Raw genomic sequence first — 144,179 nt, 5'->3', positions numbered from 1 at the left:
GTACTGTAAAATATGTAATACGTAGCTAAGAAAACACATGTATTACATAATTGCATTACTATAGACAAAACACAAAGACACAAGAACACATACCAATCTGGGTATATACAGGGAAAGTGAAGTTAGCAAAAAAGCACAAGTAGTGGCAGAAACAATTCATAACTTAACTGATTATTTTCATGCAAATAAATGATTGCTCTGTTTCAAAGCTGCTATTTACCCTAGGTATATGTATCACTTGATGTGATTGGACCCTAAGGAAAGTAGTGTGAGTACAATGTATACAAATATGACCATATACAGGGAAAGTACAGTCATAAAAAAAATCAACAGAACTATCAGAAAGTGCTCATAAGTCTATTGATTATCTTTATACACAAAAAGGATTGCTGTCTTTCAAGCTTGTGTCTTCCCGTATGTATATGTTTCATATGATGTGACTGGACTCTAAGGGAATTACTGTAAGAACCTACTTGAAGGATACGTCTACAAATAAAATAACATTTTTAGTTTCTAACTGTTACTGAAGAAAACCATGTGGCCTAGATATGTCAGCAAAAGAAAAAAAAGTGAGCCAGACATGTGATGTCATCAGTGATGTCATCAATGACATTTGTGATGTCATCTTTGATGTCCTGGGTGTTAGTCTTAGCAGTGCAAGGTGGTGGCGCGAGTTATGGTTGCTTAGCTTACCATAACTGGCGAATTTCAAGGGTTTTTCGGTTTTACTTGGAACCATAACGTCCCTTTGACAAAGTTTTTTCACTGAATTTCATAGGTTTTTAGTAGCACAACTTAACCATAACGTCCCTTTAACAAAGTTTTTTTACTGAATTTCATAGGTTTTTATTAGCGCAACTTAACCATAACGTCCCTTTAACAAAGTTTTTTTACTGAATTTCATAGTTTTTAGTAGCACAACTTAACAATAATAACTTTGACTTTATGTACATATAATATGGAACATACTGAACCCTTTCTACTGAATTTGACTGTCCGCAAACATGTTTGGACAACAGTACCACCACCTAAAAACTCTGGGGAGGTATGTGTAATAGTTATATCATAACATAGGAACATTTAACAAATTCACAAAGCAGCACACATACAAAGTATATGTAGTAATACTTAAAAAATGCTACCCATATATGTAACACACTAACCATTCATGTAAATACAATATGTTTTAAAATGGAATATACCAAAAGAAGATAAAGTGGCTTCCACCATAATTACCTCACAGACGCTCCACAACCAACAGCAAGACCAGACGTATACACTACTGATTACATATCTCACCAGACATATCAAGTGCACTTCTTTTTACTCATATATTTATAAACTTTCTATATTAGAAAAAAAAAAACATATTACTTTTTTGTTTTCTCACAGAAATGTGTAGTACTCTCGACTGGCTAGAGGAGCATTTCTCACGAGAGGAAATGTTAGAAAATAGTCCACCTAATGGTACACACTTTACTATATAAACCAATTAATAAATATTATTTTGTATACATTTAACATATACATTTTTTTTAATTACAGACCATATAAAAATTCCAAGCATCTCACAACAACAATCAGAGGATATCACTCTACAGCAGATTAATCAAAAAATGGACGACCTTATGCAAAATTTTATGGATTTGAAAAACTTTGTGGAAAATTATGTGAAACCCCCAACAGCACACCATTGTCCAACCTGCACTTGTCCACCCTCACCCTATCCCACACAGTTAACCCCAAACCCTGTCTATGGACGAAACCGTTTCGATGAGATTTCCTTCCCTTCTTCACCTGATCCCAGTTAACTAGAAATCCCTAATTCTCCTGTTTTTGTTTCCGTTTCTGCCCCACCTTCCCAGTCATAATTGTATATATATATGAAATAAAGTTACTTTTCTTATATTGTGTTGTAATTACTTTCAGTTCCTTGTGATAAAACCAATTTAGGTGTCCACGGACACCGCGGTTGTTCGGAAATGTTCGTAAAGAAACAAAAATGTAACTGTCCTGAGGACACTACAGCTGTCCGTAATGTTCTCATGCAAGTTCAAAATGTTCTAAGAACACTCGTAGTGTCCTGAAATGTTCGTAAAGAAACAAAAATTAAAGTGTTCTAAAGAACACTATATCTGTCCGTAATGTTCGCTATCAACTTAAAACTGTCCCAAGAACACAATTGGTGTCCTGAAATGTTCGTAAATAAACGAAAATGATGTGTCCTGAACAACAGTACAACTGTTCGTAGTGTTCGCTACCCAATTGAAAGTGTTCTAAGAACACAATTGGTGTCCTGAAATGTTCGTACATAAACTAAATTACACGTGTCCTGAAGAACACTATATCTGTCCTTACTGTTCTCTACCAAGTTTAAACTGTTCTAAGAACACACGCGGTGTCCTGAAATGTTTGTTTCACGTGTGACGCACTTTTAATTACTTCAGAACCCGAACAGTGTCCGTAGGACATCAATGCGCATGCGCTAACCAATCTCCGTGCACTTGGTGTCCTGCGGACAGGCGCTTCCTTCGCAGACTAGTTCGCAAACAGATCATATGACCGCGCCCACGCTCATCGTGTGTCCTGAAATGCGGACACTGTTCGTGTCCCCGAACAATTTAAAAGTACATTTTCAGTTAATCCATGATATTTTTCAATAAAATCTCACCATGCCACAAGTCCCACATAGCAATCTTGAGTTTCTATATACCTTTTGAAACTTTCCGATCCTTTTTTTGTGTTGGATCTGTCCGCGCACAGTGCGCATGTCCGCGGACCGCGCACAAGCACCCCTATAAAAGACCACGCCCAAGAGCTTATTCCCATTGTGTTTCTGGCTATTCTTCAGAACACAGTGATTTTTGCTGCCACCTGCAGACTACACCATCATCGACATGGCATCCTTGGCTGCTAAACTGCCACTTGGTGCTGCACCTGCTTCAGCACCACCACCACCCCCTCCACCACCACAACCTCCCCAAGGGCCTGAAGAGGGGAACAGGACTGAGGATGTGGAGGAGGAAGAAGAGGATGATGAGAATGAGGTAGAGGAAATCCCTACTACCCGCACTAGGCGTGAGTTTTGGGTGTGGCGGTTATTTACCATTCATGGGAATGGTCCTAAGGCTTGTGCGAACCATGTTACCTGCAATGAGTGCAAAATGATACTCAGTCGCGGGAAGCACGGTAACTACAGCTTTGGGACCACTACTATGAAGCGACACCTGAGGTCATTTCACTCTGGGGCTATTCGCAGGGTTGTACCTTGCGAAGAACGTAGCAGGTTGATTTCCTCTACTTCATCCTCTGTTTCTGATCCTGTCACCACAAGGACCACCTCTGTGGGACAGCGTCTTTCTCAAGCTGCCTCACAGGCCACACAGAATGCTGATGACCCTTACCTTTCGAGGGTCACAGTTGTATGTATGTACTGTGACACAGTACTCTGCAGGGGGGAGCGACTTCGGAGTGCTTTTGAGACTATTGTCTCAGAGCACGAGAAGACCTGCTCACTACCCAAATAAAACCCACTCTACATCTTCCTCTCTCAGCTCGCCCTTTCTTATCCCTGTGGTTGGTGTCCCCCCTTTACCCTCCTTTACCCTCCTCTCCTAGTGTGTCGTGTCTGAAAAACCAAAAAAAATACAAAATTACAAAAATCAAAAAAAAATAAGGCTCTTTTCAGAGCCGCCTTTCCCAGTTAAAAAATAGAAGTGAAAATAAATGAAGCAGGGCTCTTTGTATTTTTTAGAAGTCCGCGGACAGTTCGCGAACATTAAAAAAATTGGGTTGCTACTCCATCACAAACATTGTAATTTTCTCTGGAAAGAAGTGGTGGCTCTGAAAAGAGCCTTTGGGTGGTGTTTGTAAGTCAAAAATTGTAAATGCTTAACATCTACTTCAAAATCGTTGTTGTAATTCCAAAAAAGGTCGCAATGCATTTTGTACATTTCTCAGAAAAATCTGATTGCCAGCATAAGTAAGATGGACTCCATATCTGCGAAAAATGTATGTACTACAAAACATAATATTTTCATTGTGAAAAGAAGACATGCCAAAATCTCTTAGAAAGCCACAAACAGCCTTATTAACATTACGCCTTGCTTTTTCCATTTGTCGACCAAATGAAGAAGAACAAAGCCACATTTGTCTCTGCGCAATCCGTGAAAATATCACTTGAGAATTAGGAAACATGTCCATAACCTTCCTCAATCCTTCTTTCATAGCAAATTGCAAAAAAATTCCAGTCACATGTCCTAAACTGTTCCCTCCACAATGAATTACAATTATGTCTGGATGTTGCTCTGTCTCCAAAGTAGCACAGAGAGGTAGCAAGTCCAACCACTTCATTCCACGTACTCCATGCCAGTGTACTTCCACATGTGGGAATCCAAGATCTACAGCTACTCCACAGCTTTCTGCATGCACCTTCAACCAATGTATCCACGAATCTCCTAAAATCCAAACAATCTGTTTTCTGAAACACACAGCCATAGCTATCTTTTGTTCTCTCAGCAAAAAGAGTATCTGAGAAAATCTCTCCTGGCACAACACACCCACCAAACTTTCCTGACCAATCCCTTTCAGTGCTTATTCTCATTTGCATGACTTCTGAACCCAAAAATCCCCAGATGTAACTCCCGATGTCCGGGAACTACCGCCATGTCCGCGGACATATCGTAACATGAACAGCCCTTCTACCATTTCCACTACACTCTCTCTGCCATTCCCTCATTGGATGTACCTCAAAAATCACATGACCATGCACCAATCACATTCAAGACCTCTACATCTAACTGCATCATCATAGATCAGCACTGAAAATGTACTCTGAATCTCTCTGAGTACAAGTGTCATATCATTGGCATGCAGCATCTACCAGAAATACTGTACAAGTCTTCAAGATTTCTACTTGCAGCTCCATGCATATCCATATGCATGAACACAAACTTCAGGTATGCATATTTTCTGTATAGTAGATGACATAGCTCTCAACCATTTTTGTTTTACAGGCGGGTGAAATCACCCGATTTTGTTTTTGGCGGGCGAGACGCCCATTGGAATGAATGGGCGTGCAGGAGGCTTGGCGGGTGAGTCTGCCCTTTACAAGGCGTGTGACACCCGCCAAAAGCGTGTGAGTTGAGAGCTATGGTAGATGAACACATTTTCAAACATACTTTTACCTTGTAAAATCTGTAAAATGAATTTACTGTACTTTTTTCAATTTCCTAAAATCAACTATCACTTATACACCTTTATACTTTTTACTTTCTTTATACACACACACTCAAATCATGTTAAACTAACATTTTTTAAATGAAATATATAGACTACATATATTCAAACAAAATTGAATGCAAACACAATCTATGTTTAAACCTTTATAAAAATACTTATACAATTTCATATTTTTTGTTTTTATTTATTTATTTACTTAATTACTTTACATTAGATATGGCATTGTGGCGCTATTACCTAGAACAGTTTACTTACAGAAATAGTGGTATTCACTAATATATTATAAATTTCACAAGACATAGTAAAGATATTTTATTTTTGCTACAGTTAGTCATTCAATACAATTTGTTCATTAAGAACATATCATATGTACTGAACTGATGCAATGTATCTTATGTAAATAAATTAGTTTAATGGCTTTACAGAAGGCACTGAGGATTTCAATTAAAAAAATCAATATCTAAATTAAAAACAGTGCTCTATACAAACAAAGTTACTAATTTGAAGCTTTTACAGTTGCAGTGAAGACCAGTTTCCTGAAAAGAAGCAGCCGAATTTGAAGGAGAAAGAAAAACTAAGAAGTTACCTGTTAATTTAAAAAAAAAAGTAAGTACAATATCACCATAATATTTATATTATTAATCAAATATACTATAACATTAATACGAGCTATTTTGGTTTCTTAAAATAGAGATTTTGTACCATTTTGTCCAAAAATGTCCATGGGCCTCATTACGACCCTGGCGGAAATCGCGGTGCTAAATGCACCGCGGAGCACGGCGGAAAGCTGCCGATAGCGCCATGGGGGTTGGCGGATTTTCCGCCCCATGCCGACCTTGGCGGGGCGGTAAATCCCCATTCCCCATTTTACCCTTCCCCATTCCCATTTTTGCCCCATAGGGTATAATGGGAGTGGGGAAGGCGTTAATTGCGCCACCGTAAAATACGGTGGCGTAATTAACAACAAGGTCCCGTAGCGCCATGGATTTCTCCGCCCGGAAAAACCAGGCGGAAAACGGCTCCATGGCGCTACGGGAACTCGTAGTAGGGCGGACGGGTCCGCCGCGAATAACGCTGGCGTAAACCCACTCCGCCAGGGTCGTAATGAGGCCCCATGTCTTAAACAGCGATTTACAACCAGAATGGCCCACAATTTTCTATTTTTGGACACACAAATTAGCCAACTGAACCACTACAATTTTCATATTATAGAACAAACAACTGTTTTAATTGTATACATTAGATTTACTATTTGTACTTTTCCACACCACTAGCTTACTTTTTTTTTGTCATCTGAACCCCAGTTTAGTAACACATAAATTCAAGAATACCTATCCCTACTAGTTTTAGTTCCCAATGCACAATCACACACCATTACATACATCTTTATCATCTTAGTCAAACACTCATGCACACAGCACACATACATTCCAGAACACCCCAACCCATATATTCTTTATTTTTTTCAACAGACCCTAAAGAATGCCTACCAAAAGACAACTCCGTAGAAAGCAACGCAGAATTAGAGCAAATTAAAATAGAGGTGTCCAACATAAGCATTCATCTCTAGCAGAATTTGTAAAAAAAAGTTGAAACAAAACAGCTAATACAATCATTTAGTGAAACACAAGAAGTTTCAAGTACAACAACTTCGCTTCCTCTATCAAAATGTAAAACAAACCAAAAAACAATTAACAGAAAATCAGCTATCAGTACAGATAAAACTACTTCTTCAAAATTTAATATAGTGCAAAGTAAGCATACCAAGAAAAGTATTTTATCCAAAATATACCGTCACAAAGTCCTTCAAAATCTTATAAAAACAGGAGAGAAATCAGGTTCAAAGCTTAAAACCTATCGTAGGAAATTAATCTTAGAAGCATTGATGGACAGTGCAATTCTTCTCAAAAGAAATTGTCGGGGGGAAATTCTGCCGGGGTCGGCCGGGCCGTCCGCAGACCTCCGGGCAGTGAGGCCCCAACTCCTCCCGTATATCCCAAAAGAGATAGAGTATGAGACACACGCAAGAAGCAAGGTGACTCTGCTGTTTATTAGACAAAACGGCAGGGATGGGTCAAGGAGCGTACGCGTCCGTCCTGACACACACACAATCGTGGGGCTCGCAGGCCCTTTTTACCTTAGTATGACGCGCTACTTGCGTCACTTGGAAAGTTTAGCAAAAAACCTATCTCCACTCTGGATTGGTTACTCGAGTGGTAGGGTTAGTATAGCGCACATATAGAGAACGGTGTTAGTGGTTGAGGGTTAGTCAGGTGGTATACCTGGGCTGTCCCTTCAATTTGATACATGAAAATTGTTACATGAAGACCTCTGAGGATTGGTCAATGTTAATGGCGTCAGTGATAAGAGCCCCATGTTCTGATTGGTCCGCTCGCGAGCCTCCCAGTCTGGGACTATCGCTGTTCCCAGCTCGCGGTGCACCTGTAATTTGCAACAATGTTTTAATATGGGTAGGTGTAAACAATGTGAGGATTTATTCATATGTTGGGAGGTCGACTACTCCCACTGCTGCAGATGTCCAATGAGTCTTTTAATTGTATCTGCCTGTGTCTTGAAAACGTGGGATTCAGGCGTCTCCTTCCTCCTGGGCTTGGCATCTTGTCAGGTTTGGCTTTGTCACGTGAGGTGGGACTGTGTTTGAGGCAAAATTCAACATAATTAATATTGTTTTTCCTACTGTGTGCCTGGTTTATCTTGCAGGTGCGACCTTGGCTTTGGCTTGCAGCGTGCGAGATTGCAACATCGTGCCCTTGGCGGTGTGCTTTCGCCGGGCTCATTCTGCAGGGTCAGCAACCCAGTTTTTGCTCATTCAATGTTCATGGAAGCTTTTGCTTGCGGCCTACTTGGGCCTGATGCATAGGTGGAACCGTTTGATGCAGAGCGCTTTAGGTTACGATATCATATTGCTCTATCCTCAGTATCGTGTCTCCGTTATATTCTTCATTATGGTACATGGTTCTTAGAAGAAGCGTGAGCAAGCCTTTTTAGATAAGTTCATGATGCGTCTTGCGTTTCTGCATTTTGAGAGCCTATGTGGAAAATAATAAAGATGCACGTCCGTGAGTATGTCTGTCGCCTACGTCATAGCACTGAGTATATTCTTCGTGTGGATTGGTGTGGGAGTGTCCGGTGTGTGTATTTGCACAGGTGTGCTGACCGTTGGCTAGGTCGTCATGGCATCTCTAACGACGTGTAGGTTTAGTCGAGTTGATCCGTGCCGCAGGTGTCGGCATGGACAGGGCGGGCTGCTGGGCCGGTAGATGGGCACATCCGTATGTTCCTGTACCAGGGTATTTGGTCGTCTGGTAGATAGGCAAACTCCTCTCGTGGCGGGTGTCTAGGCCGTGGTCCTCTAGGCCAAGCGCGAGAGGGGAAGGGCGGGAGCCTGGTCTTCCATTCTCCTACTTCAGTCCCCCTCTGGTCGACTTGTCGACCACAAACATATCCTTTTCTTTATCTCCTCTTACTCTCCATATTTTAGTTATTCCTCCCAAATGTCCATAGTGGTTAACATGGTCTTCAAATGACCAATACATATATTCACAGGTTCCTCCAGGAGTGCAGTATACCCATTTCCCTATGTAGCTCCTTGGGTTTCTTGGGTTTTCGAGCTTCACAGATGGTGGGTCCAGGTGGTTGGTGATGATCTGGTTGCGCAACTTCTCTCTCTCTTTTATGATTGTGCCTGTGTGTTGGCCGTCATCTGTTGGCATCAAGAGGTGTATACCAACCATTTCGATCATCTCGTCTGTGGTGCGTGCCTTCCGGGCTTTCCAAAATCTTATTATGATCAGTGTAGCTCCAGCCAAAATAGTACATCCAACTATAATCTTCAGTCCATCTGACAGCCAAGATGGCATCCATGACCATAATATTGAAAACCAGCTCTCATCCTTTTTCACACCTTTACTTTCATCCATCATTTTTGAGTGCATCTGGGCCAATTGTGATAAAGCTTCCGTGAGTGTACCATTGTCAGCATCATTAGCAGGAATGAATGTGCAGCATGATTGTCCTATCTTTGCGCAAACTCCTCCTTCCATTGCTGTGAGGAGGTCCAGTACATATCTGTTCTGTAGTGCAACCATTCTTACTGCTCGCAATTCCTCTTTTATTGCGTTGAATCCATTTACTGTAGAGTTAATTGTCATCATTAGTTCCCACCTAGTTATCTGGAGCCATTTTACGTTTGCGTAAGCCTGCAGTCCAGGATGTATTATTGAGGGGAAGAACATAGCTGCTCTGCTGAATAGTCTGTGTTCCGGCGGAATTGAGGTCAGTGCTGTTTCCGACCTTCCCCACAGGTAATTTCCTGTCAGAGGTTCTCCTTGTCTTTTCCTTCTGTTGAGGACAGTGTTGTTGCCGTTGCGTCTGTTCTCTGGCCCTTTCCGAGGCTGTGCAGATCTCTTCTTCCTTTTGTTCCCTTCATCCATCTTGGGGAAATTCGCCATATTCACATGCTTCTGGGGTACCACTAGTGATGGTACATTAACGTGTACTATAGTGCATACACCATTCCACAAAGGGGGCAGTGTGTGATACGCCTTGTCTCCACAGGCCCAGTAATGGTCCATTACTACTGCTGTTCCTGCTCCCCCCTCAGGTAACTCCATCACGCTTTCACAGTTGGTGTTGTATCCTACATCCACCTCTCCTTTATGTTGGTAGCATACCTTAGGCGCAGTTAGCGGCAATATTGTTATTGGGTCTTCATCCTTCTCCATCCACGTGAGCATGGGTACGTACTTGATCCAAGTCATCCAACATCTATGGTTATGTCCATCAATAGTTGAAATATTTTCTCTTGTTACCGTGTTGCTGCCAACCCCTCCTATGTCCCATTTGTTATCCATGTACACCTTCCCTGTTATTATCATCAGTGGTCTTTCCCAACATCCGTTTTTACCAGGGACTTCAGTGGCGTACCAATCACATGGTAGGCACTGCAGTGTTACTTTCTTTGTTTCTCCTTTTTCAGGACCACTTGTTATGTATTTGAATCCTTCAGCATCTAAACTGCTCTTGTGGTAACTCAAATAAGTCTTGAGGAAGTTGTTTTCATATGGATATGTATCTCGTGTTTTCCACACCAGATGCACCACTGTCCCTTGAAATCTTCCTTTCGTCTGGAACAGTGCCAGGTATATTATACATCGTGCTATTTTTCCATCTATCTCCGTAGCAACAAATGTTCGAGAAGCGCTCATGGCGTATGGGATCAATGAGCAAACGTAGCAGCTGTCTTCTGTTGTCTGCTTACCTATGTGGGTCATGTGTTGATACCATATGTTGTTTGAGATGTGTGCTGAATCTTGTACATAGTTGTCAATGCCTTTATTATCTGAGTATGTGCTGCGTTTAACTCTATTTTCCTTATGTGGGATTTTACTAGTACCACCTGACATAACACCTGTTGCAGCTGGGGGTGGGGGTGTATTAGGTTTGGGTACAGCAATAACATTGATAGCATAGCTGTACTGCCATACAGAGGCAGCCAAGAACCCGGTGATCATTAAAATCCCTATCAATTTTATTACAAATGCTAATTTCACCGGCATTTTGCTCTTACCTTGCTGCAGTCCGGCAGCTTATTCTTGCGACGTTACAGTTGCCCGCCTGAAAATTCTTAATATGCTTGTTATTGGTGTTAGTTGTCGTTTTTTAAGCTCTCCCTATCAGGTAGTCATTCAGTGCCCAGGCGAAGAGCTGTTCCCACGCCAATCTAAGCGATCTATCTCTTAGGGCAGGCAAGTCTGGTTGGAGGTGGGGCATTGCATGTTCTATGGCCAAGAGGAATGCTGTGTAGTAGACACGTACCCTCCTTCTTTTCAGGTACGTTGGCCTTTTTACTTCATATACAAATCGGTGTGACAATTCTTCCAGGTAATTATCGTCTGAGGGTACCATCTACTCCTGGGCAGTGAATTGGTTAGTTATCTACTTTCTTAACAGTACAATAATACGCTGTACCTGCATGTGCGAGAGAAAAGAAAGAGAACATTCAGGTGTTTACATGTGTATATGTGCAAAACAATGTCCTTCAGTTCAGTTGTTACTAAAGTGGGTAGGGGGTCAATGGGCAGAGGGTTTGGGGCTCAACTGGCGGAAGTCTCTTTACCCTTTGATCGTGTAACCATGGGGTGAGCGGTATGGGGATCACCCCTTTCTTTTCTAATAGTTGTCTCTGGGGAATCTGGGGGGTGGCAGGGTATGGGGACACTTAGGCCGTTAGTTGTGGTAGAAGTCTCTTCCTCCGTTGGTGACGCTGTTGTTGTTCTTCCAGTGGCCCTGTCGGTGGCGCTGGGGCGGGTCTGGAGTTTGTAGATCTTTACGTCGTGTAGGTGGTTCCAGGCACGTTTGTCCTGTAGCTTTACTGCTCTCATTGATACCTCCTCTACCAGATGGGGGCCAGTGAATCGTGGACTGTTCCACTTTCTGTTGAAATTGCGAAGTAGTACGTGGTCACCTTTAGCAACTTTGCACAGTCTTTCCTTTTCCAATTCTTTATCCACGTCTTCTTGTTGATCGCTGTTAGACCCGCCCCGCGTGCGCTCGAGCTGTTGAGACACAAACACTACACTAGTAATCAAAGAAGACACATATTGGTACATTTCATCACCAAGGACACTCGCAGTACTCTCGTGGTCGGTAAATGCTCTTGATGTTGGCGTTAGGGGAAGGCGCATTTGACGTCCGGTAACCACCTCGTGAGGGGTGCGGTGGTGGTCGGAACCTGGTCTATTCCTTAGCTCAAATAGGGCTAATGGAAGGCAATACAACCAACTCTTCTTTGTTGTTTGTTGTATTTTTGCAATTGCCTCCTTTAATAGGCCATTCAGGCGTTCACATACACCGTTGGCCTGTGGGTGGTATGCACATGCAAATTTATGCTTGATGTTCAGCAAGGATGTGATGTGCTGGAACATTTCGTTTGCGAAATGTGGGCCATTGTCTGACCTCAGTACCTCGCACACTCCCCACCTGGGGAAGACCTCCCTCACTAGGAATTTAGCTGCTCTAAATGCATCTGGGTGTGAACAGGGCCCTGCTTCAATCCACCTCGAGAATGGGCATACTACTACAATCATATACCTATTTCCTTGACATACGTTGATCATATCAACATAGTCAATATGGAGATGCCGGAAAAGGTCCCTCTGGCCGGGGTATAGTACCTCTTATCACCTTCAGAGTGTGACCGGCCGTAAACTGTTGACATGTGAGACAATTGCTGATTAAATTTGACACATGAGAATTTAAATCGGGGCAGAACCAGTCTTCCCTAATTCGTGCTGCAATTACTGCCTTGCCTGTGTGGGCTGGGTAATGTAGCTGGCTCAGGGCGGTGTTCAATAGTGCCAGTGGTATTACAATCTTTCCAGTGTCACCCTGGCGCCATAGTGCGTCGGTTGGTGACATTGTGCATCCTCTTTTTAGCCATATTTCTTTTTCGGCCATTGGTGCAGCCGCTTGTAGCTCCATAATCTGTGTGGCTGGGAGATGGGTGTACCCTTCTCTTATCAACATCTCCTTAGCCATTCCCCTCCCTCTCCCTCTCTGTGACTCTGGGGGGTTCCATATCTCACCAAAGTATGCAGCATACTTCGCATGTGCGTCTGCTGCTGCATTCCCTTTTGAGATGTGGTCTTCACCATTGGTGTGTGCGGTGCATTTGACCAAAGCTAATTCTTGGGGGTCATTTATTGCTTCAATTAGTTCAGCCAATAGGAGGGCATGTTGCACTGGAGTGCCATCAGCTCTCCTAAACCCTCTTCTTCTCCATTTCGACAGCCCTGAGTGGACAGTGGATGTAACATATGCGCTGTCAGAATATATGGTCACTCGTTTGTCAAAGCTTTCCTTCAACGCCAAGATCAGTGCAACTAATTCTGCTGCTTGAGCGGAATAATGCTGTGGTAGTTGTACACATCTCATTGCCACACACACCGGTACCTCCATCATTTTTACCACTGCTGCCCCAGTCCTCCTTATACCATCCCTTTGGTCGATAGTTGATGACCCATCAATGAACAGGAGCTCACCTCCCTCTAGTGCGTTTTCTTCAACCTTTCTAGTACATGAGTACATTTCAGTTATTTGCGTACAGTCGTGGGCATAATCTCCCTCCTCAATTACTTCTGCTAGGAACCTTGCAGGGTTGACCGTGCTACATCTAACAATTGATAGTTCAGCTCTGGATAAAATGATCTCATAACCTGATGCCCTTTGCGTGGTTAGGGTGGACTTAGGTTTATTCAATATCGCAAATAGTGCATGTTCCACAAACAGTGTAGTTGGGCACCCCATGGTGATTGCTGATGCTTTCTCTACCGCAAAAGCAGCTGCGGCGAGACCTTGTTCGCAAGGGAAGTGACCTAACATCACAGGATCTAAGTGGCCGCTGTAAAATGCTACTGGTTTGTAGCCCATGCTTGTTTTTTGAGCCAACACTGCTTTCATTACTGCTGAGTCGCAATGTGAAAATATAAAAAATTGTCGCTCATAGTCTGGGGATGCCAGTACCGGAGCAGTTGATATCGCATCTTTCAATTCATCAAAAGCCTCTTTCATTTCCATTGTCCACCCCAACTTTTTCTCCCCTTTATTAGCTTCCTTTAACGCCTCAAGCAGGGGTCCTATGTATGAACTGTAATCAAATACCCATGCTCTACAGTAGTTGCACAGACCCAGGAACTGCTGCAGTTCCCTCACTGTTTGTGGCACTGGTGTGTTTGAAATGGCCTCTGCTCTTTGTGGTGCAATCTTTCTTCCATGTTGGGATATGAGCTGACCAATGTAAAGTACCTGTTCTTGACAGTACTGTAACTTTTCCATGTCTACCTTGTAACCTTTTTCAGCCAATATTGTCAACATCTTTAATGAGTCCTCTCTGCATGTTCTTTCGTTTGTACTGCAAATTATTATGTCATCAACATACTGCAACACTGTGCTTTCCACTTCAATGTTACCCAAATCCATCTGTATTACTCTGTTGAAAATTGAGGGTGATTCGCAATACCCTTGTGGTAATCTGGTGTGTTTCCACTTTGTGTTTCTGTAAGTGAAGCTTGTCAGATCTTGTGAGTCTGGGTGCAATGGTATTGAGAAGAATGCAGTTTTAAGGTCGATCACTGTAAATCCTGATGCTTCTGCTGGAATGCCACACAATATTGTGGCCGGGTTTGCGGCTATGGGGTATTCTGCTTCTACTATGTTGTTCAAGGCCCTGAGATCCTGTATGAAGCGCCAAGACCCCCTTTAGCCTTGCGCACTGGGTATACAGCCGTGTTACATGGTGATTCTGAGGGGACCAATATGGCATTATTTATAAGGGCCGTTATGGTTTCATATATGCCCTCATCTGCCTCTTTTGATAGTGGGTACTGTTTCACTCTGGGGAGTATTGCACCTTTTTTCAATTTTATCCTTACTCCCCCTATACTTTTTATGCACCCCACGTCATAGGGGCTAGTAGTCCACAATGATGTGGGTACCTTTGTCATATCCTCCTTAAAGAAGGGAACTGGGGTGGATGTGGGTGCCTCAAGTGCCATTGCAATTTTCTGTGCTACTTGTTTGTACGCCACTCTTAGCCATATTTCCACACTCATCATAAACACCATTTCACCTTCCTCCTTTTCTTCTGAGAACAGCTCCTCATCTGACACCTGGGTGAGTCTACATCCTTCTGCTAGTGCTATCACTGCCCTCCATGCTCTTCCTTCTCTGTCTTGGGCATGTACAGCAATGTAATCAGCTGTTGCTATAATGCTCTCAATGTCCACTGGAACCACCTTTCCTTCTGGTTCATTGACTGGTGTTTCTGGTCTGAACAAATAGGCTGCTGGCCTCCTCCAGATCTTTCCCTCTATTCCTGGCATCCATGCAAATGCCATGTCTGTCCCGTACTGGAAGAGTTCGCCATCTACTGGCTCCGCCCTAATCGCTGTCTGTCCGCAGTATGCTTGCATAATCTGTCGTGCTGTGAGCATGTTAATCCCTGGAGTAGGGCAAATTATGCCGTCCTCAGTAAAGGAGATCGTCATATTCAACCTGTTCATTATGTCTCTCCCCAGTATATTTACTGGTGAGGCACTATAATATAAAAGTGGAGCTGACATGTCATGATCTCCTATAGATAAGGGAATGTTATCAGTAAAAGGAACCAACCCTCTAGCCCCAGAGAATCCTTGGGTGTTCATGGCTTCGCCTGACATCTTAAATTTACCCTCCCTTATGCAAGACCGGGTCGCCCCGGTGTCAACAAGGAAGGATAACTTTTTGTCACCTATCGTTACCTCTATGCGTGGTTCCTCCGCACTATTGGGTGTTACTGACAGGATGGGACACACCAAGGCCGTCTGTGGGCTGTCCTATTGAGGGTACAACGATTGACCATTTCCTGTGTAAGGGTTGTGTCCCAGGACCGTCACCCTACCCAGTTGTGTTTGTTGTACTTGGGGTTGTTGTGTTATCGCTACCTGTTGTTGTGGCAGTGAATGTGTCTGTGGCTGTTGTTGTGTTATTAGTTGTTGCTGTTCATTTCCCTGTTGCAACGTCTGCTGTTGCTGTATGCCCTGCTCTTCCTGTGTGGGCCTTGGTTGTCCCTGTTCACTCCATGATGGTGTTCCTGGTCTTACTCTACACGTGCGTGACATGTGCCTTAATAATCCACAACTCCAACACACTGGTGGTTCCCTACTCTGCCATGGAAAGCTCCCTGTGTTGTCCTGGTATACTGGTTGCCCTGTGGGGTAGGAATTTCTAAGTCCTCCCACCTGTTGTTGTGTGTTATATCCGTATCCTCTCCCTCTCATAATTCCTCCTCTTCCCCTGTTGTAATTATAATACCCAGCTCCTGGCATTGAGTATCCTCCTCCCATGTTGGTCGTGTATGGTTGGAGTGGCGGCTCTGTGTTGTGTTATAGTCTGTGAGGGTGGTATTTGGGAGGGATCTTGTGCAGCCACTACTTGTGTGGGGCTTTGGGTCATTGTTGTAGGCGTAGTTATTAGTGCCCCTTCCATTGTGTATTTAGTAAGTTTTTTCTGTACTAGTTTAGCCTCTTCCGTTTTCCTGTCCTCTTCCTTTTGTTTCATTTTTCCTTGCCATGTCCTGCAATGATGCACTATTGTCAGTTGTATTTCTGGCCTTGCTTTTGCTTCCATTCCCACTACTTTCTTCAGTTGTTTCTGAACTCCTTCTGGGAGCCCTTGTACTAGTATATGATAAAATATTGCTGGTGTTTTGTCCCATTGTTCTCTAGTTTCCATGCGCCACTTCTCTTGGATTTCCTGGATATAATCAACAGGATCTTCGTTCTCACGCATCTTGCGTGAGGTAATTGCTCCTATGTCTGATGTGTCTGGGTACTGTACCCTCAGTGCCTGCCACAGTGCATGTCTGCAGTTTGCGAATGGTGCCCCATCGTGCGATGTGTTTACTATTGTTACCCCAGGGAATCCCGCTCTCTTCCAAATGTCATCCGCTGCATCCCCTAATATCGATATTAGAAGGCCCTTTACATCTCCCACTGCCAGTTTCTGTCCTGCGGTGTGTTTTTCCATTTCATATATCCATTTACCCGCACCTCCACTTAATGATGGGAGCCTGCACTTTATATTTTCTTTGTCTGTATGCTTCCAAGGGACATACTGTGGTCTAACCCCTCCCCTCTCCAGAAGTGGCATTAAGTTATGTCTCGTTTTACCCTTTGTGTTCCATAAAATCGAGTCCTCACACCCTTCCTCTTCTTCCCTCTCTTCTACATCGTCAATTTCGTCCGTATTTCCCCTGCTCGTAACTCTTTCTTCTCCATCTTTTCCCCTTCTTCCATCATTTCCTGTATTTAATGTGGGCATGTGTATTCGTCCTTCCTGCCTGCGTCTAGGGAGGTCTCTAAGCCGACATGCATAGGGTGTCAGTTCGTCTGTGAAGGGCGCAAGTTTTATTGTACGTAATGAGCGTGAGGTGGTTGAGCATGTAGGGTGGGATGGGAGAGGGCGTGATGGGGACGGTGCGGCCTCATGTGTCTGTCTTTCCGCTATTCCTTGCTCTTCCTCCTCACTTCTCTCCAGTTCATCCTTTCTCCTACGGATCCATGGTGAGTCTGTGTTGGTCCGGGTGATGTATAGTTTATCTAGGCTTTCCCTTTCACTGTTTCTTCCTTCCTTCTCCACTCCTCCTTCTTCCTCACTACAAAAGTCAGTCATAAACGGCACCCCCCCACTCGGTCTTTTTCCCCTTGATCGTTACTGTTTTTAAGTCTATTAGGTCCAGTTCTCCCTTTTCTCCTTTATCAACCGCTCCCCTTTGCGCTGATGTTGTTGCTACTTCTGTGTCTCTATATACATCCCCCCATACTTCACTCTCCCTTCTCCTATCTTCTCTTTCTCCTTCATTTCTCTCCTCCATCTCCCTACCATTTTCCTCCCTTTTCCTTTTTAATTCCTCCATTATTTCACTACTCACCTGTTCCAATATCCTTTCATCCTCTTTCTTCCTTTCCCATCTCACCCTCTCCCTTTCTAATATACTCTCTATCACCCTCCCTTCTTCGTATTTCTTGGTCGTTTCTGATAGTAATCTCCTCTTCCACATTGCCATTTCTCTTTCTTTCTCTTCTTCTTCCCTTTTCTTTTCTCGCAGCACTGCTCTTGATACTCTTTCTGCTGCTGCTTTTACCCTTTCAGCTTCTCTCCTTTGCTCCCCAGTTCGTTCCCTTATTTTTTCCAATTCATTCTTACCTTCTTTCCTTTTCCTCGCTCTCTCTCTTTCCTCCCTCTCGAGCTGTTTGATCAGTTCATTCTGCTCATCCCTTAACTCTGCTAGTCGTTCCTCCAAAATCTCTTCCTTTTGTCGTAACAGCTCTTCCCCTCTCATTCCACTCTCCCTGGTATTATCCTCGTCTGTTTTCCTTATTACCTCCTTCTCTTCTCCTGTTAATGAACCTCGTAATTTTAATAGTATCTGTGCAGCTACCCACTCATCATTTCCTATTTCCACAGTTTGTTCTTCTCCAGTCCTCCCCTCCCCTCCTGGCATCTTCCTATGAGCCACATATGGTGGAGGGCTGTATGCCGGGTTCGAGTACCCCTCGGCCGCCCTTAACTGACCTCTTTCTATTTCTCCTAATTCTCTTAAAGGGTACAACCCCCCTCCCTCTGTTTTCACTCCCTTTGCTAGGGGTATATCGTTGCTCGGTTCCTGTTTTATTTCATTTGATTTATTATTCTTTTCTCCTCCCTCTTGTCCGTTCCCCGTGTTCTTTGGGTCTTCACTCCCCTTTTTCCCATCCTCTCCTTCCTCCTTAATCTCTTTTTCTTCCGGTATTTCCCCCACAGTGAACATTCCATTTGGTCCTGGTCGGGACCCTTGGAACATCCTCCATAAGTTAAACACCTCCACGTGGTTTGCCAACTTCTTCCCTTTGTATGTATTATGCAGATGGTTTAATAGTGAATGTTGGGCATATGGATCGAAGCTACCATTAGGCGGCCATGGTGTTATCATTTTGTTGTCCGTCCCCTGTGTCCATTCTATGCTATACTTAATCAGTTTCTCCCTATGGGGTGACAGTGTGGTACATATGTGTTGTAGTGGGGTAGTGAGGGTGTTCCCCCACCCTCCCGATCCTGTCCCGTGTGACATAGTAGCGCTGCACTTGTTACCCTTCCCCTATTTGGTAGCGGTTATCTCACTAGCAGTTTACAATATACAGCCTTATATCGTTACCTGGCCCCGTAAGTTTGGGGACTTGCGATAGTCCGCTAAGGAAAATATTAAAATATAGTATTTACATTTGTATATTTTCTTCTTTCTTTCTTCCTTTACACAACACCCGTACGGCCCCCTGCGGCCAAGGCGCACGTAGCCCCCTGCGGCTGCGTACCCCTTATGACGTTCTTATACAGTCGTCCTATTTTCACTTGCTCCTCCTCCTTCTTCTACACTTGCCGTGGCCGGCGTTCTCCGTGCGCCGCCACGTCCCCCGTTTCGCCTTTCCTTGATCAATTCATTACCGTTTATCTCCGTTTCCACTCCCTTACCACAGTTCTCTTCCCCACCACTCTCAGAAGGAAAGATGCCTTGTGCTCGGGATATCCTATGAAAGCCCTATTGGTGACGTCACCGATCTCTTCGAGCTACTGGTAAGTTCTTCATATATTCTTTAAGTTCAAAATACACTTGCAATCTACCCCCGTTAACCTCACAGCTGTCTTCCTGTCACTCCTGGAACAAGGTAATCAATAATATAATCGGACTGCGCACGCTGCGTCGCCTCGCGTGTGATACGCCCCTCGACAGGAGGGCTTAACCAGCCAATTATCTTCCGTATTGGGCAACTGACTAGCTACCGCCTACAGGGAAACGTCATCTACCTATCAAGTTTCTTGCTCGTACAATAGGGATCCTCATCTACTCATTGATCAATAAATGCCAAATCGTAGGAAACCACACACACACACACACCCTTACACGTAGTCGCGACCTAGGCCAATCAGTGTCTACGAGCGGCCGCACGTGATGTTTTCATGCTCCGCCCCCCTCTCTCGCGTAACGTAACCGACTGCTCTCGCACTCGTTCCGCTACCACTCATTTCATTGCCAACACTAAATTGTCAAACCTTCGCCGCGCACCTGTGCAACACCTCCCGCCTCCCGTATTTAATTCCTCCCCCCTCCCTCCCAATTTCACATTGCTTGTTGTGCGTGGCATGCTCACCAAGTTCTCTTGATGCGGGGCCGCTCGACTGCGTGCACCCCTCCAAGCGGCTCGCCACCTCCCCTCGTCTGGACCACGTCTGGACACTCGCCAACCGCGGGCGGGATACTTCTCAACCGGCTCCCGAAGGCCAATATCCGGATTGCGCTGTCCGGTCTTCTCGCAGTTCCGCGATGGTCCTGTAGTCCTCAGAAGGGGGCAACGGCAGAGGGGGCCGCGCCGCCGGGCCTCCTCGCAACGGGAGTACCTGGAAAAAATTAAAAATAAAAAAGCAGATCTTAAACAGATCTCAGCAGTGCCTCCAACTTGTCGGGGGGAAATTCTGCCGGGGTCGGCCGGGCCGTCCGCAGACCTCCGGGCAGGGAGGCCCCAACTCCTCCCGTATATCACAAAAGAGATAGAGTATGAGACACACGCAAGAAGCAAGGTGACTCTGCTGTTTATTAGACAAAACGGCAGGGATGGGTCAAGGAGCGTACGCGTCCGTCCTGACACACACACAATCGTGGGGCTCGCAGGCCCTTTTTACCTACTTGCGTCACTTGGAAAGTTTAGCAAAAAACCTATCTCCACTCTGGATTGGTTACTCGAGTGGTAGGGTTAGTATAGCGCACATATAGAGAACGGTGTTAGTGGTTGAGGGTTAGTCAGTTGGTATACCTGGGCTGTCCCTTCAATTTGATACATGAAAATTGTTACATGAAGACCTCTGAGGATTGGTCAATGTTAATGGCGTCAGTGATAAGAGCCCCATGTTCTGATTGGTCCGCTCGCGAGCCTCCCACTCTGGGACTATCGCTGTTCCCAGCTCGCGGTGCACCTGTAATTTGCAACAATGTTTTAATATGGGTAGGTGTAAACAATGTGAGGATTTATTCATATGTTGGGAGGTCGACTACTCCCACTGCTGCAGATGTCCAATGAGTCTTTTAATTGTATCTGCCTGTGTCTTGAAAACGTGGGATTCAGGCGTCTCCTTCCTCCTGGGCTTGGCATCTTGTCAGGTTTGGCTTTGTCACGTGAGGTGGGACCGTGTTTGAGGCAAAATTCAACATAATTAATATTGTTTTTCCTACTGTGTGCCTGGTTTATCTTGCAGGTGCGACCTTGGCGTTGGCTTGCAGCGTGCGAGATTGCAACATCGTGCCCTTGGCGGTGTGCTTTCGCCGGGCTCATTCTGCAGGGTCAGAAACCCAGTTTTTGCTCATTCAATGTTCATGGAAGCTTTTGCTTGCGGCCTACTTGGGCCTGGTGCATAGGTGGAACCGTTTGATGCAGAGCGCTTTAGGTTACGATATCATATTGCTCTATCCTCAGTATCGTGTCTCCGTTATATTCTTCATTATGGTACATGGTTCTTAGAAGAAGCGTGAGCAAGCCTTTTTAGATAAATTCATGATGCGTCTTGCGTTTCTGCATTTTGAGAGCCTATGTGGAAAATAATACAGATGCACGTCCGTGAGTATGTCTGTCGCCTACGTCATAGCACTGAGTATATTCTTCGTGTGGATTGGTGTGGGAGTGTCCGGTGTGTATATTTGCACAGGTGTGCTGACCGTTGGCTAGGTCGTCATGGCATCTCTAACGACGTGTAGGTTTAGTCGAGTTGATCCGTGCCGCAGGTGTCGGCATGGACAGGGTGGGCTGCTGGGCAGGTAGATGGGCACATCCGTATGTTCCTGTACCAGGGTATTTGGTTGTCTGGTAGATAGGCAAACTCCTCTCGTGGCGGGTGTCTAGGCCGTGATCCTCTAGGCCAAGCGCGAGAGGGGAAGGGCGGGAGCCTGGTCTTCCATTCTCCCACTTCAAAATGTTTACTGTTAAACAAAATGAAACCACTAACAAAACTAATAACTAAGAGGCCGATTAATGGAATAATTAGCGCGGCGCAAGTGGGCAAAAACGTGCGAATCGCAGTGGAATAGCGAAAATCACAGTGCAAGTTCGAAAATCGCACGAAAAGCAGCGCACATCGATTCATGGAAGTCCGTGCGCGAGAAAACCAGCGGATGTGCGATAAAAAAGTGCGCGGTGCACGTTGGCGCACAGGCCATCTAACAGCGTGCGCCAGGTCACAGCGAAAATCGCACAGCCACAGTGAAATTCGCACATAGCGCGGCGCATGCAACAAAAGTAGGCGGAACACGGGCGTAACACTCGGAATGGGGAACAACTTGCCAAAACGTGGGCGTCACGGGGGAAGTACAGGGCACAAGTGCGCGGAACGCCCACACGCTCGCCTACAACACGTATTCATGGAATAGAATAGGGCAAAAAAGCGCACGCTCAAACCAGCGCACAGGCACAAACACGACCGCCACAAGAAAGCAGGCGGTAGCGTCTCTGCGGCTGTAAGAAATGTGCGCCAAAAGGTGCGCCAACAAATAGCACCTATATACTGCCATGGTGAATGTCCTATACTGTGGCCCTCCAGGACAAATGAGGTGCAAAGGGGTACCCACAAACACGGACACCCGCTGACAAAAAATACGTGTGCGTGTATACCGGGGTGCGCGGGAAGTCTCACACGCGATTTGGCCGGGTACGTGGATTTCAGGGGTGCGCGAGAAGTTCCACACGCGATTTCAGCAGGGTACGTGTATTTCAGGGGTGCCCGGGAAGTTCCACACGCGATTTCATCAGGGTACGTGTATTTCAGGGGTGCGCGGGAATTTCCACACGCGATTTCAGCAGGGTACGTGTATTTCAGGGGTGCGCGGGAAGTTCCACACGCGATTGGCCCAGTGCGAGCAGGGTACGTGTATTTCAGGGGTGTGCGGGAATTTCCACACGCGATTTCAGCAAGGTATGTGTATTTCAGGGGTGCGCGGGAAGTTCCACACGCGATTGGCCCAGTGCGAGCAGGGTACGTGTATTTCAGGGGTGCGCGGGAATTTCCACACGCGATTTCAGCAAGGTATGTGTATTTCAGGGGTGCGCGGGAAGTTCCACACGCGATTTCATCAGGGTACGTGTATTGCAGGGGTGCGCGGGAAGTTCCACACGCGATTGACCCAGTGCGAGCAGGGTACGTGTATTTCAGGGGTGAGCGGGAAGTTCCACACGCGATTTCAGCAAGGTATGTGTATTTCAGGGGTGCGCGGGAAGTTCCACACGCGATTTCAGCAGGGTACGTGTATTTCAGGGGTGCGCGGGAAGTTCCACAGGCGATTGGCCCAGTGCGAGCAAGGTATGTGTATTTCAGGGTTACGCGGGAAGTTCCACACGCGATTTCAGCAGGGTACGTGTATTTCAGGGGTGCGCGGGAAGTTCCACACGCGATTGGCCCAGTGCGAGCAGGGTACGTGTATTTCAGGGGTGCGCGGGAATTTCCACACGCGATTTCAGCAAGGTATGTGTATTTCAGGGGTGCGCGGGAAGTTCCACACACGATTTCAGCAGGGTATGTGTATTTCAGGGGTTCTGGGGAGTACCACACGTGAATTGGCCGTGTGGGCCCTCCCAGGTGTACGCTCCACAACCTCCACGGACCCTGCAGGCAGCCCACACCACGGGGGACTACCCTGCACCCATGCTCATGTCCCGCAGGCAGCCCATCCACCATGGGCATGCCCCCCAGCCAACCCACATGTCACCTTGCACTACTGATCAACAATGCATGTCTACCACCACCCCCACCCCCCTGCCACCATGGGCATCCTCCACCAGGCCCCCACTCATGTCTCCCACCACCCCCACCCCCCTGCCACCATGGGCAGCCTCCACCAGGCCCCCACTCATGTCTCCCACCACCCCCACCCCCCTGCCACCATGGGCAGCCTCCACCAGGCCCCCACTTATGTCTCCCACCACCCCCACCCCCCAGCCACCAGGGGCAGCCTCCACCAGGCCCCCACTCATGTCTCCCACCACCCCCACCCCCCAGCAGTGCAGGGGCAGCCTCCACCAGGCCCCCACTCATGTCTACCACCACCCCCACCCCCCTGCCACCATGGCCACCCTCCACCAGGCCCCCACTCATGTCCCCCTGCACCCCCACCCCCCAGCATCCAGGGTCACCCTCCACCAGGCCCCCACTCATGTCTCCCACCACCCCCACCCCCCAGCCACCAGGGGCAGCCTCCACCAGGACCCCACTCATGTCTCCCACCACCCCCACCCCCCAGCAGTGCAGGGGCAGACTCCACCAGGCCCCCACTCATGTCTACCACCACCCCCACCCCCCTACCACCATGGGCAGCCTCCACCAGGCCCCCACTCATGTCTCCCACCACCCCCAGCCACCAGGGGCAGCCCCCACCAGGCCCCCACCCATGTCTCCCACCACCCCCACCCCCCAGCAGTGCAGGGGCAGCCTCCACCAGGCCCCCACTCATGTCTCCCACCACCCCCACCCCCCTGCCACCATGGGCAGCCTCCACCAGGCCCCCACTCATGTCTCCCACCACCCCCACCCCCCTGCCACCATGGGCAGCCCCCACCAGGCCCCCACTCATGTATCCCACCACCCCCACCCCCCAGCCACCAGGGGCAGCCTCCACCAGGCCCCCACTCATGTCTCCCACCACCCCCACCCCCCAGCAGTGCAGGGGCAGCCTCCACCAGGCCCCCACTCATGTCTCCCACCACCCCCACCCCCCTGCCACAATGGGCAGCCTCCACCAGGCCCCCACTCATGTCTCCCACCACCCCCACCCCCCAGCCACCAGGGGCAGCCCCCACCAGGCCCCCACCCATGTCTCCCACCACCCCCACCCCCCAGCCACCAGGGGCAGCCTCCACCAGGCCCCCACTCATGTCTCCCACCACCCCCACCCCCTGCCACCATGGGCAGCCCCCACCAGGCCCCCACTCATGTCTCCCACCACCCCAACCCCCCAGCCACCAGGGGCAGCCTCCACCAGGCCCCCACCCATGTCTCCCACCACCCCCACCCCCCAGCAGTGCAGGGGCAGCCTCCACCAGGCCCCCACTCATGTCTCCCACCACCCCCACCCCCCAGCAGTGCAGGGGCAGCCTCCACCAGGCCCCCACTCATGCCTCCCACCACCCCCACCCCCCAGCAGTGCAGGGACAGCCTCCACCAGGCCCCCACTCATGTCTACCACCACCCCCACCCCCCTGTCACCATGGCCACCCTCCACCAGGCCCCCACTCATGTCCCCCTGCACCCCCACCCCCCAGCATCCAGGGTCACCCTCCACCAGGCCCCCACTCATGTCTCCCACCACCCCCACCCCCCAACCACCAGGGGCAGCCTCCACCAGGCCCCCACTCATGTCTCCCACCACCCCCACCCCCCAGCAGTGCAGGGGCAGCCTCCACCAGGCCCCCACTCATGTCTACCACCACCCCCACCCCCTGCCACCATGGGCAGCCTCCACCAGGCCCCCACTCATGTCTCCCACCACCCCCACCCCCCAGCCACCAGGGGCAGCCCCCACCAGGCCCCCACCCATGTCTCCCACCACCCCCACCCCCCAGCAGTGCAGGGGCAGCCTCCACCAGGCCCCCACTCATGTCTCCCACCACCCCCACCCCCTGCCACCATGGGCAGCCTCCACCAGGCCCCCACTCATGTCTCCCACCACCCCCACCCCCTTGCCACCATGGGCAGCCCCCACCAGGCCCCCACTCATGTCTCCCACCACCCCCACCCCCCAGCCACCAGGGGCAGCCTCCAGCAGGCCTCCACTCATGTCCCCCTGCACCCCCACCCCCCTGCCACCATGGGCATCCTCCACCAGGCCCCCACTCATGTCTCCCACCACCCCCACCCCCCAGCCACCAGGGGCAGCCTCCACCAGTCCCCCACTCATGTCTCCCACCACCCCCACCCCCCAGCAGTGCAGGGGCAGCCTCCACCAGGCCCCCACTCATGTCTACCACCACCCCCACCCCCCAGCATCCAGGGTCACCCTCCACCAGGCCCCCACTCATGTCTCCCACCACCCCCACCCCCCTGCCACCATGGCCACCCTCCACCAGGCCCCCACTCATGTCCCCCTGCACCCCCACCCCCCAGCATCCAGGGTCACCCTCCACCAGGCCCCCACTCATGTCTCCCACCACCCCCACCCCCCAGCCACCAGGGGCAGCCTCCACCAGGCCCCCACCCATGTCTCCCACCACCCCCACCCCCCTGCCACCATGGGCAGCCTCCAGCAGGCCCCCACTCATGTCTCCCACCACCCCCACGGCCCTGCCACCATGGGCAGCCCCCACCAGGTTCTCACAATCCCCAATCATGTGCGTAATGGACAGCCTCCACAGCCAAAAAGCCCTACCAAGTAACCCATTCACCCACATGGAAATGGACATCACATGTTACACCCCCAATGTTCATGAAGCTAATGAACCCATGTCCGTCACACACAATGGTTGCAATTGAATGGGAAAACACACAACATGACATGCATGAAACCAATGAGATGATACCACACAGTGAAGTATGGAAACAAAATTGTATTGAAAAAAATAAAGAATGCTAAAGAAAGAAAACAAACTACAATGTGAATGAGAAAAAAAAAGCTGCATGTCCGTATAAAAACACAAAACTGCAAATCAGAATCCAAAAAATATTTGGCCAAAGTCAAAAGTAAACAAATCTCCATGCAATAAAGAACTATGTAAAAAACTACCAAGGGTCCATGAGCCCAACTGAACAAAGGAAACCTACTAAAAAACCTACCTAAAAATCAACTATATACAAAAAGTGGAGCAGTGTCCGTCGACTCCAAATCATAATAAGAAAGAAAGGAAACCTAAAACTAAAGAACTATATACAAAGGCGGCGGGCAAGTCCAGCGGCTCACTCCGTGGTGTCCTGGGCCAGGGCATCATCGAACTCCTGTTCGATGTCCCGGAGGCGGTCCAGTTCCATGGCCCCGAGGGTCCGCAGGGACGACGCCGTGTCCTCCTCCTACCCCCTGTGGATTGCCTGGAGGCACTCGGCCCGCCTCAGGGCCCTCCGCATGGAATTCTCTGCCCTGACCATTGTGAGCCGCGCCTCTTCCGCCCGCCGCCGCTCCGCACCTATGGCGTGGCCCAACCGCTGCCACACGGAAGACACTCTCTGTCCTGGGTCCCCCTGCCCTCCGGCCGATGCCTGCCCCTCCGATGTCGAAAGCCCCGAGCCTTCATGTCTCCCACCATGTTGCTGCTGCTGCTGCTCTGCCTCTGCCCGTGCACTGCCTCCTGCTGCCTGCACATCCTCCGCCGGCTGGGGTGCAGTTGTTGATGTGGCCACCCCTGCTGGACCTCTGACTCCCGACTGTGGCAGGGATGCCTCCTCCACCAGCCTGGCCGCACCGTCAGAGGCAGCTCCACAGGGCACCCAGGTGACTGATGGGTGGGAAGTTGGCACAGAGGACGACTGGCGCGTAGGGGGTCCAGTTGAGGAGGGGGTCGGAGCAAGCCCCATCAGACGGAGGAATCCGGCCTGGGTGACCTGTTCCAGCAGGCTGACGTGGTCAACGAGCCATTCGAGATGACGTGCAGTCTCTCCATGAAAAGACTGCAGGTCACCTCGCATGGCCCGTTGACGCAACGCCACACCAGCCAGGACAGGCTCAACCCGGACCTGGATGGCCACGTCCGCAGGCAGAGGAAGGCCAGTTGACGTCAGCTCATCCCCTGCCTGAAAACGGGTCTGGACGTAGGCATCCCTGCTGGTGCAAGATGATGCAGGGACAGGATCGGGGACAGGATTGCACACAGGCACCTCCGCGGCCGCCTGTGCTGCCTCCTGTCCCTGGTCCTGCACTGCACCACTAGCACCAGTGGGATCCCCACCTCCAGACCCCATCTCTGGTGCTTGCACGGCCCCCTCCTCCACCAAACCCCCCACCAACCTGGATGACTCCGTGCCATCTTCCCCTGTTGGGCCCTGTGGGGTCCCAGCTGCCCCTTCTGCTGCCGAGGAGTCCAACTGCAACCTCCGCCTCTTGGACCTCCTCCCGGCAGCTGCGGCCTGGGACGCGGCACCGGACTCCTCACTCCCCGACGAGATGACAACACGGGAGGGGAGCCGGGCCTTGCGTCTCCGGCTGGCGGTCGGATCCCCGCCGCTGTGCTCCACAGCACCTTCTCCGCCCTCTTCATCAGTTGACGCTGCAGACAGGGAGAAACAAAACACAGGCATCAGGGCACTGTACAATGGACACATACACGCATGACAGTTGCACATGAGTGGCATTGGCAAACCTCAGACATGTCATCACAATCCCCAACACACATGTCATTGCAACTCGCACACATGAGCCATACCACAGCCATATCCCAACTGCCACCACCATCCCTACACATACAACAGCATCAGCAGCCAAAGGGGAGCCAGACATCACATGCAACACAGGAAGTGCACCACACATGTACACACACCACCACACTTGCATGCATGTCTATACCTCTGCCAAGTGTCGCACTGTTCAGACGGGCATCCATGTCACATCTGCCAATCAGGCTTCCACATACCGCTGTTGCATGCATCCATGTTGCATCACTGTTGCACCCTTGACAAATACACACACATGCACATGTACACAGTGCGAAACAAAACACAGGCATCAGGGCACTGTACAATGGACACATACACGCATGACAGTTGCACATGAGTGGCATCCATGTTGCATCACTGTTGCACCCTTGACAAATACACACACATGCACATGTACACAGTGCTCATACATGCAGCCGAAAACAACATACATGCCTGACATCACGGACATGTCTACTTACATACACATTCATCCAAACATGTGTGCACGCACAACTGCATTTGCCATGCAAGCCCACACACACAAGCACCATCCATGTCTCACACATTACAGCCCTCGCATGTGTCAGACCCACGGCCCTGTACACCCCCACCCATACTCGACCCCATACAAACAGATGTGCAACCGGCACAATACCGAATAATCACCACACGCACTGCTCACAATCAGGATGCATGTACACTCAGCGCTCGACTCCAGACGGGTCTGCTTATCTAGGACCTGGACGTGGAGCGCTGGGGATATGCGTTCCAGGACCCCCATCTGTACTTCCGACAAGTGGCCCCGGCGCCCCTTGGCATCCGCTGCCTTCAAGAGGCGCCGGGCCTTGTTCAGGGTCCTGAGTGGGGGCCTGGTGGAGGGTGGCCATGGTGGCAGGGGGGTGGGGGTGGTGGGAGACATGAGTGGGGGCCTGGTGGAGGGTGACCCTGGATGCTGGGGGGTGGGGGTGGTGGGAGACATGAGTGGGTGCCTGGTGGAGGCTGCCCCTGCACTGCTGGGGGGTGGGGGTGGTGGGAGACATGAGTGTGGGCCTGGTGGAGGCTGCCCCTGCACTGCTGGGGGGTGGGGGTGGTGGGAGACATGGGTGGGGGCCTGGTGGGGGCTGCCCCTGGTGGCTGGGGGGTGGGGGTGGTGGGAGACATGAGTGGGGGCCTGGTGGAGGCTGCCCCTGCACTGCTGGGGGGTGGGGGTGGTGGGAGACATGGGTGGGGGCCTGGTCGAGGCTGCCCCTGGTGGCTGGGGGGGTGGGGGTGGTGGGAGACATGAGTGGGTGCCTGGTGGAGGGTGACCCTGGATGCTGGGGGGTGGGGGTGGTGGGAGACATGAGTGGGGGCCTGGTGGAAGCTGCCCCTGCACTGCTGGGGGGTGGGGGTGGGGGGAGACATGGGCGGGGGCCTGGTGGGGGCTGCCCCTGGTGGCTGGGGGGTGGGGGTGGTGGGAGACATGAGTGGGGGCCTGGTGGAGGATGCCCATGGTGGCTGGGGGGTGGGGGTGCAGGGGGACATGAGTGGGGGCCTGCTGGAGGCTGCCCCTGGTGGCTGGGGGGTGGGGGTGGTGGGAGACATGAGTGGGGGCCTGGTGGAGTCTGCCCATGGTGGCAGGGGGCTGGGGGTGATGGGAGACATGAGTGGGGGCCTGGTGGAGGCTGCCCCTGCACTGCTGGGGGGTGGGGGTGGTGGGAGACATGGGTGGGGGCCTGGTGGAGGCTGCCCCTGGTGGCTGGGGGGTGGGGGTGGTGGGAGACATTAGTGGGTGCCTGGTGGAGGGTGACCCTGGATGCTGGGGGGTGGGGGTGGTGGGAGACATGAGTGGGGGCCTGGTGGAGGCTGCCCCTGCACTGCTGGGGGGTGGGGGTGGTGGGAGACATGAGTGGGGGCCTGGTCGGGGCTGCCCATGGTGGCAGGGGGGTGGGGGTGGTGGGAGACATGAGTGGGGGCCTGCTGGAGGGTGCCCCTGCACTGCTGGGGGGTGGGGGTGGTGGGAGACATGAGTGGGGGCCTGGTGGAGGCTGCCCCTGGTGGCTGGGGGGTGGGGGTGGTGGGAGACATGGGTTTGGGCCTGCTGGCAGGTGCCCCACAGTGCTGGGGGGTGGGGGTGGTGGGAGACATGCATTGTTGATCAGTAGTGCAAGGTGACATGTGGGTTGGGTGGGGGGCATGCCCATGGTGGATTGGCTGCCTGCGGGACATGAGCAGGGGTGCAGGGTAGTCCCCCGTGGTGTGGGCTGCCTGCAGGGGCCGTGGAGGTTGTGGAGCGTACACCTGGGAGGACCCACACGGCCAATTCACGTGTAGTACTCCCCAGAACTCCTGAAATACACATTCCCTGCTGGTATCGCGTGTGCAACTTCCCGCGCACCCCTGAAATACACGTACCCTGCTCGCACTGGGACAATCGCGTGTGGAACTTCCCGCGCACCCCTGAAATACACGTACCCTGCTCGCACTGGGACTATCGCGTGTGGAACTTCCCGCGCACCCCTGAAATACACGTACCCTGCTCGCACTGGGCCAATCGCGTGTGGAACTTCCCGCGCACCCCTGAAATACACGTACCCTGATGAAATCGCGTGTGGAACTTCCCGCGCACCCATGGAATACACGTACCCTGCTCGCACTGGCCCATTCGCGTGTGTAACTTCCCTCGCACCCCTGAAATACACGTACCCTGATGGAATCGCGTGTGGAACTTCCCGCGCACCCATGTAATACACGTACCCTGCTCGCACTGGCCCATTCGCGTGTGGAACTTCCCGCGCACCCCTGAAATGCACGTACCCTGCAGAAATCGCGTGTGGAACTTGCCGCGCACCCCTGAAATACACGTACCCTGCTGAAATCGCGTGTGCAACTTCCCGCGCACCCCTGAATTTCACGTACCCTGCTTGCACGGGGCCAGTCGCGTGTGGAACTTCCCGCGCACCCCTGCAATACACGTTCCCCGCTTGGCGTTTGCTGTTTGCCAGCCCGGTGAACTGGTCCAGGGTTAGCGCAGCCCTTTGCGATGATTTAGCGATTTTGATGGCTTTTCCTTGCGCGAGGGCGTTCTTGGGGGCGTTACTGGCGCTGCTGCAGGGTCGCTGCGATTCTCTGCGCCACGGCTGGTTTGGAAGCCTGAAATCCATGAATACGCTGTGCGCGGAAATCGGTTTTAGCGCACGTGCCTGGCGCAGTCAATCGCACGCGGACACTCTGCGCCAGCCGCTTGTGACACTTTTCTGCGAAATTCTATGAATTACCCTGTAAATTACAAAAAAGACTTCTCAATAAGCAAAATGTCAACAGAAAGAACTTCTTAAGTATCTGCGGAGGTGAATGGAATCACACTACAAGCACAGAACCATATTTTAATGAAGAAGCGTACAAACAAAAGCAAACAAATACAATTGCCATAAATAGCAGTGTTCGAGGTTATGAAAAAGTGAATAATACCATAATGGAACAAGAAGTACTCCTTACAAAAATATGCCCTGAAAACTTAGAATTACCCCTCCATTCAACTGAATCAGAACGTCCAGTGTACAAATGGCCATGCACGTCAATGTGTAACATTCCCAAACAATGTTTCAAATCTTTACACCAATTCCTCAATAAATATGTAAAAAGCAAATACAAAATCAAAATTAAATTACTGCAAAATATAGATACCTGTCCAGTGCGCAAGTACACAGGACTACAAGGACATTCATTGACCTGCATTACAGGACCTACTTGTAAAACCACTTTCCATGATATCAAAAGGATATCAACACATCATTCAACTATAAGAAATCTAGTCTATAAACTGCACTATGCTAAAAGTCCTGCTTTAGCACTAGCAAAGTTAAATAACATCCTTCTACATGGTACAGCAAAAGACCTACTTGAAGAAATTCACTATATCCAGAAAAAATATTTTGGAAGTGAAAGCCATTTACAGAATGAAATAGCTTTAAACCAATTAAGCAACAATTCTACATATGGCAACCTTTTGCTAAACACATACAAAAAAGAAATACTAAAATTTAAAAGTACATCAGCTGAAGTACCAAACCATGTGTGTGTATGTTGCCGTAGAATTTTTTATAAAAGTAACACAAAAACTGTGGACCTATCATACAAAATAGAAGACAATGAAGATTCTAAATGGTTTGAATTAGCTCTCTACCTTGTAGCAGAAAACAAATACTAAATAACTGAGCCCTTAATACTTTGCAGTTATTGTACTACAAAACTTGACAACAACCAAACTCCTTCACGTTCTATCACAAATAATTTGGAATTATACCCAGTACCAAAACATCTACAACAACTTAATTTATATGAGAGCATCATAATTCAAACAGTACACCCATTTCAAGCAATAACACGCCTTCAACCAAAAACAGCAAAATTACCTCCCTCTGAATTGGTAAAAGGCATTTGTGGAAAAGTAGTTTATTTACCACTAGATCTAAAAGAAAATGTGCATACTCTAGGAGTACAACATCCAATACAGCAATCTTTAATTATATTAGTAAATGGAGTACCTACAAAAGACAAAAAAATATGGCAACAGCTGGTAGATTTATATAAAGTTAGACAAGCCTTCCAATATCTTAAAGAGAATAATGAATATTGCAAAGAAATTAATATTGAAGAAAACTTGAAAGATACAACTGAAATAATTCAAGAAACACAAGAAGCTGGTCAATTTGAGCTACTAGATCCTGCTACAATATCAAATACTTTAGACCATTATACAATTCATCCTTTGCACTGTAATGACACCGTACAAGATGTACTACAAACTTACCAAATGCGTCAAACAAAAGGATCGCCAATCAGTATATGGGAAAAAAGTATAGAAGCACGTGCTTTTCCTCTACTCTTTCCTACTGGCAAAGGAGGAAGGTATGATGATAGACCTATTCAAATATCAGCTTCAGAATACTGCTCATTACGGATGTATTCTGAAGATCCCAGATTTAGACAAAATGTGGAATACATATTCCACCTACTCTTTGAAAGTGAACTAGCAACTTTATGTTACGGAGTTGCACACATATTAAAATCAGGATCACACTTTCAAAATATGACAGCTACACAATTATTAGAGAAAGTGCAACAAAAGGATGAGGTTTTACAATCAAATATTACAAATCTATTAGCAAATATGTGTGGTACTAAAGAGTACTGGTTTCGACGTAGTGGAGATGTACGTTGTATGATCAGAAACCTTGGCCCACCCACTTGGTTTGTTACATTAAGTTGTGCAGAATATGCATGGGAAGATTTACATGATTTCCTACACATATCAAATAAAAACAAAACAAACATAGATATTCTAACACCTGGAGAACTTTGTTCTTTGGATCCTGTTAATGTTTCAAGATATTTTCACCATCGCTTCATTGCTATGCTACATTTTATTTGTAATAAAACTGTTCCTCCCCTTGGAGAAGTGCAACACTTCTTTTGGAGAAAAGAATACCAAGCCAGAGGAGCACCACATATCCACATGCTTTTATGGATTAAAGATGCTCCTAAATTTGGTCAAGACAGTGATGCCACTGTTTTACAGTTTATTGAAAAATATGTCACTTGTGAAATTCCATCAGAAGCCACAAATAGTGATCTTCGTGCACAAATTTTACAATTTCAAAGACACAAATGTGGAAAATATTGTCGTTGCAAATACAAAAACAAAGGCAAATACTACACCAAATGCCGATTTGGTTTCCCTAGACCAGTTACAAATACAGGTCAAGTAAACAACCTCATGTCTTCAGTTAGACATAGTGTTAAAGGTAAGTCACCTAAAAATACATATTACATAAAAAGAAAAGAAGAAGACAAATATATCAATGATGATAATGCAATCATTGCCCACTTATGGAATGCAAACATAGATGTGCAGTACATTGCAGACAATTCTACTGCAGTTGCACGATATGTCACAGCATACTTAACTAAAGCAGAAAAGACAGAGCTCCAAGACCTCTGGAATGACCTGTCATCAGATAAAACAGTATCTCAGAAATTATACAGCTTGGGCATAAAAATGCTCACCCATAGAGAATGTGGATCTTATGAAGCAGCTGATCGTTTAACTGGTACTTCATTGTATGGTAAATCTGAAAATATAGTATGGCTAAGTCTTGGTCCAGCTAAATCTAGAAAAAGAGTTCTAAAATCATATGAAGATATAGAAACAATAGCCAAACATGATCCCAACAGCCAAGACATTTTAAAAAACAATGTATTGGACACATACTACCCAAACAGAAGTAATACTTTGGAAAACATGTGTCTATATCCCATAGCCCAAAACTACACATACAAAAATAATATGAAACCTGATGAAAAAAAAGGTAAATATAGAGTGACAGACTGTGAAAGCAGCTTAGTTAAACTCACTAAACCAAATTTAATTAATCATATCAAATTGTCATTGAAGACTCCTCAACATAAAGAAGTATATTACATGTCCCTGCTACAACTCTTCAAACCATGGAGAAAAGAAGAACAATTACTAGATGACTATGACTCATATGAGGATGCTTTCAAAGCAAATGAAAGCACTAAACTGATGTAAACTTTACACAGTACAAAACAATGTTGCACAATGAACAGCAACATGAAGAAGAACTCCAAGCCCAACTAGATAAGGATTCTCCTGACAGTAGTCAACCTTCTGTAACAGGAAGCCAAGAACCACTGGGAGAACCACTAATAACAAATGAGGCAGAATTAGCTATGATAGAAGTAGAAAACACCATGTGTCAGTATGAAGATAAGGAAGACTTAACTATACTACAATCAAAACTAAACAATGAGCAAAGTAGCATTTTTCAAGAAGTAACAAAACAAATTGCACATGGTGTAAAACATGAAAATATAGAATGTTCCTGCCATAATTATAAACCTATACTACTGTACGTCAGTGGTGAAGCTGGTTCTGGCAAAACATTCCTAATCAAAATCATTAGTAAGTTCCTTCAACAATTGACAAACAACAAACTGTCAGCTGTTGTCACTGCCCCCACAGGTTTAGCTGCCTACAACATAGGTGGTGTTACATTACACCGATTACTACTATTACCAGTAGAACACCAAAACAAATTAGACTATTACAAACTTTCTGCAGAAGCTGCAATGGAATTACGCAGAGTATTGAAACAAATGAAAATACTACTAATAGATGAAGTGAGCATGGTCTCCAACCTGATGTTAGCTTTGATTCACCTCAGATTACAAGAAGTACTCAAAACAGACTATGAAGAGCTCTTTGCAGGAAGACACATTATTGTTTTTGGAGATCTGCTTCAATTAACACCAGTAAAAGGTGAACCTATTTTTAAAACATTAGGGCACAAACTCTGCCGTAAAACTGTTGGCAGCATTGGAAATGTCAACCTTTGGCAACATTTCCAATACAGAGAATTAACAGAAAACATGCGCCAATCTGCAGATCTAACTTATGTCAACATTTTAAAAAGTTTGAGAGTTGGTATACTTTCTAAAGAAGCAGAAGCAACATTGAAAACCGGCACATTAATGCACTTTATGGCGATAATGCATGTGCTACAGATGTTATGGAACAATTAGCCCACAAAAATGTCAATTGTATGGCCTTAATGCCAACTCTTGCAAGCTGTTTCAAATTCAATGAAATCATGCTAAGTAAAGAAATGCAACCAATAATGGAAATTAGCGCCACAGACAAACTAGGTGTACATGGTATGACACTACCCATGTGTGACCAAGCCACAACAAGACTAAATAATTTAGAAAAATCAATCTCAAACACAGCAGGCTTAGAAAAGATGTTAAAATTATCCTTAAATTGCAGAGTAATGCTTAGACGTAACCTTGACGTGGACCAAGGACTAGTTAATGGAGCACTGGGTACAGTTGTTGGCTTTCAAACATACCCACGTGACAACAAAATTCAGTTTGTCAATATACTCTTTGACAAACTTTCACAAGTAAAACGGATAGGACGCTCAACAGCTAGATTCCTTCTCTTCAAATATATGTATGTACGCAGAGAACAATTTTCTCTAACTCTTGCATACGCAGTCACGATTCATAAATCACAAGGTCTTACCCTAGACAAAGCAATGATAGATATTGCTAACACAGTCTTTAAAGAAGGCATGAGCTACGTAGCACTATCACGCTTACGTACACTTGACGGTCTATTTCAAATCAACTTTGATGCAAGTAAAGTAAACGCTGATATTCCTTGCATTTTAGAATATAATAGACTTCGCTCACTATACACTCCCCATCTAAACACGTATTCTGTTCCACAAAAACTAAAACGTTGTAAAAGAAAACTAAATCAAACAGAAATGCAACAGGACGTCACTGCAAATCCTCCAAAGAGAGTAAAAGAAATTAATACTTCATCAAGTACCACAAACAAAAAAGAATCAATTAGAGAAAGTAAACCAGGTACTTCTTTAAAGAAGGAAGACAAACTCCAAAAAAAGCAGTTAGATGCAGAACTACCTGGACCATTTAAATTCTCAAATATAGTTGGTGTAAGTTGCCATGCAAATGTAGCAATGAATATTCTATTTCAATTACCACCAATTGTTGACAACATTTACTCACACAGTACAGACCCATTGTGTTTGCAAATGTTAGTACTTCACAGAAATGCAGCAAACAATCCTGACAACACATAGAGTGTTTTTGGAATAAGACGACAATTGGACTACTGTGCTGGAATGGTGAAATTCACTATACACTCACAGGAAGATCCACAAGAATTTCTAATGTACTTACTACAAGTACTGGAAAACAAAAACATACCTATAAATGAAATCTTTCAGATTTCATACATGTGGAAACATACATGCACTCTCTGCAACAATGTGACACAAGAAGAAATCCCCAATGAACGCTTCATATATATATCAATACCAAATTGTGAATCAATTCCATTTCAGCAACTTGTACAAAATGCAAACCATGGTAGATTATGCTCTACCTGCAATTCAGATAATCGCTCCACGTTAGTAATACAAACACATAGTAAATACGTAATACTAATGCTTCTACGTTACAATGCAGATGGTACTTAAACCAACTGCAAGCTGACTGGATTCACACATGGTCAAATATCACTTGGTAAGAAAACCTTCACACCAATAGGTATAATCTACCACGCAGGAGCCACAACCAATTCAGGGCACTACACTGCATATATAAAAAAGAAATGTGGATGGTTTGAATGTAATCATAGTACCATTACTCTAAAGCAGAGATTACCAGCAAATCTTACAAACGCTTATTTGATGTTCTTAAAACCAAAATTTGATAAATAAACTGTATTTAAACCTTTAAGTAAATTTGTGTTACAAAAATATAAACTGTTAGAATACTCCAAAAACTATCTAACTGCTCAAAGATTCTACAACAACTAATCAGATAAATGAATATCACTAAATTAGACCAAAAAATACACAGTTAGAATACGCCAATTGGTATTTAACTGTCCCAAAATTATAAATTTGTGTTAAAATAATATAAACTGTTAGAATACTCCAAAAGCTATCTAACAGCTCAAAGATTCTACAACAACTAATCAGATAAATGAATACCACTAAATTAGGCCAAAAAATACACAGTTAGAATACGCCAATTGGTATCTAACTGTCCCAAAATTTAACAATATCCAAATAGATAAATCAAAACCACTAAAATATATTAAAAAAATAGACAGTTAGAATACGCCAATTGGTATCTAACTGCTCCAAAATTTTATAATATCAAAACAAATTTAGAATCTGTTACTGCTCCAAAATAAATACAACAAAGCAAAGTAAAAAGCATTAGCCAGAAACAACAAGTGAACACTGAAAACAAACAAACAAACAAATAAACTGTAGCATAACAGAAAAAGGTTTTTTTTTTTAATCCAACATGGATTTTTTTTTCTCCCACAGACCCAATGATTTTAGCAACAAATACAGAAACTGAGCAAATTGCACAGTACTCTGATTTGTACTCTACTAAATATGAGGGTCGAAAAAAAATAAAAGTATATTGCTTATACAATGTAATAAGTCATTACAAAATACTAATACTAACATGCTATTTTCTTTTATCACAGAAATGAAGAAGAAAAACATGGACTCCCATTACTAGACCAAACAATAAGTATACAATAATAAGGACAACCATAGCAGCATATCACATCCATAGTATCTAATACCTTTGTTCCTTATACATTTGTTTTTCACCCAAAGTTATAAGCAAATATGAATGTGATATGCTGCGGTGGTTGTTGCCAAGGCATACAATCTTGGGTGCATGGCCAAATGGCCATGCACCCAAGACTCTATGCCCTGGCAACAACCACTGCAGCATATCACATCAATAGAGTCAAACATTTCAACTATGATCTATGGGAAACTTTTAATGTCCGCGAACAATGTGAGTGTTCTTAGAACACTTTGAACTTGCCAGCGAACAATACGGACACCGTTTTCAGGACACCCCCTACGAACATTTCAGAACAACGCGATAGTTCTTAGAACACTTTCAACTTAACAACGAACGATACGGACAGCGTCCTAAGGACACCCCCTACGAACATTCCAGGACACCGGGAGTGTTCTTAGAAGCGTCTTCAGAACACCACCATCTTGTTTATTTGCGAACATTTCAGGACACTGCGAGTGTTCTTAGGACACATTCAACTTGACAAAGAACAATACGGACAGCGTCCTCAGGACACCCCCTACGAACACTCCCCGGACACCGGGAGTATTCTTAGAAGCGTCTTCAGAACACCACCATCTTGTTTATTTGCGAACATTTCAGGACACCGCGAGTGTTCTTAGGACACATTCAACTTGACAAAGAACAATACGGACAGCGTCCTCAGGACACCCCCTACGAACACTCCCCGGACACCGCGAGTGTTCTTAGAAGCGTCTTCAGAACACCCCCCTTTTGTTTATTTGCGAACATTTCAGGACACCGCGAGTGTTCTTAGGACACATTCAACTTGACAGAGAACAATACAGACAGCGTCCTCAGGACACCCCCTACGAACACTCCCCGGACACCGCAAGTGTTCTTAGAAGCCTCTTCAGAACACCACCATCTTGTTTATTTGCGAACATTTCAGTACACCGCGAGTGTTCTTAGGACACATTCAACTTGACAGAGAACAATACGGACAGTGTCCTCAGGACACCCCCTAAGAACACTCCCCGGACACCGCAAGTGTTCTTAGAAGCGTCTTCAGAACACCCCCATTTTGTTTATTTGCGAACATTTCAGGACACCGCGAGTGTTCTTAGGACACATTCAACTTGACAGAGAACAATACGGACAGCGTCCTCAGGACACCCCCTACGAACACTCCCCGGACACCGCAAGTGTTCTTAGAAGCGTCTTCAGAACACCCCCATTTTGTTTATTTGCGAACATTTCAGGACACCGCGAGTGTTCTTAGAACACATTCAACTTGACAGAGAACAATACGGACAGCGTCCTCAGAACACCCCCTAAAAACATTTCAGGACACCGGGAGTGTTCTCAAAAACGTCTTCAGAACACCCCCATTTTGTTTATTTGCAAACATTTCAGGACACCGCGCGTGTTCTTAGAACACATTCAACTTCACAGAGAACAATACGGACAGCGTCCTCAGGACACCACCTACGAACACTCCCCGGACACCACGAGTGTTCTTAGAACAGTTTTACTTTGCTTGCGAACAAAACGGACACAAATTGACTCCTTAGAACACCCCCAGTCAGTTTATTTAGAACATTTCAGAACACCCGTGATGGCCGCAAACAAATCGAACACAAAAAGAACGTCTAACACATAAAAACACAACTTTCATCCTATTTCATACACTCCCACCCTCCCCAAACACTCCTACACACCAACACACTCTACAAAATACACATTTTGAACAAAGTTCCACCGCGCTGTCCGGGGACGTCCGCGAATCCAAGATGGCGGGCGCTACCGAAAAATCTGACGCACTTCACGCTCCACGCCGTCCAATCAGCGAACACTTTGTATGTCCGTGAACATCACGCAAGACGATTGGCCAATCAGGACACTTTCCGCGGAGCAAACAGGGAAGTGTATCCGCAAACCGAACACAGATATCCGCTGCTCCTGGTCCAAATTTGGTGGAAATCCGTCCAGCGGTTTGGGCTGTAGGCACGAGCAAAATTTTTTTCCATTCACTCTATGGAGAGTGAGTATAATGTATGCAAATATGAGCATATAGAGGGAAGGTAGAGTAATAAAAATAAAACTATGAGAAAGTGCTGATAACCATAATGATTATCTTCATGCACAGAAAGGATTGCTCTCTTTCAAGCCTGTATCTTCCGCTATTTATATGTTTCATATGATGTGACTGGACCCTAAGTCTACAAATATAGTACCTTTTCAATTTTTACTTCCTGACTGTTACTGAAGAAAACTATGTGGCTTCGATATGTCAGTAAAGGATAAAAAGGGAGAGCCAGCCATGTGATGTCATCAGTGATGTGATCAATGATATTTGTGATGTCATCTTTGATGTCCTGGGTGTTAGTGTTAGCAGAGCACGGTGGCGCGAGTAATGGTTGCTTATGTTACCATAACTGGTGAATTTCAGGAGGTTTTTGGTTTTACTTTGAGCCATAACGTCCCTTTTTTCACTGAATTTTATAGGTTTTTAGTAGCGCAACTTAACCATAACATCCCTTTAACAAAGTTTTTTCACTGAATTTCATAGGTTTTTAGTAGCACAACTTAACCATAATATCCCTGACTTCATATACATGTAACATAGAACATGCTAACCCCCTCGTAGTGATTTTCATGTCCGCGGACTACCGCCATGTCCGCGGACACATCGAAAATCTGAGCGTGGTGAATGTAAATTTAAATAGTATGCCCCATTTCCCCTTTGAAGTTGGCTCTGAAAAGAGCCGTGTTTTTTTTTTTTTTACAGATGCTTGACAGACACCAGTTATTTTGTATTTTTTTTCTTGTTTTTTTTTCTTACTTTACTCCTAAAATCTTCACATAACCTTCTCCAAAGCAACCCTTACATTCCAAAATAGAAAGGCATTTCCCGTAAAAGATAAAGAAATGCCATCTTCTTTATAATTAACAGCATTACTGGCATCAATATTCTCATTGTTACAGAAGAAAATACCAGCTCTGAGCATGAAGGCACACATGCCTCGGTTGATGACATACCTAGCAATATTTTGCTGAGGACAAAAAACTGAACTATTGTCCCATATTGCCCTAGGTAGTAATCCAGAAAAAAATACTTTTGCATTTGGAAGGATCTTCATTACTGCTTGAACCAAGCGTTCCAAATCAGCCAACAAAGTAGGGGCACTGACGTTGCCCAAATGGAAAGCACCATAGTGCAAAATTACCACATGCGGACTGTTAATCGTGGCCATATCCTCCCAAACTTGTACAATTCCCTGTACATTGCAATCAGGCACACTGCTCCACACCACCTCCACTCCTTTCACATCAAAGTTCTTTGCAACATGCCTGCATTCAGCGTACTGCTGTAAACCATGCACAAACATATCTCCGAGCACCAACATCCTGACTTTCTCCACTTCTGCCATCTTCACCACACACAGTCTCTTTCAACACAAATCCACAACCTCGACATCTGATTGGCTGATCCGTACAGTCTTCTTTCCATGTTGGATTTCTTGGAAAAACCTGGATGTAGCACGCCCTGTCCACGAACAGCCGCGGTGTCCGTGAACGGTGTCCACTTTACTCTCTGTGCCATTCCCTCATTGCATACAGCTAAGCAATCACACAATACGAATAACGTCCTCAGAACAACCCCATTTTGTGATTTTTCGAACATTTCAGGACAATTATTATTTCATTATTCAACATATTAACATTACACATATTATACTTTCATCTTGTACTCTGCACACAATGCTATGTTTCTCCATTAGTAGCTCAGTATACTAGATAGAATCCCATAATACAATGCTATTTATATCAATGCATCGTTCAAAGCACTAATAACGGTATGATATTTATTGCAATATCCTTGATACTTTTTTCGAAACATTATAATAAAAATCCCTAGTACACAAATTCCATGAAAAGTACATACACACGTGATGTCATCAGTGATTTCATCAATGACATTTGTGATGTCATCTTTGATGTCCTGGGTGTTAGTCTTAGCAGTGCACGGTGGTGGCACCAGTTATTTTTCAAAGCTTACCATAACTTGCGATTTTCAGGGGTCTTTCGGCTGTACTTAGAACCATAACGTCCTTTAAACAAACTTTTTTTAATATCACGCAAACAATATACAAACATGGCGTACATAAACCAACTTCTACAGATGGCTTTACACAGAATGTTGCAAAGTAAGACTTTATGCTCGTTCACATTGAAGGTCAGCTGCTTCCATTTTTTTCTCGGGCCCCGGAGAGGCTCACGAAGCGGACTATAAGGTTGTATTGTGTTTTGACCTTGACAGACAGAGATTGTGATGAAAGACTTCTCTTGAAGGAGTGTTGCTAAAACGTAAGAGAAGATAAAGATGAAATTTCTGAAACGAAACCACTTTTATATATTATTTCACTACGCGAAAGATCGTTGGCACACGCAGAGTCGTATTTTGGGACTGCACCACTCGTAGACAATGGAAATTGCAATTGTACTGTAAGTAACCCTTTAGATTACTTTATACCAAATATAATTACAATAGCGTAGCATTATAGACCGCTCAAGTTGAACTTGTTCGTTGAAAGTGGCATAATGTTTTCTACCGCGCATTATCACCGCCGAATTGATCCCCTGTCGTTTATAGGGCTCTGAAAAAGGTAGACGACACAGGGTGTGTTAATAGAAATAATGTAACCGGTCTATAGGCGGTCAAGCGCTCTACTCGCTGTGCCACTTCACTGTAGCCTGTCAAGTGGCACAGCGAGTACAGCGCTCGCTTTGACATCCGTGCACAGCTTGCTAACGTAAGTTTGAATCCCGGCAAGGCCAAACTCAGCCTTTCATCCTTCCGTGGTCGATAAATGAGCACCACACACCGTGGTTAATAATAAGCACCGCTTAGATACCTCACGGTTCTTAGCGCTATATGAATGGGAAAATATTATTATTTTATTATTAACATACTCTGTTGCACTATCTTCGATAGCAAATAGATTTTAGATCGGCTGGTGAGACTAATTTATGTTTTTTAAAACAGGTATGTGGCTCCATTTTGCCTATGTCACGATTTACAGACTCCAGCGGATGGGGTCTTCAACTGCCAGGTGCAGGTCCAAATATGCAACTTCATGACTCTCACCATTTTATGGGACAATCGCCAAGGACCAATATGCCCTTACGCAGTACTAGCGGCTACAAACAACATACCAACCAATAGGGTGGTCTAATGGCTCGTTTTTGGAGCAACCTTCCGATTATCAGAGCGACCATTTACTGCTTTTATCATAAACCAACAGCCTATCTACCGCAAAGGAACAACGCGTGGCTCCAAATAAACTTTTGCTGATCGACAACAGAGACAATAGCAAATCGCTGAATATTCACTAAACATTTCATGTGAAATAAATGTACTTTACCAAATGTACAATCCTGCTGTTTACTTTTAAACCACAGTTTCATATTCCGAATTGTGGCGCACTGAGTTGTAAGCTGATCTAACACTCTCTGTACCGCAAAGGAACATCGCGTGTCTCAACATGAACTTTTGCGGATCGACAACAAAGACAAATGCAAATTGCTGAATATTCTCTAAACATTTGATGTCAAATAAATGTACTTTACAACATTTACAATCTTGCTCTTTGCTTTTAAGTCACAGTTTCATATTCCGAATTGTGGCGCGCTGTGTTGTGACATAATGTGTGTTGTCTTCCGGGTTCTGTGTAAAGTTGCGTAGTACTGGAGACGACTGGGCGCGTTTCATTACGCACCCTGTAACGTCACGGAGAGAGGCGGGGAATATGAATGCTTTGATAATATCAGGCTTAGGGGCGGGAGATATGATTTAGTGTCGCAAAAGCAAGTCAGCCAGGTCAATAGCGCCAGTCATAGGATTATCACATAATGTCGGCGCACACCAGCCGGATTTATCGTTTCTTTAGTGGACAAAAAGTCAATTGATGCCCCTAGGAAATTGTACTATTAGCGAACAAAAGGAGTGCTCTTAAAACACTTTCACCCTGACAACGAACAATACAAACAACGTTCTCAGAACACCCCCATTTTGTGTAATTGCAACCATTTCGGGACACTGCGAGTGTTCTTAGAACACATTCAACTAGACAGATTACAATACGGACAGCGTCCTGAGAACACCCCCAGTTTGTGTATTTACGAACAATTAAGTACACCGCAAGTGTTCATAGCTCATTTTTACCTTCCTTGCAAACAAAAATGACACATACTCCGTCCTCTAAACACCCCACCATTTAGTTTATTTACAAAATGTCAGAACAGCCTTGTTCTCCGCGGACAAATCGAACGCAACAAAAACGTCCAGCACATAAAAAAACAAAACATTGAACCTATCTCGTACTCCCCCACCCTCCCCAAACACTCTTACACACCAACACACGGCACTAAATACAATTTTTTATCCATGTTTCACTGCGCTGTACGCGGTCAACTGCGAATACAAGATGGCGGGCGCCACAGAAAATCTGACGCGCTCCACGCCCCTCGCCGTCTAATCAGCGAACACGTTGCATGTCCGCGGACATGACGCAAGGCCATGGGCCAATCGGGGTGCTGTCCGCGGAGCGAACAGGGAAGTCCGTCCGCGAAGCGAACGCAGATATCACTAATTTTTTTGCCTTACATTTTGGTCATTTTTAAAAAAACTACTGGACAGATTTACACCAAATTTACAAAAGCACGCTTTTGGGACCAGGCCGCCGCTCCTGCCGCAAATTTGGTGTAAATCCGTCCAGCGGTTCGGGCTGTAGCCGAAAAAAAAAAGTTTTGGGACCCCCCCCTATAACTTTTCCCCCCCTGGACGAATCCTCACCAAACTTTGCAATAAGATTCAGAGTGACCGAACTACTTTTTTTGTAAAGTTTGGTGAGGATCCGTCCAGGGAGAGCGACGTTATAAGCCGCCCAAAAAGTGCTCTTCCTATGGAAACAGCAACTTAACCATAACTACATGGCCACTATCGTGGCCATGTAATATATATATATATATATATATATATGTGTGTGTATATAATAGGGCAGCGGTCACCACCCTATAGTTAAGGTGAATTGGTCTCCCATAGGAACCCCTTAAAAATTCAACAATTAAAGGGGTAGTTCGCTCAGAAATGTTGTTTTCCCAATCGAGTGGGCATGTATTTTTGAACATACATCGATCCATCTTAAAAAAAAAAAAATCCATTGCATCTTATCTTAGTTTTCCTCACTTTTAAATGCCTGCCTGGTCTGTGCCATCTTGAGGAAATCTTATCCGTTGATCCATTGCCCTAAATTAAAGTGCCCTTGCAGCACTTAATTGTATCACACGCTCCTCAAGCTGACATCACTTATCATAAATATATGCTCCACCTATTTTAATGAAGTTGGTGGGCAGCCTGCCCTGGTGCTCCTTGTTACGGCAATGACGAAAGGACAGATTGGTGTCTGCCGATCGTCCCAGACTATGGTTATTACTGAGATGCATTGTTCACTAGTATTATCCAATTTCTTTTGAAGAAGCCGTCTACAGGAAGCATCACCCCATGACAAGCACACATTGGTACTATGTAACTGTAAAATAGAGAATAGAAAACATATTTAAGAACAAACTATTTAATATAATGTACACACTTAATAGATATATTCACTATAATCCCAAGTTATAATTAACATGTACGATGTTGATTCTTTGTAAACATTCATCCTTTACATCGTTAATCATATAGCATACAGCACACTTTCCATCCTCACTTGTATAAATATAAATTACAACTTTGCTTACATTGTGCATTGAGTCTCCATTCTCTTTCTCACAGGAGACCAACTGCTTCAAAAGACAGATTTCGGTAATTGAAATCTACCTTTGCCGTGTCTGCTTTCAATATGGGGAATCTTATCAATTCTTTGTGAATATTTGCAACATTGGGTCCTTCAAGTTGTTAGTGTGGTGGATTGAAGGCCAAATAATAATGGGACCCATTATCCGGTGTTCACAGCGAGTTTAGTTTCTGAGGATGCACATCCAAGTGCAGTGAAACATGAAGAATTATTTAAAGTATTCTGCATAGAACAATATTTACTCCTATTCCAACAGCATCAATGCGGTTGGTGACACATTTATGGATTCTTTCACAGATGCGCCTAATGTGCAGGTGTAGAAAGGCTCCGCAATAGGTCAATGGTCGAATTGTTTTATACAAATAATACTGTGGGGCATTTTTCTGTGTTTAATTGTGGAAACTTGTATGGCAAAAAATGGAATTTCCTTTACTATAATTAACGCATGTCTATTGTGTATTCAGTTTTGAAAGGTTTATCTTTCTCAACAGTATTTGCGACACAATCTATTTCTGCGCTCATGTTCACGGCCTAGGACTGGGGTGCTGTCTGCCACACCACGTTTAAGCTGCGTGCTACAATATGGATGCGAATATATAAGATGGCTGCTATTGCTTGCATGCATGCTACACCTACAAAATGCACAATAATGTAATTGTGTTAATGCTGATAAGAGCACCCCCTGCCCCCTGGTCTCTCACACTACTAATAATGGCCTCTGCCTTATTCTAAAGAACTCAGGGGTGTGGGAAAAATATGTCCCCTTCCCAGCATTATGCAGTTGTAGTCCTACTATTTATTTAGTTAGTGGGCAGTTGTAAGACACTTATACAACTTGATTAGTAATTAGAGGAGCTACAAGTCGAGAAGGCAAGGGTGCAAGTGGACAATCAGGACAATGCAGGAAAATGACAATAGATAAAAAAGACATCGGTCCTGCAAGTCCTTGTGACATTCGGAACGTGCAAGTGCTGAGAGGGAGGGAAAAGAAAAGGGGGGTGGGAATTGCTAGGGAACTCCCAGGGGGAAGTGCATGGAGCCTGTTTAGGAGACAACAGGTAAGTGCCAAGGCTGTGACAGCCCAGGGAGGGGATGTCAGCAGCCAAAGCAGTAAGTGCAAACCAGACCTGATACAGCTACACATGCAGGAGAGGGCCCAGAGGCAAGTGCAAGGGTGTTGGATGCTGGAGGTGATTGGGCAGAAGCCCGTGACCTGGTAGGACTCCTAAGGTACCTGGCTGCCAATCTCAGCGATTGAGTAGAGTTAGAACGTAAGGTAGAGAGGGAAGGAAGAGGATAAGAGGAGAGTCTTGAGAAGCTTGCAGACCTTTTGGAGATCCAGATGAAGAGGGTGAGGGAGGCTGTTTCAAAGGATGGAGACAGCTGAGGAACGAAATCTGACAACAGCTCTCTGCTTGGAGAAGCGTTTGACCAGCAGAGTTGGAGCAGACGATCAAAGGGTTCTAGAAGGAGAGTATTTAGTAAGAGCATGTTGATCCTTGCAGCAACCATAAGCCAGTGGAGAGACTTCAGGGCTGCAGAGATACGGTCCCTGTACTTAAAGGCTAAGGATAAATCACACAGCCCTATTCTGGATTAGTTGGAGGGGGGAAAGAGTAGAGGTTGGCAGATTGAGAAAGAGGCTATTGCAGTAGGCCAGCCTTGAGAGGACCATAGCTCTAGAGACATTGAGCTTCTGTGGGAAGGTGAGGAAAGGGAGAATCCCTCTAAGGAGGTGAAGGTGAAAGTGGGCTTTCTTGGCAAGTTCCAAGATATGAGGCGTGAATGAAAGAGAAGAATTGAACAATACCCCAAGATATCTGGCTTCTGAGGAAGGAGAAGGAGAATAACCCATTGAGAGTGACCTGAGCGCAGGGGGGATTCAGGGGACCAGCGTCCCAATCGGAATGATCTCATTCTTGTTAGCATTGATACAGAGATCATTAGAGGTGCACCATTACTGGATCTTGTTGTATACGGACGTTCAAGTGCAATTAGGAGTAGTGCAGGAGGATGGAGATCGAAGGAGGAGAAGAGTAGGGGACCAGTGCTGGAGGAGGGCCCATGAGAGAGGGGCTAATGGGAGCCAAGGTGGAATACCTCATTCTAAGTGGAAGTACAGGAGACTCACAAGGGTGGTATGTGGAGCCAGCAAGCAAGGGCCCGCAGGGCAGTGCAGTGAGGGTTAGGGGGTGCTTGAATTGACTGGGCAGAAGGGACTGTGATCATGTAACATTCCCTAGGGTGAGGCCATTGGTCACATCAGCAGTGTGGCAATTAGCAGGGAAGTGAAAGAGAGAGAGCAGTGGTGAAGAGCAGATTTATGACCAGTGTACGGAATTTCCTGATGCCCTGCACAAGTCTGAGGGTGGCTGGGTGGCAGGGAGGCTATTCCAAAGGGAGGCACCAACCGAGGAGAGAGACCTGCACCACACTCTGTGCAACTTTGCACAATTCAAAGAAATTACAAACACTGTGTGAACGGTTAAAACAGGCTTTATGTACAATAAAAAAGAGAAACACACATCATTTGAATCTTGAAGTCAACCGTTCAACAAGTTCAAGTTTGGGAGGGCAACCCTCTTTGGCAAAATCCTTTGGCATAGCCAGGGCTCTGGGAACAGAATCAGGAGCTTTTCCATGTGTTTGAATGGTCAGCACATTCAATGTCAGATCTTTTATACTTGTGAAATACATCGGCTGGAAGATTGGCTTTGCCACCCACTGTTTGCTTCTTTTGTAAACTCCTTGTTGTAACAGAGATTACCAAATGTCTGCCAGTTTTTTATTGTTCCCTGCTGACGTTATCGTTATGTGCAAGTACAGCCAGTCTTGTTCTGGTATCCATACCGTCTATTGAAAAATGCGAACTTATAGACCTGTACTTTAGGTACATATTATGGAACACCTCCAAACTTAAAATATTTTCTGTGGCCTTTTTTCCACCTTCTGTAACTTTTTTAGAAATTGATTTTGAAACGTGCCATAGATCATACTGATGCTGTATGTGGGGGAACTGCTCCTGCATGATCTTGGCCATTGCCACATGCCTGCCAGTGTCTCTCAGTCCTCTTTGAATTCTTCTGGACTGCAGAGGTTCCATGGATTCAATGAACACACATTTTTCCATTGCAACCAAAGATGTACATTCAGGCCCTAGCACAACGCCTGAACTCACTATTTATTTGGTTTCCATGTCTTGGAAGTAGTAAGTGCAGTATTTAGCAGAAAAAACAGTACCGTCACACTGTCCATCACCTGCAAAATGGAGCCTTTTCCATATAAAGCATTGTCCAAAGATATTTCTTCCTGTGTCCATGCCTGGCAAATCGACAGGTAAAATAATTTTTTCTGATAGCTGTAGTAATCTTTTTTAAAGGAATTCAAGTCCCACAAATGTGCAGAAACTTGGCTAAACAAAGAACATTTCCAGCAGGCACTTTTCCAAGTATAGGTTCCCCACACCATGCAAATGTGTTATGGTTGTGTACACAGCTACCCCTGATCTTTAGGTGTATGCCTTTAACTACACGAGTAAAGTTCACCAATGGCTCCCCACAAACCCAGCTATGTAATTTTTGATCACATCTTATCATTTTCATAATCTCAATCAGGCAGCAGTCGAATACAATGTATTTTGGCCCCCGTAACAGCCATTCGTCCTGCAGTACTGTTGTTTGCGATTCCATGGTTGTGGATACGTCCTCAACACTCGAAAGAGTGAAGTCCAGATCAAGAGCACATTCATCAACTGCTTGTGATGTTGCTTGACTTAGTTCAGTTTGTGACATTTCCAGATTTTGCTAATGTATTGGGAACATAATGAACATTTTCTCTTTCTTAGATTGCATTTTTTAGCAGGTCTGGATTGTGTGAGGGCTTCTGAAAGCAATTTGGATAAAGCATCTGTTATTTTTGAATCTTTGTGGAGCATTTTTTTGCTATAGCAATGATCCATGGTTACTTTGCATGGGTCACTGGTGACATTCAATTTAAACTCTGGACACTGACATCTGCATCATGGCTCAGAATTTTGATTGAACCATGGTGAGCTTCAAAAAGTAGCTGCTCCCAATTGACATCGGTTTGGCAAGCCACTTCATTAGTTTGTGTTGTAGTCTGCGTCTTCATGCTCCTCTTCTTCCTAGGTCTCTGATTATTTACCCTTTTTTCTGTATTTTCCATGGAACATTCAATTCTGATGTGCCGACCACAAGACCAAGCTGGAAAACAACATTTTGAAATTGTATCACCCATGCAATTTGATCTTCAACTGCCACATTCATATACATAAATCTACAAATAACCAATTTCACTCTGCTAAACATTTGAAAATGTAAAAATATTACATGAATGATATAAATGATGATAATTTGAAATATCTTATGTATACCTCAGGACGATGGGTATCTTCAATTTCGAACACTACATTAGTACATTCCTTATACATAGCAAATTCAATGAAAATAAATAGATTGTTAAACAATGTAATATTTAAATCATTGATCACACAAATTAAATCTAGAGACAGTTCATCTAATGATTGTCCACCTCACAAAATCACTTAAAAATGTACAAAAAGATATGGTTAATCGGCTGTTTACAATTTTGGCATTATTATGGACATATATTCTAACACTGTGAACTGGATGACCCCAGCCCTTTAAGATGAGGTAGCAATACCTTTGAGATGGATGGGGAGGCAGAAGTTACTCAAACATCAATAATCGAAACAACTGTTTTAATATCAATTATCTAAAACAGGGAGTACAGGGAGTACAACGGACATCAAAGGATGTCTCAAAGGATGTCTCAGCGTACGGTCTCTCAATGCATCTTAATGCATCTAAAAAAAGCATTCTTTTACAGCAAAAAATCGTCATTGATGACGTCAACCTACGTATTTACTAACGTCATCCTACGTGGCAGATTACAAAAACTTACTGAAGAAAGTGATTGGTTCTCAAGGAACATCTAAGCATAAGATGCATACTAGTCTGAGAGAGTGAAGAAAAGTGATAGGTTTCTTAACATCAGGTGGGGCAACTAAGCCCTCCCCTTAAATAGGTCACTATGAACGTCACTAAATGCACAATGTCGGATTGGCTACACAAACTATAGGATCCTTAATCACGCTGCCCCATATCATTGGTTGGCACTCTAACCTCCGTCAGTACTTTTCCACCTACGTTAAGAGCACACAGGTTGGTCTTCCAGGTGCTGGTGAGCTAGTCTTAACCATAGCCTCCCACCAATTGGTATATTCATCTATCATCACCTAAGTAGTCTACTGTCAATTAAGGCTTCAAACTTGTCATTGGGAATGTTCATTTGCTGTGGAGAATTCAGAGGTGTGAAGGCACGCTCTGCCCTCATGCGTAAGTGTGGTCGTCATGTTCGTCCAACTTCATCCTTCCACGTGACTGAAGACCCCAACGTCGAGCTCTAGTGCATTTAAAATACTATTTTCTGATAGACCTCTGACATCTTCCTTGTTTTTGTCCATGTTTTCTGAACAGGAGTTTCGTTCTTTCACATGATTTGTATCCAATGTTTGCTCACCCCAGCCTGATAAGGCCTTGGCTTCTTGAGGCTTGTCCAGACTTGCCTTTCTGAGTTTCACTCCTGTTCATTTGTTCAATTGTTTTTAACTGCAACAGACTGGAAAAGAGGCCTTCCTTTTGTAGTCCAGCTCTGCTATAATACGTAGTGGAAATATCCATTCTTTACTCACTTCAATATATATATACACTGACAAAAACATTGTTCAAGGGACGTTATGGTTAAGTTGCCCTAGTAAAAACCGATGCAATTCAATGGACAAACGTTGTTACAGGGACGTTATGGTTACAGGTAAAACCGAAAACCCCCAGAAATTCAGCAGTTATGGTAAGCTTAGCAACCATAACTCGCACTACCCCTGTGCATTGCAAAGGACAAACACCCATGACATCAAAGATGACATCACAAATGTAGCAATGTGTCCTGACATTTGTACGCCCTGAACAATTAAGATTCTCTTACATTGCTACAGTATTCTCTCCAATTCTTCGTGCAGAGTGGCAAACAAAACAACATAGCCAATTGAAGTTAAAAAAATGCCATTTCCTTGGAACCACTGCAAATATTGCTCGTTAATACTGTCATAGTCGGTGCAGAACATCCCAGCACTGCATGTAAAGTCACACAAGCTTCTGTTTATGAAACACCCCCCTACCTCTGGCTGTGGAAAAACTTACACCGACATGGTCCCAAGCCCCTCTTGGTGGTATGGATGAGAAAATGACCTTGGCAGTGGGAAACATCTGCATCACTGCTGTCATCAATCTCTTGAGGTTACAGAGCAAATTTGAGCATGACATGTACCCCAAATGTAGTCCTCCATAATGCATGACCACAACACCTACAGTACCGACAGTGACGGTATTAACAACACTATACAAAGGAGAACCATGGCACCGAAACCCCACTCATAGACTGTGCCCCAAAGAGCCACCACTCCTTCCAACTGAAAGTTAGTATCAAAACCTCTTTCCACGGTATCCCTGTGCAGATCTTGCACAAAGCTATCACCCACTATCAGCACATGGCGTCTGCCCATCTCTGCCAACCTCACTACATCGAAGTTTGGGTAAATATGTAACCGCCCCTTCCAGTGAACCACACCCTCGACACCTCATTGGATATTCCCCACAGTTCCTTTTGGAAAGGCACCATGCTGAAAAGGGCAGGACGTGACACGTGCGCTTTCCCAGTTACAGCGAGAGCCACGCCCCAGTAAAGCAGACACAATACTTCTTCCCTTTGCACTGGCATTTTTCCAACACTCCCTCATTGGCTGCTGTGAAATTTTCAAACATGCATGTAGCAATCACATACTAAACCTCTGCATTGTATACTATCATTTTTGCACACCACTTCATATTTACCGTTAAACACTCTCAGTGCACGTTCCATTTGCTTTCAAAGCCCCTCCACCAGAAACTTCTGCTAAAGGATGCACTATTTCAGCAACCACAAAGATCCTGAGGCGCACCCAGCACACCTTTGACCATGCACACAACAGTCCAGCCCTTGCCCACACCCAGCACAACACTTTGGATCCATGCATGCTACCATGTGGGCAGCTACCATTATGCACATACATAACATATGTAGTGCCACTTCTACCCAATTCCACCACACCATAAAACACCCAATCACGAAAACAGGTCACAATTAGCACAATCCACAAACATACCACAGCCTCCAACACCCCTACCCACTGCCATTCACAAAATATTGTGTCACTGCCAACCTCACCACAACATTTACACAACATTGGGCCTACTTCAACAAATCTGCACACAGCAGAGTAACCAAGCACATATAAGCTACACTTTACCATACCCTCTTCCATACTCACAGTATAGAAACACTGCACCCTATGGCCACACTGCATAACTTCTCACTGCATTGCACACTATCATTTCTGTACACCACTCCATATTTACTGTTAAACTCTCTCAGTGCATGTTCCGTTTGCTTCTAAAGACCCTCCACCAGAAACTCTGCTAAAGGATGCACTATTTCAGCATCCACAAAGATCCTGAGGCGCACCCAGCACACCTTTGGCCATGCACACAACAGTCCAGCCCTTGCCCACACCCAGCACAACACTATGCATCCATGCATGCGACCATGTGGGCAGCTACCATTATGCACAAATGTAACATACGTAGCAGCACTTCTACTCACCTTCCCACCCCATAAAACACCCAATCACGAAAACAGTTCACACTTAGCACATCCATAAACATACCACAGCCTCCATCACCCCTACCCGCTGCCATTCACAAAGTATTCTGTCACTGCCAACCTCACCATAACATTTTCACAACATTGGGTATACTTCAACAAATGTGCACACAGCAGAGTATCCAAGCACATACAAGCTGCACTTTAAGCATACCCTCTTCCATACTCACAGTATAGAAACACTGCACCATGTGCCCACACTGCACAACTTCTCACTGCACCATCTGCCGTAAAGCAAATACGTTGCACTAATACAAACCTATCAAAACCAGTGGAAAAAGTGTGTTGAAAGGATATTGTGGTTACAAGTAAAATCGAAAAACCTCAGAAATTCGCCAGTTATGGTAAGCTAAGCAACCATAACCCTGGAAGTAGATGTGGGAGGGAGAAGTAGGTCGGGCACCAAGTGGAGATGTAACGATTCCTTATGAAGGGACCTGCTTTTCACAGAGCATTTCTGAGTCGACATAGAAGAATGTTTTGAAGCCAATAATACTGGGGGAATGCGTGTAAATACTGTTTGGGAGGCAGGAAAGGTGACCTGGAGGGGATGCTTTTGGGGGACTGGAGGATAAGATTCACTCCAGAGAAGGGTATGCAGAAGCAGACCTAGAGGCGCTGCAGCAAAAAAGGGCCAAACCTAAGGTGTTGGGGCTAGGGGGCACTCTCTGCAAGCTGAGGTTTCTTTAGCAAAAAGGTTATGAAAAAGGGGGACAAGGCCGACACACTCCTAACCACGAGGCTCAGAGCCCTAAGAGCAGAGAGGTGGGTCATAACTATATGGGATGACGGGGGAGAATCACATCAAAGCCTTGGGAGATAGCTACCTGCTTTGCAAAGTATTCTAAGAATTTCTATGAAAGTGAATGCTGAGGGGGCGCACTCACGCCTGAGGAATATCTAAGAGACATAAATATGCCCAAGTTCACTCAGGCAGATGGAGGAGTCCTTGATGGCCCAATCACTGATGAAGAGTTTTTAGTGGCAGTCCATAGACTCACGAATGGGAAGGCCCCAGGCAAAGACTGGTAGACAATAGGATTTTACAAGCAATTTGCAGGTGCGCTCCTGCCTCTCCGTAATTCACAAGGAAGGTAGGAACCCAGGTTGCTGCCAGTTTTACCGCAGGATATCCCTTCTTAATCTTGATGAGAACAGTTTCACAAAGGCACTGGTCTTATGACCGGAGAGGATGATGCCCCGCCTTATACATCGGGACTATATGGGGCTCATATGGGGACGGCAAGATGCAGACACAATGTGCAAAATGCTGAACCTCATAGAACACATGGAACTGGACGGGGGAGATTATGCTCTCTTCAGACTAGAAGCTGAGAAAGCCTTCAACCGGGTGGAATGGGGGTTCCTGTTCAGAGTGCTGAAGTAAATGGGCTTTGGGGACAGATCAAAAAGGGCCATACAGGCATTATACCTTAACCCCATGGTGCAAGTAGTAGTTAATGTGAAGACATCTCCAGAATTCAGCCTGAGCAGAGGCACAAGGCAGGGCTGCCCCCTGTTCCTGCTATTATTCGCACTAACTATAGAGCCACTTGGCATCAAACTAAGAAGTGACATTGAAGTGAGGGGCATAAGGATAGGAGAGATAGAGTACAAACTTAGGATGTACGTGGACTATATCCTCCTTCAAAGTCAGGATGTTGTTAGCTCGGTTTGAAGAAAACTGCACATTGTAGAGGAGTATAGGCGTGTGGTAGGGTTTAAAGTAAACACTTCAAAGTAAACGCTTTTCCTCTGTTGTTGCAAAGAGTTGCTCCCCATAAATGGCCTTAGGGAACTCAGGATCCCCATAGCAAGGCGCATGATAAAATACCTGGGTGCACAGATCACCAGGAACCTGTCAGACCTTTATGAGGGAAACTTTTCCCTTCTGCTATGCAGAATCTTCACAGGCATGGAGACGTGGTCTTGTCTAACCCTGTCCTGGCTAGGGAAGCTCAATGCAGTAAAGATGACCCTCCATCCAAAAGTTCTTTACCTATATCAGATGTTGCCCATCGTTTTGCTGGAGGAGCACCTTCGTGAGCTCAAAAAGCACTTTGTCTGGGAGGGATGCAAGCAGAGAGTGGCATACAACACGCTGATACAACCTAAAGACAAAGGTGGGGTGGGGCTCCCAGACATGTTCACCTACTACAGAGCTGCACAATTTAGAGCTATTGTACCACACCTGCGCATAGATAAAGACAAGCAATGGGTTGACATCAAGAACCACCTGCTTCAGCCAGTGACAGTAGTAGAATGGATATGGGCACCACTGAAGGCGTTCCCATGCAAGGCATGGCGCCATAAGGCCCTAGGCATGCTCTGGGGTTTGTGGAGGGCAGGAAGGGATATGTCAGGAGTCACAATGTGGCCCTCTCCTCTGAGCCATATATGGATGGCCCTGGTAGGGGACGACATCCACAATCCGTTAATATTCCAGGACCTTGTATGAGCCAGAACTTGAGGGTGGAACAGGGGTCGGACTTGGTAGAGCTTGAAGCCCTTGAGGATAGCCTGCAGATTGGGGCACTGTCCATCTTTAAATATCTGCAGCTGAAAGGATTGCTGATGCCTCCCAAGTGGGAAATGCAGCGTCAAAGAGACCTGACCGCTGCTGAAACAGTGTTTAGCATGGCGCTGTCCATGAGGGGCCTAGTCTCTTGGCTTTACCAGCCACAACTCGTGGTGAATGATGGGGTCATAGAGACCCACAAGAGAAGCTGGGAAAGGGGCATGGGAGTAGTCTTGGACCGGGACCAGTGGAAAATTATGTGCTTAAATCCTCAACACACTTTGATAGCGTGTCAATACACACTTCAAAGCATTTAGCTGCTATTTAGGTGGCAGTTGGACCCCACTCACCTCTCCAAGATGCACCCTCGGGTAAAACCCACGCTGCTGGCATGAATGCAGGCAGAACGCAGGTTACTGACACATGTAGTGGTCCTGCCTGAAGATGTAGCTCTTTTGGAGGGAGGATGTGTGCTGGTTTAAGACAATTGATGGGATTGAACGAAAGCAGTATGTGCTGCTGGCACTCTTTGGTATTGACGTAAGTGAGGATGAGTGGCGGAGGCTGCCCCACGTGGTGCATTTTCTTCTGTTGGTGGCACGTGTATGTGTAGTGATAGGGTAGAAGCAATCCAAGCTGTCGACAGAGCAACAGTGGGTCAGGAAGGCCAGGGACATTTACCACATGTAGGACCTGACTGGGGCCCTGCATGACCGTAAACTGTCTGGAGAAATTGAGTGGTTCACCTTCCAGACCAAATATAGCACCAGAACAGATGCAATGTTATAGGAGCCAACGTGGGGTGAGAAATGTTGGGCTAAGGTGCCTAGTCCAAAGGTAATGTGGCTAGGAAGCCCCCTCGCAGATTCCTTGTTTTTATTTTGCAGCAGGACCTGCCTATAGGTAGTGATGGGTACGGGTATCGCAGGAACACTGGTTCATCAAGAGACAGAGGAAACTCAGCAGTTACCCAAAGAGGGATGGAAGGAGGGAGGGACATGAGTGTGGGAGGAGTGGGTTGAATGGTTAAGAACCATTTAAGTTTTTAACTATGTGAAACATACACAGAGTGTGGAGTGAGGAATTTCTCGTGCCACTGCGTGAACCTAGCATGAATTGAACAAAAAGATACACAACGTTTCTCGTGCCACTGCGCAAACCTAGAACGGTTTGAAAAAAAAGTGCAAAGATTCTGATGCCGCAACACAAAACTAGTACGGATTGTAAAATAAGCATGCGCATAGTTTTTCATGTCACCGCGCAAAACTAGCACGGATTGGGGAAAACCACCCAATGTTTTCTCATGCTGCTGCATCGAAACTACCACAATCAAAAAGAACAGCACAGAGTTTCCCGTGTTACTGAGTGAATCTAGTACTGAACGCAAAAAGACCCACACAAAGTTTCTCGTTTTACGAACCTAGCACCGATTGAATAAAGACCTGCACAAACCACAAAGCTTCTCGTGTTGCTGTGCGAACCTATCACAAATCGAAAACACATGGCACTGAATGCAACTATCACTGTTCAGAAAGAAAGACACAGGCACATTTTTCTCATGCTCCTTGAACCACATCCTAATTTTCCTCTGCATTAAGGAGGAGCCCAAGATGCTCTGCCATGTGTTATATGGATGAACTGTCTACCGGCAGAAATTGCATATCACACCAGCAGTCACCTCAACTTTTTCTGTTGGTTCATGTTTTTCTTGTTGGTAGCAAAATCTCAATATAACTCGCCTATCAATTATGTAGACACTAACATTGTAGTGTCCAATCCAAAGCATATTTCGATAATACAGTAGTCGGCACTAGATCCTGGCCATGCCTCTGAGCAGTGATGAGCTGATTTGTCATCCAACACTTCCTTGCTTTCACTGGTGACTGCCTCTGCTTTCTGGAGGGTGCAGCTGTCAGGGGTTGGCTGGCATAATTTGCTATGTCTGCCAGTAGACAGTTCATTCAGATAGCACATGACAGAGCATCTTGGGCACCTCCTCGATGCAGTGGAAAATCAGGCTGTCGTTCTTGAAGCATGCATCTCTTTCTAGATGCAGCTAGCACAGTGCCCTGCTGTCGCGTTGTCAGATGGCAATCCAGCTCATCACTGGTCAGAGGCATGGCCATGATTGTTCAACGAGTTCAACAAGTGGGGCCTGAAGCCAATGTAGTTGTATACATCTCAAGGAAAACCTGCCTACAGATAGAAGGGGGTTTGTCCCACCCCCTACCGGGGATTGTTTTACGAAAAATTATGCATATTACCTGCACATTTTAGCTAAGATAATGAGTTTTATAGATCAGTTAGGAGATAACAAATAGTAAGCTGCCCCAATCATATTTCCATAACGCATACAAATCATGGTTTGAACATGATTAGATAAACATAGGTTGTAAGTAGAACATTTCTGTAAATCATCAAACAGTGGTTCTGTTTTTCCTGGGTAAATCACATTTTGACATGAACAGCATTTACATTGAATATAAAAACTCACAGAAATATCTACTGCTTATTACTGTATTATGGAAATATGCTTCAGATTGGACACTACAATGTTAGTGTCTACATAATTGATAGGCGAGTTATATTAAGTTTTTGCTACAACAAGAAAAACATGGATGGCATGTGCATTCAGGCACAGGTATACATTACAGACAGTTCGGAATTATAGATGTGTTAGGATAATGCCTTGTGTGAAAGTTGCAAACGTTTATTAGAAAATTGACATCTAATTTTAACAAAATATGTTATTGTTTTAAATAAAGTCACAAACCTCTGGTCTATTCTACATTTTCCACCTGAATAGTTTTCTGTCCAAATGTTCACTTTGCTTTCACCATGTTCATTTCTTTGCCCTTCTATGACATTACCCAAACCTATAATAACAATTCCTGTAATTTGTCCACTACCTCCAACTCTATGATAGCATTATGTGTGTACTGAGGCTGATTGGTGAGCTGCACATTATAAGTAATAAATATATAAATTAAAATAAATAAATGTACAATTTTCTGTACAAATACTCTATTGACCCTTCACTACATCAGCCAAGTCTCTGAATACATTCTCTTTCCTTCCTATACTACTTCCTCCAAACCCATTTTCACGTTCTCGTTCCTTCCTACACTTGATAATTATAACTAATTATAATCAATTTTTATAAGACACTTAATACCGCGGACCAGTGTTTAAGCGGAAGCTGGGATTCAAACCTGTGTTGCTATGCATTGTCTTGCTTTGAAGACAAACATGTGGCCTCTGAGCTTTCCTCCCACACACTACATCCTCCAACCTGTTAAGGATTTCAATCAGGCAATACAACCGGGTCTCGCCTAGCATTTAAAGCACAGATGAAATACTTATTTATTATGTCTATAGGTTCAATATTCTGAGTGATATACCACTCATAACACAACCGTCTCAAAATACCCCCCCCCAGGTCACAGTGGACCGGTAATCAGGCTGGTTGGTAAAGGTAAATATTTATTTATGCATTTAAAATTCAAATCACCACAAATGTTTAAATATATATATATATATATATATATATATATATATATGTATATATATATATATATATATATATATATATATATATATATATATATATATATATATATATATATATATATATATTACATGGCCACGGTAGTGGCCATGTAGTTATGGTTAAGTTGGTGTTTCCATAGGAAGAGAACTTTTTGGGCAGCTTATAACTTCGCTCTCCCTGGACGGATCCTCACCAAACTTTGCAAAAAAAGTATTTGGGTCACTCTGAATTCTTTTTGCAAAGTTTGGTGAGGATTTGTCCAGGGGGGGCAAACTTATAGGGGGGGTCCCAAAACTTTTTTTTCCCCATAGACTGAATGGGAAAAGAATTTTGCTTGCGTCTACAGTCCAAACCGCTGGACGGATTTTCACCAAATTTGGACCAGTGACAGCGGCTTGGTCCCGAAAGCGTGCTTTTGCAAATTTGGTGAAAATCCGTCCAGTAGTTTTTTTAAAAATGACCAAAAGGTAGGTAAAAAAAAAATTAGTCATATCTGTGTTCGGTCCACGGACACACTTCCCTGTTCGCTCCGCGGATAGTGTCCTGATTGGCAATCAGCTTGCGTGATGTTCGCAGACATTCAACTTGTTCACTGATTGGGCGGACAGCGCGGTGAAACTTTGTTCAAAATTTGTATTTAGTAGAGTGTGTTGGTGTGCAGGAGTGTTTGGGGAGGGTGGGAGTGTATGAGATAGGATGAACGTTGTGTTTTTTATGTGTTAGACATTCTTTTTGTGTTCGATTTGTCTGCGGACATCACGGGTGTTCTGAAATGTTCTAAATAAACTGAATGGGGGGTGTTCTGAGGACTCAATATGTGTCCTTTTTGTTCGCAAGCAAACTGAAACTGTTCTAAGAACACTCGCAGTATCCTGAAATGTTCACAAATAAACAAAATGGGGGTGTCCTGAGGACGCTGTCCGTATTGTTCGTTGTCAAGTTGAATATGTTCTAAGAACACTCGCGGTGTCCTGAATTGTTCGCAAATACACAAAATGGGGGTGTTCTGAAGACATTGTCGAACACTCGCTGTGTCCTGAAATGTTAGCAAATATGAATGGGGGTTGTGGCTGACAAGTTGAATGTGTTCTAAGAACACTCGCGGTGTCCTGAAATGTTCACAAATAAACAAGATGGTGGTGTTCTGAAGACGGTTCTAAGAACACTTGCGGTGTCCGGGGAATGTTCGTAGGGGGTGTCCTGAAGATGCTGTCTGTATTGTTCTCTGTCAAGTTGAATGTGTTCTAAGAACACTCGCGGTGTCCTGAAATGTTCGCAAATAAACAAAATGTGGGTGTTCTGAAGACGTTTCTAAGAACACTCCCGGTGTCTTGGAATGTTCGTAGGGGGTGTCCTGAAGGCGTAGTTTGTATTGTTCGCTGGCAAGTTGAATGTGTTCTAAGAACACTCGCAGTGTCCTGAAATGTTCGCAAATAAACAAAATGGGGTTGTCCTGAGGACGCTGTCCGTATTGTTCTCTGTCAAGTTGAATGTGTTCTTAGAACACTCATGGTGTCCTGAAATGTTCGCAAATAAACGAAATGGGGGTGTTCTGAGGACACTGTCCGTATTGTTCGCTGTCAAGTTGAATGTGTTCTAAGAACACTTGCGGTGTCCTGAAATGTTCGCAAATAAACAAGATGGTGGTGTTCTGAAGACGCTTCTAAGAACACTCGCGGTGTCTGGGGAATGTTGGTAGGGGGTGTCCTGAGGACGCTCTCCGTATTGTTCTCTGTCAAGTTGAATGTGTTCTAAGAACACTCGCGGTGTCCTGAAATTTTCGCAAATAAACAAACTGGGGGTGTTCTGAAGACGTTTCTAAGAACACTCCCGGTGTCCAGGAATGTTCGTAGGGGGTGTCCTGAAGGCGTAGTCCGTATTGTTCGTTGGCAAGTTGAATGTGTTCTAAGAACACTCGCAGTGTCCTGAAATGTTCGCAAATAAACAAAATGGGGGTGTCCTAAGGACACTGTCCGTATTGTTCTATGTCAAGTTGAATGTGTTCTTACAACACACATGGTGTCCTGAAATGTTCGCAAATAAACGAAATGGGGGTGTTCTGAGGACACTGTCCGTATTGTTTGTTGTCAAGTTGAATGTGTTCTAAGAACACTCGCGGTGTCCTGAAATGTTCGCAAATAAACAAAATGGGGGTTTTCTGAAGACGTTTCTAAGAACACTCGCGGTGTCCTGGAATGTTCGTAGGAGGTGTCCTGAAGGCGTAGTCTGTATTGTTTGCTGGCAAGTTGAATGTGTTCTAAGAACACTCGCAGTGTCCTGAAATGTTCGCAAATAAACAAAATGGGGATGTCCTGAGGACACTGTCCGTATTGTTCGTTGTCAAGTTGAAAGTGTTCTAAGAACTATCGCGTTGTTCTGAAATGTTCGTAGGGGGTGTCCTGAAAACGCTGTCAATATTGTTTGCTGGCAAGTTGAAAGTGTTCTAAGAACACTCATAATGTCCGCGGACATTAAAAGTTTCCATAGACCATAGTTGAAATGTTTGACTCTATGGATGTGATATGCTGCGGTGGTTGTTGCCAGGGCATAGAGTCTTAGGTGCATGGCCAGTTGGCCATGCACCTAAGACTCTATGCCCTGGCAACAACCACCGCAGCATATCATATTCATATTTGCTTATAACTTTGGGTGAAAAACAAATGTATAAGGAACAAAGGTATTAGATACTATGGATGTGATATGCTGCTATGCTTCTCCTTATTATTGTATACTTACTGTTTCGTCTAGTAACGGGAGTCCATGTTTTTCTTGTTCATTTCTGTGATAAAAGAAATAGCATGTTAGTATTAGTATTTTGTAATGACTTATTACATTGTATAATCAATATTCTTTTTTTTTTCTTGGACCCTCATATTTAGTAGATTACAAATCAGAGTACTGTGCAGTTTGCTCAGTTTCTGTATTTGTTGCTAAAATCCTTGGGTCTGTGGGAGAAAAAAAAATCCATGTTGGATTAAAAAAAAAACTTTTTCTGTTATGCTACAGTTTATTTGTTTGTTTGTTTTCAGTGTTCACTTGTTGTTTCTGGCTAATGCTTTATACTTTGGCTTGTTGTATTTTTTTAGAGCAGTAACATATTATTTATTTGTTTTGATATTATAAAATTTTGGAGCAGTTAGATACCAATTGGCGCATTCTAACTGTCTATTTTTTATATATATTTTAGTGGTATTGATTTATCTATTTGGATATTATTACATTTTGGGACAGTTAGATACCAATTGGTGTATTCTAAATGTGTATTTTTTGGTCTAATTTAGTGGTATTCATTTATCTGATTAGTTGTTGTAGAATCTTTGAGCAGTTAGATAGCTTTTGGAGTATTCTAACAGTTTATATTTTTTTAACACAAGTTTACTTAGGGTTTAAATACAGTTTAGTTATCGAATTTTGGTTTTAAGAACATCAAATAAGCGTTTGTAAGATTTCCTGGTAATCTCTTCTTTAGAGTAATGGTACTATCATTACATTCAAACCATCCACATTTCTTTTTTATATATGCAGTGTAGTGCCCTGAATTGGTTGTAGCTCCTGCGTGGTAGATTATACCTATTTTTGTGAAGGTTTTCTTACCAAGTGATATTTGACCATGTGTGAATCCAGTCAGCTTGCAGTTGTTTTTGGTACCATCTGCATTGTAACGTAGAAGCATTAGTATTAAGTATTTACTATGTGTTTGTATTACTAACGTGGAGCGATTATCTGAATTGCAGGTAGAGCATAATCTACCATGGTTTGCATTTTGTACAAGTCGCTGAAATGGAATGGATTCACAATTTGGTATTGAAATATATATGAAGCGTTCATTGGGGATTTCTTCTTGTGTCACATTGTTGCAGAGAGTGCATGTATGTTTCCACATGTATGAAATCTGAAAGATTTCATTTATAGGTATGTTTTTGTTTTCCAGTACTTGTAGTAAGTACATTAGAAATTCTTGTGGATCTTCCTGTGAATTTATAGTGAATTTCACCATTCCAGCACAGTAGTCCAATTGTTGTCTTATTCCAAAAACACTATACGTGTTGTCAGGATTGTTTGCTGCATTTCTGTGAAGTACTAACATTTGCAAACACAATGGGTCTGTACTGTGTAAGTAAATGTTGTCAGCAATTGGTGGTCATTGAAATAGAATATGCATTGCTACATTTGCGTAGCAACTTACACCAACTATATTTGAGAATTTAAATGGTCCAGGTAGTTCTGTATCTAACTGCTTTTTTTGGAGTTTGTCTTCCTTCTTTAAAGAAGTACCTGGTTTACTTTCCCTAATTGATTCTTTTTTGCTTGTGGTACTTGATGAAGTATTAGTTTCTTTTACTCTCTTTGGAGGATTTGCAGTGACATCCTGTTGCATTTCTGTTTGATTTATTTTTCTTTTATAACGTTTTACTTTTTGTGGAACAGAATATGTGTTTAGGTGGGGGTGTATAGTGAGCAAAGTCTATTGTATTCTAAAATGCAAGGAATATCAGCGTTTATTTTACTTGCATCAAAGTTGATTAGAAATAGACCGTCAAGTGTACGTAAGCGTGATAGTGCTACGTAGCTCATGCCTTCTTTAAAGACTGTGTTACCAATATCTATCATTGCTTTGTCTAGGGTAAGACCTTGTGATTTATGAATCATGACTGCGTATGCAAGTTAGAGAAAATTGTTCTCTGCGTACATAAATATCTTTGAAGAGAAGGAATCTAGCTGTTGAGCGTCCCATCCTTTTTACTTCTGATAGTTTGTCAAAGAGTATATTGACAAACTGAATTTTGTTGTTGCGTGGGTATGTTTGAAAGCCAACAACTGTACCCAGTGCTCCATTAACTAGTGCTTGGTCCACGTCAAGGTTACGTTTAAGCATTACTCTGCAATTTAAGGATAATTTTAACATCTTTTCTAAGCCTGCTGTGTTTGAGATTGATTTTTCTAAATTATTTAGTCTTGTTGTGGCTTGGTCACACATGGGTAGTGTCATACCATGTACATCTAGTTTGTCTGTGGCGCTAATTTCCATTATTGGTTGCATTTCTTTACTTAACATGATTTAATTGAATTTGAGACAGCTTGCAAGAGTTGGCATTAAGGCCATACAATTGACATTTTTGTGGGCTAATTGTTCCATAACATCTGTAGCACATGCATTATCACCATAAAGTGCATTAATGTGCCCGGTTTTCAATGTTGCTTCTGCTTCTTTGGAAAGTATACCAACTCTCAAACTTTTTAAAATGTTGGCATAAGTTAGATCTGCAGATTGGCACATGTTTTCTGTTAATTCTCTGTATTGGAAATGTTACCAAAGGTTGACATTTCCAATGCTGCCAACAGTTTTATGGCAGGGTTTGTGCCCTAATGTTTTAAAAATAGGTTCACCATTTACTGGTGTTAATTGAAGCAGATCTCCAAAAACAATAATGTTTTTTCCTGCAAAGAGCTCTTCATAGTCTGTTTTGAGTACTTCTTGTAATCTGAGGTGAATCAAAGCTAACATCAGGTTGGAGACCATGCTCACTTCATCTATTAGTAGCATTTTCATTTGTTTCAATACTCTGCGTAATTCCATTGCAGCTTCTGCAGAAAGTTTGTAATAGTTTAATTTGCTCTGGTGTTCTACTGGTAATAGTAGTAATCGGTGTAATGTAACACCACCTATGTTGTAGGCAGCTAAACCTGTGGGGGCAGTGACAACAGCTGACAGTTTGTTGTTTGTCAATTGTTGAAGGAACTTACTAATGATTTTGATTAGGAATGTTTTGCCAGAACCAGCTTCACCACTGACGTACAGTAGTATAGGTTTATAATTATGGCAGGAACATTCTTTATTTTCATGTTTTACACCATGTGCAATTTGTTTTGTTACTTCTTGAAAAATGCTCATTGTTTAGTTTTGATTGTAGTATAGTTAAGTCTTCCTTATCTTCATACTGACACATGGTGTTTTCTACTTCTATCATAGCTAATTCTGCCTCATTTGTTATTAGTGGTTCTTCCAGTGGTTCTTGGCTTCCTGTTACAGAAGGTTGACTACTGTCAGGAGTATCCTTATCTAGTTGGGCTTGGAGTTCTTCTTCATGTTGCTGTTCATTGTGCAACATTGTTTTGTACTGTGTAAAGTTTACATCAGTTATAGTGCTTTCATTTGCTTTGAAAGCATCCTCATATGAGTCATAGTTATCTAGTAATTGTTCTTCTTTTCTCCATGGTTTGAAGAGTTGTAGCAGGGACATGTAATATACTTCTTTATGTTGAGGAGTCTTCAATGACAATTTGATATGATTAATTAAATTTGGTTTAGTGAGTTTAACTAAGCTGCCTTCTCAGTCTGTCACTCTATATTTACCTTTTTTTTTCATCAGGTTTCATATTATTTTTGTATGTGTAGTTTTGGGCTATTTGGTATAGACACATGTTTTCCAAAGTATTACTTCTGTTTGGGTAGTATGTGTCCAATAAATAGTTTTTTAAAATGTCTTGGTTGTTGGGATCATGTTTGGCTATTGTTTCTATATCTTCATATGATTTTAGAACTCTTTTTCTAGATTTAGCTGGACCAAGACTTAGCCATACTAAATTTTCAAATTTATCATACAATGAAGTACCAGTTAAACGATCAGCTGCTTCATAAGATCCACATTCTCTATGGGTGAGCATTTTTATGCCCAAGCTGTATAATTTCTGAGATACTGTTTTATCTGATGACAGGTCATTCCAGAGGTCTTGGAGCTCTGTCTTTTCTGCTTTAGTTTAGTATGCTGTGACATATCGTGCAACTGCAGTAGAATTGTCTGCAATGTACTGCACATCTATGTTTGCATTCCATAAGTGGGCAATGATTGCATTATAATCATTGATATATTTTTCTTCTTCTTTTCTTTTTATGTAATATGTATTTTTAGGTGACTTACCTTTAACACTATGTCTAACTGAAGACATGAGGTTGTTTACTTGACCTGTATTTGTAACTGGTCTAGGGAAACCAAATCGGCATTTGGTGTAGTATTTGCCTTTGTTTTTGTATTTGCAACGACAATATTTTCCACATTTGTGTCTTTGAAATTGTAAAATTTGTGTACGAAGATCACTATTTGTGTCTTCTGATGGAATTTCACAAGTGACATATTTTTCAATAAACTGTAAAACAGTGGCATCACTGTCTTGACCAAATTTAGGAGCATCTTTAATCCACAAAAGCATGTGGATATGTGGTGCTCCTCTAGCTTGGTATTTTTTTCTCCAAAAGAAGTGTTGCACTTCTCCAAGGGGAGGAACAGTTTTATTACAAATAAAATGTAGCATAGCAATGAAATGATGGTGAAAATATCTTGAAACATTAACAGGATCCAAAGAACAAAGTTCTCCATGTGTTAGAATATCTATGTTTATTTTGTTTTTATTTGATATGTGTAGGAAATCATGTAAATCTTCCCATGCATATTCTGCACAACTTAATGTAACAAACCAAGTGGGTGGGCCAAGGTTTCTGATCATACAACGTACATCTCCATGACGTCGAAACCAGTACTCTTTAGTACCACGCATATTTGCTAATAGATTTGTAATATTTGATTGTAAAACCTCATCCTTTTGTTGCACTTTCTCTAATAATTGTGTAGCTGTCATATTTTGAAAGTGTGATCCTGATTTTAATATGTGTGCAACTCTGTAACATAAAGTTGCTAGTTCACTTTCAAAGAGTAGGTGGAATATGTATTCCACATTTTGTCTAAATCTGGGATCTTCAGAATACATCCGTAATGAGCGGTATTCTGAAGCTGATATTTGAATAGGTCTATCATCATACCTTCCTCCTTTGCCAGTAGGAAAGAGTAGAGGAAAAGCACGTGCTTCTATACTTTTATCCCATATACTGATTGGCGATCCTTTTGTTTGACTGATTTGGTAAGTTTCCAGTACATCTTGTACAGTGTCATTACAGTGCAAAGGATGAATTGTATAATGGTCTAAAGTATTTGATATTGAAGCAGGATCTAGTAGCTCAAATTGACCAGCTTCTTGTGTTTCTTGAATTATTTCAGTTGTATCTTTCAAGTTTTCTTCAATATTAATTTCTTTGTAATATTCATTATTCTCTTTAAGATATTGGAAGGCTTGTCTAACTTTATATAAATCTACCAGCTGTTGCCATTTTTTTTGTCTTTTGTAGGTACTCCATTTACTAAGATAATTAAAGATTGCTGCATTGGACGTTACACTCCTAGAGTATGCACATTTTCTTTTAGATTTAATGGTAAATAAACTACTTTTCCACGAATGCCTTTTACCAATTCAGAGGGAGGTAATTTTGCTGTTTTTGGTTGAAGGCGTATTATTGCTTGAAATGGGTGTACTGTTTGAATTATGATGCTCTCATATAAATTAAGTTGTTGTAGAGGTTTTGGTACTGGGTATAATTCCAAATTATTTGTGATAGAACGTGAAGGAGTTTGGTTGTTGTCAAGTTTTGAAGTGCAATAACTGCAAAGTATTAAGGGCTCAGTTATTTCATATTTGTTTTCTGCTACAAGGTAGAGAGCTAATTCAAACCATTTAGAATCTTCATTGTCTTCTATTTTGTATGATAGGTCCACAGTTTTTGTGTTACTTTTATAAAAAAATTCTACGGCAACATACACATACATTTTTTGGTACTTCAGCTGATGTACTTTTAAATTTTAGTATTTCTTTTTTGTATGTGTTTAGCAAATTTAGCAAAATGTTGCCATGTGAAGAATTGTTGCTTAATTGGTTTAAAGCTATTTCATTCTGTAAATGGCTTTCACTTCCAAAATATTTTTTCTGGATATAGTGAATTTCTTCAAGTAGGTCTTTTGCTGTACCATGTAGAAGGATGTTATTTAACTTTGCTAGTGCTAAAGCAGGACTTTTAGCATAGTACAGTTTATAGACTAGATTTCTTATAGTTGAATGATGTGTTGCTATCCTTTTGATATCATGGAAAGTGGTTTTACAAGTAGGTCCTGTAATGCAGGCCAATGAATGTCCTTGTAGTCCTGTGTACTTGCACACTGGACAGGTATCTATATTTTGCAGTAATTTAATTTTGATTTTGTCTTTGCTTTTTACATATTTATTGAATATTTGAAACATTGTTTGGGAATGTTACACATTGACGTGCATGGCCATTTGTACACTAGACGTTTTGATTCAGTTGAATGGAGGGGTAATTCTAAGTTTTCAGGGCATATTTTTATAAGAAGTACTTCTTGTTCCATTATGGTATTATTCACCTTTTCATAACCTCGACCACTGCTATGAATGGCAATTGTATTAGTTTGCTTTTGTTTGCACGCTTCTTCATTAAAATATGGTTCTGTGCTTGTAGTGTGATTCCATTCACCTCTGCTGATACTTAAGAAGTTCTTTCTGTTGATATTTCGCTTATTGAGAAGTCTTTTTTGTAATTTAGTTATTAGTTTTGTTAGTGGTTTCATTTTGTTTAACAGTAAAATAAATAATTTTCTTTTGAGAAGAATTGCACTGTCCATCAATGCTTCTAAGATTAATTTCTTTTCTTGGTATGCTTACTTTGCACTATATTAAAATTTGAAGAAGTAGTTTTATCTGTACTGATAGCTGATTTTCTGTTAATTGTTTTTTGGTTTGTTTTACATTTTGATAGAGGAAGCAAAGTTGTTGTACTTGAAACTTCTTGTGTTTCACTAAATGATTGTATTAGCTGTTTTGTTTCAACTTTTTTTACAAATTCTGCTAGAGATGGATGCTTATGTTGGACACCTTTATTTTAATTTGCTCTACTTTTGCGTTGCTTTCTACGGACTTGACTTTTGGTAGGCATTCTTTAGGATCTGTTGAAAAAAATAAAGAAGATATGGTTTGGGGTGTTCTGGTATGTATGTGTGCTGTGTGCATGAGTGTTTGAGTAAGATGATAAAGATGTATGTAATGGTGTGTGATTGTGCATTGGGAACTAAAACTACTAGGGATAGGTATTCTTGAATTAATGTGTTACTAAACTAGGGTTCAGATGACAAAACAAAAGTAAGCTAGTGGTGTGGAAAAGTACAAATAGTAAATCTAATGTATACAATTACAACAGTTGTTTGTTCTATAATATGAAAATTGTAGTGGTTCAGTTGGCTAATTTGTGTGTCCAAAAATAGAAATTTGCGGGCCATTCTGGCTGTAAATCGCTGTTTAAGATATAGAAATTTTTGGACAAAATGGTACAAAATCTCTATTTTTAGAAACCGAAATAGCTCGTATTAATGTTATAGTATATTTGATTAATAATACAAATATAATGGTGATATTTTACTTACTTTTTTTTTAAATTAACAGGTAACTTCTTAGTTTTTCTTTCTTCTTCGAATTCGGCTGCTTCTTTTCAGGAAACTGGTCTTCACTGCAATTGTAAAAGCTTCAAATTAGTAACTTTGTTTGTATATAGCACTGTTTTTAATTTAGATATTGATTTTTTTAATTGAAATCCTCAGTGCCTTCTGTAAAACCATTAAACTAATTTATTAACATAAGATACATTGCATCAGTTCAGTACATATGATATGTTCTTAATGAACAAATTGTATTGAATGACTAACTGTAGCAAAAAAAAATATCTTTACTATGACTTGTGAAATTTATAATATATTAGTGAATACCACTATTTCTGTAAGTAAACTGTTCTAGGTAATAGCGCCTCAATGTCATGTCTAATTTAAAGTAATTAAGTAAATAAATAAATAAAAACATAAAATATGAAATTGTATAAGTATTTTTATAAAGGTTTAAACATAGATTGTGTTTGCATGCAATTTTGTTTGAATATATGTAGTCTATATATTTCATTTAAAAAATGTTAGTTTAACATGATTTGAGTGTGTGTGTATAAAGAAAGTAAAAAGTATAAAGGTTTATAAGTGATAGTTGATTTTAGGAAATTGAAAAAAGTACAGTAAATTCATTTTACAGATTTTACAAAGTAAAAGTCTGTTTGAAAATGAGTTCATCTACTATACAGAAAATATGCATACCTGAAGTTTGTGTTCAAGCATATGGATATGCATAGAGCTGCAAGGTAGATGCTGCTTGCCAATGATATGACACTGGTACTCAGAGAGATTCACAGTACATTTGCAGTGCTGATCTATGATGATGCAGTTAGATCTAGAGGTCTTGAATGTGATTGGTGCATGGTCATGTGATTTTTTAGCTACATCCAATGAGGGAATGGCAGAGAGAGTGTAGTGGAAATGGTAGAAGGGCTGTTCATGTTACGATATGTCCGCGGACATGGTGGTAGTTCGCGGACATCGGGAGTTACATCCGGGGATTTTTGGGTTCACAAGTCATGCAAATGAGAATAAGCACTGAAAGGGATTGGTCAGGAAAGTTTGGTGGGTGTGTTGTGCCAGGAGAGATTTTCTCAGATACTCTTTTTGCTGAGAGAACAAAAGATAGCTATGGCTGTGTGTTTCAGAAAACAGATTGTTTGGATTTTAGGAGATTCGTGGATACATTGGTTGAAGGTGCATGCAGAAAGCTGTGGAGTAGCTGTAGATCTTGGATTCCCACATGTGGAAGTACACTGGGATGGAGTACGTGGAATGAAGTGGTTTGACTTGCTACCTCTCTGTGCTACTTTGGAGACAGAGCAACATCCAGACATAATTGTAATTCATTGTGGAGGGAACAGTTTAGGACATGTGACTGGAATTTTTTTGCAATTTGCTATGAAAGAAGGACTTAGGAAGGTTATGGACATGTTTCCTAATTCTCAAGTGATATTTTCACGGATTGCGCAGAGACAAATGTGGCTTCGTTCTTCTTCATTTGGCCCACAAATGGAAAAAGCAAGGCACAATGTTAATAAGGCTGTTTGTGGCTTTCTAAGAGATTTTGGCATGTCTTCTTTTCACAATGAAAATATTATGTTTTGTAGTACATACATTTTTCGCAGAGATGGAGTCATTTTACTGATGCTGGCAATCAGATTTTTCTGAGAAATGTACAAAATGCATTGCGACCTTTTTTGGAATCACAACAACGATTTTGAAGTAGATGTTAAGCATTTACACTTTTTGACTTACAAACACCGCCCAAAGGCTCTTTTCAGAGCCACCACTTCTTTCCAGAGAAAATTACAATGTTTGTGATGGAGTAGCAACCCAATTTTTTTAATGTTCGCGAACTGTCCGCGGACTTCTAAAAAATACAAAGAGCCCTGCTTCATTTATTTTCACTTCTATTTTTTAACTGGGAAAGGCGGCTCTGAAAAGAGCCTTATTTTTTTTTAATTTTTGTAATTTTGTATTTTTTTTGGTTTTTCAGACACGACACACTAGGAGAGGAGGGTAAAGGAGGGTAAAGGGGGGGACACCAACCACAGGGATAAGAAAGGGCGAGCTGAGAGAGGAAGATATAGAGTGGGTTTTATTTGGGTAGTAAGCAGGTCTTCTCGTGCTATGAGACGATAGTCTCAAAAGCACTCCGAAGTCGCTCCTCCCTGCAGAGTATTGTTTCACAGTACATACATACAACTGTGGCCCTCGAAAGGTAATGGTTATCAGCATTCTGTATGGCCTGTGAGGCAGCTTGAGAAAGACGCTGTCCCACAGAGGTGGTCCTTGTGGTGACAGGATCAGAAACAGAGGATGAAGTACAGGAAATCAACCTGCTATGTTCTTCGCAAGGTACAGCCCTGCAAATAGCCCCAGAGTGAAATGTCCTCAGGTGTCGCTTCATAGTAGTGGTCCCGAAGCTGTACTTACCGTGCTTCCCGCGACTGAGTATCATTTTGCACTCATTGCAGGTAACACGGTTCGCATGAGCCTTAGGACCATTCCCATGAATGGTAAATAACCGCCACACCCAAGACTCACGCCTAGTGCGGGTAGTAGGGATTTCCTCTACCTCATTCTCATCATCCTCTTCTTCCTCCTCCGCATCCTCACTCATGTTCCCCTCTTCAGGCCCTTGGGGAGGTGGTGGTGGTGGAGGGGGTGGGGGTGGTGCTGAAGCAGGTGCAGCACCAAGTGGCAGTTCAGCAGCCAAGGATGCCATCTCGATGATGATGCAGTCTGCAGGTGGCAGCAAAAATCACTGTGTTCTGAAGAATAGCAGAAACACAATGGGAAAAAGCTCTTGGGCGTGGTCTTTTATAGGGGTGCTTGTGCGCGGTCCGCGGACATGCGCACTGTCCGCGGACAGATCGAACACAAAAAAAGGATCGGAAAGTTTCAAAAGGTATATAGAAACTCAAGATTGCTATGTGGGACTTGTGCCATGGTGAGATTTTATTGAAAAATATTATGGATTAACTGAAAATGTACTTTTAAATTGTTCGGGGACACGAACAGTGTCCGCATTTCAGGACACACGATGAGCGTGGGCGCGGTCATATGATCTGTTTGCGAACTAGTCAGCGAAGGAAGCGCCTGTCCGCAGGACACCAAGTGCACAGAGATTGGTTAGCGCATGCGCATTGATGTCCTACGGACACTGTTCGGGTTCTGAAGTAATTAAAAGTGCGTCACACGTGAAACGAACATTTCAGGACACCGCCTGTGTTCTTAGAACAGTTTAAACTTGGTAGTGAACCGTAAGGACAGATATAGTGTTCTTCAGGACACGTGTAATTTAGTTTATGTACGAACATTTCAGGACACCAATTGTGTTCTTAGAACAGTTTCAATTGGGTAGCGAACACTACGAACAGGTATAGTGATCTTCAGGACACCTCCATTTTCGTTTACGTACGAACATTTCAGGACACCAATAGCGTTCTTAGAACAGTTTAAACTTGCTAGCGAACAGTACCGGACAAGTATAGTGTTCTTTAGACACTTTAATTTTTGTTTGTTTACAAACAATTCAGGACACCGCGTGTGTTCTTAGTACAGTTTCATGTTGCTAGCGAACACTACGAACAGTTGTACTGTTGTTCAGGACACATCATTTTCGTTTATTTACAAATATTTCAGGACACCAATTCTGTTCTTAGGACAGTTTTAAGTTGATAGCGAACATTACGGACAGATATAGTGTTCTTTAGAACACTTTAATTTGTGTTTCTTTACGAACATTTCAGGACACCACGTGTGTTCTTAGAACAGTTTCAACTTGCTAGCGAACAGTAGGAACAGGTGTGGTGTTCTTCAGGACACCTCCATTTTCGTTTATGTACGAACATTTCAGAACACTCGCACTGTCCGCGGACACTTTTATTGTTTTAAAAAAAAAAACGGAAACTATTCACAATACAATATAAAAATTAAACTTTATTTAACATATATTAATAATTTATGACAGAGAAGGTGAGGCAGAAACAGAAACAAAAACAGGAGAATTTGGGGTTTCAACATGATTGGTATTAGGTGAAGAAGGGATGGAAATCTCATCAAAACGTTTTGGATTATGGAGAGGGTTTGGGGATAATTGACTGGGATATGGTGAGGAGGGACAAGTACATGTGGGGCAATGGTACGAGGTTTTTGGTTTGAAATAATTTTCTACAAAAGTTTTTAAATTATTAAAATTAGCCAACAATACATCCATTTTTTCTTCTATATTGTGAAGACTGTTATCCATAACAGGGTTTTCTGAAGTTTTTTCTATTCTGGTATGCTCTGTACAAAAAAATAATATATATATATGTTAAATGTATACAAAATAATAATAATTAAATGGTTTATATTATAAAGTATTTACCATTAGTTTCACTATCTTGTGACATTTCTTCATGTGGGAAATTGTCCTCTAGCCATTCCAGAGTACTAGACATTTCTGTGAGAAAAAAAAAAGATAATATATTTTTTAATCTAATACAGAAAGTTTATAAATATATGAATAAAATTAAGTACACTTACTATTTCTGGTAAGATATGTCCTATGTAATCAGTGGGTCTGCTCTTGTTCTCAGTTCTGTTGTGTCTGTGAGGTAATTATGGTGGAAGCCAATTTATCTTCTTGTGGTGTATTCCATTTCAGAACATATTGTATTTAAATGAATGGTTAGTGTGTTACATATATGGGTTACATTTCTTATGTATTACTATATATAATGTGTTTGTGTGCTGCTTTTTGAATATGTTAAATGTTCCTATATTATGATACAACAATCAAACATACCCCACTCCCCCCCTCGCAGTTTTTAGGTAGTGGTACTGTTCTCCAAACATGTCTGCGAACATTAAATAAGTTTGCGGACATCAAGTTCATAAGAAGAGATCTAGTCAGTTCCATATGACATGTATATAAAGTCAAAGTCATTATTGTTAAGTTGTGCTACTCAAAAACTATGAAATTCAGTGAAAAAAACTTTGTTAAAGGGACGTTATGGTTAAGTTGCGCTCCTAAAAACCTTTGAAATTCAGTGAAAAAACTTTGTTAAAGGGACGTTATGGTTCCAAGTAAAACCGAAAAAACCTTGAAATTCGCCAGTTATGTTAAGCTAAGCAACTATAACTCGCACCACCACCGTGCACTGCTAAGACTAACACCCAGGACATCAAAGATGACATCACAAATGTCATTGATGACATCACTGATGACATCACATGTCTGGCTCACTATTATGTATATATGAGGCAGCAATCACCAATGTGGTGACAAAACAATTCAGAAAGTAAGTAAAGCAATTGAATTCACCTATAGCAATACCGAAGATAAAACACAGGAAAAAGAACTGTTTTGGCTTGTGAAAAGATAGTGCTTAGGTTAAGGTGTCCCCCTGCAAAGTTCTTAATGCACAAATGAGCAATTCTACACAGATGTAAGTAAGCAGCGGGTATTTAGGAATGAAGAACAATGTACAGGGTTTGAATGCAATCCTCCCACCCCAAACAAGAGAGAGAGAAAAGCGTTTTTGGAATTTTTACACTTCCAAAATGACAGGTGAAACTGGCTGTGTGAAACAAGGAAAAGTGTGCAAAAATCCTTGATTTGATAGAAATTCCTATGAGAGTAACACTGAACAGGTTCTAATCAACATAAACTACAGTATGATCAACAGTACACATTTTAAATCAGAATGGAAGTTAAGAAACACTTTGAATGGGAATTTACACGTGTAAACTTTTGCACAAATGCAAATTCGCGCCTAAATTTCACTATGCAATCTTTTATAAAAATGTGTCAAATACATGGTTTCGCAATGCGGTTTTTAGTTGTGGATGTAGCTACATGTCTTAGGTTTAACTGAGAGTTGAAATTAACGGGGTCATTCATAGAATTCAGCGCTGAAGTGGCGCATGCGGCTGGCGCACAGTGTGCGCGTGTGACTTTCTGTTCCAGCCGCGTCCGCTAAAATCCATTTCTGTGCACAGCGTATTCATGGATTTTAACATCCAAAACCAGCCGTGGTGCAGAGTGGCGCATCGACCCTGCAGCAGCGCCAGTTACGCCCCCAACCACTCCCCGTGCGCCATGTACAGCGCATAAATCCCTGTCCACGCCTCCGAATACACGTACCCCGCTGCGCGGGTAGTCTCACAGGCGATTGTCCCTGTGCAAGCATGGTATGTGTATTACTGGGGTTCGCGGGAAGCTTCACACGCGATTGTCCCTGTGCGAGAGGGGTACGTGTATTACTGGGGTTCGCAGGAATTTTCACACGCGATTGGCCCTGTGCGAGCGGGGTACGTGTATTACTGGGATTCGCGGGAAGTTTCACACAGTATTGTCCCTGTGCGAGCAGGGTACATGTGTTACTGGGGTTCGCGGGAAGTTTCACATGCGATTGTCCCTGTGCGAGCGGGGTACATATATTACTGGGGTTCGCGGGAAGTTTCACACGCGATTGTCCCTGTGCGAGCGGGGTACGTGTATTACTGGGGTTCGCGGGAAGTTTCACACGCGATTGTCTCTGTGCGAGCGGGGTACGTGTATTAGTAGGGTTCGTGGGAAGTTTCACACGCTATTGGCCCTATGCGAGCGGGGTACATGTATTACTGGGATTCGCGGGAAGTTTCACATGCGATTGGCCCTGTGCGAGCGGAATACGTGTATTAGTGAGGTTTGCGGGAAATTTCACACGCAATTGGCCCTGTGTGAGCGGGGTACGAGTATTACTGGGGTTCGTGGGAAGTTTCACACGCGATTGTCCCTGTGCGAGCGGGGTACGTGTATTACTGGGGTTCACGGGAAGTTTCACACGCGATTGTCCCTGTGCGAGCGGGGTACGTGTATTACTAGGGTTCATGGGAAGTTTCACACGCTATTGGCCCTATGCGAGCGGGGTACATGTATTACTGGGATTCGCGGGAAGTTTCACATGCGATTGGCCCGGTGCGAGCAGGGTACGTGTATTACTGGGGTTTGCGGGAAGTTTCACACGCGATTGGCCATGTGCGAGCGGGGTACGTGTATTACTGGGGTTCATGGGAAGTTTCACATGCGATTGGCCCTGTGCGAGCAGGGTACGTATATTACTCGGGTTCTCGGGAAGTGTCACACGCGACTGGCCCTGTGCGAGCGGGGTACGTGCATTACTGGGGTTCGCGTGAAGTTTCACACGCGATTTTGCTGTCAGAGTGGGGTTTGTGTATTTCAGGGGTGCGCGTGAAGTTTCACATGCGATTTAGCTGTCAGAGCGGGGTACCTGTATCCAGTGTGGTGCGCGGGGAGTCCTACACGTGAATTGGCAGTGTGGGTCCTCCCAGGTGTCCCCTCTACCCCCTCCACGGCCCCTGCAGGCAGCCCACACCCCAGGGGACTACCCTGCACCCCTGGTCATGTCCCGCAGGCAGCCCATCCACCATGGGCATGCCCCCCAGCCAAGCCACATGTCACCTTGCAATATGATCACCAACTCATGTCTCCCTGCACCCCCACCCCCCAGCAGTGAGGGGCACCTGCCAGAAGGCCCCCACTCATGTCCCCCAGCACCCCCCACTCCCCAGCAGTGAAGGGCACCTGCCAGCAGGCCCCCACTCATGTCCCATTCATGTCCCCCAGCACCCCCAACCCCCAGCAGTGAGGGGCACCTGTCAGCAGGCCCCCACTCATGTCCCCCTGCAAACCCCACCCCCCAGCAGTGAGGGGCACCTGCCAGCAGGCCCCCACTCATGTCCCACTCATGTCCCCCAGCACCCCACCCCCCCAGCAGTGAGGGGCACCTGCCAGCAGGCCCCTACTCATGTCCCCCAGCACCCCCACCCCCCAGCAGTGAGGGGCACCTGCCAGCAGGCCCCCACTCATGTCCCCCTGCACCCCCACCCACCAGCAGTGAGGGGCACCTGCCAGCAGGCTCCCACTCATGTCCCCCAGCACCCCCACCCCCCGGCAGTGAGGGGCACCTGCCAGCAGGCCCCCACTCATGTCCCATTCATGTCCCCCAGCACCCCCACCCCCCAGCAGTGAGGGGCACCTGCCAGCAGTCCCCCACTCATGTCTCCCTGCACCCCGACCCCCCAGCAGTGAGGGGCACCTGCCAGCAGGCCCCCACTCATGTCCCACTCATGCCCCCCAGCACCCCCACCCCCCCAGCAGTGAGGGGCACCTGCCAGCAGTCCCCCACTCATGTCCCCCAGCACACCCACCCCCCAGCAGTGAGGGGCACCTGCAAGCAGGCCCCCACTCATGTCCCCCTGCACCCCCACCCCCCAGCAGTGAGGGGCACCTGCCTGCCAGCAGGCCCCCACTCATGTCCCACTCATGTCCCCCTGCACCCCCACCCCCCAGCAGTGAGGTGCACCTGCCAGCAGGCCCCCACTCATGTCCCCCTGCACCCCCAGCCCCCAGCACTGAGGGGCATCTGCCAGCAGGCCCCCACTCATGTCCCACTCATGTCCCCCTGCTCACCCACCCACCCAGCAGTGACATGCCCATCTCATGACACAAACCAAAAGTCAACTATGTACATCAACACATGTCCGTCACACACACACACACACACACACAGGTTGCCATTGATTGAGTAAACCCACATGTCAACATGCATGAACCCAATGAGTGAATCCCACACATTGAAGTAAAAGATCAAAATGTATTAACATGAAAACCAATTGAAAGTACTTAAAGCATAAAATAATGGCAAACATGAAATGAAATGCATGTCCAAATAAAAAAATAAAATTCCTCAAAAAAACCCAAGTAATCCAAAAGAAAAATGGCCAAAACTCTCTGTCCACCAAACCAAATCCAAATGAAACGCAAAAAGGTAAATCCATTGATCCAGCGTGAAATGAAATTAAAATGTCCAAATAAATCCAATGTCCAACTATGTACAATACAATTTTCAAGGGTCCATGAGCCCAACGAAACAAATGCAACCTATCTAATAACCTACCTAACAAAAAAACTATTTACAAAAGTGTGGGGCATAGTCCAAAAACCCCAAAATAAAAAAATAAAAGGAAACCTAACACTATAAACTATTTACAATGGCGACGGGCAAGTCCTGCGGCTCACTCAGTGATGTTTTCGGCAAGGGCATCATCGAACTCCATGTCCATTTGCTGGAGGCGGGCCTCTGTCCTGGCCCTGAGGTCTCACAGGGAGGCACTCATGGCCTGTTCCAACTCCCTGTGAGTCGCCTCGAGGCACTCTGCCTGCCTCAATGCCTGATGCATGGAGAACTATGCCCTGACCATGGTGAGCCGCGCCTCTTCCGCCCGCCGCCGCTCCGCACCAATACGCTGGCCCAAACGCAGCCACATGGAAGACACATCCATTCCAGGGTCCGATGCGTGCCCCCCTGATGTCGATGGCCCGAGCCATCATTGCCCCCACCTAAAGCCTGCTGCTGCTGCTGCTGTCCATGTGCCCTGTCCGATGATGCCTGCACATCCTCCATCAGCTGGTCTCCAGTTGTGGTGTCCGCCCCTGCTGGACCGCCGACTCCCGACTGTGGCAGGGATGGGATCTCCACCAAGCTGGCTGTGTTGGTCAGGTCAGGTCCACAGTGGGCCCTGGTGGAATCTGGGCCGGAAGACGGCAGGGAGACCTACTGGCGCATAGTCTCCACAGAGGAGGAGAGGTCTGCCAGAGTGCGCGTCACATGTAGGAACCCACCAACCAGGGCCCCTCCCAACAGTGCCACGTCGCGACGCTGCTGTTCGTGATGGCATGCGTTCTCCACCCAGGAAGAACGCACGTCATCACGAATGTCACGCGTGCACAACGTGACACCAATCAGGACGGATCCCATACGTTCATGGGACCCCTCGTCCGCAGGTAGTGGAGAGGCAGATGAAATGGCACTCTCCCCTACCTGCAGACGGGCCTGGAACGGGGCATCCCTGCTGGTGCATGGTGGTGCAGTCACAGGGTCAAGGACAGGGACATGCACAGGCCCCTCTGAGGTGACCTTTGCTGCCTCCTGACCCTGGCCCTGGACTGCACCACTTGCACCAGTGGTACCACTCCCACCAGGCCCCATGTGCGGCACAGTAGCGGGCTCCTCCTCCTCTGTGGAGACCACCAACCTGGATGTCTCTGCACCGTCTTCCGCCATTGCAAGTCCCTGCGGGGGCTCACCCGGCCCTTCCACCACAGCCGTAGTGGCAGACGCGGCAGCAGCCCACTCGCTCGCAGATAATGACAAGTCCTGGGAGGGTGGCTGGGCCTTGCGTCGCCGCCCAGTGGAGGCATCCCTGCCGATTGGCTCCACAGCGCTGTCTCCACCCTCTTCTTCACTTGACACTGCGTAGAGGGAGACATAGAACACAAGCATCAGGGTACAAGCAAGCAGGCCCCCACTCATGTCCCCCTGCACCCCCACCTAGACAGGAAGCAATAACACATGAGTGGCAGTGTCTAACGTCACTTCCATCCTGTCCCTCCACAACACATGGGTGAATGCACGCAACACACATGCATAAACAGGCATGGCGCCTGCAATCAACATCAGCATCCATGTACAAGGGCCTCTATTAATCAAAATGTTGCCTTCAAACTCACATGCATCATGGCACACACTGATCCCATGCACACACATCACCGGGGGTCATGCATCATGCCTTGTACACCACAGACACAGTGGATAGACACAGTGCATACAACGGTGACCGCACTGCATGAGTGAATGTACACATCATCACGGACATGTGTCATGAATCCATGGCGTATCGAAGTCACAGATACACTTCTCAGACACACACACACGAGCACCATACATGTACATGACAGCAGCACCCATCTCTCGCACCACCACCATGTGCAAGAACAGACACTGGCATGCTTTCATGTGTGCATTTGCCATACAGCTCCCCATATTGCATTGGAACTCATGCACCAACCATGTGTTTCGCACATTACTGGTCTCACATGCATGACCATGATGTCCCTGCACACACACATCCATACATGGCCCATGTCACACATACAGGCAAGTATAAGACTACCAGCACACTGCAACATGCCCTGTCTCACACACCAATGCTTGGCCACTTACCACTCAACTCCAGACGGGTCTTCCTCGGAAGGATCTGGCCGTGGAACGCTGGGCATACGTGTTCCAGGACCCTCATCTGGATTTAACTCATGCTGACCCGGCCCCCGTCTGCGAGGCGCCGGGCCTTGTGGAAGGTCCTGGACCTGAAGTCCTCCCAGCGCTTCTTGACGTGCTTGATGTCGCGGGTTGCCACCCCCTCTGCGTTGATGGCAACCACTACGTCGTCCCAGATCCTCTCCTGTCCTTCCTTGTTGGCGCGTGATGTTCCGAAGCGGGCATCATAATGCCCCAGGACATGCTCCACCAGGACACCAACTTCCTTCACACTGAAGCTGGTGGCCCTCTGCCTCTCTGGCTGGGGGTCGCCAGTGGTCTCAGATGGTGTTTGCCCCGACATGGCGACCCCCGAGGCAGGCGTGGGTGTGCAACTGGGTCCTGGGGCTGGGCTGTGGAGCGATGGTATCCCAGTTGGGAGTCTTCTGTTCCAGCAGGGTTGGACACAGCAACTGGAACCCTGGCTGACGTGCAGACACCAAATAGAAGGGCACGTGGGCAGCAGGCAGGCAGCAGCAGATGGCAGGTGGGAGCGTGCTCGGGGCTCTGGGGGGCAGTAATTTGGCCTTCTGGGCAGGAGCGTGGTCTTCCGTGTGTTGTTGTGTGGCCAGCTTGATACGGAGTGATTAGGCACGTGAAAATCTTGCACGGCTGCGTGTAATTCGAGGAGAGGCCCTTAGCACAGAAGCGCGTCTGTGACGTTACGCACGTGGGCGTTTCCCTCATGACGTGGGCATAGTGGCTCATGGCGCATGAAAAAACTGCACGTCTGCGTGTGAATGCGTGTAATTTGAGGAAAGGGCCTACGCGTTTGTGACGTGACACGCGTGGGTGTTTCCCTCAACACGGGTGCATGTTCATCGTACACGTCCAAAAACTGCACGTCCGAGTGTCAGCTCGTGTAATTGGAGGAAAGGCCCTTAGCGCGTACACGCGTAAGTGACGTTGTACGTGTGGGCCGCTTTAAAAGGTACGTGTAGGACCCCATTTCATTGTATGTGCTTTTTGTGGAGAGCGAGTGGGTGAATTCTGTACTTCTTGTCGGTTCACACGTGATTACTTGACAGCGTTTCAAATTCGTACTCCCTGTTACCTCTGACAACGTTCATTTTTTTTGTTGGACCTGTTTCCTCAAACAGCATTCACTTCTTCTTTTGTCCTGTCTCCTCAGACAGCGTACAATTCTTCCTTTGGCGGGGGTGTTGCCAACGCGCACACGCGCATTTTTTCACATTCTTTTTCCAGGCATACGGTGAGTCGCGCACGTATTTACCAACTGTGCTTGCCCCGTGTGTTGCGTACCCCTTCAGAGGTCATTGTAGGCTGCGTGTAACACGCGTATGCTTATTTTTGTGTTACTGGGTGCCACAGTGTAGTGCGGGTTCATTTTTCCATGCACGTGGTCTATGAGGGGTTGCGTGCACGTTATTTTTTGTTTTCGGGTGCCTGTGCGTTGCGTGACCCGTCATCTTCCCCCAGGGGTTACAGAGAGCATTGCTAAAGCACTAGGGTACGAATTCCATCTAGTACCCTACCCCTTTCACCCTCAATTGCCCAGGACAATCGTTTACTGCTACTCCCATACGCACAAAAACATCAGTGCCATGGTTGGGAGGCGACCAAGCGGTAAGGGAGGCAAACGTGGCCGACCTCCAAAAGGTGGGCGTGGTGGGCGCGGTAGGGGACGTGGCCATGATTTGCAGGATGCCACTAGACCCCCATGTTTGGAGGACCAATCAGGGACACCCATGCCCCCCCATGGTTGTGGGAAACGTAGCTGACACCATCCCAGCTCAGCCCTTGTTGGACCAGCCCATTGTGGCACCTTACCCGGCACAGGATGACTCCCAGGCTGACTTCCAGGTCAGCAAGTCTAAGCCCCATGTGGTGGTGCAAGTTGATGTCACCAGGCCACGTGGATCTGGGGCAGCGATGTCATCTGCTTCCCCAAGTAGGCAGGGTGGGGAGGCTGCAGGGGTAGCTGCAGCTCTATCCACCCCAGCTCTGAGTCTCCCAGCCGGGGCAGTGTCGGTGCAGGTCCATAAAACCGACGTTGCCCATGCCAACATCACAGTTCAGCCAATGCCTGCACCAAGACCTATGGTCATTGTGCCTTTGCACACTCCTAGTACCCAGTTCACCGGCGCTTCTGCCACTACTGACCAGAGCGGCGTAAGCCACTCAGGCTCTCCTCCACCTTTGAAAAAGAGGAAGAAGCGTGCTCTGGCACTACAGGCTGAGACCACAGACACGGCTACACACTCCGGCACATCAAGGAAGCATGGCTTTAATGACGCCGAACTTGAAGCACTTGTGGCCTATGTGTCGGCACATAGCCACAAAATGGTGGTGACTGCAGGGCGCAAGACCACACCTGGTCAACGTAGGGTACACTAGCAGACCAGCGCGGACCGCATAAGTGCCCTTGGATTTGTGAGGCGCACAGCTGATGATTGCTACAAGCGGTGGAATGACCTGAAACGCAGAGCAAAGAACAAGCTGGCCTCAAATCATGCCGCTACTCTGGTGACAGGCGGTGGGTCTCTACCAGAGGACAACGAACTCACAGAACATGAGTCTGTTGCTGGGACCTTCATCACAGAGGAACAGATCCAAGGCATGGGAGACCTACCTGATTACGACGCATTGTCTGGTGAGTGCCCATGCATGTGTGTGTAATCCATGTGTATGTTGTTTGGGTGACGGGTTCTGATTAAGTGCCAGGTGAGGGTGTGTACTCCTGAGTGTTATGGGTCAACCATGTGCTTCCTCCAATACATTCACGTGCCTTTGATTTGGGTATGACAGAATCCCATCTGCCCACAGTAGCCAATTAGCCCCACATTACTGCTGTTGCCCTTGAACTATCATCTTGCAACAACATTGTTCTGATTTTTTCTGTGTTCATTCAGGCTGATTGTTTAGATCATCCCATTTTTCATATGCTTTTTTCATCCCTAATGCCACATATGTGACATGCTTCTGTCATTGTTTACACCCCACACTGTGCCACATTAGTTACCTGGTTATGTGAATGATTAGACCATTCAGGGCGAGAGTATTGGCCTGCTGAAATTTATTTTTAGGGCCTTTTTGCATGTGGAACATGATAGTTGTTTCCTTTCATGCTGAAGTGACCAACCATTGATGTGTACATCTGCCTACAATCACTTTATTATTGTACACTGGATGTGTTGCAGTGTGTGGCAAATGCATATTTTGCAACACTATTCTGCATTAATCTTCTCATTATGTCCATGTGACATGGATGTGTGACAGTACTCATTCCCTGACATATCGCTGTAGTTGTCTAATTTACCATGGCTATGCTACATGACATCTGTGTGCTGGCATGTGTCATGTATGTGTATTGGACATGCCACTCACAGGTTGATGTGTGATGCCAGTGCTACACAACATGCTGTGAATGTGTTGCTTTTCCATCTTGGTGTCCTCATTGTCTGCCTTTTTGACTCCCCTTCAAACTCATGGACAGTGCATGCATGCCAGGGTTATAGTCATGTAGGACATGTGTAAACGATGTACAGGATCTCTGGCTTGTCAGGCCTATGTGTGTGCTATGGTGCTCATGCCTGTTTCCATTTCTTGTATTTCATGTTTTTGCAGGTGAGGACGCACTTGATGCTGGTGAGGTTCAGGAGATGGTGCAGACCCAGGAGGATTCTCAGCCACGACCAAGCACCAGTGGGGGACGTGGTGTGGTGGTGGGTGAAAACACTTTGGTACTGCAGACCATACTGTCGAGGGGTGTCTCTGGGTGCAGCTCCCCATTCCTCTATTCAGGTGCTCAGGCAGATGATGAGACTTATGTGCTGTCGCAGTTCAGTGCTTCTGGCAGGGATTCTGTTCTGTCCAACCCACCTGCACCAGGGGTAGAACCCTCTGTGGGGATGTCAGTGTTGGTAGGTCTGCCTTTGGCGGTTACGGATCTGATCCTGTTCCTGGGCCAGCAGATCAGAAGGGGAATGCAGTACTGCAGCCTCAGGCAGCCTCAGGCAGTGCCAGCACAGCAAGGTGCAGATCGCCTTGCCCCAAACAGGTGTGGTGCCCGCCGATGCAGTGGCTGTGCGCCCCCAGGCAATACTGTATGGGAAAACTCCATGTACGGTATGGCAACCAATCAGTAGAAATGATGGCTCAGGCAATGGAGAGGGTGGCCACTTCCATTATCCCCCCTGAAAGGCAGATGGAGCAACAACAGCAGGCAACAGACTCCATTTGCCAATCACACAGGGAAGACATGTTGGCGTTTAAAAGGGCGCAACTGGCGGCACTGGAGACTCTGCGCAAATCCATATTAATAGAGTCACAGGGCCACAGGGAAGCCCTGAGGGTAGAACTCCATAACCTCAGGCAGAGTCTGCTTGAACTTGAGGCTTCCTGAAATGTTAGGGCAGAAAGCAGTTGGAGCAGCTCACACGTTCACTCTCAGCTGAGCTGCAGGCAACACGTGAGGTGATAGGGGCATCACGCAAAGCCATGCGTGCAGAAGTGCAGGCAACCGTGTGGTGCTGCATGGAGATTTCCTCACTTTAATCCTCCAGAATCAGATATTCCAGACCCGCATGCTTGCTGCCATGGAGGACCATACCAGGGCTTTGGGTGGGTTGCCGCCCATAGTGCCACTACCTCCTGATGCAGTAGCAGAGGGTGAAGAGAGCGACAGCAGTTCTCCCACAATGGCATAGCCGTGCAGGCCATGAGCCCATGGAGGGATTTTTTTTTCTCGCAATTTTCGCAACATCCACGAAGGTGGGTGGGTGTTGGTGTGCACCCTGTCCTCGAACCTCCTGGGTGGCCTCCCCCCCTCTGGCCCCCACATGGGCATTTTTATGTATATATATATATTTTTTTTTACAGTGTGTTGCCTTGTGTGGCTCCCGTGGGCATCCACTGTATTCCGCCTGGGCACATGCAGGCGTGTCCCAAGTTTGGGTTAGATGCTTGGGTTCGTGACACACACACCCCTCCTGCTTCCCGTTTCCATGGGCTTGCAAAGGTTGTGACCAAGTGACAGTGACTTACACAGTGACATTGGGCTCCCATGAGCTGTGTGGGCAGTCTGTAGTCAATACTGTGTGGAAATCCCTAGTGGGTATTGTTGTTATATTGTACACTGGTGTATTGATATGTGCTGTGCATCCATGTCTTCTTTCTAATTTGCAGGTTCCTTCCTCATGTCTTCACAAGGCCGTCTCCTTTGCAGATGGAGTTCATGTTGTATGCAGTACACTGACACATTTGCGTGGCAGCAACACTCTACAGTTGGAAGGGGTCGATGTGCTGGCTTATTCAGGTTGTAAGACTACCACTACTTTGAATTAGTACTGTCATGTTTTGCAATGTTTCATGGTGTGTTGCTGTATTGTGTTGGTGGTAAGTATTTGTTCATGTGTGCTGTTTGTTATTGATTACTGGGAGCATATTGTCTGTGGGCAGTTTCCATTTGGGACAGTGCACTTTGTGACACTTGTGTCAGGTCTTGTGCATTGCTTTGTTTGCTTTCACATTGCATGACATGCCATCGTGTGTTGGGTGGGGGAGCTGGGGAGGGGTTGGGTGACATGGTGCTGTTTTCATGTTGAATTTTGCAAGGGGGTAATCAATTTAGCAGCATAGATGTATGTCTTATAATGACACAGCATTGGTGGTGTTTCGGTAGGTAGGGATGCCCACAATGTACCACTTCCAGGTGACCAATCTCAGGCTGGTATGATTGTGACAGTTGACTGTCCCTTATGTCATCATCATTGATTGTCAGCTGGTATGTGCCAGGGCTGTGTGCACTCCACAGGGGTGTGATTTTAGGTGAAGTTATTAGCCACCAGCTGCGTACGGGCTGCCTCACCACATGCCCTTTCCCCTCCCATGCGCACGGCCGGCATGTGGTTGGGGATGTGGGGGCACCACCATGTCCACCGGCAGGCCCCGGCGTGTTGCAACATTGTGCAGGACACGTGCTGCCACTATGATCCTGCGCACTACTAGGGGAGCGTATAGCAGCTGCCCACCAGAGCGGTCAAGGGAGCGAAAGCGTGACTTGAGCACTCCGAATGAGCGCTCCACTATGCCCCGGGTTGCAATATGGGCTGTGTTGTATCTTACCTCGGGTGGTGTGGTGGGGTTCCGAATTGGCGTCATCATGTGGGTGCTCAGAGTGTAGGCACTGTCCCCTGGGGAGGTGGTGATGGGTATCATTAGTGGGTTTGTGACATTACTCAGTATCTGACATGCATGCATGTGCAGTGGCATTTATACTCATCAAGCAGCCATGTATTGCCATGCCGCCCAGCTTCTAGGTCCCGGTTTAGGGTTGACATTCTGTAAATGAAACTGTCATGGGTGGACCCTGGATAGTTGGCATATACTGAGGTGATGATTCCCTTGGCATCACATACTACCTGCACATTGATGGAATGCCAGTGCGTGCGGTTTCTATAGATGTGCTCTGTGCCCTGGGGGGATGTACAGTCACATGGGTGCAATCAATGGCACCTAGCACTTTGGGGAATTGTGCCACCCCGTAGAAATCCTGGACGGCAGCCTGCCTTTCTGCAGGTGTTCTGGGCAGGTATGTGCCTGCGGACTGATGGGCGTGCAGTCATGGTGGCCAACACCTGGTGTAGGCAGCGTGACTGTGTGGCCTGTGACACTCCCCCCACTATAGCACTTGTCCGCTGAAATGATCCAGTGGCCAAGAAGTGCAGTAGTTAAGCACCTTTTCCAGGGGGCTCAGTGCTTGGGAGCACAGGTTGGGTGATGTGAGGTCATCCTCCCACTCACTAACCAGGTCAAGTATTATGTGAGGTGGAAACCTGTACCTCCCATACACCCGGTCAACAGGCATCCCAAAAAGGCTGGTTCTGGGTGTAAATATTCTGCGCCTGACTATCCTCCTCCTCCTCCTGTGGTATCCCACGACCACTGCTGCAAGGAATGGTATATTCATCTTAGTGTCGGAGCTTGTTTGTTGTTTGCGCGTACTTTTATGCTGCGCGGGTCCACGTACGCCTGCTTCCTGCTGGCGTACGTGTTTCCGGATTAGCGCATCTTTTTTGGCGCATGCATTAGCCCCGTTTGATTCCATGAAAACGTGTTGTAGCTGCGTGTGTGGGCGTTCCGCGCATTTGCCTCCTGTACTTCCCCCTTGATGCCCACATTTTCACGCGTTGTTCCCCATTCCGCGTGTTATGCCCCGTGTTACGCCTACTTTTGTTGTGTGTGCTGTGCTATGTGCGCTTTCGCTGTGTGCGTAGCGCATGCAGTTTGAAGACGTGTGCGCCAGCGTATGCCACGCAGGATTTTGGTGCACATCCATGGATTTACACTTGCACGGACTTCCATGAATCGATGTGCGCGGGTTTCGCTGCGATTTTCGCACTTGCGCTGTGATTCGCACGCTTTCACACAATTGCGCAGAAATTTTCAGCGCACATTAATTCCATGAATCGGCCTGTAAGTCTCTAGCTATAACATTGAAGAAGTTATGTAAGTTTTAATGAGAGGAATTTTTGAAAAAAATAGAACAGAGAAAAGCAGAAATTCGGTTTTAAAATTGACAGATTGGTTTTATTTAAACTATATTAATGACTAAGAAAAAAAGAATGCCGCCCGTGAATCTCCATAGTTACGCACGGCCGCTTGTAACTCTTCACGTGGCGGATACTATGTTTTCTTTATGGGAATTACTTCGGGATTGTAAACATGGTTGCAAGAATAGTTCTGACAAGGTTAAAGGGTCTTAAGTTAAAGAGAGGATGGGTTATAGATAGGGATAGGACAAGGCAAATATACTATGGGTCACTAGGATTCCTATTGATACTTACAGTCGACTGTAAATTAAGATTGGACCGTCAGGTTCTGGTCATCACAGGTCAGGTCTACAGGCAGCAGGGCACCCCCGGCGGAATTGGATCAGGGGGCGGTTCTGGTCAATTGGACTGCACCTCAGCTTGGATTGGAGTGGATCAGCCTTTCTGGTCACTGGACACTGTAGGTTAGCGGTATGGCAAATTTCAGGAGGCAAGCATGATGGTAGCAAGCCAAACTGGATCAGAATGATTTCCCTGAAGTTTAGGATGGTTCAGGATTTGGGCCTAGCTGGGAAAGAGTTCAGCAAATGCTGAGGCCTGGGTTTTGCAAAGTAGCCTGGAATCAGGACAAGATGATAAATTCTGGAACAGGATGAAGAAGACAGGATCAGAGCGTCACACAGAAATCGGAATGTAGTCAGGAATCAGTGTGCGTCTGTGTGTGGTGAAGTCCCTATATTTATCGTGCTAAGTGACATCACTCAGTTTATGGTAGGGGCAGAATTACAAACCACACCCCCACGGCTGTGATAGGTCAGAGGCACTTGCCTCTTTCTAGTTGGAAGTCAGAAAGAGCTGTCATAATTTCTGATGAGATTTGGGAACTCCCACAATGATTTGGACCACAATTTAACTTTTGCACAAATATACATTTCTATAATCATGCCCTCTAATAAAATTGGACACATAGATTACATATTTTGTGAGTTATCCTGACATCTAACACCCATCTCAGTGAGAGCTATCTTTATCGTTCTGTGGAATTTTGTCAATTTTAATCATAACGGTTTGGCCTGACAATTCCTAATTCAGTACATATCTGTGCAATTATCCCTAGCACACGGGTATACAATATTATATTTGCAGTATTAATAGTTTTGCCACAATTATTCTTTTTGTGTAACTTTGGTTTCTTTTGTATGACAGGGTTCACTCACGTCTTCAGAGAAAGGGCATACAATTAGATGTACAACTACCAATTTGTAGATTGGTCCTCATGTTGCAAAGTTAAAGGTTTTCAAAAATGTATCACAAATAGGCTTTTTAAACAACAAATATCTTTTAGCAGTTTTTTTTTCTCTCCTTTAAAGAAGCAACAGCTGTCACATTCCGTTTGCTCAAGGTGGGGGTCATTTGAGGGAAGTTTCCTGCACCTACCCTAAAGGGATCAGTGCTCCGCCTGCCATTGTCTTTAGCTGGGCCAGAGATGAAAGTCTGATGAGTTCATTGTTGTCAATATGCGAGAACCTACTGCATCAATTAAGCCTTCCAGTTAGCAGTGGAGTGTCAACATGAAGTGTCACCTTTCCCAGGCTGGGCACTGTCAAGTCAGAATTAATAATTTAATTAACTCCAGACTGGGTTTTGACTTTAAGATTCACCTAAATCTTACATTTAAAACATATAAAAATTAACACGTTTATAGGGGATTTTGACATTTAAAGAATTATTCTTCTCACAAAAACATGCTTTTAAACAGGCAATTTTTGCACTTTCTTCAGGGAAAAACACATTTAAACTGAATCCTTTACACCAGAGTTTCCTCTGCACAGCTGAAATTGTTACATGTTTTGCCATTTTTAGCCACATTTTTCTCGTGGAACTGAAAGCAATGTTGCTGGTTTGCCTTTTTCATGAAGTGCATTTCTTAGCTGCTCTCAGTCAAAGGGGCCTGGCTTCTCTGGCCACACTGAATGATCTGAACCCTTTTAATTTCAATAGTTCACTGGAAAATGAATGGATCTAGTGCCAAAACAGCACTTTAAAAGGTTGCAAAGCTGCATTTTAAAAGGCATTCTCGTTTTTTTAGCCCAATTATGTAGCCTTGCTTCATGTTAAATGTAACAGCACCAACTGGCATTCTCCTGCAGTGAGAATTATGTTGTCGCCCCCACTTTGACTGTGTGGCAGGGGTGTGCAGCCTTCTGTGATTGTGACCCACGCACAGTTTTGCAGATTTTTGTGCACACAGGGTTAGCACATCCATTTTTAGCTGTTTCTTTCCCCATTGGTAAAGGGGTGAAGTGGGGCGCATTGGCATGGGCAAAAGTATCCCCCAAACCTCATTTTCTCATCTCTTTTCAGATTTTGTCCTTCCATCACAACATCCTCCAAACCCCTTTTCATATTCTGCCCATCCTTCACTATTTCCTCTAACTCACTGAAAACATGTTTTCTTCCGTCGCTACATCCTATAACCCCCTTTTAAAATTACTTTTCCTTCTTCACTGCATCCTCAGACCTTCTTCCCATTCTGTCCTTACTTCACAATATCCTCTAATATTTTGAAAACATTATTTTTCCTTCTCTCACTACATACTCCAATGCACTGAACACATTCTATTCCTTTTACTGCATCCTCCAACCCTCTGAACAAAAATCTGTCCTTCATTAAACTGCATTCCTCCAACCTTCTTTTCGAATTCCTGTTCCTTGCTTCACACCATCCCCCAACCCTCTGATATCATTGTCCCTATTTGCTTCCTTTACTGCATTCTCCAACCATCTGTTAGCATTCTCCCCTTTCATTCCTTTACTGCATCCTTCAACCCTGTGAACACATTATCCTTCCTTCTTTGACTACATCCTCCAACTTTGGTTTCCCATTCCCTTTCATTCACTTCATCCTCCAACCCCCATTCACATTGCCTGTCCTTTCTTCACTATATCCCCAAACCCCTTTTCACATTGCCTTTCCTTCCTTCACTCCATCTTTCACCCCCTTTTTCACATTTCATATCCTTCCTTCTCTACATCCTACAACCCCCTTTTCACATTCCCTTTCCTTCCTTGACTACTACATCCTCCAACCCTCTGCTCAGTCTCGTTCTCCTTCCTTCATTCACTACATCCTCCAACCCCTTGAACACATTCTCCTTCCTTCTCTAAACACATGAGTATGAGCGCGATACACATAAAATATCAATATCAATGACCACATTCTGTCCTTGCTTCTCTAAATCCCCCAACCCTCTGACCACATTCTCTTTCCTTCCTTCACTACACCCTGCAACCAACCCTCTTTTCACAGTCTGTCCTTCCTTCACTGTTCCCCAACCCTCATATTACATTAGCTGAAATGATTCAGAAATATTGTCGGACATACTTCTAGATTTGTTTATGGAAGTTATACTTACTTTAACACTTCCATATTCATGGCATACCTCAATAATAATACCAATATTTAACAAAAGAGATTTCTTGAAACTGGATAATTATATGCCAACAGCCATTTTAGATGTGCCGTGCAAAACATTTGCAACACTAATTTTAAGGGATCTGAACTACTGGATAACTTGTGTGGGGATTCTCTCATGGTTCCAAGTGGGTGTAAGGCGCTTTATGGGTACATTTTAAAATGGGTCTGTAATTTCCCTTCTACTGCATGAGGTAAAACAAGGCACTATTGGAACTATCTATATTGCATCATTGGATATGAGCAACGTCTTTGATCGGGTTTACAATTTCAAACTTTGGAAAAATCTATGAACCTGGAAAATACTTGATCCATTTGTGCAAATCATCTCCCTTCTATGCCCGGTAATACATCCATATTGGTCAGACTTAAAAAGGAGGGCTCATTGACATGGCCTATTGACAAATATACTGTTCTTAAACAGGGGGGGAGGGGTGTTGGTGCTCCTGCTTTTTAATCTTTAAATTAGAGGTAAAAGATCTGTGGACTACTTGTGTAAATTATCCAATTAAATTAGGAAGGTCCAAATTGAACCGGTTAGCTTTTGTGGATGATCTGATCTTTTTTTTTATCAGACCCCCGTTGGTTTAAATCGTAAACTGACCATGTTCCTGAATTACACCATCGAAAACAATCTCTTAGTAAATGGCTCTAAGTCTAAAGCTATAAAGTTATAATTTATACCAACAAGAAAAAGCACAAAACAGTGGTATGAAAGGTGGGGGAACAAAGTCTGTAATAGGTGTGCTCTTTGTGCTACTTGGGGTTTATTATTTCTAATTCAGCAGCAATATGTGCGGCCAAGGATAGCTTTAGAGTGAGGATTTTACCTTTGACAGATACTCACTGCTACCATTTCTTCGTTTTCATTTGGCTAACCTATCATTATGTATGGGCTAGACTTGACTTTGATAGATGTATGCGCCTTTTTGAACACATTACAAAGCAAGCTATGGAAAAGTGTTTTGAGACTCCCCATGCCAGTTCCGAATGCTGTCATATGGCATGAAATGTGACTGATCTCACTAAATGCCAAGATCTCCTGGAAACAGATTCTGATTTTTGGAAACAGTTTATCCACCACCTCATTTATTATTATGTAATTTAAATTTGGCTATGGAAGATCAATCTGTTGGCACAATTTACTAGTTTAAGGTTAGGATGCACGCACCTCTACAAACACAAAAGATTCAAATGAGCAGTTGCAAAACCGCTCAAAACAAAAAATATAGTATTCTGCCGATTGGAGTGATACTATTAAAAGTTGAAAACGTATAAACTATCTAAAGAATGTGGCAAGTTTCCAAGGAGAAGAGATCAGTTGCTCAAATATGTCTATTTGTTTCCATGTGATAAAGCCAGATATGTCTATCTAAGTTTCAAGATAAATTTGCTTCCCACAGTGGAGTATTTGAGTTCTAGGAATGCCTGGAAGGATGCTGGTATACTTCGTAGATGTTGTCATAAGGAAGAAGGAATGACCTCAGCATGAAATATTTTAGCCGATTTGCCAATATATTTTTTGAGTCAGCAGGAGAATCGCTGTGGTCATTAATGGTTGGAAATAGTGTTTCAATAACAATAGCGTTGGATAGATTACTAACAAAACATTTTTAGCAGATGAATATTCAAATGTAAGCACTTTATTTAGCTTGGCACTTTGGCCAAGAGCACTCTGGAGTTACTGGAATTTGTCTTTTATAGAATGTTTTAACAATGAAGGAAGATTCTGGGATTTTATGCTTTGTTATACTTTTAGGATGTGATAATAATTGTTTAATTGACTGATTAACTGTGTTTGACTTTATTGTATTTTTGATTTTTGATTTATTTGAAAGGTTTCAATTATAAACCATATCAAAATAAAAAAGAAATGCTGTTCTTCCTTCACTATATCCTTCAACTCTTTTACAAATTGATTCCCCTCTTTTTTTCTTTGAAGGTATCAACAATTGAATCAATCTTAATTAATAAAGACAATTTCCTCTCAACAGGCAGGACACATTATGAGGACCTTCTGTTTTCTGACATCCTTGATCTTAAGCTTGTTTTAACATGTTTTGATCCTCTAAGTGTATGTCCACTGTAAGCATGTTGCATACATGTGTAAATGCTGCTTCTAGACCCTTCAACATTTCTAGAGAAACTAAAACATCTATGGTATTTCTAGGCTGATTTTACAAATTCTGCACAATCACTTAGCTTAGCCTATGTCAGTTCCACCTCACTTGGCAGAAAACCTAACACAGGCGTGTATGTCTTGAGCAAAGTCTGTTGTGTAGTGACATCAAGACATGTAAGACTTTCATGAAACATATTTCCACAGCTCAAAACAATTCACAATTTAAACTAGAAAATCTCCTTTCTAGTGCATTAAGGCTAATTTGGCAAGTTCGAGAAACAAGGGATTCTACAAATTCTGAAAGATTCACATTCTGTTTCACAAATCTTGAACTTCACAAAGTAGACATAAGTGAGTCTTAAAAGCTTTTTTTGAATAGTTCCATAATGGCATGGATGTATATCTACCTGCAGATGCAGTCATATCCCCCAGAAATAAAAGATTTACAGTTTTGCAGCTCTGATTTGACTGCATCAATAAGTGCAACACAGTGAGACAGGTCAAGATATTTTGCCTGTAGCTGATCAGACAGACATCTCATTATACACAAAATCTTTCTGCATACTACTAATGCACTAGCAACATTTAAGCTGGCTACTTGAAGTAACAGCCCTCCAGCAGTCACAGCCTGTATCGTATTTTCACCTCTAGCAATGTAATCCATTGTAGATTTAAGAGCTGTTAGCTTGTCATGAACAGCTTGAATGCTATCATACTTATAGGCCCATTGTGTATTACACAATCGTTTCAATTACATTATTTGCTTTGATAGGTATAGTCTCATTTGGTTCTGAAGGAAAAAGGCATGAACAGTTGTTTGTTACATAAAAACATGCACACTCTCTAAATCAGCAAAATAATCATGTAATGTGATGATTTTTTGGCAGCGGTCTACTAATACCAAATGACGGCGGTGTACACAGCAGCGAATATAAAGGGCTTCCGGGTACTTTTCTGTGCACTAATGCCTGCATACCAGAGCATTTGCCACTCATGACACTTGCAACATCGTAACATTGACAGATACACTTGTGCATATTTAGACCCACTTTATTTACAACTATGTTTTCAGATTGGTAGATTGGGTGAACCCTACAAATCTATCATACAGCTCACCAAATGTTTTCAAGTACTGAAGCACAAAGCTAACCTGTTCATTTCTGTTTTTCGTCTTTTGCCTCATCAACAATTAACAGTGGCTGTCTGTATCTGTTCTCTTATTCTATGAATGACATCAGCGGCCATTATATTTAATAACTCATTTTGAACATTTGGCAATGTGTATTTAGCATTTTTTGGTTGCTGTGACATAATTGACCTAAAGTCTGAATTTAAATTTTGCGCAAAGAATGCAATGGTAAACAATTGCCAATATTAACATTAGATGCATTATTGTTCTCGTCAAGATCATCACTACCCACATTAGATTTACTTAAAAGTTCAAAGTGCTCTCGGAGAGGAAGATCCTGATGTTCACTGAGTAAAAGGATTTTGCAGACAACCTTTAAATAGGTGCAGTTCATTTCCTTCACTTGGGCAGACACCTGACAAAAATAAAACATTTACAAAATCCTACAACACTGAGGCTATGATCGGCCAGAGGCCTTGAGCATGCCAATGATAGGTACACTGGTTTGGTTCAGTACAGAAACACAAATGTCTTCACAATCAGGATATACACACTTATTTCTTTATATATAACTGACTAATATATATTCGATAGAGTCATTTTACTGGGCTAGTACCCTTGGGACAATTAACAAATATACAGTATAACTGAAGAAAGAAAACTGTGTTTATTGTGATTTGCATTTAGGTAAATTATATTTTTCAGGTCTGGAGTAAATGCTTCACCAACCAATTATTAAATACCACAACTTTGGATGGTGGTGTAGACAATTGCACTGCATCCGTATATTGAAACTACTGCTTCTAGGCACTTAACTACACATCTCAGTGATGAAATGGAGAGGCATTACACAGGTTTATGATTCAAAGAGCAGATTTTGAGGAATTCTCTGAAGGACCTTCTGCATGCATTGTGTGTGTAGTGAGGTTCAGAGCAGGTTTCTCATATGAACGCGAGGAACAGTCTCTCACTGGGATGAGGAATTCTCTATTCGGGAGGGAGGTTGGGCTGCAACAAGTGTCAGATACCATTACCCCTTATAGGCCCCAGGCTTTGCATAGGGGCATTCCTCAGCAGAGTTCTGATGACACTTGTTACATCCCTTTGAATACCACATTTTGGTATCAGAGAAATACATTTCTTCTAATGGTTATTGAAATACAGATTAAGGAATAAAACAAGTAAACAGAAAGGCCCTACTTTATCTGTGAGTTCATCAATCCCAGTCCTGGTTGTGCGGTTGTCACAGTAGTCTTTTCACCGGGTCATTGGAAGTATGTATGCTGAACTGTTGGCATGTCGGCATAATCCACCACAGGAACCACTTGCATGTTTACCGTCACAGTACCCACCTAGCAGTGGTTGGAATATGAAAAGATATCAACACACATTATTCCCTTCGATCCACCCCACTGGTGTTTCTATTGTCAGTGCACTGTATGGCGTCACAGTAGGTTATAGGTCAAAGTATTGAATCAAAAGGATCAAATGACAAAAGGGTCGAATCAAAAGGACCGAAAACAAAAGGGTCGAATGTTTTATAAATGTATTTTTTTTGTTTTTTTTGGGGGGGGTCCCCCACCCAAACCCCCTTTTCTGTGGTCAAAACCACCTTTTTTTCCTGTACGGAAACAAAAAAAATATATAACCCTTTGGTTTTAGGTCCTATTGACTCGACCCTTTGTCATTCGATCCTTTTGGATTCGAACCTTTGACCGGACACCGTCACAGTACACTACTACCTGTAGATTGCATGCAAATTCTACATGCATCATGGCAGTATTTTTGGACCATAAGTGAACTAATGATGATGATAAAGAGCAAATTGTAAAATTACATAGGATTAACTATTCTTCTTTAAAGCCACTCCACTCTTTAATTTTATTATTATTTACAGCACAGCAATTGACTGCAACTACAAGTGCTCTGCATCTTCAGTCACTTCTGTATGGCTGCATGACTGCTGACTTAATTGTAAATATACAACTTGCAAAGAAATTGAATGTACCTTACTAAAAATCTAAAACCTCTTTCTCTTTACCCTTTAAAAGCTGAGTGTAGACTGGCCACGGGCTGGCCATCTCAGAAGTGACTGAGGATTATTTCTCCATGATATGATATGATATGGCATTTATAACGTGCCTATACACAAGTGTTTCAAGGCGCGACGACGCAAGGGAGGGAGAACAGTGGGAAGACAGACAACGATCCTACTAGGCCAGGTGCCATATCAGATCGCGCAAGTGCATGGGAAGGGGAAGAGGGAGAAGTGCATGGGGAAGGCAGAGGGGAAAGTGCAGTACATGGGATAGTAGAATAAATAAGATAAATAAAAGCGGCCAGATGGTGGCAAGTGAAAGGTAGAGCAGACATAAGTGCTAGTAGGGGGACTGTAAGGATACAGAAAACAGTCCCCAGATGCGGGGGTTGCCAGGGAGGCAGTGCAGGTGTGCAATTGGTGGGGCCTGGGCCCGAGATCAGAAAGAGTGGGCACAAACTTCATCAGGGGAGAGAGGGAGAGAAAGCAGAAGCAAAGAGGAAGGGTTTGAGGTGTTTGCTGAACCGGAGATGGTTTTCCTCACGTTTCAGGGAGGCAGGAAGCCTGTTCCAGAGGGAGGACCCTGTCGAAGAGAGAGATCGACCACCAACTTGTTGCTTGGTGAAGCGACTGACCCTGAGGGAGTTTAAGGCGGATGAGAGAAGAGCTTGAGAAGGAAGATATTTGGGAAGAGAGAGTTGAAGGTATTCCGGCCCCAGAAGGCTTTGTGGACAATACAGAGGGTTTTGAACTTAATCCTCGCAGCCACAGGGAGCCAGTGCAGAGATTTCAGTCCTGGAGAGATACGATCCCTGGGCTTGAGGCCAAGGACAAGTCTCGCAGTCCTGTTTTGGATCAGTTGCAGAGGGCGGGGAGTAGAGGCAGGCAGATTTAGATAGAGGCTGTTACAATGGTCCAGCCTAGAGAGAACTAGGGCTCTGGAGACGGTGAGCTTCTGGGGGAAGGAAAGGAAAGGAAGAATACCTCTGAGGAGGTGCAGTTGGTAGTGTGACTTCTTAGAGACGTCAGAGATGTGAGGAGAGAAGGAGAGTGTGGAGTCGAAGGTAACTCCAAGATTTTTAGCCTTGCAGGTGGGAGCAGGCAGAGAGCCAGAGAAGTCGGCCAGACAGCTGCGGGAAAGGAGGGAGTGGGTGTGCTTATGAGTAGAATCTCAGTCTTACTGACATTAAGGCAGAGGTCATTGGTGGCACACCACTCCTGGATAGCAGACAGACAGTCAGAGATGAGGGAAGGAGAGGAGGAGGGTGAGGGTAGCCTGAAAATGAGCTGGGTATCATCCGCATAGCACTGAAAATTGGGGCAGAAAGCGGCAATGCGGTGGGCAAGGAGTGCCAGGTATTGGTTGAACAGCCAGAGAGAGAGGTTAGATCCCTGGGGACACCACAGGTAGAGAAAAGGATATCAGAGAGGAAGGATCCAAGTTGGACCTGGGAGGGTCGGTGGGAGAGGAAAGAAGTCAGCCACGCCAGAGCCTGACCAGCGATACCCAGGTTATCCCGGAGACGGTTGAGCAGGATGGCATGGATGACAGTGTCAAAAGCAGAAGAGAGATCAAGCAAGATGAGGACACACAGGGTGTTGGAGTCAAGTTTGGAGAGAAGGTCTTCACCGATGTTCAGGAGAGCAGTTTCCATGCTTCTGGCAGCCCTGAAGCCAGACTGATGGTCATGAAGACAACCAACAGATTTGCTTCATAACTTGTCACAGCTCACAAAGCAGTAAGTAGGTATAGTTTCATATCAACTAACTATTCTGATGTGTTACCTGACTCATCACATATAAACAAACTCACCAACATCAATGAAAAAGGATTTTCATTTTGTTGTTGTATCAGCAGAAATGTTACTGCCAAAATTATTTCAGGAAAAGCAATAAACAGAATCCATTTTCTTAAAGTACTCCAACTGTTTGCTATTGCTGTACCATGTTTCTTGGAAGAACCTTCATTTTTCACCTATCACCTTGATTGGAAACTTTATCATGGTTGAAATGCTTAAATCATCAGGAAACTGTATTATGGCTGCTGTACTTGCATACATGGACTTCTAAAAACTTCACAGTTTACTTCTGATGGAACTAGTGAACATTTAGCCAGTTCCGTACTGCAACTAGATCTATCAGGTTCATTAGAAATGCAGTGATCATTACTAGAAACAGATAAACGCAGATCTCCAGCATCTTTAAGAGTAACTGAACTACAGCTTGGTCTTGTTAAGAAAACAGTGAGCTTCCTCTGTCGCTTCATGTCTGAAATATAATCACTAACAGATTTTAAAAAATAAATAATAACATTATTAGGATGTATATTAAAAATATAGCAATGGACAGAAACGACATTATAGTAGGAAGTTGCTATAAAAGCCCATTTCATTACAGTGTAAACACAACAATATTATATTGCACTGTGGAAATATATGACAAATAATGATGGTGTGAAACATCCTCTTAAGTGGTGCAAGGCCATATATTTTCAGTAGCAAAATAGTTCCCACAATTAGCGCAAGCATAGTGAGAGAGATAATGTAGAGGATTTTAAATCTGTTCATTTTTATGATACCAACCAAAATGTTCTTTGATTATATGCCAGGTACCAATTAGCTTACACTGGTGCTGTTTGTTTGCCTCTTTTTTCTCAAAGGTCCCCTCATGTGTCAGTTCAGGGCTTGCTTAAGATGCATGGAGGTTCCTATCAGGCACCCATTCCCCCAGTCTTCTCCCCGGGCCAGCTGTCTGGTTCATAGATAATAATGGAGATGCTTCCTAATGCAAACTGCAATAGGTGATTTCTCTGGGATTATCGCTGAAAGTGCATAACATGAGGCCCACCTTGAACCACGCTATCTGCCAAGCATACTCCCTGCCCCACACCAAAGAATAGGGTAAAACATGTCAGGGATAAGAGAACACCTTGAGGTCTGTCGTTGTCTAGCAACATCACATTTAAAGTGACCATCCTTTAGTTGGAGGAGAGTTGTGACTCATTAGGGAAAATGACATAGTATTAGCCCTTCCTTGGAGGGGGTTAATTTACTTCAGATTATAATAGGACATGCAGAAGGAGGGGAGCTGAAACCCTAAATGAGAACTAAAGAAAGCCCATTATGCACACACGGCCTCGGTTTTTTATTCACTGGTTACATTGCTTAAATCCCCGAAAGAGAAAGGAATTTATTTACAGACAGCAATTTATTTAGAAAACTGTACTAGATTGAATTTTATTTACAGAATGTAGAAAAGACCACCTGAGACATTGCCATTTCAAGTGAGCCAAAATAAATGTTTGGTTTGCAGTGCCTCATGGTATTGTTTGTTCAGGGCATGTGTCTCTGCAGGTGTGAAAGAAGGAAACCACGCTGGGGGTCTGGCTGTTGCCAGGCAGAATGTGGCATGAACTGCTGCTCTTAGAATGTCTGTTGACTCTGTATCTAATGTGCTGACGCACTTGTTGCTTAAACCACCACTTAGAGCTTCCTGGATGATGTATTGTCACAGATCATATGTGCCACCCTCAGTGTATCCTTTCAATTAGGATCACAGACTTTACCATTGATAAAATGCATCTGTGTGCAACCTGAAGCTACAGTTTGAATAATGGCAGTGCCCACTCATACTTTAATGTTTCTGAGGTTGATAACATGAGCACTGTGTAAATGGGAAATAGCACACATCATTGGAGTTTTTAGATGTGAGAGAAATCATTAATGAAGTGCTATATAAAAACAGTGATGTTATGTTTGATATGAGGCGTCACATGCATCTTAGCCATAGCTGTAAAACCTTCATTTATGCACTTGCAAGGGAGTGTATTGCGCATTTGTGGCCACAAGACTACCACAATAAAAGCCATATATAGATATTGTATTCCCTCCAGCTAGTAGCAAGTTGAATTTCAATCCAAAATTTATTATAACAGCAACCTCAGTTACTGGGCCACTGTCGGATCTTCCCGGCAATTCACTCTTTTATGCATTACGTATACAACACTTAATTCATGCATATGGTGATTTCTCAAGCTTTTCAACCTTAAGGAAAATGCTACATTGAAACAGCCTTGGATTAGGTCGCTTTTAAAATGAGGCACTGAAGAAAAGTTCTATGATTTCTCGTAACATTTCTTCTTTTTTTAAAAAAAAATGTAAAATAATTTTTACCACTAGACCACTGCAGCAATTTGATATAGACGCAGACACTGGCATAGGGTTGTGTTAATGGGACATGTGTATCACACACCTGCCATTTGTATGGCTTTGCAGAGCTTCTCTAAGGCTGGCAGCACCACACTGAAATACCCCAGTTCTGGTAGACCATAGTGTACATACATAACTGTAAAGGTGCTTGAGTGGAATTTCTCCAGCATGGTAGGGTAATGGGATATTTATTTTAATGGTCTGCAATGAACCATGGACTTTGGTGCTGTGAACTGTGTCATGGAGGCGTTACCACACACTCATAGCAAAAGTGAAAATGTGTAACAATGGCACAGTCTATACAAACAAACTTAATCGTTGTTCACAATTGTAATTATGCTGGAGTCGAGTATAGTCTATGATGAGGGAATCAGAGCACTGCACATGATGGTCTGCAATACATGCTATGTGCTGCATCACCACAAATGATATGTGGACATATGGTATGGTATGGTAATGTTTATTTGTAAAGCGCCTATACACAAAGAAAGTGTGTCAAAGGGCTCAAGGAGGGAGGGAACAAGTGGAAAAACAACAGTCGTTCAGAGCCCTTGAAATTCTGAGACGATAGTAGTCTGCACAGGCCGAGTAAGTGCATATAACACATTTAACAGTAGAGGTAACAGAAAATATGTCTGTCGACAATTCTGCAGTTTTCCAAGTGCTTTAAGGTGCCGCAATGCAGGGAGAGAAGACGGGGAAAACAAGAACAAACTATCTTCAGGCATGGTACGTTCGGATCGCGCGAGTGCACAGACAGTTACAGGGGAGGTGGAGGCTGGGGGGGACACGTGTATGGGGTGGTCCAAGTGCGCTCAGTCGGTAGTGGTTAGGGTAAGTGCAGAGAGATGCCACTCTCTTGGATCATTGACCAACTGCAGTGATGATAAGGCGAAGTGTAAGGCCCGAAGGCAAGGGCGAGAGGACTGGCTTGGGTGCCTGGGACCTGTGAGTCTCTGAGGTACACTAGGCGGCCACTCAGCAAGCTGTATCGAAAATGTGGGAGGGAAGGAATAGAGTAGAGAGATAGGTTAGCAGGGTAGAAGGAGAGAGAAGGAGGAGGAGAAGAGGAATGTCTTAAGGAGTTTCTGGAACTTGAGGAGATCAGGCTCAAGACAGAGGGGCAGGGAGGCTACTCCAGAAGGAAGCCCCTGCTGAAGATAAAGATATCCCTCATCATGTTTTCTTGGAGAACCGGCTCATTCACAGAAAGATGGAGGAAAAGGAGCGGAGGGCTCGGGAAGGACAGTATTTAAAAAATAAAATAAAAAAAAGGACAGTGTTTAGAAAGGCATCGTTTCAGATAGTTAGGTTCCAGGCCCCAGAAAGCCTTGTGGACAAAGAAAAGGGTCTTGAACTTGATCCTTTCAACCACGGGGAGCCAGTGGAGGGATTTCAGCACTGGAGAGATGCGGTCCCTGGGCTTAAGGCCAAGGATTAGTATTGTGGTTCTGTTCTGGATGAGTTGCAGAGGGCACAGGGCATAGGCCGGGAGGTTAATAAAGAAGCTGTTGCAGTAGTCCAGCCTTGAGAGAACCAAGGCTCTGGAGACAGTGAGCCGCTGGGAGAAGGTGAGAAAAGGAAGAGTACCTCTGAGGAGGTGCAGCTGGTAGTTGGACTTCTTACAGATGTCCGAAATGTGAGTGGAGAAGGAGAGAGTGGAAATGAAGATGACCCCAAGATTTTTTGCCTCAAAGGTGGGTGCGGGAGCAGGGCCAAGGAAGACAGGCCAGAGTGAGAGTGGGAAAGCGGGAGCAGGAGTCCCAATTCACACAATCTCAGTCTTTCTGGCATTGAGGCAGAGGTTGTTTGCAGCACACCATGACTGAATTGCAGACAGTCAGATATGAGCGAGGAAGAGGAGGTGGCTGAGGGCAGCCTGAAGGAGAGTTGCGTGTAATTCGCCTAACCATGGAAGCTATTGATGAAAGTTGAAATCACATGTACCAAGGCAGCCATGTAGGCATAAAAAAACCAGGGGGATAGGTTAGAGCCCTGGGGCACGCCACTGGTTGAGAGAGTGACAGAGGAGAGAAATGACCCAAGTTCCACCTGGGATGGGCGGTCAGAGAGGACGGAGGTTAAGCATGCCAGAGCCTGACCTGTGTTGCCCAGGGTGTCACAGAGACGTGCAATCAGGATGTTGTGGTTTACTGTGTCAAAGGCAGAGAAGAGGTTGAAAAGAATGAGGACAGAGGAAGTGTTAGTGTTTAGATTTGAGAGCATGTCCTCATGGGTGTTCAGGAGAGCAGTTTCCGTGACTATGGATGCTCTAAAGCCAGACTGATGGTTGTGGAGGCAATCAGCAGATTCAGTGTGGAGGTCGAGGTGAGAGATAGCCAGCTTCTCCAGGAGTTTTCCCAGGAATGGGGTAATAGGGATAGGGCAGTAGTTTGCCGGAATGGAGGGGTCAGCAGAGGGTTTCTTAAGCAGAGGGTGCACAAGGGAGTGCTTAAGAGAAGTTGGAAAAACTCCAGTAGCTAAAAAGAGATTGCAGAGATCAGCCAAGGCTAGAGCAAGAGAGTCTATGTTGCACTTAATGGTTTTAGAGCAGCAAGGGTCCACCTGTTTGGATGAAGCCTTCATAGACGAAACTTGCTGGTGACCTCATCAGGTGTGACAGAAGTGAGAGAAGAAAGGAGAGGTGGTGGAGGTGCCAAGGGAGGCTCGAGAGTATAGGTGTGTGATGTGGTGTGGAAGTGAGAGAGGAAAGGATGTCTTGGGTTTTTGCAGTGAAGTGTGCAACCAGGGCCGAGCAAAGGTCCTTGGTGGGTGTGATAGAGGAGGAGGCTGCTGCAGGATTTGCCAGTTCCTTACAGACTTTGAAAAGTTCAGCCGTGCTGTTTGATGTCGCAGACATGCAGGCTTGAATAAAGACTCTTTTCTTGGTGTAGATGCACAGTCCATATTGCCTTTGAAGGAGGCGGCAGGTTAATTTGTCAGAGGGTAGGCCTGATGAATTCCATTTCCGCTCGGCAGTCCTACACTTTCATTTGAGGGGAGCCAGATTGGAGTCGTACCAAGCATTGCACTTTTTGGAAGGCTTCAGCTGGACCCTCATGACAGGAACAAGAGTGTCGAGGGTGTTAGTGATAGAGAGATTGAAGGTAGCAAGGGCTGTGTTAGGGTGAGAGTCAGCCACAGGGGTAGGAGGCGGAGAGTAGGTGGAGGCAAAGGTAGCCGCTGTCACTCTTTCATAGGTCTGGTGACTATGAAGCCAAGTGGCTGCACCAGGTGCGCCGATGCAAGAGGAGAGCCGAGCTTCAAGTTTGAAGAGAGAAGGGGGTGGTCCGTCCAAGAGAGAGGGGTTGAGAGAGCGGTAGAGAGAGGGATGTTGGTGGAGATGAAAGCATCCAAAGTGTGGCCCGCTGTGTGCGTAGAGCCAGAGGATAAGATAGAGAGGGAGAGAGTGTGGTATAGGTTACAGAAGGGTCTTGAGGAGTCAGGAGAATCCAGATGGATGTTGAGGTCACCCAGCAGGATGAGTTGAGAGGAGGAGGAGAGTAGAGGAAAGGAGGCCAGGTTGGCCCATTCTGAGAGGACAGTGTGGACTGTCCTGGTGGCCGATAGAAGGTGGCCATAAGGAGCGAGGATTTAGGAGAGAGGGAAAGCCTGCAGACTAGGCACTCAAATGAGGAGTAAGCCTGATTGGGGATGATGAACACAGGTATCCATTCTGGGAAGACCAACGCCACTCCCCCCTGACCCCCTGGGCCTGGCACAGAGAGGGTCTTATATCCTTCAGGTAGGAGTGTGTCAAAGCTTGTGACAGAGCTGTCCTTGAACCATGTCTCCATGATGGCGTGCACATCAAGATCCATGCATTCAAGGAGGTTGCAAATGTCAGACGAGTGTTTGACAGTGGAGCGAGAGATAAGCGTGGCAATATGGAGCAGCTTGACAACATTTGAAGGTCTTTCGTGGAAGGCGCAGGGGACGGTGGTCCCCTCTGAGGGTGGCAAGAGAGCCAGAGGGATGGCGGTGGATGGCGGAGGGGCCAAGGCCGACAAGGGAGCTGGGACAGTGCGGCAGGTCAAGGGCACCTATGCAGAGGAGGAAGCAGGCACAGTAGGCAAGGGTGCCTGTGCAAAGGAGGATGTAGTCATGGTAGGCAAGGGCCCCTTTGCAGAGGAGAATGTAGGCACAGTGGGCAAGGGAGTCTGTGCAGAGGAGGAAGTGGGCAGACTAGGCAAGGGTGCCTGTACAGAGGCAGAAGTAGGCACAGTAGACAACGGGCCTGTCCGGAGGGAGAGGTAAGGTTAGAGAGGCGAGGGAGGAGTATGTCGAAAAGAAGAAGGTGGGTTGAGGACTCTGATGGGTTGCAATAGACATTAATGATGGCTCGGGAAATGGGGAAGAGGTCGAGAACCTTCAGCAAGGCCACCATTAATGGGAGAAGAGGCGATAGGGGAGAGAAAGCCGACCATGTAGCGTGTCCATAGATCAGGTGAGTTAACGTTAAATAGGATGTCTGTGAGAGTCTCTCTAGTGGAAGCTGTGAAATAGATGTCTGCAATAGGAAGGCCTGGGTTGGAGTCCAGTAGATCCTTCTTAAGTTTCTTCCAGCCAGATTTAGGGATAGGAGAGGGATAGGAGATAGAGAAGCAGTTAGAGAATATAGGAGAGATAGATAGTGACATAGCTAGCTGCAGGGGTTACTTACCAGACTGATACTTACCAGACTGATGTATTGAGGCGCACAGAGGATGGATGTGTAGGGGGGACGAAGCAAAAGGGGCGGAGGACAGAGGGTCGTGCCACAGATAAGTTCGATTTTAGCAGAGCAATATGAAAAAACAATGCAGCCACTGGTCACAGCTAGAATCGATTTTAGCAGATAGTATGAAAACACAATGCAGCTACTGAGGCAGAGCTAGATTCGATTTTCGCAGACAGTATGAAATCTCATTACAGCCACTGAGGCACAGCTAGATTTGATTTTAGCAGACAGTATGAAAACACAATGCAGCCAGTGAGGCACAGCTAGATTGGGATTTTGTTTTTTTCATTGAAAGTGGTCCCAGTGAGATGGAGTGAGGGGTGGGTCAGACAAAGGTGTGGGGTAGAGGATTAATGTTTTAGTTGAGGGGACTTACCTTCAGGGAAGTGGTAAGATAGTCCAGTTTTTTTCTCCAGTGGATTTGAGAGTGTGAATGATCTCCTTTGCCTCCATGGGTTCAGGTGGGGCTGGGGGGCCCACAGTCCCAGCCAGGCCACAGACAAGGGAACAGACAGGGCCTTTGATGCAGGCCTTTGATGTAAAGGCTGTCTCCCACCTCCCGGTTCACACTGTTGGCTGTTGAGGGTGGCCATTTTAAGAAGACAAGGAGAAGCAGACAGTGCAGGTGAAAAGGTTGTCTTTCGTCTTGCAGTACTTTTTAAAGTTGTATCGCATGTTGAAAAGTCTATCTTACTGCACGCAAATGAATCACTGCAATGTTGCTCACTCGTTTCCCATTCATTTAAAATTCAGTAAAGGTGTAATTTGCTTGATTGCATGTCACGGCAGGAGGCAAGTTTTTCTTTCAACATTTCAGATAAAATTAATGGAAATGTTGATCAACGCGATGCGCTGCGCTCAATTTAACCACCCACAGGCTTACCAGTACTCAGGAAAGAAAAGGTTGATGCAGTGAGGGGATAATGGTCTGCCGGTGGGCTGTGATCAGCTGTTTCCCCTAGTCGAGCTGAGGAGAGAAGGAAGGAAGGACTCACATGGGCCTCGATGCAGGTCTTTGATGTAAAGGCCGGCTCCTGCCTCCCGGTTTACCCTGTTGGCTGTTGTTGTAGAAACCAACCAATGGGGGAGGGAGCAGGCTCAGGCCACAGAGTGCATCAGACTGCAGAAATGAGGGTGGCCATCTTGAGAATGCCTGCAAAAGCAGACAGTGCAGGCAAAAAGGTAATCTTTCATCTTTTAGCGCTTTTTAAAGTTGCATCAGATGCTAAAAAGTATATCTTGCCACACACAAATTAATTACTCCGATCTTGCTCGCTTCCCATTCACTTCAAATTCAATAAAGGTGTAATTTGCTTGATTGCATGCCACGGCAGTCGACAAGTTTTTTTTTTTAACATTTCAAATAAAATGAATGGAAATGTTGATCAGCGCGATGTGCGGCGCTCAATTTAGCCACCAACACGCTTACAAGTACTCAGGAAAGCAAAGGTTGATGCAGTGAGGGGATCGTGGTCAGCCGAGTGCTGTGATCAGCTGTTTCCCCTAGCCGAGCTGAAGAGGGAAGGAAGGACTCACACGGGCCACGATGCAGGCCTTTGATGTATAGGCCGGCTCCCACCTCCCGGTTCACACTCTTTTCTGTTGTTGTGGAAGCGAACCAATGCAGGAGGGAGAAGGCTCAAGCCACAGAGTACATCAGACGCTGAAATGAGGGCGGCCATCTTGAGAAGGCCAGCAGAAGCAGACCGTGCCGACGAAAAGGTTGTCTTTCATCTTGTAGCACTTTTTAAAGTTGCATCAGATATTAAAAAGTATATCTTGCTGCATGCAAATGGATTACTGCAATCTTGCTCGCTTCCCATTCATTTTAAATTCATCAAAGGTGTAATTTGCTTGATTGCATTTCACGGCAGGCAACAAGGTTTTTTTTCAACAAATTTCAGGTAAAATGAATGGAAAAGTTGATCAACGCGATGCACAGTGCTCAATTTAGCCACTCACAGGCTCACTAGTACTCAGAAAAGCAAAGGTTTATGCAGTGAAGGAATCATGGTCTGCCGGAGCGCTGCGATCAGCTGTTTCCCCTAGTCGAGCTAAGGAGAGAAGGACGAAAGGACTCACAAAGGCCTCAATGCATGCCTTTGATGTAAAGACAAGCTTGCACCTTCCGGTTCACACTGTTGGCTGGTGTTGTAGAAGCCAACCAATGGGGGAGGGAGCAGGCTCAGGCCACAGAGTGCATCAGACTGCAGAAATGAGGGCGGCCATCTTGAGAAGTCCAGCAGAAGCAGACAATGCAGACGAAAAGGTAGTTTTCCGTCTTGTAGTGCTTTTTAAAGTTGCATCTGATGTTAAAAAGTATACATTGCTGCACGCAAATGAATCACTGCATTCTTGCTCGCTTCCCATCCATTTCAAATTCAGTAAAGGTGTAATTTGCTTTATTGCATTTGACGGCAGGCGACACGTTATCTTTTCAACATTTCAGATAAAATTAATGGAAATATTCATCAGCACGATGTGTGGTGCTCAATTTAGCCACTCACAGGCTTACCAGTACTGAGGAAAGCAAAGGTTGATGCAGAGAGGGGATCGTGGTCTGCCGGAGCGCTGCAATCAGCTGTTTCCCCTAGTCGAGCTGATGAGGGTAGGAAGGAAGGACTCACACGGGCCTCGATGCAGGCCTTTGATGTATAGGCCGGCTCCCACCTCCCGGTTCACACTCTTTTCTTTTGTTGTGGAAGCGAACCAATGCAGGAGGGAGAAGGCTCAAGCCACAGAGTACATCAGACGCTGAAATGAGGGCGGACATCTTGAGAAGGCCAGCAGAAGCAGACCGTGCCGACGAAAAGGCTGTCTTTCATCTTGTAGCACTTTTTAAAGTTGCATCAGATATTAAAAAGTATATCTTGCTGCATGCAAATGGATTACTGCAATCTTGCTCGCTTCCCATTCATTTTAAATTCATCAAAGGTGTAATTTGCTTGATTGCATTTCACGGCAGGCAACAAGGTTTTTTTTCAACAAATTTCAGGTAAAATGAATGGAAAAGTTGATCAACGCGATGCACAGTGCTCAATTTAGCCACCCACAGGCTCACTAGTACTCAGAAAAGCAAAGGTTTATGCAGTGAGGGAATCATGGTCTGCCGGAGCGCTGCGATCAGCTGTTTCCCCTAGTCGAGCTAAGGAGAGAAGGACGAAAGGACTCACAAAGGCCTCAATGCATGCCTTTGATGTAAAGACAAGCTTGCACCTTCCGGTTCACACTGTTGGCTGGTGTTGTAGAAGCCAACCAATGGGGGAGGGAGCAGGCTCAGGCCACAGAGTGCATCAGACTGCAGAAATGAGGGCGGCCATCTTGAGAAGTCCAGCAGAAGCAGACAATGCAGACGAAAAGGTAGTTTTCCGTCTTGTAGTGCTTTTTAAAGTTGCATCTGATGTTAAAAAGTATACATTGCTGCACGCAAATGAATCACTGCATTCTTGCTCGCTTCCCATCCATTTCAAATTCAGTAAAGGTGTAATTTGCTTTATTGCATTTGACGGCAGGCGACACGTTATCTTTTCAACATTTCAGATAAAATTAATGGAAATATTCATCAGCACGATGTGTGGTGCTCAATTTAGCCACTCACAGGCTTACCAGTACTGAGGAAAGCAAAGGTTGATGCAGAGAGGGGATCGTGGTCTGCCGGAGCGCTGCAATCAGCTGTTTCCCCTAGTCGAGCTGATGAGGGTAGGAAGGAAGGACTCACATGGGCCTCGATGCAGGTCTTTGGTGTATAGGCCGGCTCCCACCTCGCGGTTCACACTGTTGGCTGTTGTTGTATAAGCCAGTCAATGGGGGAGGGAGCAGGCTGAGGCTACAGAGTGCATCAGACTGCAGAAATGAGGGCAGCCATCTTGCGAAGGCCAGCAGAAGCAGACAGTGCAGACAAAAGGTTGTCTTTCATCTTGTAGCGCTATTTAAAGTTGCATCGGATGTTAAAAAGTATATTTTGCTGCACGCAAATGAATTACTGCAATCTTCCTTGCTTCCCATTCATTTCGAATTCAGTAAAGGTGTACATTTCTTGATTGCATGCCACGGCAGGCGACAAGGTTTTTTTTCAACATTTCAGATCAAATGAATGGAAATGTTGATCAGCGCGATGCGCGGCGCTCAATTTAGCCACCCACAGGCTTACCAGTACTCAGGGAAGCAAAGGTCTATGCAGTGAGGGGGTCGTGGTCTGCCGGATGCTGCGATCAGCTGTGTCGGCTAGTCGAGCTGAGGAGGGAAGGAATGAAGGAAGGAATATAGAAGAGGCACTGCAATATAATTAGTGTTGTATTTATTTTTCCACATCAGTCGATACTACAGTGCTTCTTATCACACCATTGTTGGGTGTCCTGACCCACGTTTGAGCTATCATGCTGCAACATTTGGTGCTGTGGGCTTAGAAAATCCAAGATGGCCAAAAAGCCCACAAGTGCGCCAGAATCCAGGAGAACCACGCAGTTTGTGCGTACACCAAAATGGTTACCTCACTTGCCAACCACCAGTGTAAAGAAAGATCTTTGTTAACAAAATCCACTGTTACTGATGTCAACAAGTTGCTGAAATCGTGACTCATTGGACCACTTTAAAGATTCAACCCTTTTGTGGGGTTCCACATACTCATTTTACTGTAAGGAGCCCCATCAAAACAATGTTAAGCAAGGCTTTACTACCATGTAAGAACCATTCCTGTTTGGAATGCATTAATCCAAGAAAAATCCCAAAAATGGTTGCATTACCAGTACTCACCACTATCAGAAAGCCGGTGTTTTAAAACAACACCAGACTTTTTTTTGTGTAAAACTGAATAAATGAACCCAAAGCAGGCCAAAGAAAGACTTACTGAGAGGTGGATACAATGTAAAGTTATATTCTGAAGTGACTTGAAGGTTTATAACAAGACTGGCTGAGCTGTGGATTTCAGCAGTTTAAGTACATTTGGACTGAAAGACACTAAAAACCTAAATGTTTAAAAGAAATGAGTGACCTACTTTTGAGTGTCACATAGGTTGCAATTGTTTAAATGTCATAGTTTTAAACTTAGAATCAGCATTCTAGCTGCATATGTAAAAATGGTTAGTTTTATTTGAATGCAGAAAACTGGGTAACTAAAAGTGACATTAGCTGGGGCCTGGCTTAAGGAACTGGATTCTGCTTGACAACTTCCCCCCAATTGGAGTGAAACTGGATCCACAGCAGTTCCCAGGCCTAGCTGCCTTTTGCTCCTCCCACCAAAAGGGATATGACACTTCTCTGATTGAATTACCTGGGCTCTGCAGGAAATTGAACAAAGCCCTGTCCTGACTCAGGCAAATGTTTTATTATGGGGGTCGTAAATGTGGCTTCCTCCTGGAAGGAAAGGGGAGGAGCACTGCATGTGAGAGCAAGCTGGCTTGGCAGAAACTGGGAGGGGGAGAAACTGGAGACAGAGGCTGAGCTTGAAGAAAGTGGAAAGACTGGTTTCTGTACCATGTGACCTGAAAAGACACACCCCTGTAGCCAGAATATGGTTTTAGAAAAAGATGAATAACTCATAGTACGGAGTTGTCATAATTATTTAAATGATACCATAATTCTTTTGATTTTTCTGCCCACATTCTAAGAGGTTTTTAGAACCGGTGGCATGATCTGGGGGCAAACTAGCAGTTAAGAGGGTATTACTTAAAATGTCTGCATGTGAAAAGTCTGATACTTCATCAATTAATGCCTGCATGCCTGGCACACATTTGGGTAAATTTGAGTAAGAATCTGATATTGGTAACCTGACCAAAAAGTGAAATATGTTGCAATTTCTCAATGCAAGCTCTCAGGAAGAGCAGATTTGGACAAGGTATATCTCATGTGATATGTGATGGGTGCATGTAATTTCAAACCACTGTGTATCTATGAAGTGTGCATTTTGATCAAATATGGATTTTGTGGGCAAACTGACCAGGGGAGGATCCTCTGACCCATAAAACCTACAGCATCACTCTGACTCACAGTTCCTTCCCCAATCATGGGAGAGGGGAGAATTGGGCCAATCTGCAGTTGAGAGAGGGGCTGGCTAGTGATGCTGCACACACACCCACTTTCAAAACACATAAAAGCAGACAGTCAGGACAGATAGGGACATTCTATTCCATCTGCTGCAGGACGCTCTGCCGGGAAAATCCATACTTTACCTCCATCAAACTCCAGAGAGCCAACATAGAGACTTCAATCTATCCACCTTCAGAGACCAAGACTTTACTTCAGAATTTGTAGCAGAGAGGTCAACTACAAGCTAAATCCCTCTTTAGCAGGCCTCAAATCATTGCCATTATCACAGCCAGGCGAGCTGTTTGAATTCTTTGCAAGAACTCTTGCCATTTGCCAGAGAGCAGTGTTGTATCCAGAGAGAGACCAGCTGAACCGGAGACCGCTGTATCCGGACCCACAGACCTGATCAGAACCAGAGACCCAGACCAGATCAGCAGAGTAGAGCTGACCCCGACGCTGTGCGCAGTGACCGTCCGTGGCGAGTGAAGAAAACCTGACCAGATCCGTGGCGAGGCCCATTTATTTCAAAAATATATTGTGAGTACCTAGCAGAACTGTGCAGAACCAATCTCTTAGTTAAAATAATATAATTCAATCTATTTTAATCTAAGTAGAACTGCCTCCTAACTGTCACCTCTCATTTCTAGCTGCTAGCTGTCACTTGTCACTTTGAACTTTTAAAATTTCAAATCTGAAAAACGACCTTTACCATATTGCTCATATCTCCGTGACCGTTTGTCTTAGAGACTTGCAGTAACTTTCCTCTGAAAGCTGGGAATCTTGGCTTTTCAACGAACCTAGAACCGCATTCCTACCCCCTATACCCTTGCCACAATCGCGAAAAACGCATTCCCGAATTTTACCGCGATTTGCAAATTTCTCCATGTGTGAAAACAGCAGCTTCCTTGCTTTCCTTGCTAAAAATTCGTTTGCCTCTTAAGAACCATCCCTGAATCATTGCTAGAGTGAGCCCGGACTAATATTAACTTGATACCACTCACCCTGAACCTCTAGAGGGAATTAAAAGCATTTTAGCATATTTTTCACTTCATTGCCAGCACATATAAAAGCATTTTGGGCCTGTGTTTCAAACTTCTGTAGTCTAAGCTTGCTGGGGTGAACTGAATTACATTTGATTGCCTTTCTGAGAACTGTGTGCTTTCCTTCCATTTCCTTGCATTGCATAAAGGGGGGAGTGGATTGCCAGAGAAAAGTGATTACATTGTTTTGTTGAAATCATATTGAGTATTTTCTGTATTGCATTTTCATTCAACATTGCATCCATCTGAATGTATATAAAGCATTCTCTACCACCTTATTCTTCTGTTCCTATTCACAAGTGTGCTAGTGCCAGACTATCCATTATTGATTACTGCTCAGATTAAGTGTGATATTCAATTATTAATTTATTATAAGGTGTGATATATACATATATGGTTTAAATTCTCAAATAAACCTTTTAACTTGCAAAACAGAACTACTTCTTGGCTCACTGGGGTCAGGGAGATTCCAAGAGAGGGGTGTTATAAAGGGGTAGTCATCCAGAACGCATGAACTGGACATAAAGATATATCAATAAGGGTTTCCATTCAGTATCCCAGACTAGGCATTGACTTAGCTGTAGTGTTGAATAGAATCCTCTTACACCATGAGCTCCTCAAAGTCCTGATGTAGTAGTAAGATTAGGTGCAAGGCCTTGCCTAAGACACCTGCCACTCCTTTAACTCAAACAAACTACAATGCGGCCACACTCCCCTTGCAGAGCTATCAACAGCATACATGTTCTCATTTTCTATCTACCCTACACCCTTACATCCACTGAACAACATAGCCACCCCTCCGCCCGATCTGCTCTGCACATTCACATACACCCAGTGAATGAGGTGCGGGATTAAGTTTCAACTGGACAGTTTTAAGCTGCTTAAAGAGGAATACTTAGGTGTTCTTGCCCTCGCTCCCCAGGTAATGCTAGGTTTCGTAGAAGGTATCAATGCAATTGATTATCTCTGCAGGATACAAATAAAAGCTTCTTACAGGATGTAACGCTCACCTGATTCTCGCAGAGGCGCCGGTCTTGACTGGGCGACTACCGTATCTTCAAAGGTGATGTGTAGCACCCGGTTGGCTCTTTGGGCTGGACCTCTGTGCACTGTATGCCTGACGTGTAGAGTAAGATGTCTTAGGTAAGTGAATGCTGAGCTCTCCATCTGCCTCGGGGCAGGGTGCTGTAGCCAGTTTCTTCACTGGATAGGTAGCGCAGGCCTCTTGACTTCAGAGGACTGCTGTCCGTCGTTTACTGCACGAACGGTAAGTTTCGAGTCATCCAAATGTCTTTTTAAAGTCTTTAGTATTGATGTCTCTTGTTTTGCAGGTTTCCGGCGATGGCGGATGACGGGCTGAAGTGAGTTGAAGATGGAGCCCGTGTGATGAATAGAAGCGCCTGGAAGCACGTGAGTAAGCGCTTGTTGCCTGCTTCACGATGCACTCTAACTGTCTTTTTATTTTGCAGGTACGAGTTCGGAGCGGCTGCAGGGTGCCGGAATACCCACTGGATTAGATGTGGAAAGGAGTAATGGCACGTGAGTATTAAAGTTCCCCAATGTCTTTAAACGCACCTTGTTTTGTCTTTCAGATGCGGATGCAGCGCCGAAGGCCTCCGGAGCGTGCAAAGAGTTGGTAAGCCTTTGCCTTTCCGATGCCGGAATGCTAACCTGTTCTTTCTTGTCTTTATAGGTGTTGCTGAAGACTGGATTCTGGATGGTAAGCCTTTGCCTTTCAGATGCCGGAATGCTAACCTGTTCTTTCTTGTCTTTATAGGTGTTGCTGAAGACTGGATTCAGGATGGTAAGCCTTTTTCCTTAGGCCCAGGACTGGATGCAGAAGACACGATGAGCGTCCTGCTGCAGAGAGTGCAGAATAACGCAAAGCAAGATTCATCCACCGGGTGTGGTTTAAATAGCCTCCTGTAGTGCTTAGGTGTCTCCTTCCACAGCCACGCCTAAGTAAGAAAAGAGTTCCTGGTAAGAAAAGAGTTCCTGCCTTCCAGAAGAGTTCCAGTGTTCTAAATCTAGGGAGTGGCTCCAGCCCCACCCAACAGGAAAAGTAGTTCCAAACAGAAGAGGATCAGAGGCTCAACTGGCAGGCAAGTAAGCAGCATGGTCTGCTGCAGGTAAGTCCACCCAAGCATTATGAGCCCGGCGCTTCCAGCGCTGGGACTGGGCATATTTATGAGCCTGCTGCCACTTGCGCCAGGACTGGGTCCAAAAGGTCCCAATTGGGACTGGTTGGCACTCGGAACCTGGGTTATGGATCTGCTTCCAAGGGAGTTGGGAAAACCCTGACCTTTTGGAAGCAGAGATCATGACAGTACCCCCCTCAAGGCCCCTCCCAAACCGCGCTTCTCCGGGGGTTTTGGCTTGTCAGGAAATGTTCGGTGAAATCTTTTGATTAGGCGAGGAGCGTGGACATATTCAGCAGGTTCCCAGGATCTCTCTTGGGGGCCGTAGCCTTTCCAGTCAATTAGGTAGAATAGTTTAGATTTGGAGATCTTGGAGTCCAGAATGCTTTTGACTTCAAACTCGAGTTCTCCATCCACTAGGATAGGTTTTGGAGATTTGGTTAGTCGGGTTTGAGGTTGCACGGGTTTTAATAGAGAGACGTGGAAGACCGGATGTATCTTCATGTGCGGGGGCAAGTCCAACTTGACCGCTACTGGGTTTACTATGGTAGTGATGGAATAGGGACCAAGGTATCTTGGGTTGAATGTGCGTGGCCCTTTTAGAGATAGATATTTGGTGGATAACCAGACTTGATCCCCTACTTGATATTGAGGGGCTTCCTTCCGATGTTGATCTGCTCCTTTCTTGTATTGTTCTTTAGCCCTTTGAAGGTGAGAAACAGCTTCCTTAAAGGCTTGGGTGATTGTAGAATGCAGGTAGTCTACTGCTGGTGTTTCAAGATCTTGGAGGGGATCCAACTCCGAGGTTCGAGGGTGACTGCCGTACAAAAGAAAAAACGGGGTTTTCCCAGTTCCCGAGTGGACAGAGTTATTGTAGGCATACTCGGCTATCCAAAGGATATCTTTCCAAGTTTTTTCAGTTTGTTGCAGCATGCAGCGTAAATACTGTTCCAGAGTTTGATTGGTCCTCTCGGTTTGTCCGTCGGTCTGAGGGTGGTGACTGGTCGATAGTCTCACATCAATTTGAGCCCACCGACAGCAACTTCGCCAAAAATGAGAAATAAATTGACTACCTCGATCCGAAATTAGAACCGAAGGAAAACCGTGCAGTCGGACGATGTTTTCGAGAAATTCTCGGGCCAGAGTTGCTGCTGTTGGCAAGCCTTTGAGCGGAATGAAATGCGCCATCTTGGAGAATAAGTCCACGATTACTAGAATCGTATTGTATCTGGAGCATGGAGGTAGATCGGTGATGAAGTCCATAGAAAGCGTATGCCAAGGGCGAGGTGGGATGTCAATAGGGCGTAAGAGGCCTGCTGGTCTTTCCTTTTGACTCTTGTTTTGGGCGCATACTCCACAGGACATTATAAAGTCTCTGATATCTTTTTTCCAAGACGGCCACCAGAAGTAGCGCTTGATCTTTTCTGAGGTCTTGGCTATACCGGGATGACCTTCCATTAAAGAGTCGTGATAACAAGAGATTACTTTTTTCTGTAAATCTGTGCTGGGTAGGTATAATCGTTCTTGGAAATACAATAAGTTGTCCTTTACTGCAAAGTCCTTTCCCTGCAGATGCCAATTCTGTATATCTGCTGGAGTTACAAGTTGCCTGGCTTTATCCTTAACTTCCTCTATGGATTCTGTGGCGATTACACCCAGAATTCTTTGTTCGGGAATGATTGGTACAGGTTTAGGGTTGATCAAGTGTTCTTCCACTCCCATCCGAGAAAGGGCATCGGCTTTACCGTTCTTTGTACCTGGTCGATAGGTAATTATGAAGTCAAACTCGGCAAAGAATAATGCCCAACGGAGTTGTCTAGAGGATTGGGCTTTTGCGGTTTTCAAATATTGCAGGTTTCGGTGATCCGTAATCACAGTAACGGTGTGTCGGGCCCCCAGCAGATAATGCCGCCAAGCCTTAAAGGCAGACTTGATAGCCAGAAGTTCCTTGTCAGTAATCGTGTAATTGACTTCAGGAGGCGTGAATTTGCGGGACCAAAATGCCACGGGATGCAACTGATTGGTTACCGGGTCCTTTTGTGATAGAACTGCCCCCATGGCAAGGCTTGAAGCATCAGTTTCCACGATGTAGGGGAGTTCGGGGCGAGGGTGTTTTAAGATTGGTGCAGAGATAAATTTAGTCTTCAAATCCTGGAAAGCTTGTTCCGCCTCGGTAGACCATTCAAACGTTTGTTTTTCTTTAACAAGGCAGTGATGGGCTGGACTATTCGAGAGAACTCGGGGATAAACCTGCGGTAAAAGTTAGCGAAGCCTAACATGCTTTGCACACCTTTTACGGAGGATGGTGATGGCCATTTGAGAACTGCATCGACCTTCTTTGAATCCATACGCACCCCGCCAGGTGATAATATGAATCCCAAGAATTCAACTTCAGTCACGTTGAAAACACATTTTTCCAACTTAGCGAAAAGTTTGTGTTGACGCAATCTTTCGAGGACCATTTTCACATGTTTCCGATGTTCAGATTCCGATGAAGAATAAACGAGGATGTCGTCAATGTAAACAACAACACATACATCTATGAGCTCTCTGAGGACATCGTTCATAAAATATTGAAAGGCGGCCGGGGCATTGCAAAGTCCGAAGGGCATGACCTGATATTCAAATAGCCCATACTTGGTGCGGAAGGCCGTCTTCCATTCATCGCCCTCTTTTACTCGTACCAAGTGGTAAGCTCCTCTAAGATCCAGCTTTGTATATATGCATGCTTTTCTGACTTGGTCCAGGAGTTCAGGGATCAAAGGTAACGGATATCTATTCTTAACGGTGATCTGGTTCAGGGAGCGATAATCGATACATGTTCTAAGGTCTCCTTCCTTTTTTGGAACGAAGAACAAAGCTGAAGAAGCAGGGGACTTGGAAGGACGAATAAACCCATTTGCCAGGTATTGATCCAGGTATTGTCGAAGGTGAAGGTTCTCAGGCTCGGTGAGGGCATAAATTCTACTACAAGGAGGAGTAGATCCAGGTATCAGGTCTATCTGGCAGTCATAAGACCTATGAGGAGGTAGAGAGTTAGCCTGATCCTTCCGGAAAACATCTTGGTATTCTAGGTATTCGGGAGGTAACTGGGGAGTCTCTGAAGAAATTGCGGCCAGTGCAACACCAGGTGGAGGGTGACAAGTAGAGACACATTCTGGAAACTGGACCGTTCTTGCTCGCCAATCGATCAGAGGATTGTGTTTCTCTAACCAAGGTATTCCTAGAATAATCTGAAACTGAGGGGCCTTGATCACATCGAACACGATCTTCTCATGGTGTCCATCTTGACTTACTAGCGTCACTTCTTGAGTGGTATGCGTTACTGGCCCGGAGGCTATCTCCGTACCATCCACCGTAGTAATGACGTCCTTTACAGCCTTGGGACAAAGAGTCAGATTCATCCTCAAAACCATTTCATGATCCACATAATTGCCGATGGCACCGCTGTCGACGTAAGCTTCAATTGCATGTAATCGATCCGGATTATCAGGGCTAATGAGGACCATAGGTATCACGAAATGCGAGGTCACGGAACTGGTTTTTACGCTCGGCAAGAGGACCTCTATTCTTGTCGGGCGAGGTCGTTTCCCTGCTCAGAGTTTGTAACTTTGGTAACTGCAGCTCCTACTGCCTTCTTGGCAGGTTTCACCGGACAGTCTCGAAGAAAGTGCCCTGAGTTTCCGCAATATAGGCATAATTGCAACTGTTTCCTCCTTTCCCGCTCCCGTTGTGTTAGAGGACCTTTCAGACCCCCTATTTGCATGGATTCCCCGGAGTCTACTCCTTTGGAAGGAGTTGGCGGTTTGGAAAATACTCGAGCATCAAACTTGGAACGATCGGCCTTCCTGTTCTGCAGCCTGTGATCTATTTGAACGACCAAGTCTATGTAATCCGAACAGTCTTGTGGGGGATTCACTACTTGGGCTAAAACGTCTTTGAGCTCTCCACGTAGACCTCTATAAAACAGCGTAATCCTTTTGTCCTCAGGCCATTGAGTTTCCACTATTAGTCTATTGAAAGATGCAATATAAGCCAAAAGGTCTTGATTACCCTGTCGCAACGAAAGAAGCTCATTGTCCAAGGCCTGTCCCTGTGAATGTCTTGCGAACAGTTTTTCCATACTAAGCTGAAAGGCTTGAAAATCATGGAGAACCGGATCATCTTGATGAACTAGAGGGATCGACCAGTCTGCCGCATTGCCACTAAGGTACGAAAGTACAAAAGCTACTTTAGCTTGATCAGTTGGAAAGGCTGCTGGCCGGCATAAGAAGTGCAACCGGCACTGATTGATAAATACTGCAAACCTCTTTGGGTCACCAGAAAATCGCTCGGGCGGAGCCAGAGGTACATTCCCAGGTAGGTTGATCTGCACTGGATTCATAGAGGATGTTGAAGGAAGATTTGCCCCTGATGTGGGTAACGGGGTCTGTCCGGCTTGTGACTGTAGCACTTGTCTAGCAAGATTGTCTGTTCTCTCCTTGGAAATAATTAGTTCCCTTCTTAGAGCATTCGTTTCCTGACGAGTTGCATGCACTTCTGCCCTTAGTTCCCCAAGTAACCGGGCTAGGGGGTCAGTATCCGAGGTTTCCATAGTGCCTGGGCGAGAGTTTTGCGGTAGGCTTTGCGTTCTGTAACGCTCACCTGATTCTCGCAGAGGCGCCGGTCTTGACTGGGCGACTACCGTATCTTCAAAGGTGATGTGTAGCACCCGGTTGGCTCTTTGGGCTGGACCTCTGTGCACTGTATGCCTGGGTGTAGAGTAATATGTCTTAGGTAAGTGAATGCCGAGCTCTCCATCTGCCTCGGGGCAGGGTGCTGTAGCCAGTTTCTTCACTGGATAGGTAGCGCAGGCCTCTTGACTTCAGAGGACTGCTGTCCGTCGTTTACTGCACGAACGGTAAATTTCGAGTCATCCAAATGTCTTTTTAAAGTCTTTAGTATTGATGTCTCTTGTTTTGCAGGTTTCCGGCGATGGCGGATGACGGGCTGAAGTGAGTTGAAGATGGAGCCCGTGTGATGAATAGAAGCGCCTGGAAGCACGTGAGTAAGCGCTTGTTGCCTGCTTCACGATGCACTCTAACTGTCTTTTTATTTTGCAGGTACGAGTTCGGAGCGGCTGCAGGGTGCCGGAATACCCACTGGATTAGATGTGGAAAGGAGTAATGGCACGTGAGTATTAAAGTTCCCCAATGTCTTTAAACGCACCTTGTTTTGTCTTTCAGATGCGGATGCAGCGCCGAAGGCCTCCGGAGCGTGCAAAGAGTTGGTAAGCCTTTGCCTTTCCGATGCCGGAATGCTAACCTGTTCTTTCTTGTCTTTATAGGTGTTGCTGAAGACTGGATTCTGGATGGTAAGCCTTTGCCTTTCAGATGCCGGAATGCTAACCTGTTCTTTCTTGTCTTTATAGGTGTTGCTGAAGACTGGATTCAGGATGGTAAGCCTTTTTCCTTAGGCCCAGGACTGGATGCAGAAGACACGATGAGCGTCCTGCTGCAGAGAGTGCAGAATAACGCAAAGCAAGATTCATCCACCGGGTGTGGTTTAAATAGCCTCCTGTAGTGCTTAGGTGTCTCCTTCCACAGCCACGCCTAAGTAAGAAAAGAGTTCCTGGTAAGAAAAGAGTTCCTGCCTTCCAGAAGAGTTCCAGTGTTCTAAATCTAGGGAGTGGCTCCAGCCCCACCCAACAGGAAAAGTAGTTCCAAACAGAAGAGGATCAGAGGCTCAACTGGCAGGCAAGTAAGCAGCATGGTCTGCTGCAGGTAAGTCCACCCAAGCATTATGAGCCCGGCGCTTCCAGCGCTGGGACTGGGCATATTTATGAGCCTGCTGCCACTTGCGCCAGGACTGGGTCCAAAAGGTCCCAATTGGGACTGGTTGGCACTCGGAACCTGGGTTATGGATCTGCTTCCAAGGGAGTTGGGAAAACCCTGACCTTTTGGAAGCAGAGATCATGACACAGGATTAGCCTACAGTGGTTGCCACTTTTAGGGAACACAGCTTCTCCTTACAGGATTGGCCTGCCGTAATGTTCACCTCACGATGATGTGTAGTATATTTTTACTGAAACAAGTTAACATGGCTATATCCCAGATGGAGTGGCACCATTTAACTGGTGAACAGTGGAGTTCTTGCCATCTCCTAGTAAAACAGAGCATTCCACCAGTGGGAATGCAGATTATTGTCTCCTCCTGGAAGTGTAGTGTTGTCATATGCATTAGGTCTGCTGGGTGGGTGTAGCCTTAAGAAACATCACCTCGGGGGTAGAAGTGTAAAAATAAGCTGTGGAACTATGCCTCTCCCACCCCACCCCGGTGTTCCCCCATGACCCCATACTAATCACCCCAATTTAAACCTCATATCTGGGTCCACCCTTTCCTCCATACCACCTCATGCTGCTGTGTTGTTCAACAGGACTATCAAGTTGGATGAAAACACAACGATAAAAATGCATTTAAATGACTACCATCAATTTGTCACTGTCCGCCACAGTATTCAGCTTTAAGCAGCCTCCCCTTCCAATCACCCAACATTCACACCGCTTACAGAACCGGCCCAGAACTCTAGGCACACACCCTGCCCATTACTTATGCAGGCATTGTATCTGCAGCATACCATGCTTAATTGCAGAAGAGGAACGGGGGAGAACAGAACTTTGTGTAGACAATGGCATTATATCCCAAGAACTCTATACAAACAAAGAAAGGAATCCCAGCACATATAAGATAGCATCTACAGAGCTGTCAAATAACCTGTGACTCGAGGGTCTGGCCCACAATAAAACCCTTGAGGCCGCAAAGCGTGTGCGGAAACCCGCAAGCAGGGGAAGCTGAGAAAAAAGCTCATCACTTACTTAACTAATGATCCTTTTACATGCAAAGCAAGCCTTTCATCTCGTACAATGTCTTTACTGAGGTCTGCTTCTGCCAATGACAGAGCTTTAACCTCCTGTGACCTCCTAATGTTTGCAGATTTTACAGAACAGAAGTGTGTGTTCATAGTCTTGGTGTCACATCTCTGAAAAAAACCATATAAGTCAGGGCTTGCGTCCTAAAAGCAAATAAATAGGGGGATTCTGATACAAACATTGGAACGTAAAGTCCAAGGAACTGAACATATCCTAAAATTAAATATGCTAATTATATTCAACTTGTCTTTCACAATTGAAGCAATTGCATAGACAGAATACGAATTTGCCAAGAGAAACAGATTTCTTATTACATTTCTGACTAGCTATAAAACCTATGCACTTTTAAAATCTAATAAACTTTCACAAAGCACGTCCTGTATTACAGCATGTCAATATCAAATATTTTAGGTGCCTGTGCTGAGTTGTTCCTTTGGTCTTGTGGTGAAGCGTCTTGCCTGCCAGATGCACGACAGGGGTTTGATTCCTGGGCTTTTTACGGCAAGTGCGTGCATCAAAATGTGATTTTTTAAAATCCTAAAATATAAATACATTGCACGTACGGAATACTCCCTTTCAAAAATGTGGGTGGATGCCATCCACCCACGTGGTCCCTCGACTTGTGCATTGATTTAAGTGCTTTGGGGTCAGGCACATAAATTATTGGTGTAGCTTGGTTGAAAACATGCTAATTTCAGAAAATAAAACATGCACATATACAAGTGTTTACAATCGGGTTAATTGTTTGCCCCGTGACTGCATATATTTATTATTGATGTTTCAATAGTGTCAAAAAGTTACTACTAGTGAGCACACATTCCCAGAACAGTTTTGCCCAAGTTCAAAATGCCATTCCAATCAATCCCATCACTTTTGAATACCTATCAAAGTAGGGAAGGAATTGGGTTCGAGCAAGGTGGAGCTGCGCTTTGACAAACATATTCTTGCCAGAGCACTGTTCCTTCTAGATCTGAGGCCCAAGCCCCCCAAACTTGAGGAAGCTCTCTGCCCATGTATGCCACAAGTCTTCTGAACTGTGCTTTTGAAGTCTCAATGCATGCATCCAGCAACCATATACAACGCCTTTACAAGCTGCATCTAAAAGTCATTCTTTCCTTACCAGAATAGCTCACGCTTAATCAATAACATGGTCCAAAGATGTATATATGTGTCCTGCTTTGCAGACATTTTACTGTCATGGCGAATAATTTGACACTTGAAATTATCATTATACAAAGTATGCAATCCATGCTCAGAAGGAATGTACGTTTGAATTAATATCACAGACATGTTTGATAAATTGGTGGTCATTCGTATGATCCGAAAATGCAATTTGTTTTTATGCAAAGCAGACAGCATCGGAAATTAATGGCAGCCACATTCAACACCTACCTTTGTGCCTCAATCCCACCCACACCACGGAAAACCCAACAAACCCCCACCTGCTACCCTCTCCTTTGTGCACGAAGGGAGGGATGTGGCAAGTTCCCCCAGTACATTTTGTCAATTTCCAGCATTGTATTAAAGGGTAATTCAAATGTACAATGCCGAATGATGCTAATAAGATGAAGTGCTGGTCTGTCAAGCTAAGCACAAAACACAGTCAACTAAGGAGCTGTCACCTATATTGAGGCAAATACACGTATGCATGCTTTTCAACACTATTACAAAACGGTAAATGAAAGGGAACTCTGCCTTTTTCTAACAGCAAATGTCATGTTCTCAGAGTGGTGGCATCCCAGAACATTTTGTCCTTGTAGTTTGGTCAAGGCAGCTATGCACATTTTCGGAGTGTGGCAACACATAACTGGCCTTCGAGCCCACTGTGAAAAGTTGACATTTATGCAGTAGCTATCCTTACTGCAGTAGTAAAGATAGATATTGCATAGATGCCAATTTACAGTCAGTCTCCCATGCAGGCATTCACTCAGACATAATTGCACACACACTACACTAACTCTTCTAACAACACACACCACAGCTACAGTCCCTCAGTCAGTCAACTTTTACATACACATATCAGACACTCCACACATACCATAACATAACATACACACAAACCTTGCATGCACTGATGATACCCAGGCATATACATACAGTCACAGTACTATTAATGGTCGGCTAGCTGTGCTGCTTACCTTTAGAAGAGTCTTCTCTTCAATCTGTGCAGCGCAGCTGTCTGGAGCACAGAGCAGGGCCAGGGAACAGCAGACAGGCGTCAGGGCCTCGGTCACAAAGGAATCCACGGCACTTGCACAAACCTGTAAGGGGTGGGCCAGCTCTGCTGTACAGTTGTGGTTGGCTTAAAAAGTGGTTGCTTAGCAACCAGCACGCAAGGGGTGCACTCTACATTTCTTTAAAAAGTGTGTGCTCCTCCCTCTCGCTGAGCAACAGGGAGCCGAGGGTGAGGGGCAAAAAAAAACATTTCACTGCACCACTGGCTCTGAGAGCAACGCAGACATATGGAAGTTTTGGGTGGGCCTTGCCCACTAAGGCCCTACCCTATCTATGCCTCTGTCACTGGTCATGCTGTAGCAGCAATCTTCTATCCTCCATCTCCCAAAACCCTAATGTCTGGCCCGGCATTGCCTGACCCAGTGGCCCACTGGGTCAGGCAATGCCGGACCGGAATTAGCCGGCCCACTTTACCACAGCTAGCAATGCAATGTCCTGTTTTTAGTGGCAGATTTCAGCGTGTGGTGACATTTTGGCAGAACAGAAAAGGCAGATCAACGAAGAATGCAGGCTTATGCTGCATGCATAATCTGACCTGTGTCAGTCGGTGTGAGATAGATGACGAGCTAATGGAGGATGCCATGGAGAAGCACATGATTTCTGAACTACCCTACCTCTTCTAGATTACTGCATAAGAGGGTAGTAAAAGAGGGGGCATAGTACACTGAATGAGTGTAGAAAAAAGGCTTAGAGGTTCTCCTGGCTGGTAAACTGTTTTGTCCAGTGTGCGTGTCCTGTTGTCCATGCAGACTGAAGGTGAATGGTGCGTGAATGAAGGTTCAGAGACTGTTAAGTGGTATCAATTTCAATAAATGTCCCATGTATGAGTCAGTTGGGAGATGAGTCTGAATGCATTAGGCTACAATGGGGGGCGCTGTAAAAGCCTGTCTGGTAGCCGCCAAAGGCCATGGTCAGTGACCAGGGCGGTATTTGGGAGTCTTATTTATAACGTCTGTGTTTTTCCAGATTTTTTTACATGGGAGACAGTGGAGTAAAAAAAGAAGAAAACTAAAAAAAAAATCAATACAGTATGTGGGTATTAAAATGGAAATTCTTAGAAGAAAAATATAACAAAATAAAAGGAGTACTGTTTATTTACATACATGTCCCACTCATGTACCCCTGCACCCCCACCCCCAGCAGTTCAGGGCACCTGCCAGCAGGCCCCCACTCATGTCCCCCTGCACCCCCAGCCCCCAGCAGTGCAGGGCACCTGCCAGCAGGCCCCCACTCATGTCCCACTCATGTCCCCCTCCACCTCCACGCCCCAGCAGTGCAGGGCACCTGCCAGCAGGCCCCCACTCATGTCCCCTTGCACCCCCACCCCCCAGCAGTGCAGGGCACCTGCCAGCAGGCCCCCAACCATGTCCCCCTGCAACCCCACCCCCCAGCAGTGCAGGGCACCTGCCAGCAGGCCCCCACTCATGTCCCACTCATGTCACCCCCTACACGAAATAAAGATGCACAGTCATGGCCCACTTCTACACCAAAAAATACCACATCACGCCACCCCATTCTTGAGACGCAATGATTCCCTATCCACCCCACACTGACATGCCTATCTCAAGACACAAACCAAAACTCAACCATGTACATCAACACATGTCCATCACACACATACACTGGTTGGCATTGCTTGTGTAAACCCACAATTTCACATGCATCAACCCAATGAGAAAATCCCGCACATGGAACAAAAATATGAAAATGTATTATGTACATAAATACATAAATGAAATGAAAGCATACCAAAATATCAAACATGAAATGAAATGCATGTGAAAAAGATGAACGAATGAAAATGATAAGCAATGCAAAAAATTTGAAAGAAAAACAGTCCAAACTCTCCCTCCACCAACGCAAATTCAAAAACGGTAAAAAAAAAAGATATCCATTGTTTCATGATCACACTGATACATAAAAATGCAAAAGCAATCCATAGTCCAACTATTTACAATACATTGTCCTGAAAAGAAAAACATGGAGGAAAAACATTACTCCATGTCCATAATGAAAAAAAAAATCCAAATGAATCCATGATGTAACTATATACAATCCATTGTCCAAAATAAAATTCCATTAATCCATGTGCAAAAATCCCCCCCAAAAAACCATCCATTGTCCAACGATGTAAAGGGTCCATGAGCCCAACCAAACAAATGAAACCTACCTAAGAAACTACATAAAAATAAAACTATATACAAATGTGTGTGGCATTGTCCATTGACCACAAATTAAAGGAAAAGGAAAAGGAAACCTAACTCTAAAAACTATTTACAATGGCAGCGGGCTAGTCCGATGGCTCACTTTTGGATGTCCCGGGCCAGGGCATCATCGAACTCCTGCTCAATGTCCTGGAGGCGGGCCTCTGTCCTGGACCCGAGGTCTCGCAGGGAGGCACTCATGGCCTGTTCCAACTCCCTGCGAGTTGCCTCGAGGCACTCTGTCCACCTCAGGGCCCTCCGCATGGAGTTCTCCGCCCTGACCATCGTGAGCCGTACCTCTTCTGCCTGCTGCCGCTCCACATCTATAGCATGGCCTAACTGCTGCCACACGGAAGACACTCCCAGTCCTAGGTCCTCCTGCCCTCTGGCCGATGCCTGCCCCTCCGATGACGAAGGCCCCAAGCCATCATTGCTCCAACCTTGTTGCTGCTGCTGCTGTGCCTCTGCCTGTGCCCTGGCTCTTGCTGCCTGCACATCCTCCTCCGGCTGGGGTGCAGTTGTTGATGTGGCCACCCCTGCTGGATGTCCGACTCCCAACTGTGGCAGGGATGTGTCCTCCACCAGCCTGGCCGCAGGGTCAGAGGCAGCTCCACAGGGTACCCAGGTGATACATGGGTGGGAAGGTGGCATGGAGTATGACTGGCGCATAGGGGGTTCAGTTGAGGAGGGGGTCGGAACAAGGTCCAGCAAATGGAGGAATCCGGCCCTGGTGAGCTGTCCCAGTAGGTCAACGCGGTCAACGAGCCATTGGAGATGACGTGCAGTCTCCTCATGAAAAGACTGCAGGTCACCTTGCATGGCCCGTTGACGCAACGCCACCCCACCCAGGACAGGCTTAACCCGGTCCCGGATAGCCAGGTCCACAGGGAGAGGAAGGCCAATTGTTGTAAGCGGATCCCCTCCCTCAAAATGGGTCTGGACGTAGGCATCCCTGCTTGTGCGGGATTGCAGTCACAGGATCGAGGACAGGTTTACACACAGGCACCTCCGAGGTGGCCTGTGCTGCCTCCTGTCCCTGCACTGCACCACTAGCACCAGTGGAATCCCCACCTCCAGACCCCCTGTTTGTGCTTGCACGGCCTCCTCCTCCACCAAACCCCCCACCAACCTGGATGACTCCGTGCCATCTTCCTCCGTCGGACCCTGTGGGGTCTCAGCTGCCCCTTCTGCTGCCAAGGAGTCCAACTCCGACCTCTGCCTCTTGGACCTTCCCTCGGCAGCTGCGGCCTGGGACGCGGCACCAGACTCCTCACTCCCCGACAAGATGACAACCTGGGAGGGGAGCTGGGCCTTGCGTCTCCGGCTGGCGGGATGATCCCTGCCGCTGTGCTCCACAGCACCCTCTCCGCCCTCTTCTTCAGGAGACGCTGCAGACAGGGAGAGATAAAACACAGGCATCAGGGCACTTTACAATAGACTGATACACACATGACAGTTGCACATGAGTGGCATTGTTTAACTACATACACGTCATCACACTCCACGACACACATGTCATTTTAACTCACACACATGAACATTTCAACAGCAATATTGCACCAGGCAGCACCATCCATACACATACAACAGCATGAAGACCCAAAGTTGAGCCTGACATCACATGAAACACAAGGAGTGCACTAGACATGCACACACGCCACCACACTTACTTGCATGTCTACATCTCCTCCAACTGTTGCAGTGATGAGATCGCCATACATGTCACATCTGCCATTCATCCTTCCACATATCAGTGTCACGTGCATCCATGTTGCATCACAGTTGCACACTTGTCAGATACACATACATGCACATGTACACAGTGCAGATACATGCATTATGAACCACCATCCATGTCACAACCATGCCAATGTACATACACAGAAATTCAAACATGTGTGCTCCCACACCTGCATTTGCACAGCATGCTTACCAACACATACACCATCAATGTGTCTCACAACTGAGAGGACTCACATGTGGAAGCCTCACGCCCATGTTCATACACATCCCTACATGGCCCTACATAAACACATGTGCAACCTGCACACTACTGGCAAACCACGACACGCACAGCATACTATTAACATGCATGTACACTTACCATTCGACTCCAGACGGGTCTGACTCTCAAGGATCTGGACGTAGAGCGCTGGGCATATGTGTTCCAGGACCCGCATTTGATGGTTCAACAGCTGGCCCCGGAGTCCCTTGGTATCTGCTGCCTTAGCGAGGCGCCGGGCCTTGTTGAGGGTCCTGGACCTGAAGACCTCCCAGGGCTTCTTGACATGATGTAAGTCACGGACTGCCACCCCCTCCGCGTTGATGGCAGTCACGATGTCCATCCAGATCCTTGTCCGTCCTTCATTGTCGGCGTGCAAACTTCCAAAGAGGGCATCATACTGCCCCAGGACTTTCTCCACCAGGACACCAACTTCGGTGGCAGTGAAGCTGGTGGCCCTCTGCCTCTCTGGCTGGGGGTTGCCAGTGCTGCCAGATGGTGTTGTTCTGGAAATGGCAACCCCAGAGGCAGGAGTGGGTGGGCAACTGGGTCCAGGGGCTGGGCTGTGGAGCGATGGAATCCCAGTCGGGAGTCTTCAGTTCCAGCAGGGTTGGTCACAGCAACTACACCCCTGGCTGACGTGCAGGCAGCAAATGGCAGGTCACATGGGCAGCAGGCAGTCAGGCAGTAGCAGATGGCAGGTGGGAGCGTGCTTGGGGCTCTGGGGGGCAGTAATTCGGCCTTCTGGGCAGGAGCGTGGTCTTCTATGTGTTTTCGCGTGGCCAGCTTGATACGGAGTGATTTGGCACATGAAAAAATTGCACATCAGCATGTAATTTGAGGAAAGGGTTTTAGCGCGTAAGCGTGTCAGCACACGCACGCGATTTCATTGGACCAAAGGCCCTTAGCGCGTAAGCACGTAAGTTACATTACGCGCGTGGGCGTTTCCCTTATAGCACTTGATGACATAGCACACGTGGAAAAACTGCACATCCGAGTGTCATTGCGTTTAATTGGAGGAAAGCGCCCGCGTACACGCGTATCTGACGTGTACGTGTGGGCCTGTTTAAAAGCTACGTGTAGGACGCCATTTCCTTGTATGTGCTTTTCGTGAAGAGCGAGTGGGTGAAATCTGTACTTCTTGTCGGTTCACACGCGATTACTTGACAGCGTTTCTAGTTCGTACTCCCTGTTACCTCTGACAGCTCTTTTCTGAATTTTTGTTGGGCCTGTTTCCTCAAACAGAGTTCACTTCTCCTTTTGTCCTATCTCCTCAGACAGCGTACAATTCTTCTTTTGGCGGGGGTGTTGCCAACGCACACACGTGTATATTTTTCACGTTCTTTTTCCAGGCAGATCGTGAGTTCTGCACGTACTTAGCAACCGTGCTTGCCCGCTGTGTAGCGTTCCCCTTCAGAGGTCATTGTAGGCTGCGCGTTTTATGAGTACGCTTATTTTTGTGTTTCTGGGTGCCACAGAGTAGTGCGGGTAAATTTTTTCACGCACGTGGTCTACGAGGGGTTGCGTGCATGTTCATTTTTGATTTTGGGCGCCCTGTGCATTGCGTGACCCATCATCTTCCCCCAGGGGTCACAGACAGCCTTGTTAGAGCACTAGGGTACGAATTCCATCTAGTATCCTACCCCTTTGACCCCCAATTGCCCAGGACAATAGTTTACTGCAACTCCCATATGCACAACAACATCAGTGCCATGGTTGGGAGGCGACCAAGCGGTAAGGGAGGCAAAGGTGGCCGACCTTCAAAAGGTGGGCGTGGTGGGCGCGGTAGGGGACGTGGCCAGGATTTGCAGGGTGCCCCTACACCCCCATATGTGGAGGAACAATCAGGGACACCCAAGCCCCCCCATGGTTGAGGGAAACGTGGCTGACACCATCCCAGCTCAGCCCCTGTTGGACCAGCCCATTGTGGCACCTGACCTGGCACAGGATGACTCCCTGGCTGACTTCCAGGTCAGCAAGTCTAGGCCACGTGTGGCGGTGCAAGTTGTTGTCACCAAGCCACGTGGATCTGGGGCAGCTATGTCATCTGCTGCCCCAAGTATGCAGGGTGGGGAGGCTGCAGGGGCAGCTGCAGCTCCATCCCCCCGAGCTCTGACTCTCCCAGCCAGGACAGTGTCAGTCCAGGTCCATCAAACTGACGATCCCCCTGCCAACATTACCCTGCAACCAATGCCTGCATCAAGACCTATGGTCATTGTGCATTCCCACACTCCTACTACCCAGTCCACCGCTGATTCTGCCCCTACTGACCAGAGAGGCATAAGCCACTCTGGCTCTGCTCGACCTTTAAAGAAAAGGAAGAAGGGTGCTCTGGCACGACAGGCTGAGACCCCAAACACGGCTACACACTCCGGTACCTCAAGGACGCCTTGCTTTAATGAGGCGGAACTTGATGCACTTGTGTCCCATGTATCGGCACATAGCCACGAAATGCTGGTGACTGCAGGGTCCAAGACCACAACTGGTCAACGTAAGGCACACTGGCAGATCATCGCCGACCGCATAAGTGCCCTTGGATTTGTGAGGCGCACAGCTGATGATTGCTACAAGCGGTGAAATGACCTGAAACGCAGAGCAAAGAACAAGCTGGCCTCAAATCATGCCGCTACTCTGGTGACTGGTGGTGGGTCTCCACAAGAGGACAACAAACTCACTGAACATGAGTCTGTTGCTGGGGCCTTCGTCACAGAGGAACAGATCCAAGGTGTGGAGAACTACCTGATTATGATGCATTGTCCGGTGAGTGCCCGTGCATGTGTGTGTAATGCATGTGTATGTTGTTTGGGTGACGGGTTCTGATTGAGTGCCAGGTGGTATGGGTCACCCATGTGCTTCATCCAAAACATGCAGCGGCCTTGAATTTGGGTGTGACAGTATCCCTTCTGCCCACAGTAATAATTTAGCGCAACATTACGGCATTTGCCCTTGAAGTGGCATCTTGCAACAACATTGTTTGTATTTTTCAGTGTTCGTTCAGGCTGATTGTTTCAATTCTCCCACTTTTGCTACGCATTTCCTCAGGCCTATTGTCACATTTGTCACATGCTTCTGTCATTGATGAACCCCACATTGGCCCACATGTGTTACCTTGTTAGGTGAATGATTTGACCATTCAGGCTGATTGAGTATTGGCCTGATCACATACATTTTTTGGGCCTGTTTGAATGTGGAACATGATAGTTGTTTCCTGTCATGTTGAAGTGCACAACCATTGATGTGTACATCGGCCTGCAATCACTGTACTTTTGTACACTGGATGTGTTGCAGTGTGTGGCACATGCCTATTTTGTCACACTATGTAGCATTTTTCATCTCATCATGTCCATCTCACATGGATGGCTAACTGTACTCATTCACTGACATATGGATATACTTGTGGAATGTACCATGGACATGCCACTCACAGGCCAATGTGTGATGGCAGTGCTACCCAGCATGCAGCAAATGTGTTGCTCTTCCATCTTGGTGTCATCAGTGTCTGCCTTTTTGCCTCCCCAGAGCATGCATGGGAGGGTTAAAGTAATGTGAGACATGTGTAAATCATGTAGTGGTTCTGTAGCTTGTCAGACCTATTTGTGTGCTATGGTGCTAATGCCTGTTTCCATTTTTTGTCTTTCATGTTTTTGCAGGGGATGACGCACTTGATGCTGTTGAGGTTGAGGAGATGGTGCAGAACCAGGAGGGATCTCAGGCATGACCGGGCACCAGAGGGGGACGTGGTGTGGTGGTGGGTGAGAACCCAATCTTGCTGCAGACCATTCTGTCCAGGGGTGTCTCTGGGTGCACTCCCCAGACCTCTATTCAGGTGCTGATTCGGATGATGAGACCCATGTGCTGTCGCAGGTAAGTGTTTCTGGCAGGGATTCTGTTCTGTCCAACCCACCTGCACAAGGGGTAGAACCCTCTATGGGGATGTCAGTGTTGGTAAGTCTGCCTTTGGCGGTTACGGATGCAGGGTCACACTCCACAACATCTGATCCTGTTCCTGGGCCAGCAGATCAGAGATGGAATGCAGTCCAGCAGCCTCAGGCAGTGCCGGCACAGCAAGGCGCAGATCGCCTTGCCCCAAACAGGTGTGGTGCCCGCCGGCGCAGGGGCCGTACGCCACCAGGCAATACCGCATGGGAACAATCCATGTACGGTATGGCAACCCAACAGGCAGCATCAGTTGAGATGATGGCTCAAGCAATGGAGAGGGTGGCCACTTCCATTGCCCCCCCTGAAAGGCAGATGGAGCAACTACAGCAGGCAACAGACTCCATTTGCCAATCACACAGGGAGGACATGTTGGCGTCCAACATGGACAGACGGGCGGCACTGGAGACTCTACGCCAATCGATATCAATAGAGTCCCAGGGGCACAGGGAAACCCTGAGGATAGAACTCCATCACCTCAGGGAGACTCTTGTTGACCTTGAGGCTTCCACTAACCTGAGGACAGAACAGCAGCTGGAGCGGCTCACATGTTTTGATTTTTGATTTTTGATTTGTGATTTCTGTTTTACATTGTGTTGCCTTGTGTGGCTCCCGTGGGCATCCACTGTATTCCGGCTGGGCACATGCAGGCTTGTCCTGAGTTTGGGTTAGATGCTTGGGTTTGTGAGACACACACCCCTCCTGCTTCCCGTTTCCATGGGCTTGCAAATGGTGTGTCCAAGTGACAGTGACTTACACAGTGACGTTGAACTCCCATGAGCTATATGGGCAGTCTGTAGTCAATACTGTGTATACATTCCTAGTGGATATTTTTGTTGTATTGTACACTGCATGGTGTATTGATATGTGCTTGTGCATCCATGTCTTCCTCCTAATTTGCAGGTTCATTCCTCATGTCTTCACAAGGCCGTCTACTTTGGAGATGGAGTTCATGTTGTAAGCAGTGCACTTACACATTTGCGCAGCAGCAACACTGTACAGTTGGAAGGGGGCGATGTGCTGGCATAATCAGGTTGTAAGACTACCACTACTTTAACTTAGTACTGTCATGTTTATGCTATGTTTGAGGTTGTGTAGCTGCATTGTATTGTTGGTAAGTATTTGGTCATGTGTGTTGTTAGTTCTACATTACTGGGAGCATATTGTGTGTGGGCAGTTTCCATTAGGGACACTGCACTTTGTGACACTTGTGTCAGGTTTTGGGGATTGCTTTGTTTGCTCTCACATAGCATGACATGCCATGGTGTGTTGGGTGGTGGTGCAGGGGAGGGGTTGGGTGACATGGCACTGCTGTCATGTTGTATTTTGCAAGGGGGTAATGAATTTAGCAGCATAGAAGTGTGTTTTTTGGTGACACAGCATTGGTGGTGTTTGTGTAGGTAGGGATGCACACAATGTAACACTTCCAGTTGAACAATCTCAGTCTGGTATGGTTGTGACAGTTGACTGTCCCTTATGTCATCATCATTGATTATCAGCTGGTATGTGCCAGGGCTGTGTGCACTCCACAGGGGTGTGATTTTAGGTGAAGTAATTAGCCACCAGCTGCGTACGGGCTGCCTCACCCCGTGCCCTTACCCCTCCCATGCGCAGCAGGCATGCATGCGTTGGGGATGTGGGGGCACCAGCATGTCCACAGGCAGGCCCCGGCGTGTTGCAATGTCGTGCAGGACACATGCTGCCACTATGATCCTGCACACTACTGGGGGAGCGTATAACAGCTGCCCGCCAGAATGGTCAAGGGAGCGAAAGCGTGACTTGAGTACTCCGAATGTGCGCTCCGCTATGCCCTGGGTTGCAATGTGGGCTGTGTTGTATCTTACCTTGGGTGGCGTGGTGGGGTTCCGAATTGGCGTCATCATGTGGGTGCTCAGAGGGTAGGCACTGTCCCCTGGGGAGGTGGTGATGGGTATCATTAGTGGGGTTGTGACATTACTCAGTATCTGACATGCATGCATGTGCTGTGGCATTTATACTCACCGAGCAGCCATGTATCGCCATGCCGCCCAGCTTCTAGGTCCCGGTTTAGGGTTGACATTCTGTAAAAAAAACTGTCGTGGTTGGACCCTGGATAGTTGGCATATACTGTGGTGATGATTCCCTTGGCATTACATACTACCTGGACGTTGATGTAATGCCAGTGCTTGCGGTTTCTATAGATGTGCTCTGATGCCCTGAGGGGATGTAGAGCCACATGGGTGAAATCAATGGCACCTAGGACTTTGGGGAATTGTGCCACAACGTAGAAATCCTGGACGGCAGCCTGCCTTTCTGCAGGTGTTCTGGGCATGTATATGTGCCTGCGGACTGATGGGCGTGCAGTCATGATGGCCAAGACCTGGTGTAGGCAGCGTGACTGCGTGGCCTGTGACACCCCCCCAGACCGCATTCAGACGTCCTCCTTCACAACGAAGCACCAGGAATCCAGTGGCCAAGAAGTGCAGTACATTGACCTTCTCCAGGGGGCTGAGTGCTTGGGAGCACAGGGTGGGTGATGTGAGGTCATCCTCCCACTCACTCACCAGGTCGAGTATTATGTGAGGTGGAAACCTGTACCTCCAATACACCTGGTCATCAGGCATCCCAAAAAGGCTGGTTCTGGGTGTGAAAATTCTGGGCCTGACTATCCTACCCCTCCTCCTGCGGTATCCCACAACCACTGCTGGTAGGAACGGTATATTCATCCTGGCGTCTGAGCTTGTTTGTTGTTTGCGCGCACTTTTATGCTGCGCGGGTCCACATACGCCTGCTTCCTTCCGGCGTACGTGTTTCCGGATTAGCATGTCATTTTTGGTCCACGCGTTAGCCTCGTTCAAATCCATGAATACGTGTTTTGAACGTCGTGTGGGCGTTCCGCGCATTTGCCTCCTGTACTTTCCCTGTGATGCCCACTTTTTCACGCGTTGTTCCCCATTCCGCGTGTCACACCCCCTGTTCCTCCTACTTTTGTTGTGTGCGCTGCGCTATGTGCGATTTCGCTGTGCGCGTAGCGCACGCTGTTTGGAGATGTGTGCGCCAGTGTGCACCACACAGAATTTTGGCACACATCCTGGGATTTACATGCACACGGACTTCCATGAATCGCTGTGCGCGGGTTTCGCTGCGATTTTCGCACTGGCACTGCGATTTGCACGCTTTCGCACGCTTTCGCACGCTTGTGCTGAAAATTTCAGCGCACATTAATTCCATGAATCGGCCTGAATATCTCTTCAACAGTATACTTCCTTGAGCAGCAAGATTTTTGGCCTTTTTTCTCATTAGTTCTACTGTTGGTGTATCGCTCCTACTGGTGTTTATACAGACTCCCAAATAACTAAATGTACAGATGTCTAAGATCTTTTCTCAGTTAGGGCTCCAAGTAGGTTTCTTCTTTACACGCCTATCATTTGATACTCCAAATGACATGATACATGATTTTGCTGGATTTACTCTTAGATCATTAGCCTCTACATAAGATTGTAGTGCATCCAGTTGTCGCTGTAGACCTATGGGTGTCTGGTCTACCAACACAATATCGTCGGCATATAGTAGTCTGCCGATCGATGTTCCTGAGGTCTTTGGTGGGACGCTTCGAATTTGCAGAAAGGCATTTTCTACATCTGATACAAAGAGATTGAAAAGCTCAGGGGCCAATGGACAGCCTTGCTTTAAGCATACATTGGTAGATATGCCGTCGGTAAACAGGCCTGATGTATCTACCCTTATTCTTATAGATGTCTCAGAGTACAGATCTTTAATGTTTTCCACAAATGCACTACGGCATTTCCATTCTACCAATTTGTTCCAAACATTTGACGTCTGATGGTGTCAAAGGCTTGAGACAGGTCTATAAATGCTAAGAACATCTTCTGCTCTCTATTCCTCTCTATCCTTGCTTTTTAGAAGTTAATCAGAAAGTTGTTTAGGGGGGTCTCAATCCCCATAACAAAGACTGCTTGCCACATATATTTGTGGCCCGTCTTGGGGCTCCATTTTGTTAGTGCTTTCAGTATTATCGAGGCAAATGACCTTGCCTGCCACGTCTAACAAGGCTATCGGCCGGTAATTATCTGGGTCCGTCCTTGACACCTTTTTAAAAATTGGCTAAATTACCTCCATTTTCCATGATGTTGGGACCTTTTCTGAAGTCATGATGTATTCGAACAGATGGTAGAGGAACCTCGCTCATTTACTTGGATTTTGTTTCATCATTTCATCCGTCAACCCGTCAGGTCCAGGGGCTCTCAAATTACTTGCCTTGATGATAATCTCTTCAATAGATTGTGGATCCATGTCCAACTGTTCTTCTCTATTATTTATGCCCCTCTGCCTATGGGTAACTGCTTCATCTTTGTCTTGGAATTTAGTGTAATGGTCAGTCGTTGACTTAGCTGACATTGGATTTATGATCAGGGCATCCATCTCATTGATGGTAGTCCGAAATTTCAGCCACATTTTTTGCTCTGATCTTATTCAACATTTTGTCTGCATCCTGATTCAACATTTTCTTTTTGTACAGGTATAGCCAGTTACGAAACTGTTGCTTAAGCTTATGAATCAATATATGCGCTTGACTTGTCGGTCTACGCTTTAGCAAACCAATATTTCATTTGAGGTTTTTTTTCTTTTGAACAATTTTAATGTCATAAGCATGGCGATGAGACACAGTTGTTTTTGTGTTTCCACTGTTGGTTTTTCATCTCATATTCTTTCAATAGAGACACATAGTCTATTGCATGGTTATCATCCTTATCCTTCAAATCTTTTATTTTTATTTTGTCCATTCGAATCTTCAACCTGTTCCTGCCTGGCTGGATGTAATACTATATTGGTCTCATAACTCTCCTCTTTGTTCTTACTTAGTGGGGCACAGGTCAGTTTTATCAAATTGTGGTCACTTGTCATTGCTTTCACTTCCATGTTTTGACAATCCTGATCATGTTAGTCGAGACACATATATAATCCAAAATGTTACCACTCTTTCCCCTTCCACGTTTCCTTCCTGGGGATGTCACCTAGAGTTATTCCATTCAGAATAGTGATGTCTCTTGATAGCATGGTTTTCCTCCAGAGTAAACCTCTTCTTTCAGCTTTAGTTAATACTAATAAATCCTCTTCAATTTTATGATTTTGTTGATCCAGGCAGGTACAATTTAAATCACCTAAAATGATGAAACACAGGTCTTTCAATCTCATCCTTTGCTCATCTACTAGGTCCGCAATATGTTCTGAAAGGTCTTTATGTATTTGCGTTACTGAATTTAAGCATATGTTAATAACTACTAACACCTGTTGATTGATTGTCTTGTCTTTTGATAACTCCACCAACACCAACTGTATGTACGATGTAGGATTATGGGTGTATAACAATGTCCAGTGAAGCTCGTTTTTAATAGCTGTCAAGAGCCCTGACATCAGTCTTCCCTTAGGGCCTTGAATAGCCGGGTTCAGAAGAACCAAGTAACCATTTAATATTGGGGTCTCTCTTAACCATGTTTCCTGTAAGCAAATTACTTCAAAACCATCTATTTGTAGTTCACCCTTTTCAAACAGGTGGACAAAGCCTCTGGTGTTCCAACATGCCAGAGACCATTCCAATCTTCCTCTGTCCTTATGGCTTAATTGATTGTTGATTTTATCTGCCAACAACCCTGCATGCTACTTCCAATTTGCCTCATGACCATCTTTTATTAGGTTTTGGCCTATTGGGTCCATCGTTGTTCTTTCTTTGAGTGCCCTTTCCATGAATTTGATTGTGTCTTTGTTGGCTCCTTTATCACAACTTAGTGGATTAGGGTTTGTTGACCGTCTATCTCGGTTATTCTCTTAAAATACCCCTGGGTTTCTCTCTGATAAATCGAAGCCCATTGGCCTCAGATGATGGGCTTCACCCATCAGTAGTTGTTTAACCAGATTTGAAACTGTGTATATAATTACTTTGTTGGTTCTAATGTCATGAGGAAATTCGATGATTGCAAAATCTTCCAATGTTACCAATTTTAGCATAGGGACATGATGTAACAGCCGAACCACGTTAGATCTGTTTAGGATAAGTCTGTCATCATGATACAAAATAATTTCCAGAATTAATCCCTCTCTGAAGCGATCAAATCTTCCACTGTTATTTTTTGGCCTGTTTTGCTTATTAAATTGCGCAACAGATGTCGATTGTCTTTGGTAGTTTCAAGTTAACTTTCATCGCTCGCGATACCGGCTGCAAGATTTTTCGATGTTTTCCTTTGTTCATTTTCGTCCTTTGTTCCATGCCTTTTGCTTTTGTTTGTCTGATTAATTTTGCTATTGGCCCCTCACTTTCTTTTGTATATTCATTGCGTTCCAATCTATCTTCTCTGTCTTCACGTATATTAGATTGTCTTGACTGTGCCTGCCCAACTATTTCTTCTTACCCTTGCACACCACATTGCCTCTTGATGTCTGCCTTATCAATGCTATGATATGATAGGTTATTTATAATGAGCTTAATACCCAAAAGTCTCTAAGCGCAGACCCGGGGATCGAACCTGTGTTGCTCCGTGTCTTCTTGCTTCCAAGGCGAGCACGTTGCCACTGAGCTATCCACATGAGACCTGTTTGCATTCCAGGGTATTTCTTCAATATTTCTTCCAGATTGTACATAATTCCTTGTGTCAATTCTTAATCTTTCATCTTCAATTCAAGAACATTCACCTCCTGATTTTTCCTTATCGAATGATTCATTTTCGAGCTAACTGCTGTCAATCTCCGATCATTCATCTTCTGACACTGTGTATGTGGATACGTTTATTAAATCAACTTGAATTGACTCCTCTTCTGCCAATTAAAACGTCTCTTGTTCCCTAATCACATCCCCTTACCCACTTTCTTACTATTTATCTCTGTATTTGATTTCTTTATCTATTGTTTAGTAACGAGGGTGGTTGTGGGAGAGTAACATAACTCCCGTTAGATTTATGTTTCAGAATGCTCACTTGGTTCGTTCATTTCTTTTGTACAGTATCTTTTGTTATTATTTTCTTAAATTGAGCTATATCTGAGTTCTCTATGTTGATTTGTGGGTCAGTCATATTCATGCTTTTCTCTTTTAAGTTATTTGTGAAGATCTGACATATTTTTTGATCAATCTTTTTTATTCATTGGGTGTGATTCTTGTTCTATACGGTTGGTCACATCTACCTCCTCTCCCGGCAGGGCTAGTTCCATCCTCCTTTGTGACTCAATGGGCCTCATTACGAGTGTGCCGGTCCGGAATCCGGTGATTCCGTGACGACAGTGACACCGTTTCCGTGACCGCAAGGTTGCGGAATGAACGGTCGATCATGGCTTGTGGGTTGCACGCAACACACCAAGGCGGAAAGGGTTTCACTGCCGTCACGTAAACACCCATGCTCACGGACATACCGCCACAAAAAGCGGTGCAAAACCCGTGTCCGCCCCTGCCGTCACAGACACGGAATCACGGGAAGTGGAAATAACGTGACTGCGAAAAAAAAACTGAAACAGAGAGGCGGCCATTATATAAAGCACAATCCACTGCCATCCTCAGACCCCACAGGTCAGAACACCTCCCTGAGACTGAGAATACATCTACCAGCATGGCATCCAGGATCTCAGCACATAGACAGCGAAAGCAGCGCTTCAGTGAGGCCGAGTTGACAGCACTGGTCAAACACGTTGTGGAGCATGCAGAAATGCTCTTCAGCACAGACCAACGGCGCACTACCCAGCAACGCCGCAAGGAGGTATGGGCCGAAGCAACACACAAGTGCACACAGCAGTCGGGGTGACGAGACGCACTGTGAAGGACTGCCATAGGAGGTGGGATGACCTCAAGCTCAGTGTGCGCAACCTCATCGCTGCACACCACCAGCACAGCACTGGCACCGTGGCGGCCCTGCATCCCCTCTCAAGTCATAGGAGGAGCGCTCCAGCAGTGCCCTGCACCTCAAGGGCATCCAGGGCATCGGAGACGCAGGAGGCAGGAGTGAGCCCACCTGCAGATGCCGGTAAGTGCACAAAGTACAAAGCCATAAGTGTGAATGCACCCCAGGAGTGACCCAATGGACCCACTGACCCCTCCCCCCCCCCACAGCCAGGGCAGGAGTAACCTAATGGAACCACTGACCACCACCCCAGCCAAGGCTGGAGTAACCCAATGGTCCCACTAACAACCCCCTCACCCCAGCCAGGGCAGGAGTAACCCAATGGACCCATCAACCCAGATGACAAGTAACACACCCCCAATGCATGTCCCCAGGAGAACATGCCTGAGCAAAAGCAGAGACACACACACATGAGTGCATCAACAGTTATAAGTATGCACATGCAAGTGGTCAGGGATTATTCAGTTTGATGCATGTGATGGACACATCAAGTAACATCACACAACTAACAGCATGCCCTCTGTATCCCCAAAGCCATGTCAAGTGACAATGACGACAGCCAACAGGTGACACAGCAGCCACCTGCACGCGCCCAATACAGCACTCCTGCCCAGGAGGACGATGCTAGCTGCTCTGGCACACAAGCACCAGCTACATCGGGCACACAAGCACCAGCTTCATCGGGCACACAAGCACCAGCTGCATCGGGCACACAAGCACCAGCGGACGCCACCATCCCCATGCAGGCACCCAGCATGGGCCCGGATGCCATCCTGCAGCCCATCTGCACTGCTGAGGAGGCTGCATTGAGTGATGACAGTGCCCCGGCCATGCAGGCCGAAGTTGTACAACAGGGTGAGGGGGACAACACGGATGAGCTGTCATCCATCTATGGCCTATAGTTCAGCTCCCAAACAATGCACATCCCATGCTCTCCCCAACGCCCTCCATGGCTGAGCTCAGTACCCGCATGCAGCGCATTGAGGAACAACAGGTCACCCTGACGCAGCTCGTGGAAAGGCAGCTGGAGGAGGCCAGGCTGCAGCGTGAAGAGGCCATGCAGCAGCAGGAGGAGGCAAGGCTGCAGCATGTAAGCAATGTGACATCGCTGCATCGTGAATGACAGCAAGGCTGTGTCAATGGGGGTTTTGCGCATAAAAGGCAAGTCTCTTGGGCTAGATGTCAGAGTCGCCTCTGGAACTAGAAGGAACCGAAGAGAAGTGGAGAGAACGACGGCTGCTGCAACTACCCCGTCCCGGTGAAGCCCTGCTGCAGTCCTGAGCTATCTACCCTTCGACGACTAAGAGGAGATCCAGTCCGGAGTCTTCTTCCCTTGAGCCTGGTGGGGATAACCAGCTCATCTTCTTCAGCCAGAGATCTCCACCGTGGCCGAAATCACTGCACACTGCTGTAGTGGTCCGGATAGCCACCGGCCGAGTCTCTCCTGTTTTTGTTTAAGGAGAGCACCTTTTATTCGTTGTTGCTGCTGCCGGCTTCATCCCTGTGTGGTGCAGACCCCCTTCAGACGTCCTCCTTCACAACGAAGCTCCAGGAATCGTGGGTGTGCGGGAAACCAACAAGAACAACTGCCAGGGCACTAGCTCCATCATTGGAATAAGGTACTGTGCTCTACTCGAGGAAACTGGGTGAATCCCTTTTCTTCATCCTCAAGGTTCGCCCTTGTCTTCCCTCCTTCTTATAACGTTTGCTTCCGAACATTGACAATATCAAAGTACTTTTGGGCTACGCTGAATCGTGAACTGTCTAACGGTGTGACCTTCGGCAACAGGTCTCCGGTGTCACTTAACCCTGGCTCCGACCCTTTGACTTTTGAACTCCTGTTTCTGAGTGTTTCTCAATGCTGTCTGCCTAACCTAAATATTGCCTCTGACTTTTGCCTCCAACTCCCTCTGGGTATCTCAAGTGCTAAGTGTGTGTTTGCCCCGGTAGCATTTCATGTCACGGATACGCGTTTATTGAGTAGACCGAACTGTCAAAAAGTGATCGCAACCGTATCCGCGGTATCGTGTTTGGTTCATAACACCGGTTCATTCAAACACAGGGTACTTACCTTGAGACATACTGTACAAAGTGAATTGGTTAGTTGTAGTATATTTAACGTGTGGTTTTGTTTAAAGTTTAATAGAAGTGTTGTGTTTATAACTGATGGTTTAAAAATAAATGTATTTATATTTTTTACCTGAAACCTTGAGTCAGTGTTTGCTTGAGCCACAGTAATTGTGGTCCATTTGTGCAGTCTCTGCTACTGCTCATATACTCTTGAGATAAGCCTGGCTGCTCTGCTGCTGCTAGCATGATAACTTAGTAGTACAGGCTTGTACCAAAGGTAAAATTTGTATTTCCACCTGTGGTCTTAATTGTGTGTAGTGGTCCCCAAGGGCACTGCACAGGATTCTGCCTAACACCCCCATTCCACAGGGCCTGTGCATTGGCAGTTGTACTCAACCAATAACCATGTGCTTTGTCTAGCGTAGCGTTACATGTACCGTGGCAATGTCGAATTCCGCAGGACCATTGAGTGATGTGTTGACCCCGGGAAATGTGCGCAGCAATGTGTTATCACTTGTCAGGCGTCACATACCATCTGTACATTCAGTGAGTGGTAGTGTTTCCTATTGCGGTACTCCATCTTCATTGCACGTGGTACTAGCAGCTCTATGTGGGTGCAGTCTACTGTACCAATGCAATTTGGCATGGTCGCAATGGCATGGAAGGCCAACTTGATGGCAATGACCTGGGCAAGGCTACGAGGTAGGGCGATGCGTTCCGACACATGGCGCAGCGGGGCATCCAGTACCTGTCCCAATATTTTTGAAAAACAGGGTTGTGAGAGCCCGTGCAGCTCACCAACAGTGTGCTGATAAGTTTCCGGTGTCAAGAAAATGCAGTACTGACACCACCTTCAGGATGGGGGGATTGCAGTGGAAATGCCAATGTGGCTGCTGATGTCGTCCTCAATCATGGTGGTGATGTACATAATTGTTGGACGGTCCAGC

This window comes from Ambystoma mexicanum, chromosome 5p (assembly GCF_040938575.1).
Source record: "Ambystoma mexicanum isolate Mex_15411 chromosome 5p, UKY_AmexF1_1, whole genome shotgun sequence".
NCBI lineage: Eukaryota > Metazoa > Chordata > Amphibia > Caudata > Ambystomatidae > Ambystoma > Ambystoma mexicanum.
Note: the sequence above shows the minus strand (reverse complement) of the source record.